Source organism: Lepisosteus platostomus, chromosome 10, assembly GCF_059453375.1.
Source record: "Lepisosteus platostomus isolate fLepPlt1 chromosome 10, fLepPlt1.hap1, whole genome shotgun sequence".
NCBI lineage: Eukaryota > Metazoa > Chordata > Actinopteri > Semionotiformes > Lepisosteidae > Lepisosteus > Lepisosteus platostomus.
The window spans coordinates 48,112,794-48,256,972 of record NC_142620.1 but is presented as its reverse complement, the minus strand read 5'-3'; the positions used below and the strand labels follow the sequence as shown (position 1 = coordinate 48,256,972).

The following is a 144,179-nucleotide window of genomic DNA, read 5'->3' as shown; positions in this document are numbered from 1 at the left end:
TTCTTTCTCCACACTTTACCCTTTCCAACACTTTTAGTGAAGGTTTATCTTGATCTTATTTGTTGGTGATTTCACTGACAGTTGATTGTTGGTGATTTCACTGACAGTTGTTTTATGGTTTTCCTTGACAGTTCTGATAATTTTTCTGTCATCAATTGCAGATGTTTTTCTTGGCCAACCCAGTCTTGTCTGATTGATAATTATACCTGTGGTTTCTTTCTTCTACAGTATATTCTAAAATGATGATTTAGGTATGCCCAGTTTCTTTGCTATGGTTCTGAATGAGTTTTTCTTCTGTTTTAGCTTCAACATTGCCTGCTTTTTTTTTTTTAAAAAAGATGATCTTTATTTTTATTTTGACTTTCAACTACAGTTTCCAAACACTGAAGTAAAAGCAATATAGATAGAAAGTTCACAAGTTTTCTAATTACATTTTATGATTATGATTATGTAATTATCCAACATCTGACCTACAAGAGACACTTGACTACCAATTGTCTCACTACTTTTGCTCCTTCTTATTGGTTTAAGAGCCTTATGAGGATAGAACTGAATTTCTTTTCATAAAAAATAAAATACACGTGATTTATTTTTATTACTCATTTATGTGAGAAATAATTATTCCAATAGTTCATAGTGAAATTCCCAGTTTAAACTTCACTGTCCCAATAATTCTGGAGGGCACTGTAGGTCACAGAGTTTGGTTCTGGCAAACGATACTGTGTGGCTGGAAAAAATAACAGTCTTTTTAATGGACATATTTAAAAGAATAATATTATGTGCGCAGCCTCAAAATTCTAAAAAAGTGCACTATTCATCTTTAGCATTTAGTTTTCCTGCTTGATTTATGCTCTATCGCTGGCTTTAAGATTTTGAAAGTACCTGATGAGACAAAGATTTACTTTGTTAGAATTATTTTAGGTTATTTTGCTCAATGTGTTTCAAAAACACAACTCCTTAAGGTAAGACTGTTACTTTCTTTGTGATATTAAAATAATGTTTTGATCCTTTAAAAGTGGTCTGCTCTTTCACTTAAAATTTTAAAGTTGAAAATCATTTTTTTTCAGTGTTAAAATAAAATGTCATAGCTTTGTACCATTTTTTTAAATTAAAGGATTAAGAGAAGCACTGATGATTTTACAGAGTAATCTCAGCCTTTTAAAAATTGTTTGCGCCAATTAATCCAATTAATGTTCTCTATGTTATGGTACACATTCTGCTGAACCATAGTATAATGTGACCAACCTTACCATTAAACAACTTGTAGTTAACTTATAAAGACATTTGAAATACATTTATATACAACACTGTAGACTATTTCATACTGTACCTTCTTTACAAGGAAGAGGATAATATGTTGGAATATTGTTCCATGATAGGATATCTTTCAAATATAATAATTAGCCTTCTTTATTAGGCATATTTTATTACCTTGTATTAGAAAGGTACTTCCCCCTGTCAAAGGACCTAGTATGTCTGAGATGGCTAGATAAGATGGATATTAAAGTGTTTGCTCAACAGCAGTGATATCCATTTAAAATATAAGACTCATTTGAGTGGAGACCAAAAGGGTGGGCTATGAATTAATCTATAAATGTCCAGATTTCTATCTGCTCATTTGACTGTATGGTATACAATACAGCAAATCACGGAAAAGAAGTATGAGATTTACTATTTTAGTAGGAAAGGAAAGAGAGAGTTACTGTATAGCCTGCAACCCATCTTTGGTATTTGATTCTTGCTTGATGAACTAAAATCTATGAGATTTTGATTACTGACTAAAATGTAGACTTAAATTTAGCTTGTAATTTTAGCTTAAATTCATGGTTGTGGAACCATTAAATTTCATTTTTTAAATCTTCGTGTTTATTTGAATGTGTTTATATTTGGAATCAAAAGTTGCCTCATTAGGTTAGTAGGAAGGCTCACTTGTGGAGGATTATTTAGTTTATGAAAACAGTCCTAGTTGCCTTTAAAAATATCCACTTCTTGATGCTTCATGGTGTTGAGTGCTAGGGATCTAAGGGAAAAGGTTGGATACACTGTATAGTGATGGAGACTGGCTCAGAATGGTAAATGTGCTTTGTGTCTTCATTACTTTCTATATTTTAATGCCACCAAATTGTTCATAGAAGAATGAAAAGGTCACATGACTAATAGAGGTGTTGTTATTTCGCAGTTTTAAATTGCTTGTACTCAAGCTTATTTCAGGATTGCTGATTTTGTAAGAACAATTAATAAATATTAAACTATTTTCTAATAACCTCTTTGTCTGTAACACCTTTTTTTTACAGTATACTGTATTTACAATTTACATTGTTAATGTAGATGCTGTTTCAAATAAAATGTAATTTTACAATAGCTTCAGGAATTAAAAGTAGAAGGGAATGACCTAACAGATAATGAGTGCCAGAAAATGTCCAACCCTAATTTGTAATTTTAGCATATAGCACCCTTTATTAATGATCAAATTTCTTAGCAGCAGTCCTCTACAGCCAATAGAAAAAGGTCTTAATGATTAGAGTTTTTTTCATTTTTAATATGTCGTCACAATTAACCAGGAGTAGAGTATGGTAATAGAACAAAATGACTTAATATAAGAATGCAGATATTACATTAGGAATAGAGAAACTGAGGTTTTGAAATCGTCTGAATAAGATGAAACTTCATTTGCCAGCAGCCATATCACCCTGCAACTCACAACTGGCAACCCACTGAAGCTAAGCAGGTGTGAGCCTGGTCAGTACCTGGATGGGAGACCTCCTGGGAAAAACTAAGGTTGCTGCTGGAAGAGGTGTTAGTGGGGCCAGCAGGGGGCGCTCACCCTGTGGTCCATGTGGGTCCTAATGCCCCAGTATAGTGATGGGGACACTATACTGTAAACAGGCGCCGTCCTTCGGATGAGACGTAAAACCGAGGTCCTGACTCTCTGTGGTCATTAAAAATCCCAGGGCGCTTCTCGAAAAGAGTAGGGGTGTAACCCCGGTGTCCTGGACAAATTTCCAATTGGCCCTTACCAATCATGGCCTCCTAATAATCCCCTTCTATGAATTGGCTACATTACTCTGCTCTCCTCCCCACTGATAGCTGATGTGTGGTGAGCGTTCTGGCGCACTATGGCTGCCGTCGCATCATCCAGGTGGATGCTGCACATTGGTGGTGGTGGAGGGGAGTCCCCATTACCTGTAAAGCGCTTTGAGGGGAGTGTCCAGAAAAGCGCTATATAAGTGTAAGCAATTATTATTATTATTATTATTATTTAGGTAGCTTTCTGTATTAATGAATTGTATAAAACACTTTAAGTTGTTCCACCATATTTTGACTAAACAAGAAACAAAAAGAATTAGCAATTTTAATGATGAAACAACATATTTCCCTTTGATTTTAAAACTGTTAGATCAAGCTCACTACAAAAGCTTTGAAATTTGCACCACATGCCTCTCATGAAAAACTGTCATTCTGAAATTTTAAAATTCAAAAAAGAGCATTTCCTATTAACACCCTTAACACCCTTGACTTACTCTTAAAACCAAAGGCTTTGGCATATAGAGTACACCGACCTTGACAGTGTGCCATTCCTTTTGGAGGCAAAAAAATACAGGCTGAAAGAATTACAGAGATCACATGCATAACAACTATAGATAATATCTGAACTAGAGCATATAGTCTGTGTAAATCTTTTTAAAACAGGAAGCTTTAGCTCATTTGAATACAGTGAAAAGGAATTAGTGTAGTTCCGCTGGCAGTTGTTTCTTCAATGAGCATTGAACCAAAAACTTACAAATATTCTTCATAAGAGACACAATTGCTGGATTCAGAATGTTCAGAGTTCCATGTCAGAGACAAAACAACAGAGTTTAATTTATAAATATTTGGTGTCTCTGGGTTAAAACAACTGTTATATAGATCTTTACTTTCTCTACAAGGGTATTTTAAATTTATTTTGACATAAACAGCCCTTGTGCCCTTTCCTGTTACTTTTGAATTTCTGAAAGATCTTCCTAATTTATTATCTTCATATCTTGACATTCTTTTAACATATAAAAGTCACATGACATCCTTTGGATTTTTTGTGGGATCTGTAGTGAGTTTCTTCTGAAACTTAAATCTCAGTGACAGAGCAATTAGATCAATGGTGCATTACTGACTCATAAGAATTGTGCTGTTGGTTATTATGTATTTAATTGTACACTACAAACTAAAGTATAATAATTGAAGTTAGCTATCCCATTTCTAAAACCTCCAGTTTCCACCTTCAGAATGAGAATACTTAAATTATATCACTGTAATAGTTTAGCTTTAGGTAAACTATTAATAGCTTGACCAGCAGACGTACAGTACGATATTCTACACTCACAAATTAAATATAAAACTTATGGACAATGATTATTTGAATTTAATACTGAACATGTCCCCTTATTTTTAAGCTTAAACACTGTTTAGCAATTGCTGATTTATTTGGTGCAAAGGGCCCTTAATTTGTAACTTCAGCTCTTTGTTCACATTCCAAGAACATCAATTTTCATGGGACAACTTTAGTGACAAAAGTGAAGCATATTGCTGTTGCTCCAGTGAGGTTCCAATTTATCTTAGCTTCCTTTTAAAACTCACTCACCATCTATTACTTGTTGCCTTTCATGTACAGAGTACTAGCAATCTTGCAATGAAAATGAGAGTGTTTGTTTACCTAGCCCTTGTAAAGAGTGTTTATCAATGGCAGAGATTAGTCACTGGCAATGTCCTTAACACTTCAAACCTATGTTGTAATGGACCATTACATTTCCTGTAACAGAAGCTACTTGTACAATAATTGCGCTTGCCATTCAAGCTTGAATTATTAAGAGATTAGCATTGTTGTTTTTATTTTGCTATTCATTTTTTTTCCTCTTGGAAGATTTATTGCAGCTTTTCTGACAAAAAAGAAAGATGTTAACCAAATCCTGGCACCTGAATTACCCAGGTTTAAGAATAAATCCCATCAGTGCCCCCAAAACAGTAAAATGAAAGTTTTAATGACACCACAGATGTATGCTGTACAATTTACCCTTTTAAAACAGACACTTAACAAAACAATAGCAATAATCTGATATGTTGACTAATTAAGAGGCTAATTTAAAGTTGAGCCATACTCTGATGAGGAAAAGCAAAATGATATACTGACAGATTTTTTCCAATCTGGAGATGGAAAGCATGTAACAGAAGACACAGACTTCAGGATGATCTGACTTTAAAAACTGAAATGTGAAATCCATCAGAAGGGGAAAAGAAGATTTGTCAAAAGCTCGCAGGGGAACAGGAAAACAGAGGTTTTAAAGCAGAAAGGACGAAAAAAGTGTGCACAGACAATTTAGTTGCAATTGTGTACTCCCTGAGTGGCCAAGTGCGTGGAACTAAAATGGCTATCCCATCTGTGGATAAGATATTTCAAAACCCTTGGTGACAAAATTCTTTCCTAGCAGCCAGCTGGGAAAAATAATACACTGTATGTACGTTGAAACTTTTTCCAAATGGAAAGGCTTGGAAGCATTTTGCTAGTGTTCCCAGCTGTGGCACTTATTCTGAGTTCACCAAGGAAGGAGGAAGGTAAAGAGGGAAAGCGAAAAAAAAGTAATAACATATAAGCAGTTTTCACATGGATCACATAAGATAACAATGGAGGAAAAGCCTGAACAGAATTGCAATTCAAAATGTGAAAGTGATGGGTATCAAATACTCCCTCTATACAACAGGCAACTGTACATGAACTCTACAAATCTCATATTTATCCAAGAAAAAAAAAACTAAAGTCTGGCTTTAATCGAAAAAGATTGGTAGATTTCACGTTTTACGATGAGGGGAGTATACAGGTTTGCTGGGGTCTGTTAAAGTATTTAACTCATTAGGTTACCCCCATCAGCCACATGAGACAGAAGATTTCTGAAGTTTAAATGCACTGTTTTCTCTAGGTGATCCAGTGATTGGTCATGTGTGGATCTTGCCTGTAAGAAGAATCAAGCATTGTTAAAGAAGTCAGCAATGGTGAAGGAGGGAAATAACTTTGCCTATTGGGGGTATGTCTCTTCTGGTAGATTGGACAGAAAAAGAGCAACTTAATGTAGCGGGAGTAAATTGAGGTCATGGTGGGTATACTCATAGTGAAGGATAGAAGATAAACTGACACTCTAGACTAGATGTCATGCTTGCCCACAGCTAAGTAACTGTTTGTGCCGTCTGCTATATTTTTCAAAATGTGTTTGTTTCTATGAAACAGAGTTATGTTCTTGGAAGACCTTTTTAATATTTGTGTTTTTTTTAAATGGATTTCCATGACAACACAGACCATAGCATGGTTTTGAAAGGCTATGTGCACAAGAATTATGCAGGTGACATAAAACCTAGTTCTATAAATACTGCTGTCCATATTTTTATGTGAATAAAGAAGATCAGTTCCAGATATACAGTAAATCGTATCGGTTTTGCTTGTCTTGTAGATTTACACTGTAGACAGATGTGTTTTATGCATGTGAAATGAGGGGTTAAAACTAATGATGCACAAACAGAACAAAAGACAAACTGGATTCTTTGAATGCAGTAAAATATTTAAAAAAACTGTTTACGATACTTCTAAAGGAATGTATAAGATGGACATAAAAGCGGTCTGTAAAATTTGATTAATGGATAGCTCCAAGAAATAGGAATGTCAATAAAATAACTATCCATGTTTCCACACTTTGCTCCCACAATACCACCAGATCCCATGAGAAACTGTATCCTGTTAATGAAAAGATAATTTTCTATTCCTTGTACATTTGAGCCTTTTCCTTCTATGTTCTTCAACCGCATGGTGAGTTTGGGACATGGGGTAATTTCCAATAGGGAATTAACTGAAAATCTTAAATTTATTTAACTTATGCCCAACTAGGTTTAAACCTCACTCTCTAGAGTTACTTGTACGTTTAAATTTTAAAAGCAGAACACTGAGTAAAACTAATATACATTGAAAGCTCCTTTCAGCAAAATGTGAGATACTGCAAAGTATACAAAAAAGTTACCCTTTTCCAAGCCTAAAGCTTTAATGTTTTCTCTTTTTATGTGGATCGGTTGCATTTGCCAAAAACAGCTATGTAGTGTTTCAAATCTATGATTTTCATTACAGGAATAAAAGGTTTAATTCCGGCAGAAGTGTAACATATTTATATGAAAATAGTAACTGCACTTAAATTTAATATAAAACGCTTCATGAAATGGAAAGATTACCTCGAAAGTCTCAAATTTTGGACATGATGGACTAGTAGATTAGTACTTTAACTTCCTGTGTTTAAATGGGTGCAGCAAAGATCTATGTAAGGATGTTGGCTTTACTGATCCTTGGCTAAATTTTCCTGTCTTGCGGCCACGACTGAACAAAAGAACATAAATACTACTGCATATTGTTAAATAGACCCAAGACTGTAATCAGTCACAAAAAACACATTCACCACCATGCTGGATGTCAAAAGCTTACTTTGGAATCAAAAGTTCCACTAAGATTCCAAAAAGAATCATCCTTGCACATGGAGAAGGAACTTTAAAATTGGATTATTCGTTATTAAATTGTATTTGGGGAACCATCCTACACCTTTTCCTAAAATGTACCAGATGTGGAAGCTTCCCTTTTTGATCGCTTTTGATCATTTGTTTAACGAAGCCACTGCTAATACTTTATTTCACTGTTAAGTCTTACCTTCATTTCAAACTTATGTCACATTTGGAAACAGGTGTGAGAACTGAAAATATGTACTTTTCAGACAATGGAATTACTTAATTTATATATATTTAATTTGTAGGGCTTTGCACTGGACTGGTCTGGAGAAGACAACGTAGTCCACTTCAATAGACGTGTATTTACTCTGGCAGTATTGATTAGACATCTGACTTTTTTGTATTGTTTTTCCAAACTTGTCTAATCAGGAGTGTCCAGTCCTGGTGCTGGAGGGCTGGTGTGTTTGAAATTTTCAAACACACCAGCCCTCCTTAAAAAGTAGTACCTGAAGAGCTGGGAGAAGATATTAATCTGGTTGTGTTCAGCCAGAAACTAGGGGTTTAACTCATTAAGAGCTGGGATGGAATGAAAACCTTCAGACACACTGGCCCACCAGCACCAAGATCCTACACCCTTGGTCTAAGTCAAGTTTCATTCTGTATGTATTTGATCAGTTTTCAAGGGGTCCCTTGAGCTCCTCATACAGGAACTCATACTGCAACAATTAGAAAATAATTTTTAACAGGCTGACTTTGTAGATATGGATAGTATTATCCATATAAAACTATACTATAATACATATTATCTTTTGACACTGAAAAACAAAACAGCTTAACTATATTTTAAGGGTAAGAATTCATTCATCAGCAGATTGGTGCTTATAAAAACAAAGTCACACTTCAAAACCAAAGGCTATCTTCTTCTAATTTATAGACAGTATCATTTTTCATTTTCTGGGCTGTAGAAGGCCATTCTCCCTCTCTGATAAGGGAGTTTCTGCAGTTATAGATGCCCAGTGTTAATCTTCTTCCAGCTTGGCAGACCTCAGTCAATTTCTACTAGATGCCATCTGTCTGTCGAGGAAGTGCCAAATTGTTCATAAGTAAAAAAATACTCTGTTCTTTGAAACTGCAAGGTAGAGGAAAGCAGTTTATAGAACACGCCTAACCAATTTCTTTCCACTGGCATCAACTGCTTGGTGGCAGACTTCCTAAACACAATTGGCTCATAAAATCCCTTTGCACGTAGATGTGTCCAATACAGCATACACAGATTATTCAACTACTTTTTTTGCTTTAGCCTCAGATAACATTTCATGTAAGATACTGAATTGTATCTTGTGTAATATGCATGCTTGCTTATGTTATGTTGTGGGAATGATAGCTTATAGCATTGGGAATGTGGGTACTTATTTTAGTCATCGGGGTTCTTTCACAGAAATATATATATATTAAAAAAGATAAGGAAGATAAAATTAAAATGATATATCACTGAAATAATGCACTGTTGCAAGTGCAGGAACATAATACATGTTAATTTGCCATTTCTACGTGAAACAAATATCTCAGCAGAGAATTAATATTGTGGAAAACAGTAAAGCTGTTCTAAAGCAGTGTTAAACAGAAGTACCTGGAGGAAGGGAATGACATTTATAAGGCAGAAAAATAATTAAAGCAATAGTAATAATAAAGGCCTGCTCACTTCAGAGATTCTTCTCATAAAACATACTAAAATGAGGACAAAAATGGGGTGCATAATTTTATAATGGCTATGACTCTCATTTCTTGACGTAGGAGAAACAAAAGAGAATAATTTTATTAGGTTCACTTGACAGTTTGCAACTGATTATGACGCATTTTAGTGGGCACAATGGTCTTTACGAGACAGAGTCAATGGTGCAGTACATAATAAAATGTGCGGGAGGAAATGTCTTTATTGACGAATTCTTCTTTAATTGGTTAGTAATGAACTACTGCAGGAAGAAGCTATAAAACTTATTTTTCATATAACTTATTTTAAGTGTTTTAGGGTTTCATGCATTTAGCTATTTTCTTTGCTTTTCGTGGAGGAGACCCACAAAACATTCACACTCCTTGTGCCATGGGTCATTTAAATTAAATTTGAATTAAATTAGATTGCTACTTAAAAATAGCACAAAATTGTTTGCTTCACAGCATTTGTATACTAAATAGATTAAAAGAAAACTCTAATCTCTACATGCTGCATAATACTGTAGTGAGCATTTGACTAACAATTTAAAATTATGAATACTCTTACTTCTGTGATGTTTATATAACTGCAATATTAAAACTGACAAAGAAATCCTGTAAAATCTCACTAATGTGAGTTCTGATTCTCTATGTGTGAAATAAAATAAGGAAATTAAAAAAAAATGTAAAAGCTGGATACATATGTTTTGGACCGGTACAAAAGTGAAAGATTTATTGCCCAACCCTGTAGGTTCGTGAAAGCATGTTTTACAATATTACAATAGCTCGGAAGAAAAGAAGCTTTTTCATTTCTCTAATTCTAGCTATATCTGGTGATGTCGTTTGCCAAATGTGATCATTTGAACTTAAAGAATTTTCATTAGAAAATCTCTTTTGCAAAGATCTTAGAAAATTGCCTTGTTAATTTTCAAAAGATTTCAAAACCTAAAAAACATTAATTAGGTTACAAACAACATAAAAGTAAACATAGATAATATGAAATTCTTTATAATAGGGATGTGATTGTCATTTCAAATAATAACTACAGTACTTTAATGCAACAATGTTTGACATTAACCCTGAGTGTGCTAATTTACCACAGCAGAACAGAATTTTTAAAATAATACCTTTGATGCCTATTTTACTGTCTTAGTGAACTAAGTCTAACACAACACCAAAAGTGCACCAGGCCAAGTTCAGCAGGTCAAGGGCAGGTTTTCAATTCTTAAATAGTGGGATATTTCCTAAAAAAAACCATTCACTAGGAATAACAACACCCACAATTAAGAGTATTTAGAGGTTTACAGAGTGTTTTAGTCACAGTAAATTTGGCTTAACCCCCGTCCGTAGCTTAAGGCCAACCTCCTGGCCATAGGACGAGGAGGCTAGGACACCCCTGCAGAATGAAGAGTGACCAAAGGGCAGCTGAAAAGATGAAGATGGGGCAGAGGAGGAATGCAAAAGACAAGGGAAAGACGGGGATTACGTCTAGTATTTCTTCTTTTATGTGAGGAAATTATGTTAGGAATGGTTACAAATTACTGACAGCTGTTTTTGACTGAATTTGTCTGTTTTTACCCCACTCAAACTCCGTTAAACTCGTGTGATTGTTCCAGTAAAGATACACTCTCAGACTACAAATTAAACCTTGCATTTCAGATGTCAGTGGTTTAAGCCTAGGATATATTGTTAAATGACTCTCCCACAACAGTCATGCATCACTGAGGCAGGGCAGGCTTGAGAGGGTCAATGGTATCTTCAGCTTTCTGTGCAACAACACCTCACCTTCATCTTCCTGGACATGGTGAACACTTGTGAACTTTCAGTGCTATCAACAAGAGACACTCTATTCACTCTACTGCAGTCTGCTCTTCTAATCTATTCTTACTCTTCTGAGAGGCACTGTGTAGTCTGTCAAAGGACAAATGGTTATCACATGTGGGCATTTTGGAGTAGAGTGCATATAAGTCATCATTATATGCAGAACTTTGATTGCAATGCTAAGCCTCGGACATTTAAAATTGGTTTCCAGGCATTTCAGTTCAATTTGAAATCAAACCATAAGTGGTTATCAGAAGGTATGAAATCCGTAAATTGTTTTAGGATAAGAAAATTGGAAACAAAAATCTGAATGAGAAAATCACTGAATAAAGCAGACAACCTTGAAACACCTGAAAACCTGAGTCATGAGGATGAGGAATGAAAAGCCCTGCTTTGCAGTAAAATAGATAGCGTGCAAGAAGGCATACCAGATTGTGATGGCTCTACCAGCTAACTCCTACACCCCACTGGAGCAGAGTGCTCAGTGTCCTCTCCCACGCACCCCCAAGCACCTATAAAGTTTGAAGGAAATCCCTCTTCTGCCAGGGGAATGTGAGGGTCATCTAATTATTTCCCACTAGATGTGACTCTCACATGTGTTCCAAATTGTTGTTCCACGCTGGAAAATCAGAGCCATGATGTCATCACACTCCCCTGAAGTTAACAATCACTGTCGCTTTCTATATGTTTTATGTCAAAGGTTTTTCTTCTCCCTCTATATTGGTTATAGCTCATCTTTTTCTTGTCAACTGATTTATAAAGCATGCTTAACTCCGATATAAAATGTGCTCTGGTTTTGCAAGCAGAATGTTTTCACCAACTATGAGATTCTAGCCCCCATTAACAGCCTACTTATGTATTTTAGTTATGTAATATTCTTATCAATTATCTTTTTCTTATTCTATTTACAGCAGTTGAATTGATAAAGATTCATTAAATTTAAATAACTAATTCAGCATTACGTGTATGCTAAACTACTCTGGAAGGATTTTATTCATCTTTGGGTCTGTGGAAATCTGAGGTGGCCCTACTGCTGTTTTGTGTTTCACTCAGGAAGTCAAAATGTCGGTTAAATTGGTTTTCCAGCTGCACAGTGCATAGGTAGTGGTCAATGAAGTGTGCACATCTCAGTTCAATAAAACATTTGATTCTTGTTTTACCACTGATCCAGAGTGGACACTAACCTTTTGATTAGAGTCATTCACATGCCACAGGTTCTAAGGATCAATGATATTCCTTTGAGTGTATCCATTCAATTGGAATACTAACATGTAGAAGGCCAAAAACACATAATGGTTTTGTACAAATGGGATCTGTAGGGGAGCAGTGCATTTACTCTTCACTAAAGCATTGACTTTACTTTGATTTACTCCTTGATTGCTGAAGGACACTGCATTACACTCAGACACAATTATTATATGAGTGAATTAGTGAAATTAAACTGAAAAGGTTAAACTATACCCATATTAGTAATATTGTGTATGTTCACAATAAATGAATATTGAAATTAAATTCAATAAACTGATAATTTTATTTGTTTACAGTTGGTCAAGCTCTACAAGAAGCTTGATAAAAAGGTTTAATATACCTATCAATTGATGTTCTATAGAATGTTGATCATTTATGAAGAAGATATTCAGTAATAATGAGGTTTGCTTAAGGCAAGGATTAATAAGAACATTATGTAATATTGGTAAATGTTTTATTAATATTCAATAGCACTTTAACTGATATTAAATTGCTTATTAATAAAATATCCTTTGCACCCTTATTATACAACATAGTATGTAGTGCTTCCTTACAAATTTATTTTGTTTAAATAGGAAAGTGTTTGAATTACTAATGAACTTTTCTAAAATGCATTCAATGAACCATTTGCAGAAAAACATACTGAAAACAGTCAATATGGTTTGGACATATATTACCTCAGCTCTGTCAGAAAAAGTTTCCTTGACATCTTGTTTTAGAAACAATCCACATTTAGAAGAAATAAAGTTGCTTAGAAATAAGGTTTTCCTTACCCATCTGCTTTCTTCAGCAATGGAAACTTTCAAACCCTGCAGCTGACAGTTGTGGAGGACATTTAAAAATAGACTGCATCTGGAGAAATCAGAAAGGTGTAATCATTACAAAGCAACCTTATATTATAGGGCTCCTGAGATGTGTGCATTCGGGTACAATGAAGATCATGCCATACAAAATGAAGCTAAGTAGACAGCTGAAATGCAATATAAATGTTTAATTACTATATTTTAGTTTAATGTTAGATTTGCAAAATTGTAAAAGCTGTTTGCTGTACTCCCTGTTTTACTCACTGAATTTAAAGCAGTTTTACCTTCATGCAGAACAAACCTTAAACAGATTGGCTTTCATAAAACTGCAAAACAAGCTAACAGCAATCAAGGCCACCCTAACAATAACCTTCCATGTCTTAATCCATTTCATTCCTGTAAATTACATATGTTGGATATTAAATATTTACAACCCAGGAAGCGGGAAATGGAGTAATAAAGCCTTGTCGATACTGAATTTGATAGGATTGATACAGGGTGACTTAATGGAGCTTCAGAAATCTGAATAACCAGTGTCCCACCATCATGCTGCAATTGATATCATAATGTAATTCTTTAACATTTCAATACTTGAAATCTAAAATAGAAGACCACATTTTTAACATCCACCAAAATACTTCATTCAGATGATCATTTTAAAATGGTACAAAGCATATTGATCTGTCTTTACAGGATATATTTACCCTTAAATTCAAAATATGCATAGATTGACAATGAAACTATTTTCAAGGCCCAAATCAATGATTGGTTTTCTCTGGTGTCCATTAAAGGATTTCTGCATTACTTGATTTGTTTTTCAGACATACAGTACTAAGACACTTGGCATTAGTTTGAGTGTGCTGCCTGTGAAACATCTCTCTGTAAAATAAAATAATGAATGAATTATTAAAAGCATAAAAGGCAAGACTGAGTAAACTGATTTAGTTAGCTTAAACTGATTTAATTAGTTGAATTTTATGTTGTTAAAAAATACAATGGCTCCTTATTAGTAATCACACAAGTTAGCAATGTTTATTATAATTCAAATGGAAATAAAGGCTAGAAACATGTTTTTACTTCAAAATCACACAAAATGTAAATGTATTGCTTGGCAAACCATGCTTTTCCAACATGTATCATAGTATTTATAACTAACGCAATGAACAAATGAAAAGGCCCTTTTTCAGAAGAATGGGACTGCCTCCATTGTTGTTCTAGGCTCTAACCTACGCCCTAGTGTGAGAACCACATTTTAACACAAACCCACTCTACAATTAAGCCAAATTGAAAAGTAATTGGGGGGGATTCAATCTTAATCTCCTGACAAAGCTATTATACTGTACAGTATGTGGATGAATTATCTCTCCACATTCAGCCACATTTCAAAAGAATAACAGTAGAATGTGTGTGAATAAAACACGACTATGTATCACATGCAACACGCTTCAGCTCTACTGTACAATGAAAGCTTTTTTGCGCCATGTTTTTCCCATAATAATATCTAAAATTTGATTTAATGTTAAGTTTGAAATGTGAGGGTGAAAAGCATAATATGGGCTACATTTAAGTGAAAAAATCCTTTTCCGCATCTATATTTTCTCTTGGCAATTTTATAACTGAACTTCGTTTTCAGTAATCAGGAGCAAATGTAATGCAGCAGCAGAAAGCTTTGACAATCAACCTGAATATATCTTTTGAATATGATAAAGTACCTCTTGTCATTTTGTAAAAAAAAACAACCGAGATATCAATCCAATGCCTTCATTAATGTAGTTGTCCTTTTCTAACGTTACATATAATTTAATGAAGTCATCTTTATTAAAGTGGATGGTTTTGTGCTATGTTGGCAGTTCATATGCAGGGTTTACATTAAGTGCATGTGCAAGTTAAAACAAGTAAAAGTGTAATTGCAAACCGAAAAAGTGATTTTCTGAAATACAGGATTAACTGAAGTAGTGGTGCTATAGCATTCATTTTGCTAGGAAAAGGGCCTTTATTATTAGACAATACAGTCCTACAACTTAAATAGAGCATTTTTTAGGTTTTAAATTTTGTTTGATTCACTACTTATGGATGATCCAAAGCAAATACTACAAGAATTGCATAGTTAAGTATATGATTTTTTAAAAAAAACTACAGATTCCCAATCAAAATAAAAAGCAGTGTCCTCAAATGATTTTCATACTATATTAAATCTGTTTCTTTTTAATTCGGACTCTTGATGTAAAATTAAAATGAAAGTCATGAAAATTTCCATACAGTCCATCCATATATTTCCTGAGTCGTTTCATCTTAACTTAATATTGTATAACTTTAATATGCGTTCACTTACCTGTCAGAAACCATGAGTTGATGGAAGTAAATTAACTCGCAACGTCCCCTCTCTGTTGCCATATCAGGATGCATAATTTCTTAATTTTAAACATTTATATCTGGAACATAGAACTGAAACAGGGATTTATTTGTCAATGAAATATTCAGCATTGGGTGCTAGAGTAAAGTGTAGGCCTAATGGTAGAAAAAAATAAAAAAGAGAAAGCATTTATTAATTTATTCATCAAAGAGGGAGTCTCAGGAAATATTTTTTTCAGTCTGTTTGCTTAAGGAAATTTCAATTTATACATGAGGCAGTGTAGAATGACAGTGTCAATATTAATATATTAGGATCTGTCCCCACATCACTTTTCACAAGTATTGCTGTCTGCACCTTCCCACCCGTCAACCAATTCTGCAACCAAAAAAATACGAATAACAGTGAAATTCATACAGGGGCCCTAAGATGTTAAATGATGTTAAATGTTAAAGACCTTCCGTCTTGAAATTCTTCAGCTCAATGCAGATACAAAATGCAAAAATACTTGAGTTAATTATCTACATTTATATAAAGAATTGCCTTTCTGAAACACTTCATTTGCTGAAGAAAAACTAAATTATAGGCCTCTTTAGGTAGTCATATGTGTTCCTATGGGCTACTTATTAAGATTTAATTTTATACACTATTCATAGCACAGTACTAAGACACAGTCATGGAAATTTGAATGATATTCTGCTTAATAATCATTGTTGTATTTTTCATAAAATATTACATCTCTCTTGGTGAAATTCATATCTAAAAAGTGAAAATACACTCTTATTCAGATTCTAAATATACTGTGAATGTCAACAGCAAATATTATTTATTTTCCTATGGTAAGCAAAACAGAAACCAAATGCATTATGAGGCTTTTTTCTACTTTTACACATCTACAGTATAGTTTTAAATAACCCAAGATACTATAAGTATTCTTTGTGATAGAAATCAGTTTTGTGAACAAGAAAATTGATACACTAAAAATAATGAAAACTCTTTTGAGAAGAGCTCTTTTAAAAGAGTAATGACTAACTTCAATTAATTCTAAAGATTTTTATTGAATCTATATATTAAACTGAATTAAAATTCTAAATTCAAGCACTTCATGACATTAGCAACAGTGTATAAAGTGTACTTAAATAAATTATATAATTATAGCATATATTATTGATTTTTTATTAATTAAACCAAGAATTTAAATATAATTTTAACTAAAATTAAAACTTTAAAACAAAAGGACAACATAAAGAGTCAAAACAGATAAGCATATTGTTGGTAAATTATATTTCAAAGAGAAACTTTCTAATGTACCTCAAAAGAAATTATTTGACTAATACATGCTGCCTTTTTGCTGTTTTTTTTAACATATAATTGTGAAATATGAATCCTAAATACAAACTGTGTGAAAAAAACTATAGGCAACTGAAGGAAATATGTAATTGTATACACTCCACATTAGAAGAATGACAAACTCATGGTTTCTACCAGCCACAGAAGACCCTAAGAATCCCCTCATCAAATACTGGTATTTAGGGTCAGAGTTAAAATACTTTGATTGTGTCCACCTCCTGTTCCCCAGCCTCGGATAGTCCCCTTCCCACCCATGAACCCATGCAATGAAGAACTCCATATGTAAAACATCAAGAAGGGAAAGGGCCCACTCACAGCAGGGAATGTGGAGACCGCCATCTCTGAACAGCCATCCTCTTAGCTGCAGGAAATACAATCGGCCAAATATGCCTCTGAGACACAGAGAAATCGAGAGATGAGTCCTCATTCTGTCCACTTTTCCTTTCTGTTAAAATAAAAATGAAAGGTAAAATGTAAAAAAAAAATGACAAACCATTACATAGTAAAATATCTACAGCAAAGGCTTTACATGGAATATTACATTAGCCTGAAAATGGAACTGCAACTGGAGCACAGCAGCAAAATACAGTTTCAAATCCAGCCGGAGGAGCTCAGCAACTATTATCCCTGAAGTTTGTGAATAAAAAAAAAATCCTTTTATTAAAAAAAATGACCTTGTCATAAAACCCATGAGGCAGGTTAAGTACTATTATAAAACGTGTCATTGTATACTAAGAAAAATGGTTAAATAAAGGTAAGTGATAAGATTTAGTGTAAGACAAGTGAGGATTTCCTTCAAATGCCAAATATGATCTAGCATCTATGGCTCACATTAAATGATTTATAATGAATGAGACATTGTGCTAAAGGGACATACAGTAAAACTGACTGTGCTTAAGAAAAAGGGTGGATTTGTTTTCAGTTTTGTATTGTACATGTTGTGAAAACACCAACATAATCCTGGGAGACAAGTATGTTTTCTTAAAATGTACCCAGGGCGTTTTTCTAAAACCTCAGGCAACAGCAGCAAAAAGATTCTGAAGCAAGAAAATTCCAACACTGTTTTTTTCACATCAGACAAAAGTTGAAGTATATCCTAAGGAAATATTGCCACATGAATATAGACATATTTTGATTTCTAAAAATTGGTAGAGTGGTGCTGACAACCCTTCGTTTCACTTAACATACTGTATATCCGGAAGAGGTTAATTTAGTCAGTGATGTGTGACATGACCAAAAATGATTCTAATTCACTATGACATAACATAGTCCAAGACCTTTTGAAAAGCAAGGCTGTTTAGGACACCACTTGATGATTTAATAGAAAATAATTACTGCATCTGGGACAGGAAAACGTCCTGCTTCTGGCTGGGATATAAAATTACAGTCCTTTTTTTCTTTAAAATAAAATCTATTACCAATCTTCAATATCAGATTTCAAAGAATCTGATGAAATGTGTGTACTGTACATTTCCAGTTTCATTTCAAAATGAAATACTGTAGTGCTTCTACCCATTATGACATTTTCCTTAACAATTTTCACCCTAAAAGAACAGGGTAAAGATACAAAATAGATCTTCCAATGTGTGATCCTGCTATTACTCAGCTTAAATCAGCTGCAGATACAGTGACTATGTGAAATGTAATACTGTCAGTAGGGATCAGGCATGCTCTCAAACATGTCATCTAAAAATATTTATGAGGACATGCTTCCACATACACAAATACACAGACAATCTCAACCCACAATCCAGCATCCCTTTCTCGGTTGCTTTACAAAGTTTCTAGAGTTTTATACAGTGTCTCCTATCTCTTTAATCATCTATACATTGGTTACGCTGTCGGAATCCATATCTTAAAACAATCCATCCATGTCCTTTACAAAACTTCAAGACAACCCCCTGCATCCAATCTCAAAATGTCTGTTTTTGATAAGTACTTTCTGCTGCACAATTGTAAGCAGCTGTTACAGTATCTCTAAGTGACGTTCTTTAGTTTTAGAAATCAAGTGATAGTTAGAATGCAAATTAGCTGCATATTGATCTTATAAATGTTTTAACTTACGCAATTGAGCAGTTACAGAAGCTTTAAGACAGATGCAAGCATTTTAGAACTGGCACTAAATTTCAAAGAACCGTGGACTGCCTGCCTTTCATATTCTGAATAACTACTCTGAAAGTAGATAAGTTTCAGATAATTTACTGGTAAGCAGCTGGTTGGCCATACTTTTCTGTTATAATTGGTTGCCACAGGCAATACAAAAATAGAGTGACCATTACATGTACAGTGGTCTGTATGAAGATTTTTCATTACGAAGCTTGAGATAAGAGAGCCAAAATGGCATGATCATAATGAAGGCTGTGTCTGCCCTTGTCTTAGGAAATTGAAGCAATTTTATGATGGTACGGCTGTCAGGATATCTTAGATTTCTTTTAAGGTTGGCCCCCTCTATAGAATGGATGAAAAGCATGATGGAATGATAGTGTGTTGAATGAGATTCCTTGGGTCTAATGAAGACCAATCTAAGCTCAATTTTGAAAACCAAGACAATATCACAAGAGCCCTGTCCATCACTACGGTTTCACATTTCTCACAAAGTGTGCCCTTGATCTAAAAAAGAAGATGACATGCAAGACAGTCTGACATTGTCAGTCACTTTTCTACATGTTGAACAACAAAATGTGAGTGCTTATTTCAAACAATTTTCCTGTAGAACTCAAACTCCAAGGAAGACGTATTAGTTTGACTGCACTGCCATACAGTAAATTGAAGCAGCGCGAGAGCAAAAAATAAGTCTATGCCTGTGTCAGTATTAAAGTATAAAACACAAATTCTATGTAAATGTATAACTGCAAGAAAAATGAATTGCATAGGAATAACTTCATATTCTGATGCAAGAAAGCATATAAAGCACAACTAAAATCTAACTTATATGGGGAGAAATTATTGTATATCAAATACAGCATTTTTAAATTTGAGATATCATTTCAGTGTGTCCTAAACGTTTTATACCACAATTACAATATATAAAAAAATCAATGTAATCCTTGGTTGTAGTAATTTGAGTCTGTTGAAATGTGTTGAAACTGGAGCAGTTTAGTATGGGTTTCAAGTAATTTTGCACAGAAAGAAAAACAATCTTTTTCATGCAATTCCATTTAAGTTACTTAATTTGACAAACTTGATAATCGGATGATCTGGATTCCACATTAATGTTTCCAAGTGCTCTGTATAAATACAAGTACATGAAATAAGATTTGCATCTATGCAATGCACTGCTGTTTGCTGTAACATTTTCCGTTATTTATGCAGCAGAAAAACATAACTCACTCCCAGGTATCAACAGGAATCAACAGTTGATAGTGCTGGAGTAATAAGATCAACAGAAGTGAACTTTAGCCCCTTGGGATTAACCTGCCCTTTGGACAGATGGCCAGGCCACCAGCTTCAGAGAAATCATTGTAGACATTAATCCTGTCTGTGCTGAGGCAAACCCAGACAGAAATACTTTTCTCTCTCATTAAACATTATTTGTAACACTTTGAAACTGGCTGCAAATCCAAATGCATGTAAATGGAATGACTAGCGTTCCTGTAGATGTACACAAGAATTCATCCTGTTATGTTTTTTAAGTTACCCTTAAATCCAGAATGATGCACATAGCCACAGTGTATAAATGATATGTCCCTAAGATGACCTCCCCCATACAGAAAATCTTAAAAATTCAACACAGTATATCCGAAAAAGTGACATGAAAGCTTTTCTCCATTGTAAATTTGAAATGTGCCTAGAAATAGAAGATATTTTAATGCATGTAAAAGAAAAATATATAGAATTACATTAGCTGCAAACAATATTAATAAATAACCAATGCTTTTTTGTATGCTTATATCAGTCTTGTTTAGATTCTGAAATAAGATGAAGCCGCCTACTGAGCGTTCTGTGTATAGTGGATGACTGCCACGGTTAACATTGAAAAATTTGTGCTCTGTGTACTTCTGGCTTGAACGTGGCCAAAAAAGCCATACTTTTGCAGGCCAAGCTGTGAAAGCAAACTTAGATTGATCACATCGCCCGATGGAGTGGGTCATCCTTTCCCAACAAAACCTCCAGTACAAACTGCCCAGAGACAGCTGGGGTCCTTAAGTCTTGTGACCACCTCGTTGTAGAGATGAGTTTCGCTCCCATGTAGAGGACATAGCGAGGTATGAAAAGAATCCAAACAGGATGTGTCCTGAAGGGAGGCATATGGGCCACACTGACAGCCTGAATAAACACATTTTACATTTTCAATAGATGGGGAGACTTTTGACAGTGTTTGGTTTCCACAATGCTAGGTTTTAATAAATGAAGAGCTGTTCAGCATGAGGATTAGCCTTAGGTCTTTATGCTGTTCCTTGTGTCTGAGAGAGATTTCAGTACTTCATGAGCAGAATCCTGATTTTAACATGTTTTATTAAAGAGATTAATGCAGGTGTCTCATAACTCTAAACTGACACACCATAGACACAGACGGAAGCCATGGGTTAAGATGTTTTTGTTTTTGCTATTAAAAAATTGTCATTTGGTGGTCACCTTAGTCATGCCACACCTAGACAAATGTCAGCACATGCATCCCTTTGCACTTATGATACAGTATGTCTACATAAACACAATTACCGGAAAACTGACATTTTTGGGGTTCTCACTCTCATATGTTTTATACTCTGAAATGAAGGTTCATGATGATGCTACTTCCATGGCCAAGCTGGCTCTTCATTAAAGACCATTTTTCCACAAACCTGCTTACACAGAAGCAGTCCTGGTGCCACATATGGTGTATAAAAATAATGATGACTGATTGATATTAATACCTGTCAAGGACTGAACACTCATAGCACATCCAAACAGATTTAGTTAAAAGACAGTTCTCGTGCCCATTTTTTGTCTGTTAAATATTTGTTGGCTGCATGACCATGTTTTCAAAACTAAATGAAATACATTTACGGTTTGAAAAAAAAAACATTGCAAATGAAAAACAATTTTGATTTGTATGGAGTTAGAGGTGTGTTCTCTTTTAAAAATATGTAATAAATAACTATGATGTAAAGCTAATGACCGAGGGAACTAAGACAGTTCCTTCACGTCATCTTTTAAAAGACTAGAATGATGCAAATTGAAATTTTGAAGGAGGAAGTTTGTGTTTCTCTTCCAGCTATTTAAAAGCTTGCTGTAATTGTTCCCTTTGGCAGAGCCATCCCTTGGGTATGGCGAACCAAGACAACTGCCCCAGGCCCAACACAATGGGAGGCCCTTCACTGCAACATCAAGATGTCAGACACAGTGACACGATGTGACTTTTCTATCAAGGCATGCAGCATATACACGTGCAAGTATGTAGATATATATCTGCAGAGGCATTAAACACACAATAAATTATGTTGCTAGTTTTCATTTTAATGCCTGTCATTACAAGATAGATATGTGTATCTTTAAAGATTTACATGTTGAGTTAAATAAACAATTATCTTGGGTGCAACACATTACATATACAGTTAAATGTTTATTTTTAAATTAGTGGGCTTATCTTAGTGAAACTGAAATTCCAGCTTTCTACATTTTTCAGAAACTCCTTGAGTACCACAATTGCAGTGTTTTACACCTAAACAGTTCAGTGACAGTGATATTTTTTCAATGTTTTTCATTTCATGCAAGTATGAAAAAATAATCCAAATTTTAATCTGCCTTAATCATAATTATAGCTTACTGAAAAAAAGCTTAACTGCATTATTAATTTATTCTTTCTTCTGTTTTATGCTTCCTCCAGCTATTTTTAACTGCAGTCTGTGATTTTGTTGTTAAATAAAATGATGGTGTGTAATGTGTGCACTATAGTTTATACAGCTAACTAAGTCCTTGATGTTTGTAGTAAATATAGTATGTCATTAACTATATTAATACTACTATTATTGTAGTCTCAGCTTGCTGGACAAAAGCAGTCTCTGGGACTTGTTAGGTAAAACTGAAAAACAAGTGTCGATTTCAGAAAAAAACTAAACAAAAAATGAAAATAGTTTAGAGAGAAAATGTATGCAAAAAGCCATCATACTCTCGATAAGGTAAACATGAAGAAATGGAAAACATATATAGGTACTGTATATGTCATAGTGGTCATATAAAAAAGCAATGCTGTTTACACTGTATTTCCTGGCTTTGCTTCTGTATTCTGAACACAAATATAACAATACTTTAGAGCTACATTTTCAATCTAGCAGGATGTGAATAGAGGCATAGACACTGAATTAATTTTTAATGGGAAGACAAAACTGGCAAAACAAAATAAAATCACAATCCTCTGCTATTTATAGCATGACCTGGGGATAGTAAAATTGTGAAATGATTATGACTTCCAGCTAAACCTTACCCATTGCCACTGCCCATACCCATTGTAACTGTTGCACAAGATTTTTCTTTTTTCCTGTGTAATATCAAGAGTTATGGCATATTACACAGATGTACAGCATTAGAGACACATATTTGACTCATCTTTTCATTGCCACTAGGTAAATCGTTTGCCTTTTCTACAGGGTGTTATTATGATACATTATTAATTAAAATGGTACAAAAATGCAGAAATAAAGGCTTGGTTTTCAAAGTAGGGCATATCATAACTAATGTATAAATATAACACTTCAACAGACTATGTTATAAATATTTTTTTATGGTTTAATGTTTAAGAGAAATAGCTTTTTAAGGAAATCTTTCCCATTAGCCAGTCCTATTACTTAGACCATAGATGTTTACTGTCACTTCAACAGACAGTGGAACAACTGTTTATTCACTAAGGTGTGTATTTCTCTGCATTTAGAAAAAGGTCAGACTGGCAGCTTATTAACATGAAGACAAACTACAGTCATGCCATCACTGTCACCCATAAATTTTGCTCTTCATACCCCTCCTTATTTACTGAAACACAACTGAACAGGAATTCCAGTAGTAGTCAGGCAGATATAAGGGGAAACCTATTGCTGAACCAATATATGCAACTATGTTAATTAGCTTGCTTTGCAGCCCTCTCAAATATTTTCTGATGTGTGTGGAAAAATGGTTCATTAAGGTACATGCTGATTTTTAATTAGAAAAAAATAATATTGAGCTACTGAGAGAACACTGGATATTAATGAAAAAATTATCAACAATCTAATAAGTGACAGTTGAAAATGACTTTGTACTATAATTGAAGAAAGAGTACAAGAATTACAAGAACAACCACTGGGTAATAATTACTTCCACACTGCTATACTACAGATGTGGTTATCAAACCTTATAGATTAAATGTACTGGTTTAAACTGGAGCATTTTACTTTGGTCTTCAGCAAAATTGAAAAGTGTAAGGCCAAAAGTTGAGAAAATAATTAACCACGCACAGGCCATCAAAACGATGGAACTGTATAATAATACTCATAGTAGCCTAACATCTGAAAACTGAAGGTCCAAACTCTATATATATATAATTATGGCAATGAATGAAGTTTTCACAATTAACCTGATTATCAGACATAAAGTTAACATTTTGTTCTTTTAAAAATCAATAGAAATATTTTACTATGCCAATACTCCAATGGGAAAATAAGTTGATGTGTTAATTCATCTTCAAGCAGAAAAAAACCCAACAAAAATAGAGTCTCTTAATATATATACTGTATATATGCTTAAACTATATCTAGGGTTTCAAGGTCTCTGCATAAACTATTGCACATTCATTAAACTCTTTCTACACCCCGTGGGAGACAATCCTCTGTAGGACATTACACATTGAACAATTTCCATGCATGCAACACATTGTTGAAGAAGGGGATTTCGGTTGTGTGCTTAAAAGGGGAACATTTTGACATGCCTAATATATAAGTTAATAAATCAAAAAGCCTAAGACACATGTCAGAGTTCGTTAGTCCAGTTGGAGAAGTGGGTGGCAGAGGGTGACAGTGGAACAGAGAAGATCTATTTCAGTAACACTGAAGTAATGAAAGTTAGGTCCAGGTGGCGGAGGTATACTGCTGGGCTGCATTCTTGGAATAAACCCCACTGTGATGAGGCTTTTCTTCTGAGCTGCAAGAGGTGACAGCAACTCAGGATCTGCAGAACTAATAGGAAAGAAAAAAAATCACAGGAAATCTGATACTAAAAAACCCCAATTCCTTTGATTCCAGTAGGAGAGTCTAAAAACATTAAGATACATGTTTATTTCAGAATACTGATTTACATTGACTTTGCACCTTAAAACATTACTACTGCAAAACAGGCACCATACACAATGGAATACTTTGCAGAAACAAGGAAAAGACAGCAAGAAAAAAATGCCATAAAATGTAAATGAAAGACATGTACATGAAGATTATACAGTAAGGAAGGCTTTGAGTACACCCTTTTAAACCAGTAAAAAGCTTCAGATATTTGTATACCACAACTAAACAAACCTAGAAATTAAGCATCTCTTTAAAGTTATGCACACTAAGCAAAGAAATGCAGAAAGGAAATGAGAGCAAACAAGTCAGCCACTAGGACAGTAGCCAATATATAATGTTGTGCAATCAAGTAAAACACAAAAGACTGTTAAAGTTATTAGAAAGCAATGCAAAGTACAGTAAATGAATGAACAATGCTTTCTTCTTCAGGGCTTTCTTTGAAAAACCTTTAGGATTAATTCATGATTGATCTCTTTTGTTTAACTCCCTCCCTGTTCAAAATCCTGGCAGGCAGTATTACCAGCAGAAGAGAGAAAACTTTGAATGGAATAGATGTTGCCAGTTGATCCACAACCGCAACCTCCTAGAGCAGGAATACCCTTAAAATAATTTTTCTCTTGCCAAGCCAACCATATTAAGCCTTTCTTTCCATGTTCACATGTTCACTTGTTTCAGGTGTGGAATTGGCCTTTGGCAAGGAGTTCGGCAACACTCAAAGAAAAAAAAGTGCATGACTAAGTTAGAAATTAAATCACATACCACACAATATTCAGTCTATTTAACACTACAATAGAAATACAATACAAATTAAAAAGGCTGGCCTGTTAGCAGCTACCGACTTTCTAAGGATATTGTTGGATATATAGGCCAATGAAAAGAGAAACTGTCCTACCAACTGCAGACCTCGACAGGAATTAGATTACACAAATGCTGTGCAGCCACTTTTCTATGACAGACTCTGAGGCATTTTTTTCCTATTGAATTTTATTTAAATGGGAGCTGTCCCCATATTTACTGTGCCTTAAAGTGAATAAGTGTACAATAAGATCCAAACAACAATGTTGTCCTTGCAAAACAGCCATTTATTGTAGGATTAGATAAAGCTATTAGATTACCATTACTTTTTTATTCCAGTATTCTTATCAGATAACAAGAGCCTATGCAAAAGAACAGAAACTGCATTTAACAATATACTTATTTATTGAAAGATATAAAGAAATATTAAAATATTGCAAAATCCAATGTTATTTAAAAACCTATTTATCATACACTATAATTAAAAAATATATATATCTTCTAACTGCATACGGGATTTCAACAAAGAAACAATGATGCCAAGGATTATAAAAGCCTTCAGGGCTCACCAGCTACAGCTACACTTCTGTAGATCATAATTACAGAAAAAGGTGCTTCAGGGAAAATGTGTGCCAAGATCCCAGCCTTGGCAGAAAGCTCTCCACTAGTTTCCATGCTTCTGTGGGTTTGGGACAGAAGAGTGAAGCTGTAGCTGACTCACCTCACTGCATCAAAGCAACATTTGTCCTCACATGTGTATTGAGAAATGAAGTGATGCTGACTTTGCAGACTCCGTTTATTGGATAAAAATGTGCATACATACATGAAAAGAACATAGCCGCAGAACATTACTTATTTCTTAGTCATATTTGGGTTATTTGGTGGTAGATCATTTTTAAATGAGATTTTTGTTTGCAAGACTGTATCTGCAGTATATCTGGGATCATTGTCCCATTGAAAAATGTATCTCCTTCCAATAAGAAGGATTCCAGATAGACCTGAGTCAGTGGTGGTTAAAATACTTGTTTGTACTTTTCCTTGATTAGTTTGCCTTACACGTTTTTCTAAATCCAAAAGGCACCTTCCAAAAAAGTTTGAGATACTGCACAGTGCCTTGTTTTACAGTTGCTTATAATCATTTTGCCTTCTAACTTCTTCAAGGTTTTGTCCAAGCACAGCTGGGTCATCCGGATTTCATGAATGTTATTTTGGATTTATGAGGCTGAAATACCAAATTCCACTTTTCCAATGTCCAGTTTTTTGCTTTCTTGTTAATGTCATTAGTTTGACCTGTTTTAAGTTCTTATTGGTTTATTAGTAGCGGTTATTCCATCAAGGCCTGTGGTACCCTCCTAATACTGTTGCAAAAAAGGACAATGATAATCTTTCTCACCAGTTGTCATCTCAGTTGTTAACCCCGTTTACTTAACTTTCATCAGGAGTGATGGCATGATGGGGGATGAGTGGAATTCTATTTTATAATGGTATCTGTAAAATGTTTTATTCATAAAAATAGAAATTTTCAAGTAGAGAAATCAGTAAAGCAACATTGAAAAGTCAGCAACCCTGGTAACCTTCTTCTCTAAGAATCCAAATGCTTAGTGTTATCCTGCAAAACTTTCTTCTGAGTGATAGAGTTCTCCAAAAGCACAACTTCAACTTCAACTTGCTTGAAGTGTTTTTTATGTGGATGGTAGCATTGATTACAAATGCTCTATGTGTAATAGAAACAATGGAGTCCTCAGAGTTTATCATGTTATTATTACCATTTTAGTTTGGTTAAATCCTAATTTATTTGAAAAGAGTTGAAAGTATTGTCAGTTTATTTGGACATGACCCACTTGGCTAAAGAACCCCTGAACCCCACCTCACTTTCATAAAGAATTAGCCATGGAGCTGCTGCAAGGGTGAAGATGAGCTGGAGTAGGAGGAGTAGTTATATTTATAAACAGGAGAGCATAAGTGAATGAAATTAGAATTTGACCTTCTCCCACGGTTCTGTTACTAAAAAAAGGAAAATGTAAGAAAATTGTAAAATACAGCATCAAAATAATCCAAACCTTTGCACAAGAGTGTATGTACAGACTTGGATTATATTCATTTTGCTTTATAGTAAACTGAGGAAATTCGTAATATTGAATCTCAATCAGTACTAAAATACTTTAAATTACACTGTTAAAGACGTGTTTTTATTCTATTTGTAACAGATGTTACTGTGGGTAACCCCTTTGTGAATGAGTTTTCACAAAACAAACAAATGCGTACCGTAAGTGGCGAACATTCAGCAAATGCAGCCTTTCCTTTTGTAGTTGTATATCTTGCCTGTTTTGTTACATACTAATACTGTCAAACTACATGAAAAACAATTGCCAACAAACAAGATAGAGGAATGAGGAATGAAGGGCCCAATAAACACAGATGTCCACATCACAGGCACCCTGATAGTTTTGTTTCCTGAAATACTATTCCAATTCCAAAGTAAATACATGAAAAAACAAAGGAAAATTCAAACCAAATCTGGATGCCTCTGACCCTTAGTTTGTATTCATACTGTTTCCTGGGAAATAAAATATACTGCATATACAGTACCTGTATATATAAAAGATAGCAGCATTTATCAATGGTGTTTTATGCTACACCGAGGTAATATTTTTCAGTGAAGATTTCCATCACCTTTCATCCTTCAAAACCTGTTCCAGCCTATGATGGAATAAGACCCCCCACCGTACCAACAGCAGATTAAAATCTAAACTCAGTATTTCTTTGTTCCATTTCTGCACTGATACCACATACCTTTGTGCAGCATGTGGCAGGCTTTTACTGTTTGTAATGAGGTTTGAATCACTTAATATGATTATATTGCAATATAAACCAATCTCTACCCATTAAGTAGTCTCAGTATGCACTATACAACAATTAATAGTATAGTATTTTATTCTACGCATTATAGGTTGAACAGTTATAAAGTAGGAGCATTCTTATTTAATATCTTTAATTGTCTTAAAAAGAGATGGCTAGTTGATGAACAACTTCCACATGCTGTATATTTACAAGCATGTACAGTATACAGTAGATGCATATATAAATATATACATAAACATATACAGAGAAAAAGAATGGTGTCACACCAGGTTTGTAAATGCTGATGTCCAAATTATTTAAATTATTAACTTCCTATTCCTGTGTAGCAAATTGTTCTGTGACTAGATTTTTTGGCTTTAAAATCCTTAAATGAAATGATGAGTCATAGTAGTCTGGGATTACTGTCGTTACAATCAAAGTGTTGACGGAGTTAAACTGTGTGGTCTCCTTTCATCCTCTGAGGACAACCAGTGAAATGGACAGTCATGCCTCTCTGGTTATTGTCCAGTTGTCAGGTTGTAAGGCTTGAGAGACAAGTACGATAGCTGTATCAGATAATTTGCAGTTCTGGTTTATTCCTAATTTCTAAAAGCATTTCGAGGAGTTGTGAGTTCAAGTCCTTGCAAAAGTGATGAATACATTTTTAAGGGCAGAAACCATGGCCTGCTTAAGATATTTATAATCTAAATTATTTTTCAGATAATCAATGTTCCTCGTTCATTTAAATAATTTTTAAAAGACCACTCAGGAAAAGCAGTTCAATGAAGGAACTGAGAAATGCCAAGACTTGCCTAGTACATGATCATTCGCAAGATCAATAGGCTGCAATTTCATTATGTTTCCTGACAAACACTGCCATTTTATGGCCCAAGCTTAACTTATCTTTGCAGTGTCGATTTGCTTTGTGGGAGAAATGGCTGAATGTATCCTCAGCCTCCAGAGGAAAAATACCTTTACAAAAGAAGTGGAGGGAGAGCAAAGAAATCCATAAAAACCTTTGTGTCTTAAGAGAGCAGTACATAGAAAGAACCTTATTGAGACTGACAAGGAGGACCTATCACTCTACACTATGAAATACAGCAATGTTTCAATACAATGTCTGAGTGAAGAATGCGTTTCACTAAAATAATAGTTGAATATGTGGCCTGAACAGCATTTCTACACACTTCATTTTTAAAATCTGATAATGCAAAACAAACTAGTCCAGAATGATCAAAGCACATTAGAATTAAAAAATAAGTTATTATTCTTAATTATTATTCTCAGTAGCTCACGTTTTCCTGAAAGTGTTACATTTGTTTTAGTTTGTAACATTCAAAATATTGACATGTCATATTTGCTAAAGTCAGTATGTGCAAATTGAAGATAAAGTTGCCTTCAAGAACTGGGACCTAGAACACAAACACTTGTTCCTTTGTAAAATATTATTCATAGTGCAGCCAAGAGACCAATTACTGTGTTAGACAACGTGAAATTATTAAGAGAAGGAAAATGCTTCTATAAACACAGGTTTTATCCTCATGTACACATGTACACTCTCTTTTAGGCTCATGAGTTGTATGAAACAAATAAGAATTAACCTATTATCTACAAGTATTCTAGGAACAAACATGTTAACCAAATGTAAAAATACATATTATTCTTTCTTCGCATACTGTATAAATGAAGACTTTGGAATACAATGAATTCCAACTTTCTGAAAAACACAATTAAAAAAAAATTATACCATAGTAGGTCCTTAAAACTTCAGCAAACATGTTTCAGAAACAGAAAATCAGTGACACGGCAGGTAAAAGTCATTACTCAGTGGACATTTTCAAATACCAGACTAAAATGTCAGGTTAGTCGTGTCTGGTACAAGAGTAAAGGCCTATCAAAAGGTCATTCCTTAATATAAATACCAGACTACATCTTCCTTTAGAAAACTATTCTGCATCTCAAAGAAAAGGTTTAAATGTCACTTTTGTATATTTGAAAAAAAAAACAATTAATATGGTTTAGATATATAGCATGTTTGAAAAGCAACAGAATTATAGATATATAAGATAAAAAAACATTTTTGTTCTTTTGATCATTCATGTTATACCATCATAGTTGATTGATGTATCTGAGGACTTCAAACCCAAAAGCACCAAAAGCAAATGGCCAAAATATAGCAAAGCATGGTGGTGTGATGGCTATCACATCTACAGGGTCCTGGGCTATCATCAGGTGCTCTGTCTTCCTCCTCCTTCCAAAGACACACAGGTTAGATTTGATTGGCTATTCTAAACTGTCTGTCTAAACCTTTTTGCTTTCTGTTTTATTTTTCAACAAATGAACCTGTTGGGCATAATGATATCATCTCATTTATGGTCTTTCTGATGCTCTCTGATACAGAGGAGTATAGAACAAATTACTTTACAATAGTCCCCAAGACTCAAATGTTATTTTTTTTTAACTACATTGATTTGGCCCAACTACATCCGGGCAGAAAGGTGGCTCTGTGGCTAAGGATCTGCGCCTGTGACTGGAAGATTGCTGGTTCAAATCCTGTGGCTGGCAGAGGAATCCTACTCCATTGGGCCCCTGAGCAAGGCCCTTAACCTCAACTGCTCCAGGTGTGCTGTACAATGGCAGACCCTGCGCTCTGACCCCAAGCTTCTCTCCCTGTCTGTGTCTCCACAGCTGGGGTATGCAAAAAGACAAATTCCTAATGCAAGAAATTGTATAAGGCTAATAAAGAAACACTATTATTATTTGATTATGTACCTACTGTACAAAAGGCTCCTTAAACATTCCCAACTTTCTCTTTAAAGCAAACTTGAAAATGTATGTCTTTTCCACTGTTTTCATTTCTTTTTTGGCCAGCTTTTACAAATCAAATAAACAGGCTTCGATCCCAGAAATTTTCTTAAATCTTGCAGGCCCCTATGGGTTAGCTGTCCTTTTCTCACTATATTAAACTAGCCCAGATGCTGATATTATGTGATTTGATTAACTTAGCTCCAGATATTTAATTCAATAAAGAATTCCAAGAGTAAAATAGGGCTACCTATATCTTCTTGTATCTTATTGTGCTCTATATACAGCATGAGGGCCCACAATTCAAAAGTCATGTTCTTGTGTCATTAAGATATAAACTGAAAATAAAACAATAGATTCTACTGCTTCCAGTATTCAGTTTTTGCTTTGTTAATATCGCAGTATATAGAGAAGGAACACCTTTGAGAGTTGTGGTTTTGGGGTTTTTTTAAGTGCAAACAGTCATTATGAATTATAGAAATGTAAATGGTAATTAACTCTGGTCAGTTCACAGTGCTAGAAAACAGAATGAGAAGCAGATTTTAATTTGGTTTATGTATTATTCAAAGTTTGATTTAGCAGACATGTCATACTGCTTTTCCCTTAGTAGGGTGATATAACTGACTTAGAGCAGTGACATATTTATAAATATTTATTTTTAAAATAATTCTCAGTCTGAATTCTAAAAAAATTAAACTCATGAGTCATGATTTCTTGTACAGCTGTAAAGCAGCTATATTTACTGTACCTTGGGGGCTTCCAAAAATGTACAGTAAGTTAAAAAAAAAGACTTTCTAACATTCCCTGGGAGACACAAAACTAAGATCTGTTGTAAAAAAATAATAGCTTTGTTAACAATGCAGCTCTCCCAGGAGAAGACAAGGCAGATTTTGTACCAATTCTCTTTTAATTTGAGGCAATCAGTGAAAAGTAAAAAGAAAATCAGATTTTCTCCAAAAAATAATAATAAATTGTTATGCGTGGAGGGGAAAGGTGCTTTGAATAATCATAGTTTTATAATTTGTATTTCATTTTCATAGTTGGAATCCCAATATGAAAAACAAGTTATCAAATTAATTATTTGAATATAAATGTTTTAGTTTAAAGATGCATCACATATTAATACAGAATGCAAGTGTCTATTTCAGAAATCTCTATTTTTTAAATATAAGTTTTATTTTCTTGGTGGCATTCTGTTCTAGCCAAAGGCATGTTGGCAGTATGTTCAATTAGGACCAACTCTATTGGAACTGTGACATCCCCATGTAACACAATGAGGCCATTTAGAATAATGACCTTTGGTTACTCTACCATGGGAATTGAGGCTCTCAAGATGTACTTTGCTGTAAAATATTTTGAAACATCGTATATCATAACACGTAGGAAACCCATGTAAACATAAAAAAATGGAAAGATACAGCACAGGGACATAAGTACGAGGCTAGAAAGGCCAAGTGTAGAAGAGGACCAGTTCTGTGGTATTTAAATACAGTCAAAACTGGTGGATTAGAATGAAATTATGTGGTCTCAAACTTCCTACATGAATAATGAAATCTGCTGCATGATTTGAACTGGTCTGGTATCTTTCAGGGCACAAAGAGCACTATTTCTGCCCATAATGTGTTTTGTGATCTACACAGATGATTCTTGCTTTCTTTTGTTGAAACTGTAAGAAAGAAAATGGAAATTAAATTAATAGTGTCACTGTGCAGGTATGTACTGTAATGTCATTAAGTATGAAGTGGTGTATCATGGTTTCATTGATGTGTGCAATTGTCCATAGGAAAACTAATGTCCGAGCATGATTTTGCACAAATGTGGTTGTTGAGTCATACATATCTTTCAGGTATGACAAGTCAGCAATCATTTGGTTCCAATATCATGGTTCTTGTGATAATAAGAATGAAAACTAGGATTTCCCAGAGATGTTTTAGCTTTTACTGTTTTAAGTAATTGCATATCAGATATATTATTAATGACTTTTCTATGCTTAAGCAGATTTCATGACAGGGTATTGGTTCACACAAGAGAACCACATAACCACTCATTAAATAATTAATTTTGCACTCAACATATTCATGAAGAATTTATTACAAAAGGAAATGCTGTTCCCAAACCTGAGTGCTGTCATTTCATTTAAAATCTTTTCATGGGGAAATTAAATTATATTTTTTTCCTTCTTCACTTTGCCATAATACATACTGTATAGTGTTTACTAGAAAGATTTATTACAACAAACCTCATTGACTTGTACGAACCAAGAGAGAAAGGACTATACCAGCTGCAATAACTTTCTGTCTGATTGTTTGAAAGGAAGATTATGAGGTGAGGCTCATGAGTGGGGGTGTTAGCATTTTAAGTGTCTTTCTTGTTAATGCAGTTTTTCTCAGCCTCAGAAATGTGAGTAAGACTGTTAAATGAGTGGTATCGCTCTGTCAATTGTGGTCCATAAATAATAATTTATCATTCTTAGATTTCATATAGATATACCCGTAAAGGTATATTGTGGTGCTTTTTTATTAAATGTACTTTTCTATCTCTTTTATCTTTTCATATTTTAAATGACAGTTCTTTTTTTCAGTGAAAGAACTAAACTGCACATATTTTATTTTTTTACACATACATAAAGAAGGAAATCTACATTTGATCAAGGTCAGCTGCTATATTATTTCATATTTTTGAGGAAATTGTTTCCCTGACCTTTCATACATATACAGCAGATACATACACCATTTTACATTAGACATAGTGTCTTGTTTATACCTGTGCTGGTGTGTGTGTGTGATGCTGTGAGTCATATAAAAAAAGAAAAAAAAAACATCCAAAATAGAAATTTGGCCTTTAGTTAATCACAGAAACCTAAGGAAAACTCCAGTAGTGTTGTAAAATTAAGAATATGGCTTATCTTTAAAAATAAATGTATTGTATTGTATTAAATGTATTGTTTAAATATTTAAAAATCAACCTCTTATATAAAACAATTAGCTAGTTTTATTTGCAGATATTGTGTACAGTTTGGTATATCATTAATATTAATTATGTTAAAATCTTACCTGTACAACTAGAAACACGAACAACGACCATTGGAAGGTCCTGGAGATGTTCCTTAATCTAACTTATAATAACAAAACACATACTACAAAACCCCACATGAACTGCAGAACAAACCATACATGTTAAGTTAACATACTGTAGCAATCAATTTTACTTTCATGACATTCATTTCCAAGCCTGGTAAAATCTACATGAACATGAACTGATCAAAATATCATTCATCTGTCTTTTAAAAGTAGTCATTGACTCTGAGAAGCAAGTTGTGTTAAAGAATGCCGCAGTTTTGTGACATATATATTATGTATTATAATACTTATAGATAAATGAACTTTTTGAATGTACATTACAGTATGGCTTGAAGTTTCTTTTGTAACCAACGGATTGTTAGATATACGACTGTGCAACAGATTTTATAATTCAATAAGTATTGGCTAGGATGTGTTATTATATACGCTAAGGTATTGACTGGGTGTCAGTAAAAATAATACTAATGTCTTTTAAAGATTATTCTGTCTTTTGCAGGTAATTTTATTTTTTTCTATCTTTGCTTCTTCGCTCTGGAAGGCCTTTGTCCTAAAATTTCCAATTTTTGATATAACGTCAAACAAATAAAAAATCTATAAGTAATAAATCTTCATTATGACTCTAGGTGGTAAATGAAAGTGTCATACATCTTTATCTGGAATGAATATTATCTGTTAGATGAAAGCACTAAGCGAGACTCTGTAAGGAAAACAGTAAGGAAATTGTTGCATTCAGATTAATTTTTGACTGTAGCCAATCTAAAGTCTTTTGACACCAAAGGCACCTTCAGTTCTGTAAAATATTTCTGAGCTGCTCCTAGGAACTAATTATTCTGTATATAAAAAATATACTTAGGCTATTATACAGTATATAACCTCTTTGGAATTTCATATAATGCAAACTACTGAATATTATAATAGGCTCGAATTATTAATATTTTTCTCACTTTTAGAAAGGGACTAAAAAATAATCTTACAATGACAGTAGAGTGAAAGTCCACTTTTCTACATCCATTTGTAAAGGTACAGTATGAAGGACTATATACCATATATATAAATACAATACTGGATAAAGGCTTTCCATTATCTGTCTATATACTGTATATACAGTATTATTTATTTGGTCTTTGGATATCTTTATTAAAATGAGTAAATCCAATAATTTTATAGGAGATTGTCTTCTTGGTCATTTTAGTCTCTTAGGATTCATGACAGTATTTTCTTAGTCCAGGTCTTTTTACTATTTGTCCAGCCCACTGCCATCTTAGTCTTTTTATATATTCAATATATGCATTATACTGATTTTATATATTCTAGTTTGTGCTCTTACTGCCTTTGTACACTTGCCTTATTAAGAGCATTAGTTTTTCGTTGTCCATGTTTTACAGTTTCATAAGTCCATATGTTTACATAGGTACTGTAGCGTACATTAATCAGAAGTCAGATGTTAAAGATAAAAAGACATTTTCCTCTTTTGGTAAATGCTATTATTTTGCCCAGATGCATATAATTGTTGACCTTTTCTAGCTTGTGAATGCTATTTATTTCAACTGCCTTTAGAAGAGCAGATTTGTTAAGCATCACAATATTTACAACTATCCATCACATTAAAACTATTTTCAACAAATGTGTATACTAGTAGTGGTAACTATTCACAAATATAAAATATGGAAAAATATGTATTTGCTAATGGATGTTCACATTCCACCCACATGCCAATATGGGCAACGCTATGAGATTTGTCCAAGGTCTATTTGATAGAATCACTTAATTGATAGCCAGAGGGCAGTATCTCTAAAGTATGTGTCTACAGTATGTATCACTTCATCTGGTTGTTATACAATGTGGAAAAGAATCATGGCAAGATACGTAGAGAGTACAAGTCTTATTCATTGTCTCAGAGGTCAATTCTGAACTTAATTTAAATGTATCCAAAGACTTTCAGCATTTAGTATTTTTTTCTATTCCACACATTTTATTCATAGCCCATTGTAAATGTTCTACAAAGAAAAGGAAAACAAGCTCTTTAATAGAATGGCCCATGCTATCTTTGCCAACTGCTCATTAACACCCATTTACTATATACAGTAAAGAACTAACATTGTCACAAGTAATTATTTTTACTTTTCTTCAGAACACTTTTACCTCAGATTCCTGAAGGACAACTTCCTGCCTACAAAATGTCTGAAAATCTAATCACTTATTTTGAGGATTGGCTTTGAAACATTGATGATTAAACCACTGGAAATGTCAAAAGTATTAAAATTTGATACCATTTTATGACTGATTTGTTGTTAGAATTGCTGAATAATAGTATAATGATACATATATAAACCTAAGAAAGTATGTTTACTAAATGTGTGCATAGTTTTATATTTTTTGGCAATTGCCAAACTGTGATCCAATAATATGTGGTATAAGTATTGTATAATATATTCTTTTGTTAAAAATGTTAATTGAATTCCATGTTATTTCTACTGGGAATTGGCTAGATCATTTACAGCATACTCCATAGAACCAAATAAAAATTCTATAGAGAATTTATTTTATGTGGAATTCCAGCAACATTTGTATATGTGTTGACAATATTTTCCATTCTGTTAGCTTGTTACTGTAAATTTCGTATACAGTATGTATTGTATATCATATATTTGATAAGTGCATATTTTTTAATAGATAAGTACAATAAAATAGTAGTACAACTAGTATAGTAGATACAATATAACTACAATGCTACAATACAATATAGACTATACAATATATTCAATATTTCAGTAAGGTTGGAAGTACTGTATATTTAAAACAATAGTCCAAACATATAACTATTTAGATTATTAAGCACATAAAATATTTTTATTTTTATAAAGTGATATAATTGAGAAAACTTTATATATTCTAAACGTATACTGAATATTGTGGTATACTGTAGTTACAGTGGAAAAACTACACATTAAAAGGCCCTGATTTGTGAAGTATTAGCCTTTTCTATTTAGTAGCCTTGAACTTAATTGAAACCAAGAAAAGTTTTGTCTTAATTATTAAAGTGAACCATTTAGAATAATTTCCTTCTACTCTCCTGAACCATGTCTGAAGCTAGTGTGTACTCAAAGTCATACATACCTTTATTTGAACAAACACCTACATATTAAGAGAGTATGTGTTCATTTTGGAAACATACAGTACATTACAAAATCCATGGTGTTGAATCTTACAGGTACATTTTGCAGACTTCTGTTTTATATATTGTGCCACACTTGCATCTATTTTTTACAGTAATTGTGGAAACACAAGACTTCTTATTCTCATGAAGCAATGCTTGATTACACCTTATGACCAGGCATCTGTTCGATCCTGGCTCAGTGGCTATGTGGCTTCAACATTTGAGGTGAAATCATTAGCTTTCATTCATTTCATCAAGTGACATTTAAAATCAACATCAGATAAGTGATCAAGACTCACCCAGCTTAAATTTCTGCTTCTTTTTTCCACAATTGAAAAATCAGGCAAAATCTCAAACCAATGTTCTCATTTCATAGACTAAACAATGACAGAAATATCTGATCAATATCAAAGGAAATCCTTTTACAGCTGTTTAAATCTGAAGCCTTACACTGACCTATTACTAATATGCTATTTTTAAAAGAATATAAAATAGCAATATACTGGACTTACTAAACTATTCAGATTTCACTTCTTTCATACAGCCCATCACGATTTTCACATCTATTACTCTTTTGTCTAGCTACAATGACAGTCCTTTATTTTCTTTTTGCATCAGCCTGTTTCATTATAAAGGGTAGACATATTGCCATTTGGACAATAACAAACACTTCAGCAGATGGCCAGGGCAGTGTAATGTGGACCATCATGTTCTTCTTGAAACTAATCACAGTACATATAATTGAAAGAACGGTCAAGTGCCATGTGATACACCTGCTGAGTTCTCACCATCCTTGCACGTGCACCTTTCATCTTTCTCGTTTTGTCTGTTTACCTATTTGTTTAAAACTAACTGGTTTACAGAACCAGCTCTGGCCTGTTTGTCCTGTGGAACTACAACACTGAATTGATCCATTGAGACTTCACTCCTAGGTACATTAGGCCCAATGAGGTAAAGAGCTGTTGTTATTTGATGCCCTAGCCTGAAAGGCGCCATGTGAACACTAGCAAAGCTCTGCTCTGTCAGCAACATCACTGGACCGTGAACACTGACAGAAAGCTATGGAATGCTGGCAGTGTCCGAATTGACTTAGCCTTGCAATGGAAACCCAATACAATGACAAAGGGAGTTTTCAGGGCATGCCTAACTGACTTATCTCCTATCCTTTCTGCTTGCTCTTTTTTTCACCCACATTCTTAGAGATATATAGACTGGGGGAAGCTTTGTCTTTGTTTAAAAAGGCACTAATGCCAAATACTATTATTCTAGTTTTCTTTTATTCTTTCTTTTTTAACACCTTTCCATGTTTACAAAACAACTGTGTTATCAGGGCTTCCCCTATCAGCAAACAGTCTGTGGTGTCTCTGTGGTAAAATAACAATAGTGGTAAAATCAGTCTGCTTATATAATTTACTAGTAGTTTAAGCAGAACAATATGCATTAGATTGCTGTATTAGACACCTTCGTTTTTTTTAGTGGCTGCTAATAAATATTGTGAATGTCCCCGAGTCTTTTGAGCATGTATTTAATTTCTGTTTTTCAAGATAAAGCACATTACAATTCTGTCCCATTTTCACTCAGATTTAATGGGTATCACAAGACTGATCTGCTATCATTAAATACATTATTTTCTTTTTTAATTTTTGGGGCAGAATGTGCATATATAGAAAATCAATAAGTTTACAGACTTGCAGAGGTTTTTGTTTTGCAATGTAGTCAAAATACTACAATGTGACCGATGATGTTCAAAAAGTAAAAATCAGAAAGTAAATTTACTGTTCAGAAAGGGAATAGTTTACCAGTAGAGAACTAAAGCCTTTTGTTTCTTCTCCTGGCTGTTTTATTTCAAGATATTTGTATTTCTGAGTACATGTATGCTAGATAACCAAAACATAAAGACAAAAATGTATTTTTGCATGAGCATTTATACAATTCAGCAAAAAGAAAAGGTTTTGGTAACAATAATTGGTTCTGAAGTCTCTTTTGCTTAAAAAATCTCATACTTAGTTTTGGGCTTAGAAACTTTTAGAAAACGTGCCAAACTAATCTAACTTCATATTCTCTCTTCTGTTTTAAAACCATTTTCATAAAAATATTTTTTAGAGGAATCTTTTATAACATTCTAAATCTCAATCATGGCTTTTATTAACATTTATTTAATAATCTGCTCCCTTAAAATATGTATAATTTGGATAAAAAATTAGATATAAATGAGAAATGTCATCCAGATGGTGAAATCACCCTTAAAAAACTTTTCACAGGATCTAAGAAGTGTTTGAAAAAAGCTCACCAGGGGTTCTATAGGGCATTGTGGGTCTATACCTTTTCAGATCCCCAGATTTTTTTTTTCTTTTAATCTATGTACCAAGGTTAAAAGCTTGTGATGCCTTTAAACTGATTTTGCATGGCTTTTCCCTGCATCTTTCAGCCATTGTCTGGCAGCCAAGAAAAAAACTAACTGCTGGGCAGCTCTGACTTGATGAAATGTCAAATGATTTACTTTAAAAAAAAAGAAATGACCTTTTGTGTTTCTTTACAAAGTCCGTAAAAGAGAAACTGAAAGATGTAACTTCAGTAAGCAATTCTAGGTGTTCCTTATATTTGTCCAGATCTGACCCCTCATTTTTTTCTCAAACTGGTTCAAACCCTACTTGATCTCCTTTTGCAAAGGGTAACATACTGTACCTTGTGAAGCAAGTCTTCTAGCTTGCAAAAAGCTCAGGTATAGTATATACTGTATAGATGGAGATTGGTGCTTAATATTATTGCCCATTAATTTTGTACTAATTAAAACTTTTAAATAGTATTTCAAATGTACTCTAGAGGATTCCATGATGCATAGAGGCCTGTTACAACTGTTCTTCAAGAATGTTGTGGTGCATCATTTTTGAGAGCTAGTTCACATTTAATCTTACCTAGCCATCAATCAATTAATACCTAATTATAGTTAATTCAGGAAATAAATTAGTCCCCTAATAACTCTGTAATTATACATTAGTTAATGCAGTTAAACTGCTTGTTATCATTAGATAAATATATTGCAGTTAAATACATTTAAATTGTTACCTTAAGGCTGTAGCATTGACATTTGAACCTGGACAGAGGTAAATATTGGAAATTTTAGGCCAGGTACAAAATTAAGTAAGACCACCCCATTTATTATTTTCAAATGACTACTGACAAACACTTACACACTTACACACTTTGTAGTCTAGAACTGAAAAAAAAAAAGATATTTCGAACAGAATTGTTAGCTCTTTATGTCTGTGTTGTGGTTGGTGACCAACATTTACTTTAATTTTGTACCTCACAGAATTTATGTTTGCTGCTGCAGAACAGGACCAGAAATAAGGACCAATATAGGTAGTAAAAGAGAAAAAAACATTTTAATTACCTTGCACTGCATGCATTCTAATGTAAGTCACATGAATTGTAGCTCTCTTTTCTGAAAAGCTCCCTTTTTATTTAGATCTGCACAGCTACTTCAGTGTAACGTTGGCAGTAGAATATCTAAATAAGGGGTTCCCATTTCCACAGGTTTTGGAATTCAGCAGGTTTTCTATGGTCTCCTGATATCATCAACATAGATCATCAAAAAGCCAGAAGTAAGAGATAAATTGTTCCAATTTTAACTTTAATTAGATCAATTTAACCCTTTTCCCAGGTGCAGAACCATTTATAGCTTAAAGAGAACCTGCTGAATTTGAGGAACAGAATCAGGTGATTTAAATAATACTATATTCACACAGTGACTTTAAAAGTTTACTTTAGAAAGTCTTTGTTGTATGATTGATTTAAAAGTAAAAGTAAGAAAATCAGTCTCGTTGAGATATTCAGAGTTGTCAAAGGTAGGAAATAGGTAGGAAAAATCTTTGATTTTGGTCCTTCCCACAGGCAATTTGTTTTTTCTAGGGCACACATCATTTTTCACCATTGAGATACTTAAAATACATTTGGTAAATATTAATTACACAATATAAAAAGATAAGAGTAGTGGTGTTCTAACACATAATCTGTTCAGTTGTGCTGCCAATATGCTATCAACAAGAATCGTAGCAACAAAGAAAAAAAGTTAAAGCAGGATCCAGGATTTGGAATAACACAAAAGGTAAAGTAAAAGCTATTGCATGGTATTGATTCAAGGCATTATGAGATTTTTTTTGTTTCAAATACTTTGGAAATGATTTAATTGTGAGGTCAGCATCAAAGTAGGTCGGGGAAATGAACTCATTGCCAATTATGGAGATACATAACAAAGTTTCTGCATCAAGGGAAACACAAGCAAATTACATAAATCTTGGAAGCTAACAATCAAACCAAATAAGACAATCTCCTGAAAAATCAGAAAAATGTAAAACAGAAAGTTCATAAGGATAAGAATGGTTTTAAAGTAGAAACTGGCTTTATACCTTAATTTAACTCTTCAACTATTGTGTTGTGTATAGTAACATACAGTATAGATATGAAGCCTGCACATTGAGTGTAACAACAAATGATAGAAGAACTACAGATAACGCAACCAATCATGGGAAGATGCTCAAGATAAAAAGAAAAAAAAACAAGAAACCAAACACTCTTCATCACATGTGCGAGTAAAGAGGATAAAATAGCCAAGGGCCACCCACAAAGCAGAAAGAACAGATCGCCATTCGATCAAGAAAACACTGGTCTAGGTCCCAACATGCCAAAAATAACCATGTGAAAGGCCTCTGAAATCACGAGATTGTTGGTAAGTTTGTGGATTTTAGCCAAGTAGAGATGTTCATGGAATAATCTTAAGGAGGCCTTAATCAAGCACTGAATAGATAAGAGCCTATTGATGATCATGATTTTTTTTGTAAATCATAACGAGCACACTGTCATCAGTGAATGTGTAAATTTGTAATATCTAATAAAATTGCTACAAAAATGAAAAACTTTTAAAATAATAATGTCAACCTTTGTGATTGAAAGCAGCATTCCAAAATAAGTACTAACCTTTAAATACTAAATTTCTTAGCAATGGACTACTGTGCAGATGTCTCAGATATCATGCATTGTTGTACTTTCTTCATTCAATTCTTTTTTTTCTTTTTTGTGCAAACAAATGACAAAACAAATTATGTTAATAACAAGGAACACCTGACAGTGAGTCAATTTGTTTTGACTGGTAAATATGATGGATTAGTTAATACTACTCTTCATACTGATTGCTCATACAGTATATAGTTTACCTTAAGTTGCTGTAATCAAGTTTTTGAATATTCTGATCAGTCCAATATAAAAGATTACCAAATGACAAGCTTGATTTCTTCCCAGTCTATCTGAACTATTTAAGTAATACTCAGTCATCATAACAGCAGGGAACATTGGTGCTGGCTTAGAGTATATTATTAATGCTCAATGTAACATTCACAAATTGTATATTCTGACCTTGTCTAAGACGTTTAAGACTTTATCACAGCAATGGGTGTTACAGTACCTTAAAAAATGTATTCTTCCAGTCACAAATGTAATAATTATCAGTACCTCATACAACTGTTCATTTCCATTTACAAACAAGTACTATGCCCATTTGTTTTCTAATGAAGCAAAAAACAAGAGACACCTCATTACCCCAGGTTCCGCTTTAAAGCCAAGGCTGAAGATGTTACAAAGATAATAAAAGTATAGAGCCATATAGTATTTAGTTTACTCAGTTTGTTTATGTGGAAAAGCTATAAATAAATTTTACACTGCTCTTGTGGTTATTGAATGATAACTATCAAAATGCAAGAACCAAAGATCGTGATCATTAGGTTGTAGGCTTACAGGGTATGTGCCTTTTTGAAAGAAAAGCTTTGAGGGAAGATAGTAGCACCACTTAATTAATACAGTTTTCATGGTGTAGATTTATTGTGCTTGATAGTACTGCATATAAGGATGGTAAGAATAGGTAGCTTAACACAGTAGATGCTGATTTCTTGGCTGTATTTGTATAATAGGTAATTGTGAAAGAAAATAAAGTTTCATGAATTATAAAATATAAAAATTGTCTTGTACTGAAACAAAGTCTTGACCATTAAAAGCTAGCCATGAAAATAAAGATGAAAAATTACAGAAATTACCATTGAACCTCAGTCTGAAGAGCAAAAACACTCTTATCACAAAATTGAAAATGAAACTAGATTATAGGCTAAGAGCATGAATAGATTATGTTGCATTAAGATGTAAGTACACTCTTCCAAGAAAGCATCTGCCATAGTACTTATACAGTATGTATTTTTATAACCAAATGGCTTGCGTTTGAAATTTTCTTGATTAATTGATAATGCTATTATCAGTAATAATAATAGAATAATGAGGTTAAGAAATCACATAGTAACATCTAGCTTACTTAAGCAATTAACAGAACCATTTTCTATATAATCTGTTGGAAAACAAACTGTTTCAGTAAGTAGAATAGCTTAGAAACAGCTATAGCATTAGGTTTTCTTCTTTTAAAAATGTATTTATTGATCCCTAGACCAGTATAAATTGCATTCAGATGTATGAAGCCCCAAAACAATATTTATAGCTTATTTAAGAAAAAAAAACATCTGTATTTTCCATTCATCTATTATTAGAATGCTGCTTATTTATGGAAAGGGTCACTAAACCCCAGAACCTCTCACAAGCGCAGGGTTCAAGGCAGGATATCACCCTGGACAGGATACCAGTCCATTGCAAGGCAAGAACACACAAGCACAAACACAGAGGCACAATAAAGAGACTCCAATTAACTTAGACAGCATGTTTTAGGAAGTAAGCAGGAAAACAGAGTACCTCACAAGAAAATGGGGAACATATGGAAACTCCACACAGAAGGTACCTCAGTCTGGAGTCAAACTCAAACTCAGAAAGAGCTGGAAGGTGGAAACGTTAACCACCATGCTGCATCATTATTTTGTTAATAAGGTCTCAAAAACTGTGTTATTGGAGATAAAAACTAAAAATAACATTGAGTTGCATTCAATATTATTTTATTAAGGAGTTCCCGCTGATTTTGTACAAATATCGACAGCTGGCTCAAAACTGTTATCTATCAATATGTTTCAGATAAGCTCTGAAGCCAGCCCAGGGTGCCTGTGCTCTAATGTTCAATGCTGTGACTAAGCCTTTCACCTGCAGTTTCTTTTGATTTCATGGAAGAGCAGACATTAAAGACTCAAGACAGCCGGCTTAGACCCCCTCAACCAGAATAAAAAGCACAGTTAGGCTGCTTAACCCTACAAACACTTTTCTAATATATACACCAGACGTGGGTGTTATCAGATTTCAAATCCCTTTATGTGACCATTTCAAACTGAGTGTTTCTCCATGCTTTTAAAAATGATGTGTGAAAAAGACTTGAAACAGGCCTTACTCAATACATCAGGATTGTGTGGGGGCCTATTGTAACATATTGCATATAAACTTTACTTCCCTTCCTTATCCCCCAAGGTGGTTCTCCTTTACAGGATATTTCCAAAACATTCAGATAAATTTAAGCAATCTGTTCCTTCAAAGACCTGCTAGGTGAATATGAAAGCTGCCTTACGAATTGATAGAAAACTCCCCTGTGTTACAACAGCACAAAGGGTATCTGGAGATGATTAATGTGATTTATTTTCTCCCCACCTGCAATGTTAAAAGAAAATAATTTGTAGGAAATGATTGCCAATGAAGGCAACAGTGTTACCATCAGGATCTGTTTCTGAAAATGACTGCTCTACATGAGTGTAATTCCAGGCAAAATATTTATTTTAACTTCAAGTTCATCTTTTTTTAGTGTGTAACAGTTAACTCATTTCTGTGTTATGAATGTAAATACTGGGGAGTCTTGGTACACGATTTAAATGAGCCTTGCATAAGACAATCATTTTGAATGGAAGAACCATCAAGAAAGGAAATTAATGGGCTGCCAGCCAAAGTCAGTCACACCCGAAGTTCTGTCATATTTTCACTCCCAGAATGTCTGCCTGTAAAAGAGATGACAGGATAATTGCTCCATGCCCTAGCTTCCACCTACCTATTGCACACATTTATGGTAAAAAAGTATTGCAAGTATTTATTGCACCATAAACATTTAGAAAAGAAAGTGGTGAGGCTGATTTGACTTCTATTCTTTAGTTGATCTCACTAACAATTAGTGATTTTATAGATATGACAATGTAACAAGAGCTCCACATGGTATTCTGACATTAATAACAAGTACCAAATTAAAAAAGACAGGTGTTAGGGTCTATTTTAAGCTGCTACTTTCTGCTGTCTTTTATAGTATGTGTAGTGATTACCATTCTAAGGACAAATCAAGTTTTCATATAAGATTATATTTTTAGCTGAACATTATATTAGACATCTGCATACTCTAATGTAGATATATTTTATATATAGCCCATTTTTCATTTATGGAATTTATGGAGACAATATGTAAAAAAATGTCGTTATATAATAATAAAAAGATAGCTTCCCTACAAAGCCTACAGACAGTTTTGGAATTAAATCTGCACTTATGCAAAACTTGCTAAAAATTGACTGCACGTTACCACAAATTTGCACCCAAAACCCACATGAATAAAATTCAAAAACTTAAATTAACTTTGGGTGTTTATCAAATGTATATACTATGAGAAACATACAGTAAATCTTTGCTAAGACATATCCAAGGTGTCTGCTTTCCAATAAAATGTGACACTCCCTCCTTCCCTCTAATCATACATTTAAAAGGCTTTTGCTGTGTGGCATGCAATCCTTCAGTGAAATTATCAAGGGAAAAAGGAAAATACCTCTAGAGTAGGTCCTTTGAGCATAAGACATTAAAATGAAGTTTCTGTCCAGTTGTTTAGAAATTAATAATTGAATGACCGTGAAAGCTTTGGTAAACATACAGTAAATGTATCATATACCAGTTTGGCTCATAGTCACACGACATGCTGAAACTAAGCTTAACTGAAGTCAGTTGTTTGCCAGCATAATGGCTATGACAAGCTAGAAACAACCAAAGGTGATTGGACACAAATAGCGTCTTACTGACACCAACCTAAAGAAACTTTCAAGAGATTGCTAATGCTGTCAGTCAGAAAGGGGATGAAGTGTAGACTTGTTCAGCTGAGATCTGGATTACTCAAACAATGAATAGCACAATTCATTGGAACAGCATTAAGCTGACAAAATGAATTATAATGATAGAGGCATTAATTCAGGCTATTGCTCTGGTGTGTTTTCCCATCAATAACCTGAAGAAGGTATACAGCTTCAAGGCAACAGTACACAGTAAGTGTAGTTTCTAAGATAATTTTACCTGTGACATAAGTACTGTATAATTCATTGTTATGATTCCTTCACTATAAAATCTCCCTATTTTATTGCTACTTATTTTCTATAATGAAGCAATTAAAAAACAATAAAAGTAAAGACTTAGTATGTTATATTGAAATGGCACAGGATTATCCCCCTCGAATGAACGTCTACAAATCATTTTTCAGATTGAAACCAAGCAGTTTCGTTTTATGAATTTCAAAATGAATTGCAAAGATGCAACTGCAAAATATTTTCAACCAAAGATTGCACGTGCTACTTATTTTGAGAACAAGGAGGTTTGCTGAGTACCATTAATTAGGCAGTTTAGCAGGTTGATGTTCTGAGCATACTTGATTTTAAAAAGACAGAACAATCTAGATTCAGGGAATTAATAGTTTTAATGATAGCAGGTCATGAAAAGTATGCTATGCTAAATGGATGTGTGTATAGAAATGTTCTGGTGATCTACAAAAGGGAATTCTACTTCATACTTTAAGCAAATGGTAGAACAAGTAAATGCATTGTGTGATGTCTTAACCAAACAGCAGAGACAGTCAGACAACAAGAAGGTACCTGTTTTATTTGAATATGGTATTTTACTTTTATTAGGGCAGCTGGAATGTTGAAAAGAATCTTTAATTATAAGCTGGGTTTATGAATATAACTGTTTCAAATTACTGTGCACAAGTACAGATCATCAAGTACGGACCACAAAAACATTTTGCAATCTGATAGTACACCTAATATCACAGGAAGGATTTGGGGAAAAGAAAGCATGTGTGTGGGGGGAAAACCTCATGAGAAGTTTTTCCAGTCTATATTGTAAATAAAGTTCATGCTGCAGGAATAAATTTTGAATTACCTGTAGTTTAAATTAGCATGGGAGAAAATGGCAATTAGTCCTTATATGTTTCAGTTCACTAATCCTATCCTTTTTTTGAGTTTACTTTACACAACTACTGGAGATCTTTTTGCTGTTCTTTTTCGTGTTGTCATTCTGAATGTTGTCCTGTGTGCTCTTTTTCTTTTAAAGATTGAGAATGCTTGATTTTCTGTGGAATATCATTCTACATATGAAGGTCATCACCAACATTATGAATTAATCAAGCAATTTTAAGTGCACAGAAGATTTAATAATGTCTCAGGCCAAAGTTGGTCAAACTCAGTAATTCTGAAGTGGTAGCAAAACTTTTGGTCTCTGTTTTAAAGCATAACCTTGTTAAGTAACCTCTGACAGCTGCACCATGAATGCTGGAACATTTTAAGTGGTTTAAAAGCTAAAAAACAGAAGTGTCTTTCTCTGTGGACCCTTCAGGTTCTTATTAAAGAGGTGTGACTGCATTTCTCATTATAACATCAGTTATGTATGACTGGCGACTGCCAAGCAATTGTATCACATTCAAGGCTTTAAGCTCTAGTAATTCTTTAGGTTATTGGATTTTTCCCCCTTCAAATTCAGTGGCACTTACACATGCTGAATCAACGTACACCTTCATGGTATAATAGGAAAATATTATTTTCTTGAGAACTCTATATATTAGCTCTTCAAGCAAGGTCATACTAAGCTTTTTTTCTTTCCACATGATATAGTTTTTCTTGCTTCAACCAAATATAGGCTTCCTCTCCTGCCCAGTAACTTTGAGGTTGTTTGCTGGTTTTCTCCTCCCATAAAATAAAGGTGATATTCCAATAACAAATGGTTTATGGAGAAGAAATACTGGGTAAAAATGTATTTTGTAATAATATTTTGTAATACACTCCTTGTTTGTTTTCAAATATGGAGAGGATTTAAAACAGTCATTTGGTTAGAGCAGATTGCTTTACATTACTTTATGGTAGCTATGAATGAAGATCTTGTGCACAAGAATTTTTGTGCATTTTTGTATGAAAAATCATACAAAATAAGCATGTATAGAACAATGGTTTTCGCATTCTGTATTTTTTGTTTGAGTTTTCTTTTAGTTTTACCAGTATATGCTTTTCCATATGTACAAGCAATCATATAGGTTCCACTCTATGAGGTACATGAGATAATTCCCATCATACAATTAATTTTACCTATATGAATATGTTTAAAAGAATCACATTTTACAGTTTTTCATTTACAATTTCAATTTCAATTTCAATTTTTCATTTACAATAGTACTGTAAAATATGATTCTTTTAAACATATTCATATAGGTAAAATTAATTGTATGATGGGAATTATCTCATGTACCTCATAGAGTGGAACCTATATGATTGCTTGTACATATGGAAAAGCATATACTGGTAAAACTAAAAGAAAACTCAAACAAAAAATACAGAATGCGAAAACCATTGTTCTATACATGCTTACTTTGTATGATTTTTGGAAATCATGCAATTTCCTTAGATATGAGACGTGGTGTTTTTTCTAGGTATAGAACACGTCCACATATCTAGGAGAGTTGGTAATAATAATATAATTTCAAAGAGGGAGGCCTTTTCCTCTGAATACTTTAACACCTCATGGATTTAACATAGAACTGGATTTTAAGCCTTTTCTATAAATAATAAAAAATATGTTTTAATTTTGCATTTTAAAAGATCTGTTTATTTCTAATGTCAATGTAAACTTTTCTATAAATATATTTTAGAACAATGTGAATAAATTAGGCTCATTGGTTTGTTCAGTAAAGACGTGCATTTACTTGTAATTTTTCATACACAGGTTCTAATGGGGTAATTGAAACATATTTATGGCCAGATGGATTAATTTATTTCTTGATTGCTTGTTTAAAAAAAAAAAGGCTTCCTCTCACATGGAATGCTTGCAATTAAAGAATGTTTGTTTATAGAAGATCTTTGTCTAGCCAAATGTGTATGTCCTGATAAAGACTTGTGCATGCTGAAACACTGACAAGTTCTAATAAATACATTTTTCAATAAGACAGTGTGCTTCCAGCTGATCTTATTGGTTTTAAAATTATAATACCATAATAGAGAGTATATATATATAAAATAAATTTGTTTCCAATACAGATCTGCTTCAAAGGAATGTTTGGAAGTATTTGGGCTATAAACAATAAAATAAGGAAGCTAAATTAAGATCTAGTAAAGATCCAGTTCTATTAATAAAACTGTATCAAAGGAAAAATGGTCATATTGACATATCTGCAAAGGAGACAGCATTGAATTTTTTTTTGTGCACAGTGCTGATAACTTATGGCCAAAAATGTGGTAAGTCCTAATATGGAAGAAAGCTCACCACAGGCCCTGCAGTGCCCAAAATAATAAATGCCATGTAGTCATTCCAAGCATTTAGCTTTGCAAGTACATTATTTATCTAGAGAATGGCAAATTTAGCTTTTGCTTTTTTGTCTTTAACTGTCCTTAATTACCAATGTAACTGTCTTTGGAAGCAGCGATAACGTACAATTGAGATATAGAAAGATAATAAAAGTAGATACACTAACATCTGTACAGCATATACTATGTCTTTTCAGATACATATGATTTTAAACAGTGACTATTTTATACAGCTGTATGTCTATATGACTGGAGATCTTTCAAAATAATTAAGACTGTATCGCAGTTGTCCATCATATTCTGTTATTTTGCTTCAGACATCAACATATCAAAACAAAAAATGTAACATTTCAAACTCATGGGATATGTTTCCATTACCTGATTGCAAATGATGTTTCCTTTGAGGCTTGCTGTGTGTAACCAGACATGCAGAGAAAAAAGTCAAGCAAATGTAATTACAAAACTATTTCAGTTGGCAGTAAGTAGCAAAGCAAAAACAGTACACCCTTTTGTTCTCTGCATTTGAAGAGTTAACTATTGGAACAAGATGCTGCATGAAGTGATAATATCCAACATGCTGCCAAAACCCCATAGATATTGGAGCTTCTGGGAAGAAAGCCATTGCTAAACAAATTAATGCCTGGTAAGTTTTTTTGGGTAATTTTCTACAACTCCCCACCCACCACCGCATATATCCAGAGTAAGGCACTTTGAAACTAAATAGAAATCTGACTAGATCAAAAGGAACAAGTACCTGAAGCACTTTGTGTGAACACTCTCATGCTTCAGACTACATGTAACTCAATGACTAGTCATAACGTGTTTTCAGAAAACTAAGCACAAAAATGCAAAAAGACTATTGTGAAACAAAAGCAAGAAAGTATGGAGAGATTGTTTTGTAGACCCCACTAAGAAGTATGCATAGTTTTATCAATTATATTGATCTATATACAGATAGACCATTGTGAAATAAATGTTAAGAGAGATATATTTAGATACAGTTATAGATTTTTGGTTCGAAAAGTTGAAAGCACTAAATGCTGCTGGCAACTGGAGTAACAATGGCATTGATAATTTCTGATCTATTGTGATCCTTGGATTGCTCATATAATTTTATTGGATACAGATATCCATCTCATCTCTAAAAGTACTCTTAAGATAAGTCATTTATAGGAGTGATGGCAGCCAAATAAGTCTAGGAATGTTGGGCTACCACTGATTATCAGAGGTACAGTATTTCACAAAGATTGAGATTGAGGTGTCCAGTACAGAAACCTAATACACTAAATCTGTACACATGTCTCTAAATAAGCAGGACATCCACAACTTGCTGACTATACTGTAACTCAACATGTAAAGAAAACAAATTTGAATGAATGACTTAAGATACGGTAGTTTACATTTTACAAATGTCATCTCAGCATGAAAGTACAGTACTTCCTCCCCCTTATCAAACTTCACTGTCTTGGGTGTGCTAAGTTTCTTTTGTCTTCTTTCACATGCTTGTTTTTTTAACTATTGTAGAAGTTCCAAAAACATTTTTCTTTTATATGAGATCAAAGCTCTTATTCACTCCTCATTAGACTAATAAAAACAATTACAGTACATTAACTAAATAGACTAAATTTTCAAGGAAACACATTGATAACTTATAATAACCCACCTGTTTACCAGTTTAAATAGATTTCATATGTAAAATATACCTGCTTTACATAGTGCCTTTAAAAGTTGCATCTCAAAGCGCTTTGCGGTAGGTGTAAACACAATTCTAACAATAGCGAATTACAGAATAGGCACAAAAGAAACACTGGCAGTTAGAGGTGCAGCACAATGTGCTTGTACATGGTTATTATAAAGAGGAGCAGACATTGTCACTAATTGAAAAAAACTTTTCTGAAAAGGAAGTTATTGAGTCTACATGTAAACACACTCAGGGAAGCTGACTCTCTGATATCCTTGTCGATAGAATTCCAAAGCTTTGGGGCATAGCAAAAGAAGACCCTGTCACCCATAAAATGTAAACAAACTTTGATGACATATAGAAGACCAAAAGCAGATGAACAAAGGCTGTGAGATGGGGAGTAGAGAGATAATAAGTCAGATAGGTACAGAGAAGCCATGTACAGTATATCCTTATAGGTTAGTATGAGGATTTTGAAGCTGGCTCAAAACATGACAGGAACCACTGTAAGGACTCCAAGATAGGAGTAATGTGATCACTTGCAACCTGCTCTGGAAACTCCAGTCTCAAGATGTGAAAGTAAAGGTTCATGATTAACAGTGTCAAAAACAGTGTTGGTCTGGAAGAATAAGGATAAATAGAGAACCAGAATCAGGTGCCACAACAAGATTGTTAGTAATAAAGCAATAAACATATGGATTTGAGTTTGTTTGTGCATTCACTTGGCTTTCAACAATGATTTTGTAGAGAGCTCTGGACATCATCAATAATATTGTCATATTGTCGGAATTATATAGATGATTCATCTAAAGTAACTGTGTGTTTGTTACTTAAAGAAATCTGTAATAGTTGTGCTGGATTAAACCTTATGCTTAGTATTAAAAGGTGATAACTTCTGATGCATTTACAGTGGGAATACCTCCTTCTCTGGGTACTTTACAGCCAAAAGCATAAAAATACAATTAATCAATAATAAAAAAAATATGATTTTGTTTCTTGAAATTTCCGATTTATCTTCAGTGAAGTGCTAACAATAGATTATTATAAAAATTTAACATTGACTAACTTCAATGCATATATTTTATTCAAACCACCAAGTTCATGCTTTGAGGTTGTGTGTTAAAAGTTAGTGCCATTAACTACTGAAATGTAAAGCATCTACACAACTGTAGTTTAAAATGTGCATGTGATTCTTTTATGTAGGAAAGGAACAAATGTCCAGAAAAATTCTGAAGTATTCTGTTCTTTCGGTCTCATTTCCATGATTCATCCATGTTTTTTCAGTCAAGGCTATTCATTATGGTCAAATATTCATCTGGGGGTATTGGGTGTTTTAGTATAATCAAGTGGCTGTGAATCTTTATAAAATAAGACTCCCTGCTGACATCTGTGTCCTTTTCCTCTACTCGTGTTGCCTATTGTCCTTGGCAGGATATGTCGAAAACCTACCTGCTATTGAAACAGAGACTAACTACAGAGGCAATGCACTGCTAAATATTTACACAACAGCTCATGTCATCAGTTTCAGAACAATGATGTTTATTTTTTTTAATCCAGCTTCCTTAAGCTTACTTAGGTATAACCTAAATATTAGTAATCCACCATTTTTATTCTTTAATGATATTCAAGAGAATATTCTGAAGTATAAATTAAAACTCCAGTATGGCCGCAGTGTGTTAATACAGTTGATCATCTGGGGTTTGTGAATGTAAGAGCTTTAATCTGTAAGTTCCATATACTGTAACATGTCAGACTTCCCTTTGAACCTGTGAAGACTCTAAAGTACTGATAATGGAGTAAAAGTTCAATGTAAAATTTTGTGCTAATAGAAAACATATATACAGTCCTTTCAAAAGGATCAACTGATGCTGGTCAGACCTGATCTCAAGCCAAAACTATTGTTTACACAGATTGGGTAAATTGTATTGTGTGACACACAACACATTCTTATTGTCAAGATGAAAGCGAAGTTCGTGTCTGTTCTCCACCATACATTATATCTACCCATGCATCTGGTTGTAGTTATGTTTAATTTAAGGTAAATTAGTTTTGCAAGTCTTGTTAAATAAACACTGTGTCATTGTGAGTGTTATAACCTAGGCTTTCATTACTACTAGTGAATGACTATAGGGCAAAATCTGAAAGCAATTTGAGGGCGCACCTAATTTCACTGTTTGTGTTCCTCAAACTAATTAGCGAACTTGTCAAGAAGATTGAATATTACACATACGGTGGGCTAGGGCATGAAGAGATGTCAATGCAATGACCATTTGCTGCCATTATATTCTGGTCACACAGGTCGAACACGTATAGGCCAAGATACAATAGTGAATTGAAAAAAAAAAAGACCAATAGGGCGATACAGACTTCCAAATGAGATTCAATGATCAAAGTGCAAATTGAATATCTGATATTTTGGTACTATATACAGTACATACTCATTTGTCTGATAGTTAGAAAGATTTAGCAAAGCAATGCTGTAAAGGTATGTCATTTGCGGTTGTGTGGAATAAATGTTAATGTAAATTGAAAATCATTATTCTGTACTCAGAATAATGTTGAGTTTACAGCAAGGTTGAGGTTACAGCAATGATTGTAACCTAAAACCTAGTGTAAATCAAAATCTCGACTACTAAAACTCTGAAAACACAAAACCGCCCTGTGTAAGCGATATTTATAATGAATGGGGCTATAGGGGAGCATTTGGGAGACAATAAAAATTTAACATTACTTGAATTTACAGTATTTCACTTTATAAACCAAAGTCACACACAATGAATAAAGGTAATGTTTAATTAAAGTAAATCTGAAGTAAGAGTTCTTACAAGAACCTAAGTTATCACATTTCTAGTAATTTATTGTGCTTATATATAAATTATGGGAATTAATATTAGATCTCACCATTACACACCATGTTGAGAGGGGTGAAGCAGGTGAAGTTCAGGAGACACAGATTGCTGTTTCACCATTATCTGTGCTCATCAATCTGACATAGCTGAATTCAACCAGTGAAAAAGAAATATTATGTATCTTGAACAATCTTAAAATAAAACCATTGGAGACTTAATAGCATCTTTTTAAGAGAATGTAGACATGTGCCAGCAGCCATATCACACTGCAACTCACAACTGGCAACCCACTGAAGCTAAGCAGGTGTGAGCCTGGTCAGTACCTGGATGGAGACCTCCTGGGAAAAACTAATGCTGCTGCTGGAAGAGGTGTTAGTGGGGCCATCAGAGGGCGCTCACCCTGCGGTCCATGTGGGTCCTCATGCCCCAGTGTAGTGACGGGGACACTATACTGTAAACAGGTGCCGTCCTTCGGATGAGACGTAAAACCGAGGTCCTGACTCTCTGTGGTCATTAAAAAAATCCCAGGGCGTTTCTCGAAAAGAGTAGGGGTGTAACCCCGGCGTCCTGGCCAAATTTCCCATGGGCCCTTACCAATCATGGCTTCCTAATAATCCCCCTCTATGAATTGGCTTAATTACTCGTCTCTCCTCCCCACTGATAGCTGATGTGTGGTAAGCGTTCTGGCGCACTATGGCTGCCGTCGCATCATCCAGGTGGATGCTGCACATTGGTGGTGGTGGAGGGGAGTCCCCATTACCTGTAAAGCGCTTTGAGTGGAGTGTTCAGAAAAGTGCTATATAAGTGTAAGCAATTATTATTATTACATGTTACTTTAAGAGCAATTATATGCATATGTAATTGCCTAAACTGTGATTAACAATATAAATAGGTTCATATCGGTTGGATTATATTATTACTGTTAAATGACTTTAATTTTAAAACTCATTAAAGTCTTAAAAGAAGATTCTACACCGTAAAGTAATGTTCTATACTGATGTGCTAAATGAGCCGAGCTTTGTCTAGAGTAGAGAAGATTAACAGAGGACCTGATTCAAGTATACAAAATCCTCAAAAATATTGACAAAATCAACCAAGTGAACTTCAGTAAAATGTGAACCACAGGTGACATGTTATGCCTAAGTGAAGGTGTATTTAAAATAGAGATGTTGCTGTATGCAAAGGCTTATGGGAGTATCCAACATATTACCCAGCACTGTTGAATCCAAAACCCTGTTTTTTCTTTCAAGAAATGGCTGGATGCAATCTTCAGATCAAGTAACTACTAAGTACCAAACAGATGAGGTAGGCCAGTTGCTCAATATTACGACAATTCTGTCAGTTTTAACCTTTTTTGTGTAAATATGACATGTTTTATGTTTTAAGTTTTAGGACTTGACACTGGATCTTCATTGCACAGTTCTCAGTTTGATCCCTTCAAGTGCTATAGTATGAATGCAAAACATTTTGGCTAAAAAACAAACACAGATATGTATCTTTAAAAGGGAAAACTCAAAAGATCCAGAAAAAACTAAACACATGGTATCCTAAATATCTTCTTAAATGGAGAAGACAATGGTCTTATTTTGGCAATTCTCAGTAATTTCTACTGGGATAAGACTGTCATTTGGGCAGAACAGAATGTATTAGTATTTAAGGTTGTAGGGCTTGATTCTTGCAGTGCATGCAATGGTTAATAAAATCCCTTCTAAATTCAACCAAAATCCTTTCCCCAGGTCAGTGTTAGCATTTGTCTGCCTATCCATATCCCAAATTCAATACTGTGTGAAAAATAACACTTTGAATCAACAGTCTGTTCACAAATGCATGTGCATACATAACAAGTAATATCTAGCAACATGTTTCACATTATCTTCTACTTATTATGTGCATTTAGTTTATAGGTTTACATTAATAAAGAAGGCCATGGAAACAAAACTCATTTATCAACAACAAGATTAGACAAGTTGAATTAATTTTTGAGTAAATCAGTGGAAGGCATCTGGTATTACAGTTTAATTAATTAACATGCTCAGTAACAAGAAAGAATCTATATGTTGCATATTTGTGCTCTGTAGCATTTGTAAAAAAGATCATCTATCCAGTAAAAGACATAAAGCAGTAAAAGAATAAACTATGTTTTTGACTGCATTTTAAACTGCAAGAATTAAAGCTTTTCTTTCAGCACATTTCTACATACAATTAGAAGATTTTGCAAACACCACATAATTGGGATTATCTGGAATCCTACTATAGAGGATCACTTTTTTTGTAATTTGAAGCAGTTATAGTATATTCATTGCATTTTGCACGTCATTTCTATCCATCATAAAACCTTCTGAAACCAAAAGAAAATTTCTGATAGTTACAGGCAAGCCTGGCACCAGACACTTTGCTAACTAGACAAAAAGCATATAACTTAGCTAAATGCAGCTTTTTGAGAATATAACCCATAATTTCAGTCTGTAATCAATCACATGAAATATGTTATTCTCATTAGATATTGAACTATATTTTACCCTTAAAGTAAAAATTAGTGCAAAGATTGGGCTGTGATAAATACCTAGTGAAGTAAGCATAATGTAATATTACTGACTTCCTCATGTCAGTCATACTTCATTATATACAACTAGAACGATGTATTCTTGCAGTGGCAATTAAAATCTACAGGGGATAATGAATTCCCTCCAGATTTGGCTGGTGGGTTTGCTGCTTCCAAAATAACTGCAGAAACTAAAGCTGAAAACTCTTGCAGATTTAAAAAACACAGGCCTGACTTTTCTGTTCTTTAAAAGTAAGCTTGGCAATGCCCTGCCAAATCCCAAAGAAAAAATCCCTGCAAGTTAATTATGTTGGGTGTTCAGCTAAAACTGTTTCTTCACCGGCATTAAAATTCATGTGCTGCCCGTCTTTCAGATGGTCTGGAAAAACCATGAAAGAGGGACTGCCAAAGCTCAAGACATATCCAATGATAAGCATGCAATTGGGTGTAACAGGTATGCTACAGTATAAATGCTGTCCACTTTGTAAACCTATATTTTATGCACAGAGTATTTAGAGTTAATTGTATTCTGCTTTGCACCATAAAAATATTTTTTAAAGATCCTAAAACCTACAAATTTGATGAATTATGCCATAACGCTCAAATGCCATGTAAGTAAACACCTAACCATAAAGGCAGTGTCTTTATATAAATTAAAAAATGTTATATTTTCCTAGGCATTTTAAGACCTAATGACAGTGGTTCATAGACCCAGTGCATTTAATGTCTTTTTCATTGGTGAGATGGAAGTCTTGTCATTAACTATCTGATTAATCCATGGAAAAAAGTCTACGTAAATGTCTTCAATTTCTAATTTTCTTCCTACAATAAGAAATAGCATGCATGTCTTAGCATGCTTTAAGCCCTGAAACATTCATGAGGCCAGAAAAAAATATCCTTTACCGTCTGCAGAGCTTACAAATAAAATGCAGCCAATGATGCACTAGTTGGCTATAACACAGATCTTAGAGTTGTGATTGCAATGCATGACTTTGCAATCTTTATAAACATACTGTATTAGTACTAATACAGTACCAGAAGACCTGACACGTATCTGCAATAAACACTAATTTATAAAACTCATAATCAGAAAGACTGTCAACAGCACCACATGAAAAAAGGACTGATTTTGTTTTGTTCCCATATAGCCTGCTAGCATGATGGATTATTTTCTGCTTCAATAGTTTCCAATTGTCCCCACTTAAACATCAAGCACAGATTTTACATTAGTTTAGTGGCTTCTGTAAAATTACAGCACAAAGTAAGTCAATAAGACAAATGACTATGGCTTTAACAATGAAATTGGTGCGCTTTACATATTTTCTTTCTCAGGATGAATGGATGAGGGGTATTCCAAATTTGCACTGTAAACAATGGAGAAGTGTCATTTTCCTTTTATTGATGCTTTTGACTTGAAAGAAAATGAAAGGAAAAAAATATATATATTGAATTTTTGAGAATCAAATTTGGAAAAGTGTTGAGAATTAAATGATTCATCTTGGCTATTGTAGAAGGCTGTGCACAGAGATACTTATCTCCATCCATTACATTTAGTTTCTAGCATGTACCTGCATTACAATAATTTAATGTCTGATATGTATTAACTTTATTAGCCTATTTTTGAGGATTTATTGTAGTTTTATCCAGCTAGTTTAGAATTGCTAATTGTTTCTTTATGTCTCAGTTCACAGCAACTACTCCTGCACTGCATGCAAAGAATGTGAAAAAGAATATCAACTCCTCCAATCAGCCCACTCAACAGAGACATTCATATTCTGACATACTTCAAGTTCCATAATGTCTGATAGGTGAGTCAGTTGAGCTACATGTGTCTTACAGGAGCTACTGTACATGTGTCTTACAGATATCACTAACAGTCCACAAGTGTCCTGAGGAAGTTGTTTCAGGCAAAGACAACTTTTCCGGTTCCTGGTGACACTTTACCAGTTGTACACAGCCACCATTGCAATCCATGTCACAGTTTGACAATGGCAGAATCACACCTACTGTACATAACTCTACCTTTACAATGAGCAAGCAATCTTACTGACTGAAAAATATCAGAGCCCTGCAGGACCTATGATTCTTAGGAACATACTGTAGTGATACTACAAAACAAGAATGCATTAAACTACATGCAAAAGATGATCAGTAGATTGGATAATGGCTAGATCATTAAAATGATTAAAGCAGTTTAACCAATAAGTTTACCTTTTTTATTAAAGCATCTCAGCAAAGGCATACTATGCTAGTAACCTTTATTAAGTCATATACCTCGACAAATAAAATATCTCTAGTAAAACAATATTCAGGAATTACATAGTTCTACATCTGAGTTCAGAATTGGCAGAACATTCATCTTTTATTTGTTGACTTTGGTTCTTCTATATTTTTTTTACTTAATGAACAGAGTGTGTGCCAGCCTGCCCGGTTTTAATCATCCTAGTTTACCATATGAAGTACACATGACTGAAATATATGAAATAATCCTCTTTTAAACAGGAAATTTCAACAACCAAGAAAGAGGACAGAAACCTCCTATTTGTTTAAATAAATGTTTAAAAACAATATTGATTTATGAGTAATAACATTTAAAAGGAATCTGAATATTAACTTACAGACTGGCCTCTATGCAGAAAATTGTGTCCAATAATGGATCATATGATTGATGAATGCAAAAACACTGCAATCAACACTACACTAAAAACCTGTTACTAAATAGAGCCTTACCTATTTACACAGTCCTACTCTGCTTATTTTTGTAAGAGATATTTCACTAATCAAGCTTCCAGACCTCACCTATTAATATTGCAGAATGATAAAGGGAATTGATTACAGCTGGTGTAAAGTACAAGTTCTACAATAAAAGTATACATTTTCCGCAACCATGTTCGACTAAAATAAACGGTTAGGTCTTAAAATTTCCACTGTTGCATGGCTCTGTTCCAGTCTTACTGTAACTATTCTGCTGATTACAACAGGCACATCAGCACAGCTCTATTCAGAAAGGGCTGGAAGGTTCAGGTTCTATTTCTGGTTATTGATAGGTTCACTGCCAGCTTAATTAAGATGGATGTCCATATGTGCATTTCCCATGCAATTTCTCATTTTCTACAATGACAATGGAGTAGGTTTACTCATTCAGAAATCAATCCAATGTAGCACTCTGTTTTGGATGTTAGACATGAAAAGAGGAGGAGATAAAATAGGATACGTAAATGACGAAGAGCAGTTTTCCCTCTGTTTTATCATCTTACTTTCTGATAAAAATAGATTTAAAGTGCACAAATGTTGTATAAAAACTTCCTCACTTTGTAATATTTTTAAAAATTATGTCCAAAACAATCCACTGATGCCTATTTTTAAGCTTTCATGATTTAGAAATAAAATCCTCCAGGCTTTTTAGTCTGCATATTGCATATACTTTGTTACAATAACGTTGATGCTCTCTATAGCAGCCAACTTTTGCCTTAGAATCATGGGACTGTCACAGCCATCAACGATTGTTATCTGAAAAGAAGGTCCTTGTAACATGCATTAATTTAAGCTTCCTAGAATACATTTGTATGTACTGGCTTTTTTAAAAATAAAAGTAACTCATTTGGTATAAAACTCAGCAACACAGTATAGTGAAACACAACAAAGGAAAAATAATCAGACTCCATGAGATACCAAGGCAATCCAGACTGGACTTCTTCAGAACCAAGTGTAACAAACTATGGAAACTGTGGTGAAGTGGATTTTTAAATGAGACCAAGAGGCCCATTTTTATACAAATCATATGTGGACTTCTTTTTAAAATCAGCTAGATGGGTCCAAGGTCCTCATCTTGTTTGTAACGTTTTTCTGAAAGTTCGTATGAAAAATGTTTATAATTTTGACAAGAACAAAACAAAATTATTTTAATGGTATTAAAACTAAATAAATGAATTTGCCCTAAAGTTATGACAATTTATCACAGTGATCTTATCAAATTATTTTCACACTTTTAACATCATTTCATCTTGTAATCAGTGTCAATGATTTATTCATACTTTCATTAGTCAACAATGGTGCATTACATTACAAATTGCTTAGAAATATTTATTATGGCAGGACATGGTATTCCAATGATCCGGTAAAAGAAAACACATTATTTGTATATACTGTAAGAGCAGCAGGAAATGCTAAAAGTATAAATAACAAAAGCAAAAGTAATGTAAACTATTGAAAAAAGGAATCCCACTAAACCTCATTATAAAGAAATTGAACCATGGCGAACCTTGGATTCAAAGAGGATAAATATCACTGAGTGCTGTCCTGAAGACACGACTATCCATTTACTTTTGCATAACATAAACATAGCTGAAATTAATGGATGATACATTTATGGCGGTTCACTTTGTTATTGTGATACCACAGGACAGAGATCCAAGTTTACTGTATTTCAAAACTGCTTATACAGATAATTTAGTCTATTAACCAGAACAAGAGAAAACATACTTGGTTCCAAAAAATGCATCCAAAGCTGAATAAGCACATTTGTATTATAAACTAAAACATCACTTGAAAATTGAACATGAGAGTTTTCGTATTCAAATTGTTTTGAAACTGTTTATAGAAATCAGATGGACAGGAGAATAATGTATTGGCTATACACACTCTATTAAATATATTTACAGACAACTTAAAAGCGAATGGATATATTAAAATCTGTCCATGAATGTTGTATGCAGCAGTGACATCAGTTCTAGTTTTAGTATATACTACAGGATTCTCTCCATCACTCAAAATGTGGCATTGAGGACAGGGGCAGTGTGACATCACAGAGATGTTTTCGATCAAGTACTGATTATACAATGGCCTAAAATATTTTGAACAGCAGTTTTGTATAGTTTATGTGAGATTTCCTCCCCACTGATAGCTGATGTGTGGTGAGCGTTCTGGCGCACTATGGCTGCCGTCGCATCATCCAGGTGGATGCTGCACATTGGTGGTGGTGGAGGGGAGTCCCCATTACCTGTAAAGCGCTTTGAGTGGAGTGTCCAGAAAAGTGCTATATAAGTGTAAGCAATTATTATTATTATTATTTTTTTTGTTGTTGTTTTGTTTTGCACCACATTTCCCTTTTAAGTGGACTATAGGCAGAATATAGCCATTTCCTTTTTCCCTTTAATATTATTGTAACTGAATTTCTATAGATACCATACTTTCTGTCCAGGCAATATGTAAGGAAACCTAATAAATTGCATTTTCTGTCTAAAGTTAATAAAAGTTAATGAACTATAAGAAGACTGTAAAAGTAAAAGACAGGGGTTAAGTAATCTAATCTGGAAAGAGCATTTTGATGTTCTGGTACCAGATATTTGGTCTTACAATTGTTTTCTTTCTACTTAGTCAAAGTTAACACATTTTTAGACAATTTCTACAGGATTTTATGATGTTGCATATCACAAACCTCAAAAACTACTTCTTTGTAGCAGTGATCCAAAGCTCTGCACAGCCAGGAATAAACAAGCCCCAATCTAAAAACTTCTAAAAATGCTTATACTGTATGATACAGTACATCACTAGTAAAATATGATTTACTATTTTTGCAGTGTAAAATATATACAGAAATATACATTTGTATTACCTAGGAGACTTTACCTGGCTCGGTTTTGGGTAAAACAGAACTTTCACTTTTCGTGATCCTCCAATAAACATTTTCAAGCCATTTTATTCACTAGGTCTGAGAATAGAAAAACATTGAAAAGAAGAATGCAGACTTGTTCTGAGATTCTGTCAAGTTTATGTATCGACTAACTGGAACAATGGAGCCTTTTTGGGCCAAATGCCATCCTTCACAGCACACCTGGCCTGTGAAGTTGCCAGATTGAATTTGCACATATTTTGTGTTCCTGACATAAATACTGGTTCTGCACACATCTTTTAAAGTAGAAAAAGGAAAGTCAAAGCATGCCTTACAAAGACAAAGGAAACATACAGTATATTAATCAAAGCAAAAACGGTTTTAGGCTGCCTATTAATTTTTGGCCTGAACAAATTGCAAGATTGCTCCTACAACTGGGTTCTGAACCTTAGAAGACCATGCTGTCTATTTTGTTGCTCCAAGGCTCCAGACCAAGTTAGATCTTGCACATCGATCGGGGGCTTTTAATCCTGTCTTAACATTTTTCGACACTATATTTTATCTATCCATCCAAACATCCACTTAGATGCTTGATCGAATTTGAGCCAATGAGTTTAAGAAGGATACTTCCTGGACAAACACCAGTCCATCACAGAACATGCATTATTATTATTATTATTATTATTATTATTATTATTATTATTGAAGAAGAAGAATTTCATCATACTTGTTAACATCAGAAATAAATTAAGATTACATGCTTAAGCTAATACCCTAATACTCATGTACAGGTGAAAAAAAATCTGGATCTTTCCAGATCTTTTCCCTGTAGAAGTTAAGCAGTATCCAATTATTCTCAGTTACTCTTTTAACTGCTGTTACTGTTTTTTACTCTTTAAAGCTAAACGCATTGTTAAACAGCCCTGTAGCAAAATCTATTGTAATGATAAATGAACCATTTCAGAATGAAATTTTGATATCACAAGCCATTTCCCCCAGCTGTTGTATAATTTAACTGAATTTTCTCTAGGATATATTGTTTAATATGTAAACCATTGTTTAAATAAACATTACATGTTGAACAGCTAGTCCCTTCAGCTTTTGTAGCCCCTTGTATTGTAAAATAGCTTAGAGAACACTTTTGTGGAAATTAAGGCATACTTTGAAACAATACCAATTTAAAATGTAATACATGTTTTGTACCATTAAAAGGAATGGTTTCTCTTGAAGGTACAGGACACAAAAGCAATTTCCTCAAACTGTAGTGCAATTTGTGCAAAAGGAGGAACTATAAAAGTATTATTTCAGTATTATCCAAAGCAATGTAATTCCCTTTTTTATATGAATGAATAACAAAGCCTAAACATCTATTATTGTAAACAAGGTTCTCCTAGTTCCTACTAGGAACACTTATCCGGTTTCTGTAAGTTTAATTGCAAAAAAAAGTTTTTGAACACAGTTAATTTCATTTAGTTTAATTTATTTAAAATCAATCAACAAAATATAACAATAAAAATACATGCACACACACTAAGAATGTGAGATCACACAAGCTAAAAAATAGGAAAGGGGGCTTGTTTAAACAAGTTTAAGATAAGATAAGGCCCTTACCAATCATGGCCTTCTAATAATCCCCATCTATGAACTGGCTTCATTACTCTGCCCTCCTCCCCACTGATAGCTGATGTGTGGTGAGAGTTCTGGCGCACTATGGCTGCTGTCACATCATCCAGGTGGATGCTGCACATTGGTGGTGGTGGAGGGGAGTCCCCATTACCTGTAAAGCGCTTTGAGTGGAGTGTCCAGAAAAGCGCTATATAAGTGTAAGCAATTATTATTATTAATTACAAAAAAATCTGACCCGTGCTCACCTAGTTTTTACACTAGCACAATGTAACCTATAAGCCAAGTGCAATCAAAGGACATCTTAGACTGACTAAGAGTTGTCAATTACAAGAGGCATTCAGCGATTCAGTGATACAGTCACATCTGAGACATGTACACACATTTCCAGCGGTGTTCTTTTACTGGACATGCCCCAAAAATGTGTTACCTTAAGTACTGATGTGACAGAGAAAGTCCAGAGCAGTCTTCTTCTGAAACAAGGTATCATATTGTATATATATACTAGATCCAAAAAGTGTAGCTGATGTACTAGTTTTTTGGCAGCAGAGAAAGTAATACCACATTCTGCCGCCCAATAAGGACCACCATCCACTGTGCCAAATAGAGATGATTGGAAGGGAACTGAAAGATGAGAGAAGGAAATACTTTTGAGAATGTATTACATGAAAAGGCCTTTTAAAAAAATGCCCCTGCATTAGTTACTGATATATATGTCATGATCAAAAAACCTGAATTCCATTTATACTGGTCTGTCTTACAAAGACAATGGTCATTCATTCTCTTCAAATGTTTTCTGTTTTGCTCAAATATGATAGACACATGATAGATCAAAAGTGTGGAAGATATTGCTTGTTCTTTCTCTCTCAGGTTAATGCATTTTTGACCATATGATGAAATGGCACATTCAGCTAAACAGTCAAAAGTCTGTTTCAAAGTCTCAGCTAGTGCACCAGATGGAGAAATACTTTATATAAACAGGATATTGTGACACTGCAGTAATTCTTTTAGATATAAATTTATAAACACTTTTCAAACTTGCTTATTTATAAGAACTAAAAAAGGTGTTATGCATACTACTGAGATATTTTTCTTAACATCTTTTTAAAAATACTAATGAAACTAAATGATAAAGATTTGATTGTGACAAACAAGCAAATTATATTTAAGATTAGAAAAAAAAGACGTTCCGGTGACTTTGATGCCATAGGTTGTTCACAGTGATTTTTTTTAATACAAAATAATCAACCTCAGTGTTATAACTCAAACTTTTTCCATCTGCTCTACATTACTACAATAATCTTCTTTATTATTTGAATTAATCTGGAAATTAAATTGTAAGAGGGGTTATGTGTTTTTTTTTGTTTGTTTTTTTAAAAGAGAGGTTTAATTTGAGGAGCCCACTGAGACATGTCAAATATTTTGTGACCACAGTGGAAGCCTTTTTTAACATGCAACATCTTGCTTAAGAAGATGTGTTGCACCGCAGCAACAGCTTGCTGATTTTCGCTGTGGGATCATAAACTACACTTCAGAGATCATATCAAAATCAGAGTGACCCTTTTGGGTTCTACACTTACGTCCCCTGAGATCACTAATAACACAGAAAGCTCTGCTCAACAGAAATCCAGCTGTATAATTGAGGATCAGGACTAATCGCCTGCATGATGCATCAACCTTCTTACAGTTACAAAAGCCAGAGGATGTTATCCCCCAGAGTGATACTTTAAAGGAAGTGTACTGTATAATCAGCATCTTCAAAGATGAGACCTAACCTGCTCTTGGCACTGCCAAGGCCTCAAACCCATGATAAATCACTTCAGTGTACCCTCCTTAAACTCTCTTACAATCCACTTACAAAGTACTTTTAATTCCACAACAGAAAAGAAAGCATGGGTTATGTACAGACATTCCAGGAGAGGAAACAAAGTGTTTCTGCATATGATTACAAACCAAAGTGCTGCAGGAGACCTACTACAACAATTTTAATTAATCCCAAAAGAGACTGTTATAATTTCAGGCTGCTTTTACATGCAATCGATCTTTTTCAATATTGATTTATGAGTATCCCCCCCATTAATAATCATTGAAACTCTTCTATATGTACACAACAGCCGAAATGAAATCTGCAGAATTAACGCAGGTTTTAATTGTCTCTCACTGAAAAAAACTGAATAAAAACTACAGGCTTGTGGTTGTAGCCACCTCTTTCTCTGGCAGTCTATCCAACAGGAGTGAATATTTTATGTCTAGAAAAAAAAGGTTTGGTGACCAGCCAATGGGTAGTAAACTAATATTTCCTTTTTAAACCACTACAGAGCACAGGGTTACAAACTGTCTCTACTGACCAACTGTAGATTTAATTGTGGTTTAAATGATTAGAAAAACTTGATGCAAAACTGAATATACTGCGCCATGTTTAAACAGGTCTTGAAATTTGATGCTAATGTTCAATATGTGCAATATGTATTGGTGCAAAGCTCTGTTATTCCAATTAGAAAAAAAACTTTTCTTTTTTCTTGATGAAACATATATCTTTTGGTTGGTACTGTATACTGGAGTACTCCTCAACTGCTGTCCAGGGTCACAGTCTATCAACATTACCTTTTTTAGAGAAGGGAAAAGGATGAATTAATTTACTGATTATTATTATTTACTAAGAAATTAGGTGAAATAAAAACCAAATGACCCCACAACCAACCCTTGAGGACCAGTGAAAAACACTGGTATACAGTTTTCACCTCTCTTCCACTGTGAAACTTTTTGGGTTATTCAAATAAAAAATAATTTATTTAAAACATTGATCCTCATGCCTCTTCCTGTAGGCCAACAGTTCTGTGCCTCTTACAGGGAACTCAAAATCCTCAATAAGTTAAATTTTGGAACTAATCAGAATAAATGCTAAGTCAAGTGCTTAGGCAGAAAAATAGATGTCCATGTGCCTCTTCAGGACCAGGTAAAAGAATCACTGGTTTAAAGTAAAGGTTTTAACAGGCTTGTTCCATATTTCTATTCTGTTCTGTTTTCTCTGTTTCATGCGAATACATCAAACAGAATGTATATGTTAACCAATTCATAAACACCTCTACAACAGTAGTCTTATATAGATTGAAACTGGCAATAGGTTTTACTACTTATAAAATATTTCTTTTAAATTTATATTGACTAACTTTTAAGTTAATTCCAAATCAAAATGACCTTTATAATTGTGATGTGTAAGTCTGTGAAATATTGATTTTTACACTCACCATAGCATTAATTGACCAACACAAATTCATTTATGAAGTGTACGTGCTTAAATTCTAAAATGGTAGATTATAACCCAGTGTTAAAAAAAAACATAACCCCACATATGCATGCAACCAATACTGAATTATTGTAATTGTTATTGGGCATAGAGATAACATTCAAGCTTTGGTTTTCTATTAATCCTTAGCGTTAGCCTTAAATATTAAGATACTTTATTGCACTGAAAAATTAAATTAAGACCTTCAGTTAACTTGTGTAAAGTTATGCTTCATTCATTTTAGGACACATTTGATCTTGTTTGGTCCATTTGTTTGGGTTGTGTTTTTTAAGGAAAAAGCATTTCATCAGCCTTTTTCTTTTCTTCCAAAATTAGCTTCAATAAACGAGCAGCATTCCGTGTCTTATTGGCTGTAGCGAAGCACATTGTCCCTCCCATGAGGTGGTCGGTACGTCGGGTAGCTGCAATGTCAACTTGCTCCACTTTCCAAACAGAACATCTGTGTGGGAAGTCCGCACCTGCTTTCATTTGCATATTTCCAATTAAATTTCCCAGTAGCCGGGCAAGAACGGAAAACACAATTTGACAGCAACAGCTTCTGTCACCTGGGCTTGTAATGAAGTGAAATGTTTTGTACTGCTGGCAGGGAGGAGGAGGGGGGTGGGGTGGTAGTGGGTTGAAATGGGTAGTCCAAATATACTGAACAATTTGTGTTCAATTACAGGAATTTGCAAAGGCTAATGTAGGTATAAATCACAGATTCACAATTCATTTAATTTAAAACTATCTCTTTGCTGCTTTAACACAAAAATTGTGTGCACACAGTAGGAGTTTAAAACCTGTTGCCCCATAGTCATTTGATATGTCTTTCCTTCACTGATTATACCTCTTAGAGCTTCCTTGTAGTGGAGCTTTTAGCAGGCAGTAAAGAGTAACTTAAACCATTATAGAGTGCAAGTTTTTGATTAAGACTTGATACAGATATGTTTTTAATCCTTCCGATACTGGTGTACAGGAAATATTCATTTACATTTTTCTTCTAAATTTTATTTTTCTTTTGCCCTATGGCTTTTCTGAAAGTGCTTTTGATGGGAGGTGTGGGATTGAATATTGTTTTTCAAATGTCCATTTGCAGAACTTTTGAGAATATTGACAAAACACAATATTAAAACTATTTCACCTCAAAAACAAACTACTGTGTGTTCTAAATGTCCCGAAAACAGCACAACCTATCATTTTATAATTTTCATCAATTTAGTTTATTTGTTTATAATACTATTTCAATTTACATAATATTTAACAAATAAAAACAATCATACCTTCCATTAATTTAACTACATATTTCAACCGAGGAACATCTAAACACTTTTTGCTGATGATCTTGAGTGTGAACACATCAGCAATCAACACATTTCTGTTTTTTTCACTGGAAGACTAATCACAAACATGATTTATGCATTGTCCTAGACTCTTAAGTCATTGTGTTTGATACATGCTTTGAATTATCCTATAGTAACATTGGTGTATTTAAACAAAAAATCCAGAAAGACTCTCTTTAGAAGAATATTGTCAACATCACTACCTCTCCTGGAGATGTGTACTTTGTATCTAAGGTGATTTGCTTCAGTAAAATGAGCTGCTATAGGACATGTCAAATCTACTAGAGCTTCAGTGTTCAGAAATTCTTTGTTTAAGCTGTCTTTTAGTTTTACATGCTTTACCACATGGAGAAGTGACCATAGAGATGAAATCCTGTGTAGTACATGAGAGTACATTTATATATCTTCCTACCTACTGAAAAAGTTAAGTCTGTAACATAGCTTACATGATTTTAGTTAACTACTGTACATTAACACCATATGGACTGAACACAAAATTAGATTTTTAAGCCTTTGTTGTAAATGAGACCTGATTGATAATGAAAGCATAGGAAATTATATATAATCTATTTTTAAATTAACACTATTTATAATGTTTTTATTTTATCTTGATTGCAATTTATTTAACCACGTTTCTAATTATTCAGTTATGGTTCTTCCAATTTAAAACAAGCGTATTTTCCTCTCACGTGAAATGCTGTTGGTTGGAGGATTTCTATATAAAGTGGGTTTATAGTGAACCAAGTATGTTTGACCTGACAAAGCCTTCGTGCTGAAATGTTAACAGTTTATAAAATAACACATATGTTTTGGAGTATAAAGCGTGCTCCCAGTTGATCCTGTTCTAGTTATCCTCTCAAACGTTCTTGGTTTTAAATACACGTCAACATAGTTTCCTTTTCTGTTCTCTGGTTCATGTTTCTCTGACTGGAAAATGTGCTGTGTTGACTTTATCAATGCTTTAATTTTGTAGTATTGGATATTATTGTAAAATTGTATACAATTATAGCATTGTATAGTGATATGTATATCATTATACCCTCTCTGAATATTGCAAATGTCCTAATGCTAATCAAAAAAACTTGATGGAGATCTGCATTTTGAGTTACAACTCATCTTGGAATATGAATACATTTTGTGGCTGCTGTATATGAGTATGTATATCTAGTCACTATGTTTTTATATCATATGAATGTTAAAATCTAAACCTCACATCCTAAAGGGAGATATTTTGCAGTTCCCTTATAATTTCTTTGTTACTCCACCAACTCCCATTTATGAGATTCAATACACCATCACATTAAATACTTTTTATATATAAATGTGTAACTAGAGAGACTGCAGGTAGTACTTCAATTCAATGTCAGTAGCGCAGATGAAAATAAATATCACAAATTAGGCACAGGCATTACTGTACATTAAAGAAGTTCAGGTGGGTAGCTATGTCAGCATGCGTAGGCTGCAAAGGAAAGAGTAATAGGTTTATTCCATGCTGAAAAGAGAAGAAAGAAAACACAACGTTTCAGCTGTGGAACCTCCTTCAAGGCTCCACAGCCAAAATGTTTTGTTTTCTTTCTTCTCTTTTCAGCATGGAATAAACCTATTACTTGTTCCTTAACTGTACATTAGACGTTTTACCCCAAAAGAGCTTCATTCCTTTGAAGACAAATTAGAAATTAGAAATCTGAAACTTCTCAAAGAGTGGACTATTTCTTACTTTATGATTTTTTCCTTGTTTGTCTTCAGAATTTTTGAACTATTTCAAAAGCAATTTTAACACACTGTACTGCAAATTCTGTTCTGCCCCTTTGTTACAAGTTTTTAATGTACTTTTTAGGAAGATAAACTATGCTCGAGGGAGCAATGCTCAAGTGGACCAGATTTCTTTGAAATCCATAAATACATTAGAAGATAAAACACAGTAAAATGCTGTAGTCCATTTTCATACATTATACTTCACTGAAACACTCCTCTGTGTAATGAAAATAAGAAAACCAACCATGAAAGAATCTTCATAGGATTTTAAAGATGAAAAGCTTCAAAATGTACCATTTTAAATATTTGCTTGCAACATTTTAATTCTATCCTACAGTATGTATACAAATTGAATAAAGTACTTTTCTGTTCATTTGAATTCAGATATAAAATCCAAATTGAAATTGAACTTATCATTCTTCGTTTACTTGATGCACTATTAAACTTTGAAGCTTATTAAAACACTAAATAACACTAAAGCTTTCCAAGAGTATGAATGCAGAGCTTTCAGTTACAATTCTTTTTTCCCAGCATATTTAAAAAAGGCTTGAGAATGTTAGATACTGTTTAATTTTTCTTGGTAATTTTATTGCACTGCCATTAAAGGAAGGTGTATTCTTACTTAACTGTGAGAAGGATAAATGGCTTAACCTTCTAACAGACAAACAAAGGTGTTCAGTATTTGAATGGCAACATATGTATACCACTTGCATGTTAAAAAATAACTTATGTTATTCTGAGTTTCCTTTTAGAAAGTGGTGTACATTTTTAGTGAAGTGTCCAAATAAAGGCAGTGGTACCTGAGGGATTTAACTTTACATCTTGTTGTAATCTCAGGCAATTAGTTTGCCTCATCCAGATCAAGAATAAAGATTTAGCTAAAATGTTCTAATCATCAACAGGTGTTTGAATTTACCATGTGGCTCCTTCCTTCCAAAAAATAAAGCCCTTCAGGTTTGAAATCTACTCATATGTTGCATTTGGGATGTGTTTTGGTCGGTTTATGAAGTCTTACCTTACAAAATTAATTTTAAAATATCCCTGGCACTAGTTTAGGCAGTCTCCAAAAAGTCTCCAAAAATCAGACCATATGCATCTAGTTTAATACAAAGAGATATGGGCATACATTTTCCAACACACTTTAATAATATTCTAGCAGCATATGTTTTTACATTTGGCACAATATTGATTTCCCAGCAATAGCTTAGCCCATTTCATATTTAAAAATATAAAGACACTGGTAAGGTCATAATGTGATATTCGATTTTTGAACTGCGTAATAGTCACATTTCAATTATACTGTATGGTTTACTTAAAGTTTCACTGTTTATATGTATGTTTGGGGAAAAGTGACTGGAGCAATATAGCAGATCAGTAGCTACCTGCAAACTGACATGGCTCCAAGGTTTTTTCTTGATGAAATTACATTCTCTAATTTTTATATTTTCAAAAAAATATACATAAATGTCTGATATCAAAGCAAATGTCTATAAGATAAATGAGAAACATTCTGTGTTTAAAAGCAAAAAAGTATAATGCAGAGCAAATCTGAGGTAATTCCCCCCAACAGTGAAATTTACCACATACTACGGGGACAGAAATCTCTTCCAGCATTCTATATCCTTAGTAATGACCTCTGTTTTCATTTTAGGAAGCAATGACCTAGTTTTTCAGTGAAGCTTTCAAAGGGAGCAAGAGAGAGAGAGACAGAGAGAGAGAGAAAAAAACGGGTCATATGGAAGCAACACAAATCAGATCACTTTGCATTTTCCCAACAGACTCTGCTTCATTAAAAGATCAGCACAAAGAGATTTTGAAAGCATTTTTCCATGTTTTTTTTTGTCTTTCCCAACAACTGTGTCCCGGTCCTTGCTCTAGACAAACATACTTTTCTGTTGTGCCAACACTTGATTTGTGGATCCTGTGCAACCACATACATTTCAGTTTTTAATGCTCCCTGTGGGTATGCAGTCTGGCATAGAGGCCTCCCTGCCAGCCTGGTATGTGCAGTCCACTGCCCTCGCAAGTGGCTCCATTCGAGCTGCAAGTTGATCTGATGGAAGGAAATTAAATTGTCATTGCGGCGGGTTTTATCTGGGCATTAGCCTTTGCCTGACGGCCGATTATAGCTCGCTTGTCTGATTACAGACACAACTGGAGGTTGAAGGTCGATTTCTGTTCTTTTTTGCCTCCTTTATTTCATTGGAAAGTATGCTATTCTGGTATGGAAAGCCTTAGCAACATGTGAACATGTGCAAGCCACATATTAATGAAAAAAAGGCCAGGATTCCCTCTTCCCCTTTGCCTGATGGCTTGCCATTGTATTCAAGGCAGCAGTCCCCAGCTAGACATGTATGCATGCATATATTTGCTTTTCTTTAACGACTCATAACCATTTAGACTGAATATTTTTTTTTATTTTTTCAAAAAAATATGTCAACTGTTATGAGTGACTCATTTCTAACTCTTACAAGTGATTCTCTAACAATTGTGATTCTCACTCCAACAAAATAATAAATAAAACACCTCTTTTGTTCTTTAAAAATGAAGCTTTTTGAAAATAAACAATATGAAAGCACTTTAAAACAGCAAAGAGCTAATGTTAGAAAGATTGATGAAATGTTCCTAGCATACCATACATTTTGTCAGAAAAGTAGAAGTCTACTACTACATAATGAGAGAGACCATACTCCTAGATAAAAACATTGTCTTATCATTACCAGATTAAAGAAAACACCATATCATTCTTCAACACAGAGCTAAACTATGGGAACTACCTTCAAAGGGGTAAATCAGTAAAGCTCTAAATGTTTTCCCTGACCCCATACTGTATGATATTAAAATAAACTGATTAAAATGTAATGAATACAACATGACACCATCAGATACTCTTCATCTCCTTGCATTTTAATTTAACTAAATAGATATGTTAAGGACTTCATGAACTGATGTTTCTTCTTAGGGGCATTATGAAGTACTGCTGCTACGATGATTAATGGTTTTAAAACATACTGTAATCTGGAATTATAAGCTTTTCTTAATGCCAGACAGAGTCACTAAACAAAAATGTACTTGATTTAAAGTTTTTTCCAGAGGTTCTTAAAATTTACTGTATGATTTTTGTGTCCTTTTCTATTTACTATTTCTAAAATCATATTAAATTGCATTCAACACTTTAAAGGGAACCAATACCTTTTGTTTGATATTTTTTTACCTGCAAATAAATATCTTTAGTTTATTTAATTCATTTTATAAGCCTTAATGATATTATATCTAATATTAAATATTCTTAGTAGCAGAAGTAGTTGTTCGTCTCATAGTCATCATACAGTATATGGCTGAGAAAAATCGTGCAACCAAAAAATAAAAAGTGTTATATAAAGGACATTTGGAATCATAAGTCATGTAATATTTAAATTAATTTTCAAAAGCCATTAACTTGGTTACATTAATTTTTAATGGAATTACTTTCTATGTGATGGCTTTTACTGCTACAGCTAATAATAATTGCATTTATATAATGCTTTTCATTCCAAAGGATCCGTAAGAGCTTTACATATATAGGAGGGGACCTGCTATGCCCACCACTGAAGTGCAGCACCCACTTGAGTGACATGCTACACACCCATTATGCACCAGTCGCTTCGTACAATTTCAGGGATATAAGTGGAAAAACTGCTTCACCAATTGAATTAAGGGGGAGTTAAGGGGGGACATTATGTAGGTCAGACCATTTATGAGTGAAATTTAACCAGGACACTGGAGTTAAATTCCACTCACTTTCAGTGTCATAGAACCTTTAATGACAGTCAGGATTTCGGTTTAATGACTCATCCAAAAGATGGGACCTATAACACAGTGTCCCTAGTATCCATACTAGGATATTTGAAATACTAGGTGTGGAAACGTTGGCTTAGAAGTTAGTGTAGCACCTAGCGGTCCACAGATTTTTTAATTAACAAGCACTCATCGTAGGGTAACATTTCATCCAAAGGATAGCACCTCTTAAAGTACAGTGTCTTTTTTCACCAAACTGGGGCAATGGTTTGAAAACGCTGAGCCAAAAGGAAAAGACACCTAGTTGTTCACCAAAACTATAGCCTTTTTTTCACAACTGATATTGAATAGTCCCTACTTTTCTTAGATTCTAAGCTCTGATGAGATCAGGCTTCAGGATGGTAAAGCTACCCTTAAACATTTCCTATCTGAATGTAATCTTTGAAAAATCATGCAAAATGCTACACTTCCAAAAAGTAATCTACCATTGGCCAACTGGCAAAGAATTAACTTACGGCTTTATCATTGTGGTATATAAATTCAATGTATTATTATTATTGATTATTGATATATATTATCAATAATAATAATAATAATAATAATAATAATAATAATAATAATAATAATAATAATAATAAATACATATTGATTATTATTGATAATAATAATAATATATGGCAAAAATACACTTTATTTTATATAACTCCTTTAAAGGTGGCTTCTCAAAGCACTTTACAGAATGTCAACAGCAACAACAATTAAAAATGAACAATAAAAAATACACAATAAACAACAAAAAATACACAAGATAAACAAGATGAGAATACATAGAGGAGGCAGTAGATAATGATACTAAATATAATAGGAGCAGGAGGGTAAAGAATGGAACCAGGTAAGTGAAGGCTGTTCTAAAGAAGAAAGTTTTGAGTCTGAATTTGAAGGAGTTTAGAGAAGGGGAGTCTCTGATATCCTTGGGGAGAGTTCCAGAGCTTAGGGGCATAATAGGAGAAGGCCCTGTCACCCATAGAGTGTAGATGGGCTTGGGGGATAGATAGGAGACCAGAATTAGAGGAGCGAAGTTTGCAAGATGGGTAGTTGTGCGATAATAGATCAGAAAGGTACTGAGATGCCAAGCCATGCAGAGCCTTATACAGTAGGTGAGCATGAGGATTTTGAACTCAACACGAAACGTGACAGGAAGACAGTGCAAGGACTCCAGGATAGGAGTAATGTGATCACTTGTACTAGACTTGGTCAGGATTCTGGCTGCTGAATTTTGGACATACTGCAGTTTATTCAATGTGGATTTAGATACCCCAGTGAGTAGAGCATTACAGTAGTCAATTCGGGAGAAGACAAATGTGTTGATCAGCTTTTCAGCCACGGTTAGTGATAACACAGGGCGTAATCTAACGATGTTTCTGTGAAAGAAAGATGTTTTGACAATATGCTGCACATGTGGGTCAACGTTAAGCCTGGTTAAAATATCACCCCAAGGTTTTTCAATCTAGACTGAAGCTCAAGTACAGCACCATCCACAGACAGGGTTACAGGATTGGCTTTACAAAGTTGATGGGGGTGCCAATAAGCATGACTTGTCACAGTTAAAATGAAGGAAATTTTAAGTCATCCAAGTTTTATATGTAAGATATGCAATTAGATAGAATAGAGACAGCTGCATCAGTGTCAGACTTGGTATGGATGTATATTTGAGTATCATCAGCATAGAAATGATAGTTGAGGCCATGTAAACTTAAAAGCTGACCAAGTGGAAACATGTAAATGCTGAAAAGTAGGGGACCCAGTATCGAACCCTGTGGAACACCAGACTTAACGAGACCAATTTGAGACCTAAATCCGCCAACAGAGACAAAGTGACAATGATCAGTGAGGTAAGACTTGAACCATTTGAGAGCAGTGTCAGAAACTCCAAACACAGTCTCAAAACAAGAAAGTAAGATGTCATGGTTAACAGCGTCAAAGGCAGCATTGAGATCAAGAAGAAACAAGATAGAGAGAGAACAAGAATCAGAAGCTATTAAAAGATCATTAGTAACTTTAACCAGGACAGTTTCTGTGCTGTGAAGTTGACGAAAGCCAGATTGGAGAGGTTCGAAAAGGTTATTTACAAAGAGTTGGTTATGTAAATTAAATGTGACAGCATGTTCTAGAATTTTTGCAAGAAACGGTAAGTTGGAGATGGGGTGAAAATTGTCTAGATTGTCCAGAGCCATGTTAGGCTTTTTTGGCATGGGGGTAATGGCACCAGTTTTGAGGACCATTGGTACAACACCAGTGCTCAATTTATTTATTATATTGAGGACAATGGGGCAGAGAGAAGTGAAACAGGACTGAAAAAAGTGGGGGGAATGGGATCTAATATAGAGGTGGTGGATTTAATTTGAGAAACTAGTTTACTGAGGGATGCAGAGCCAAGAAGAGAAAAGTTGGAGAGAAGGGAATCAGAAAAGTACAACAAGCAGGGAAGAGGTGTGGGAATTATATGAGTTGTGGAGAGAATGTAATGCCGGATGTTGTCGATCTTGAAGCTAAAGAAATCTAAAAATGTGTTGGAAAGTTGCAATGAGGGAAGTAATGACTTGGGGCAGTTAGGCTTTAGCAATCTGTTGATGGTGGAGAAAAGATGCCACGGGTTGTAATGGTTATTTTCAATGACGTGAGAGAAGTTGATGGATCTAGCAGACTATATCATATCCTTATATTCAGACAAGTAATTATTTTAAGCCTGATAATGTACGTTTAAGCCAGAAAGACACCACCTACGCTCAAGTTTCTGGGAGACTGCCTTCGTGGATCGCAGATGGTCAGTGTACCAGGGGGCTGAGCGAGAAAAAGAGATGGTGAGTGTTTTTAGAGGAGCAGAGATGTCAAGGATAGATAAAAGAGCACTATTAAGCAGTAACGGGACTTAAATTTAAAAGAAGATTGTAAATAACAATGGTGCCCCCACCTCTGCCTGAGAGAGGTGGGAGGTCAAACAACCCATACTCAGGAGGGACTAGTTGGTTAAACAGGAGACCATAATTTTGTCTGTGCCAGGTTTCAGTTAAGCACAGAAAGCCCAGTTTTTTATCTGTAATAAAGTCACATATAAGAAAAGCCGGAGTGGGTGTTTAGTAAAGCTGATTTGGCTAGTCTTCAGGATGCAAGGGGAAGCAGAGTGTGTTCCAAGAGCAGTAGTGAGAGTAGATTTTTGAGGTCCGTGCCGGTGCAGGATGGACTTGCAGTCTTGCAAAGACTCTACATATCATATGTATTTATAAAGCTATAAACTCCAGCAGATTTCTGGACAAATGAGTATTTATTGAGAATTTAGCAAGATTTCAATACAGTAGATGACAATCCAACAATTGAAAGGAAATCTACTACACAGATTCTCAACCACACAACAATAAACATTTGTACTTATAAATAAAAGTAAAACCTGTCATAAAATATTCAAGTTAGCTCTTATAATGAGTTTCCTAGAATGTCTTCTTGAAACTGCATATCAATATAAAAATATGAATTCATACACAAGTTTTTCAAGTGCAAAGATCTAGAAAGAACCATTTTTATTCATGCTGTTTATGGCTGTTTTCGTAAAACTGAGTTGTTAAAAGAATTACGGGAGGAGGTCAAATTGTAATCTAGTGCTCTCTCTTTCTAAAATCATAAAAATACTTGCCTGCTATGCACACCCTTGCACACATTGTTTCAAGCCCCCTCTATTCATCCCAACTTCACTATGGCAGCAGCCTCCCCAGTTCATTTCTTATAAGTAAGGTGTCATTTCCTGAGCCAAGTGAATTAACACCAAATGCTAAAATATTAAGTACACTATCCCTTTATAGTCTCCTTGTAACTAAAATTTGACCAAACTAATGAATAAGACCTTGTTGTGCACAAGACAAATTTATTGCAAATATCTTAGTTCAAAGGTTCCAGACTTACTAATTAGCATGACACAATGATATACCTGGCCAGTTTGAGTATGAAATTTTTGATGTGAGCAAAAATATGCACTACTTGTGTGTCTAAATTGTCCAGTGGAAAATGTCAGCACAACATGGATTAAGATACTGTCACAATGGAAAAACAAAACATGATTAAAATAACCTGCATCGGTAAGGTATTCTGTAACTAACATTGGCCATTTAGCTTCTTAAGAATTTGAAATATATCCGTGCTAAGTGCTGCTGAACAGAATGTCAGATCAGAATAAGTTGTTCCTTGTACAGAGATCCTAAAATTAAAAATCATTACGTTCATCCATGTATACTGTACATGTATACAGGAGTTGATCGTGGACTATAAGGAGTTGATCAGGGACTACAGGAAGCATCGAGGAACAGATCACGCACCCATTCACATCAGCGGGTCCACACTGGAGAGAGTCAACAGTTTCAAATTCCTAGGTGTCAACATCACAGACGATCTAACCTTGAGCCACCACACCAACCTTGTAGCCAAGACAGCACAAGGCGCCTATTCTTTCTCCGCAGACTAAAGAAGTGCAGCGTGCCGTCACACATCCTTTCCAACTTCCACAGGTTCACCACTGAAAGCATCCTAACCAGCTGCATCACTGTCTGGTATGCTAACTGCTCCACCTGCGAGTGCAAGGTACTCCAGAGGGTGGTGAAACAGGCTCAAAACACTACTGGCTACATGCTACCAAACATCGAGGATATCTACTCCGCTAGATGCCTCAAGAAGGACAAGTCTATCTTTAGGGACCCAGTCACCCTAACCACAACTTGTTCTCTCTACTACCATCCAAAAAAAGATACCGAAGTGTACAGACCAAGACCAACAGGTTTTGTAACAGCTTCTTCCCCCAGGCAGTAAGACTGCTAAACAGCCAACCACAGCAGACACATGCAATTACCCAAACAGCCTCTGGCAAATAGGCAACCTCCTTGAACTGATAGGGTGCACCGGCACCCTTCTGTCACTTTGCACTCTCAGGACACATACTTTATGAACAGCACTAATTACCTCCTATCCTTTTGTTACTTTCAAACAATCTGTAATTGTATTGTGAAAAGCAATTGTATAATTTATTGTATCTTAATCTTAACCTAATCCCTATAAACTTCTGTCCTTCTACTCTTCTATCCCTCTTAACCAGCTTGCGGATAAAGCACTTCATTGCCGACAACGCCGCTGTATGCTGTTGTGTTCATGCATTAATAAATAGATAAGTGGTGGCTCTGTGGCTAAGGATCTGCACCTGTGGCTGGAAGGTTGCTGGTTTGAATCCTGTGGCTAGCAGAGGAATCCTATTCCATTGGGCCACTGAGCAAGGGCGCTGTATACATGGCTGACCCTGCGCTCTGACCTCAAGCTTCTCTCCCTGTCTGTCTTATTTGTTTTTATTGAGTACTAGAATAGAAACAATCAAGAAAAATAATGTTAATGTAAATGTTTTGTGTGTTCTGTTTTTCCCTCCTTTTCCCATTTGTAACAATTTCTCCTTTTATTAAATATTGTTTCCTCTCTTTCCATATCACTATATGTATATTAATACACATCAATTTAGAATTAATGCATATCACCATTATCTATCATAACAGCATCTCAGATGTGTCCATTTTTAACATTTGTTTCTGAAATATTATTAGGACCTGAAATCTGCAACATATGCTTTCTAACACTCAACAAATCCTTGGGCTGCTGAATATTCAGGCTGACGTCTCTTTTTAATGTTTTATGACAGTTATCTAGACACAATTGAGCAAAACGTTTACGTTTTGAGAGTGTTTTCCAAAGAACACATCCCCTTTTAAATTATGAATACACGATCCATATATTCCAACTTGTGGCTAGCATAAGTTGCTTTCTAAAATATTCCTAGTATACACTCTTTTTTCTACCTTTTTTTCTACCACCAGTTGCTTGTAGGGCCATTTAGCTGATTTGATCCAGGGTTTGGGTTTTTTCGTGTCATATTTTGGGTCCTGAAATCTAATAATAATAGAGTAGGGAGTAACTGAGGTAAACTACTAGTGAAATATATCCCCTGTTGCATATTTTAAATGGATGATACGTTTTTGCAATGGGTTCCACAAGACTTTCATTTCCTAGGAGGATTTCAGTAAGATTTACTAGTGTATAGCAGCCCAAGACATATTTCTGAAAAAGCTTCAGCAGCTTATAAAATTAAATGTTTTCTAAAATAAACAGCTAAGCCCTGGAATCAACGAAAAGTTTGAAAAAACTGAAAACTGCCTAAATCTCCTCAAAATGTAGGTCAAAACAACTGCATTTTACTCAAATAAGCTGTGGTACCGCAAGCTTCTGTTGAGTTCAACAAAACCAATCAAGTGGGAAAAAATATTTTTCTTAGAAATTATTTATCAACAGAGAAATTAAATTCCTCATGCTTCAAAAACAGCTTTTGATAATGTCAAAGTAAAACCTTTGGCAGGCTAAGTAACACTTTTGGGAATTTAATGCTTAACTGCACATACATTTTGTGGTTTACCCATCCTACCATTTCTTAATGTTTTTAGGGTATAAATAGGTCCCCTTGTAAAACACAGAGCTGAAAACTGACAGTATTACCCGTGAAAAAGGATAAAGAAAAAGAAAACATGCACAGTTAGGAAATATCTAAGCATTCATCATTTTGTCATTAGTTTTAAGACCATATTAAGAATATTTACAGGAGATGGTTTTTGCATGGACTTTTTTAAAGAAATGCATTGTTAACATTATTATAAATTGTGGTTGTGGAAATGTTTTTATGGAAACACCATTAAAACAGGTAAGATCTGTTTTTTTTGCTATACTGTACAATGCATTTGATAGATAGCTGACAGTTCAAATTATATATTAAGGGCAGCACTGGCCTTGATTTTGTGACCCTTTTAAAAAAAGTAATTACATACTGTCCAGAAATTTAGATTGGTTCATTCAAAAAATGATGATGGTCATTTATATAAAAAATAGAAAATAAATATAATCATTTTGTATTTCCACAAAATGTTAATGTTGCAGTCCTTGCTCTCCAATGATATTCATTACAATATTTCTACTGTCATGAAAATATGTGTCAAAAGAACATTTATAATAACAACTTGTTGTGGTCTGGACAAAATAAGCAACGACTCCAGATCTGTACATAAAAGTTCTTCTTCTTTTTCACAGCCTTAGTCCCAGACTGTCCTGGGGTCAGCTGGTATACATAAAAGTTAAGCACTATAAAATAATTCTATCAAATGCAAAACAATGTTCTCTTGGAGCTAATCAATTTAATGTTTTTCTTACAAATAACATTTGCCCCAGAACATAAAGTAGGTATTTTTGGATACTAAAACCAACAAAACTTTAATCAGTTATCTTGTTAATGTTCACCTTAGCGAAACATTATTTTGTTTTAAACTACAAAATTAAGCTTGTAGAACAACAAAATGCCAGTGTTGAGTCATTGATTTTATTGTAAAATTGAAATACAAATCTACACAGACTACTAGTACCACTACAATAATGTTTTAAGAAATCTAGTTAATTCTGCTTATTTGTGAACCAGTTTTTCATTTTCTTTTTTTGTGTGCAGGTGTGCAGAAATCTTAACTTCATCATCACAGTGAAGTAAATGAATAAAAGTTTACATAAAGAGGTACTGTAAAAATAAAACTACAACTGTTTTCCATTAACTTCCAAAAGCTTGAAATAAAAATGTTTCAAAGTACCATCAGAGGTTTCTACATGCCTCATTTGTGTCATTTTTTCATTTTGAAAATGAAAATGTTTAAATTTAAATTATATGTTTCCTCCTATGAAAAAGTTTTAAAAATGACATATTTCATTAAAATAAATCAAATAACATATAATAGAGAAAATGCCAAATTACTGACAGATTCATGATATTGTCAAGACTATCATTTGTTTAACCTTACTGAAACATTTAGAACAATGTGACTCTAATTATAGAGTTGTAAACTCTTGGAAGGGTCACCTACTTAAATTATCTTAACTTCTCCCTGTTAAATACACTGTCACATAGAATATTTCTGAGGGGGTTAATAACCCTTTTAATCAGAGGAGTCTGACATGATGATAGTTTCAAATCACTACCAAAACAACAATTACAGAACTATTATCATTAAGGTATGTTTTCACACTAATTTCTTGATGAGTGTCATTTGGACATAAGAAACAAATTTTCAGGCAATCATAAACAAATAAGAAACACAACAGCGCAATTATTGTAAATGATAGATTTCAATGGAACCTCATGGTTAACATAAGGAAATACGGGTTGCTACATGGACAAATGAAATTCTAATTCAATTCAAATTTCTCTTAAATAGGAAAAATTCAGTCTCTTACATTTTTTATGCTTTCCTTCTTACAACCATAATAAGGGCAATCTAGAAGAGGTGCAATAATGAATCATAAAAAAGTATGAATTATACACTCTGTGTTTGTGATTGAATATAAGAGTAGAGTTTGAAAAATGAATTTAAAAAAGAACAACAGAAACACAAACCATTATATGTAAGAAGCTCATATACAGACACATGTTAAAGAAAAAAAAACATTGTGTTGCTGTCTCGCAGTGCTGGGGCCCTGTGTCCAATTCTAGACCTAGGGTGCTACCTGCATTTTGTTATGATGTTAGCCCTGTGTTCATATGGCTTTTCACCAATTGCTCCGGTTTCCGCCCACAGTCCAAAGACATACTGATAGATTAATTGGCTTCTAGGAAAATTGGTCCTAGTGTGAGTGTGTTTGTATCTATGTGTGCCCTGCGATAGACTGGTGTCCCATCCTGTTTGACGGGATAGGCAACAACTCTCCTTTGATCCTGAATTGGATGAAGCAGTTAGAGAACAGATGGAGGGCTATAAATGTTGTTATCTGATAACTCTAACAGGTGCTTGGCCAGAAAAACAAGATCTCATGATTCTAATGTATGTGAACCAATGTCTTTTAATCTGGCAGTTGATTGCTCAAGGTTATCTATGTCCTTCAATATTAGTCAAAACATAATGTGGCCATAATGTGTACACTCCAGAAATTCGGGATATTTTTCTTGTGGACGTTAAACCCATCAATAACACATTTCATTAAAACTGGTCAGTGAGTCACTTTGATTCCTACTCAGCGATTAAGGAAAAATTTAGAGTGATCAGGACTCAGCGCACACTCTAATAAAACAGTATAGAACTTCTCAATCATAGGAAAATCTCTGATTCCCCAGTTCTCAATCCTAGACACCTAAAGAGTTTTTATTTTTGTGGAAGACGGTTGTGAAGTTTAGATAAACTCAAATAAGTTTAGATAAACTCAGATCAAAATGTATTAACTAACCTATGTGCAACCTGAGTCTGTAACAAGCACTATCACATTCCTCACCATTAATGAGCATTAATGTAGAAACCTTCTAAGCCTAATCTCAGACTGAATTTTAGTTGCATAAGCCTTTTTCTAACATCTAAAATATCAATCATTCCACTAAAAACATGTTGGGGAAACTAAGCTTAAGTATAGACTAAAATTTCTTGAAGTGCAGCATACCGTGTGTATAAGATGTCATATTTGAGCTGAATCTGGGTCCAACTAAAAAGGTTTCACCCAAAGCTGAAGACTTGCAGCCTCAGTCTGCACTGGCTTTACTATATTTTTCTCTCCCTAGGCCAGATGTTGTAACCCCTTGGAAATCTGTGAAACTAAGCAGAAGACATAATTTGATTTTCTATCGATTTGATATTTGTTACACACAGAACCACCAGCTCCAAAAATTCAAGACTCACCACCAGCTAATTCTCCTTTCGTTCTTCTCCTAGGAAGTGAGGCATGTCATATTATCATCAATAAGATCAGTAATTATAGCTTATAACCATGGATAAGTTTGTGTTCAAATGTTAAATTGTTCATTTTATCTGCTCATTACTAAATTAGTAGTATTAAAAGGGACATGTGTTCAAAATCTCCATCGTGTAAGTTTTAATCATATTGCCTTTTATATAGTATGACCCAATTTGGGGCTGGGATTGTCAAGAGACATTTTAGAGATCATGGTTGCCACAAAGAGTGAGGTTTAAACATTATTTGTGAAAAGAACAGTATAAATTCCTTTTCAGAGTGTTTTATTCTGTCTGCATGAACATTTGAAATAATTTTTTACCCTTACTGTTGTCCACATAAATAGTTTTGGAGATCTTTTTATTAGGGTTGTGATGAAGAACATTGTTTCAAGATTTAACTAATCTAACTAAGGCTCCACGGCCGAAACGTTGTGTTTTCTTTCTTCTTTTAATCAGCATGGAATAAACCTATTACTTGTTCCTTTGTGTCTATACACTATATGAATGGTCTATACACTATAGGAATTCCTTAAGGTCTTTAATGATCTCAGAGAATCATGTCAGGGCTATCATGTCTATTTGAAAAAAAATCTGTATTTTCTTCAACTCAAATAACAGTTTTTGTAAATGAATGAATCATTTACTGTATTTTCAGAATTAGTTGGGATGAGAAAGAGGTGCAGTTAGCTCTTAAGCAGCATTTAGTAACTTCCCATAATGTTTCAGGATTTTTTTCGGCAGAATCCAAGTTAAATTGAATACGTTTAACCACTTTTTCTTTATATATCGTTCAAAACATTGTATTTTGAAGCAATGAGATATTAAATTTCCATCTATCGGCAGGCGACAATTTATGATTAGAATTGAATAAATACAAATCAGAAAGAGTGATTGGAAAAATGCCCAAAAGATTCTTCAATTGTTCAATTTTGCATCTATAGAAATAAACTTATTAGGAACACAAGATTAAGCAGCAATTATAAACCAAACATTTTCAAAATGATAAATATCAGCAGATCTGATATTTTTTTCTTCAAAGATTACCTTTTTTATGATTGATAGGTGAATTCAGGCCATATACATTTCATTACATTACGTTGAGTGCAGTTATTCTGACAATAAAAGCACATTTACAAGTGACCTTGATTTGCAGTATAAAAGGCAAAATGCAATAAAGAAGTTTGTTCTGAATAAATCAAAGCATCTAATTTGCATATCAAAATTGGTAGGAGCAAAATTGGAACCACAAAAACCATGAACAAAGAACAGGAACTGCAGGAGATATAACATTGTACAGGCTCACCTGGTTCTCAAAATACTGTATCAAAACAGTTTTGGGATCATTGAGCCAAGGCTCCTATATATACCTGTAGTATGGTATGTCCACGGGGGGATTTACTGTATAAACATTAAACATTAACATAAACATTTGACCCACTAATCTCAATAACAATATCAGTTATTATAATCAGATAAAAAACATGTTAAAATTAAATATATATATATAACTAAAACTAAAACATAGCTGTAAAGCCATAGCATAGTCCAGGGTGAGCAGAGTTCACAAAGTCAGTCAATGTGATTGCAAACGACAGAAAGAAAGCAACAAAAAAATTAGCTGTAAGTGTCAGAGTATTCACAGTAGTACAGTCCAAGACTACAAACTAAATTCTAGATTTACAGGCCATAGCCCTAGAACTTGTTCAGTCTGTGGATGATACTCGTGGTTTTTATTCAAAAAACCTTTAAAACCATCCACATTTATGCATATGAATGGCACCTTTTGGGTACCAAATTCCATTCTCAATTATATTGCTCATTGTGCCTAACCTTTACAGCTGCTAACATAAATATTTAAGATCCTTGCAGAGGCTTTAAGGTAATTTGTATATTTGTCTAAAATATTCTCAATGATTTATTAGTGCCTCTTTTTTTGCACTCCTCCCCCAATTCAACTCAAGTCAACCCCAAGTCAATTCGAGTCAACATGATATTTCATCTCTAAAAGTCATGTCTGACAGCTACGAGTTTCCCTTTCAGAAGAGAAAAACAGAGGCATCTTCTCTAAATTGCCCTGTCTGCATTTGATTGCTGAGTTTATAGTCACACCCTTGACAGGGGTAGGGATCCTCCTGAGGCATTGCTCACTTAGGGTCAGCAAATACTGTAACATTGGCATATACACTTGCATGAGGAACCAACCACCCGATTGGGTGGTGGAAAGGATCTCTTCTGACTGAACTAGTTCTGACCGAATTGTTTACATGCAGACATATACCCACAGTTTTTGTGCAAATGATATGTCTTCATCCTTTGGAGAGGAGTAATGTAATGTACAGTATCACTCCCTTGCCTAGCAATTGCCAGGCTTACTCTCAAAGATTGCTTAGGGGCATGGACACTTTAAAGAATGGGGCCAAAATCTTGCAATTGCATAATATGCACACATATACATTGTAGTTCTCATCAATGTCAGAATATTTCCTATAAATAAGTCAGACTGATTAAATAAAAATCATGAACCTCTAGAAAATCTGATGGATACCACTATGCATTTGATTAGCACAGGATAAACATCCACAAATTACTACTGCTGTGGAAAATCCATTTCTATATTTGATATCACCCAGAAAGACTCGGGCAATGTTGTTTAAAAAGCAAGATTAATTAAAGAAAGTTTTGATACAATCCAGCATTGATGAACCTGCTTATGGGCAATTGGGTGCAACTTTTAGAACTCCCAGTTCTATTAATTTAGGTGAAATAATTCACATTATTTAGTATTTAGTATTTTCTTATTTATTCATATTTTGAGTGGGGTTATTCACACATATGCACAAATTAATCTTTCAATATAAACATCCCACTATGAAAAGCTATTCTTTCTCTAGTAAATTAAGTTAGCCATTAGTAGAAAAACTATCCTTTGGATGCTGATACTATGAAATTAATTGTTTCCATAACAGGATACTTGACCAACCAACCTTAAATCTAGCATGTAAATGAAGATTTACATAATTAATATGCTATCCCTTTCTCATGCATACTTATAATTGTATTTCACTAGTGCATTCAAAGTCAAATATCAGTTTGTAATCATGGTAAAGTATTCCAATATTGCATAGTGAAGTTGTTTGAAGGATTTATGCCTACAGTATTTTGTTTTCTATATATGTGAAACTTTACTTTGTATCTGTGGAGCTGGCATAGTTTAATGAGGTGATAGGGACCCTGCTCTTTGAAAATATCTCTGAAGAACATCTGTGTACATATCAAGAAATAATCTTTTTAAATGTGATGCTGCTTCTAAAGACTTAAATTAAAACTTAATTTGTTGATATGTGATGTGTGGACCATACAGTATATATTCAGAATAGTTCAATCAACCAGTTCTATAAAAATGTGCATTTTGGATTGTATCTTATTGTAAATTCTATTTTCTATAGCTTTCTGCCCTTTTAATTTAAAAACTCAAAATTCTTCCAAAACGTTAATTAGTTAATAGTGTAAAATAAAAGAACAACAACAATAAGTAGTTTTATAATAAATGTTTTTATCTAAAGTGATTTTAATCCATACTACAGTGCTACAGTACTTAGAATGAGAGCTTTACATCTCATCTGAAGGACTGTACATAAAAAAATGCTTAACTTGCACAGTTTAACAAAATAAGTACGATTGCAATGCTGAAACACAGCAGAAAGTTTTGATGCTTCTGTTAATATATCAATATTACTAGTTCTTCTACTGATTATGTTAATAATATTACCCTTAATCATAATCATTTTTGTAAGACCACCATGGATAACTATTACAAACAATTACTGCAACACACAACATTCAGCACAATATCTAAAATAATGTGACTTTTCCTTTTTAGTGAGATCTGCACAAGAAACATTCTACTTATATTCTGAGAAGGGTAATGTATAATAAACAGCTTTTTCAATCCTGTCCCCCTGGAATATGTCTACAGCATATCCATTATTCACGGTCTGAAACTTTCATGCACATGTTTATGTGGGGTTTGTGCAAATAAAAACAATAACAGTAGTCTTTCATTTCAGCTGCATATTTGATTCATATTTGCCTTTCTGTATCACACTTCAAAGCACACTCGTTGGCCTAAAACTGGAAATATCAGGCCAAATTAATTTTTGATGGAATTTGTTTGGAAATGCAATATTTTATGCCCTTTGTTAGCGTGGGTGTTTGTTTTAATAGAATAAAGCTTCCATCTGATTAAAAGTTTTACCATAATATCTTTACACCTTGAAAGAAAACTTAAAACATTATAAATTAATTATCCGCTACCAAAGGATCTAGTTTTCTAGCTCAGATATTTTGGCACTGTTTGCATTAATTAAACATTATAAGCCCCTCGACTTTATATAAACAAACATATAAAAAGTATTTTTTTCTAGCAAGCCCTCAAAATATTCTAGGTATCTGAAATCTTTCAAGTAGTTTATGACAGAGAAACATAATGTAATCCAGAAAACTTTTCTAATTTCTTTTCAGAAAGTGTCTATATTTTGTATAATATAACAGGCACTTAAAATAAAGTACATATTTAAAAATGGAACTCCATTATGAAACTGTTTCAACACATTAAGTGACACAAAAAGTGCCACACCACTGTTTTAAATGGAATATTTCATGGTACATTTTTTATGGAAGTTGAAGTTCAGAAAACATACCTTTAGCATGACTAGGGCTTGGTTTCCTTTCTTTGTTTCTATTGGTGCCAACCCTAGAAAAACAAAAACAGTCACACATCAATGGAATCCAAGTTGCTGTTAGAGAAATAGTATTGGGTCGTGTGAAGTCTCAAATTAAGTAATGACAGATTCAGTCTGGTAAGACTAAACACAAAGTAGATGGGGACATTACGAGATTAGAATAGAAGTCGAAGTGAAGACGTCATATTTGTTTAATTGAAAGATTATACATCTCTTGCCCCTTACCTTAACTATTGTCACTTTGGTTCTTTAGTCAAACTACCAGACATCTTAAGCAAATGTTCTAAATGTTTTATTTGCTTGTTTTTGTACTATGTTTTTTATCCGGTCCCTTTGGTATTATTTACATGGCTAATTATCTAAACTACCCAGAAGCGTCTGAGAATATTTCTAGGTGTTTATAGTTAAGCAGATGTGCCCTTTCCAATAGCAAACCAAAATGAAACACTGTGAGATTTCTCAAATCATATTCAATTATTTAGCCTGAAGAAGCCCTTATTCATGCTGAAAGAACTACTTAGAATTGCAGATGACAGTCCAAGCAAAAATAGCAAGAGACAAACAAGCACAGAGCATATGTAAAACAAAACACAATAATATGCAACAAATACAGAAAGGAATAGCAGAAAAATGAAGATGAAATCTGCTCCCTTATAGGGAGTAAGCAAGGGTATGGAGTATGGCTATGTTTGGAAAATACAGTATGTGTTATCAAAAGTGGTATTCTTACTATTTCTGTAAAAGTAAAAAAAAAAAAATTAATATGACTGAATATGTAAATAGGCAGAATAGCAGGAAACGTGTAAAGTAAGGCCTATGATATTGTGTTTGAATCCTCAGAAGGTGTCATCATGAGGGATGACTTGAAAAAGGATGAGAAATGTGTTTTTGAGTGGTCAGTTTCAGACACATAAGTTATGGTGTCTGTCTGCCCTTTTGTCCCAATTTTGATTTTATATTTTCAACCTTTCACATATAAAAAAGTCAGGACTGTGGTTTAGTTTTCAAAGGCAGGAACATCTGTTATGTGTGGTTTTCTTTATACAGTGATAACTTTTTGTGTCTAGACGTAGCCTTTCATGGTTTAGTTCCCTGTCTGCTTTATTCCTTGTTACCAGTGCCCTCTTAGTATTGTAACAAACCTTTAAATATTATCTTTTAATATTTAGGCTTTTCGTATCTTAATTAAATAAATATGGCTGCATGCACATGACCCAATAGTTCAAATTTGTATGTTTTTCTCTTACTAAGAATCTTTTAGTTTACATTCCCCAGCATGGAACAACATATACACAAGTAAGAATTAAATATATATTATTGTGTGAAAATACTCTTGATTAAATTTTGGGAAATTATTTTGCATCTAGATATACATATCTGTCTGTATCACCAAAAGTGTATCTCTTGTGTACTGATCCAGTAAACCTGATCTTCTATCAGGTATCAGCACAGCTATTTCTCAGATTCCTAATTTAACACAACACATTTTAAGCTTTATTTTGTCAATTGGAAAGCTTGTCATAGATCTCAATTATTTAAAATTGTTTTGGGGATAAGGGAAGTAAAAGAGGAAATACAACATGCATTATTAAAATGCGGTACTGCTGTGAAATATTTTTCCAGGTGGTCTGGGGTAGTTAGCAAAATAAAGTGAGATACACAAATCGAAAAGGGACTTGGGAAGAGTATCCCAAGTCAACATTACCATCGTGGATTGTGCTGAGCTGCCAGAATATATTCACTGAAGTTTGAGGCCCCTTTATTTTTATTGCCTCTTGCTGCATGGTAGGTCATCAGTTACACAACACTTGGCAGAGATTCAGTAATTATAAACTCATCAATGCTTTCTGTATGATCTTAGCACAGTTATTCAAAACTGCCCATTACTGTTTGCACTTGGTATAAATATAATGCAAACATCAATCATCAGCCCCCAGCAGCACAACAGAAGGCCGTCCCGGAACACTCCAGTGTGTCTAACGCACTGTGAATAATATCATTTATCATTCCTTCTGCAGATACAACTCTGAAAGCTCTGAAAGCATCGGCTCCTGCACTGAAAACAGCTTCATCTACCCAGCTGTGTACAAAGCATCCACCCAGGGGACACACTAATCCTGGTCACATTAGTGCTATTTAAGAAAAATTAGACAATACAGTGCTGAATATCTTATGTGCTAGGGGATATAGGAAATGCCCCCAAGAAAAATGTTCAGCTGTATGTTATCTGCCTACTTGTTATGACCGTAATTCCTGAAATCTGTTTTTATTCTTAATTTTTCACAGCTGGTTGGATGCTACACAGTAACCCATAAGGGCCGTTCGGTGCTCCAGGTCTTTCCAATGGTTGAACTGAGAACTGGCAGGGCTGATACGCCTGGGTTTTGAGTGTTTCATCAACGGATATCAACTGGCTGTATGGAGTGATATCCCTCTGAGTGCAAAGGGAAAGTGGGTTATTATCACATTTGTGGCAAGGTTAATTAGGAATCAGCACTAGAGGGTAAGGTCAAACAGGAAGTCACTGGGCATGTGCTGTCTTGCCTTGTACGTTTTTAAGGCTGTATGTCAAGATGAAACTGATGCTCTGTATATTTTTAGCTATGGTAAAAAGCACACCACAGCAATTACAGTAAGTAAATGTGAAATCTTCTTAATTAAACCCTAATTTATTACTTATTTTTTATACGCAACAATCCAGAAGGTAAGATAAGTTAATATATTTCGCAGATGTTCTTTCATTCCTCTGTGGGTTGTCCTTTTCCTATATTTTCCTCCTCCACCTTTCAAATCCCTAAACAACTCACAAATATTCTTGGCATTTATGGGTTTAGTTTCCCTACAGTAATAAGCTCAACTGCCATCTCATGTTAAAGAGACACATAAATGGTGGTAAGATCATTACAGTTCCTAGATCTTTGGCCTGAAAGTTGATATCCTGACTAGACATGTGTTTCCTGGGTGGTAAGAAAAAAGGTCCAGGTATTATTTATTCTTCAAACAGCAAGCCGTGATCAAATGCAAAAAAGAAAGTGATCTCTAAGAGTATACAAGATGGGATTTCCTATTGTAATCCTGCCACTATTAAATGAAAAGGGAATTGAGGTATCTCAGTTAAATACCAAAAACAATTACCTGCAAATGGAAATGGGAACTAAGTGCCTCATGCAAATAGGCAGTGTGGGTTTATGGAACAAGGTACTGATCTTTATATTATTTAAGTTGCCTTTCTGGGAATGTCTAAGAAATAGCTGCATGAGATTCTTGGATACATAAACAGCCAAACAAGTTGGACTTGTTAGCCTCCCATTTGTGACCATTCTTATATAGTTAACCCAGCTTTTTAAATACATCTGATGGTGTTGAGACAAAAGTTGTATTAAAATCTAACAGTAAATTTCAATACATAGTAGTCGATAATGGCTAAGACATATAAAACACCTCTTTTAAAATTAATGAAAATTATTACAGTGTTAAACTGTTCAAGAGCAGAGAGGAAAATAGGATACATACGACACTAGGCATTCAATTAAACTGTTAGCGGGGATTTGTTAATAATACGTTTCAGTTATTCTACTCTTTCTTTCAGCTACTATTGCAGTGGTACCTACTCACATGACTTTGCATCTATAGAAGCAAGAACAATATGTTTTCATTAGACACTTGACTCTATGTTAAATTGTTCATACATGCATTCAGACAAATGAATATTTGTAACTGAGTTTCAAATAAATACTGTAAAGGAAATACTTGAGATATACTGAAGGTGTCAATCAAAAGACATAAAAATGAAATTTTGTAATGGTTCAGGCTAGCTAATTTTTTCTGCAGTCTTTCTTTTTAATTTTGTAAATGTTTTTCATTTTCAACTAAGTAATACAAATCAAGTTAAACACATCTCTAACAATCATCTATATACAATGTTTTAATCAGATTAATCAGCATTGAGTTGTTTTTACCCTATTTATATAAATATATAAATATTTATGTAAATATATAGTAGATAATTTAAATGATAGTGTAATCAGAGTGTCTTTCCATTTGTGTAAAAATATTCTCTTCTTATTTATTGTTTTGATTTATGAATTTCACCACTTTATGCCTTTTTCAGGTGTGGCAATTTGAATACAATCTAACTCAAATTACAATATTTATAATTGACAGTAGTTGTTCTCATTCATGTAGCAGTGCAGCACTAAGGAAGGGGGGCTGAGCAGGTCTGAGTGGAGGCTTTTTGTTGTCTTAGAGTCTCAGGGACCACAATATATTATTTTTACTGTATACTCTCCTCTTCTCTGTTATGAACTGGGTCAATAGCGTTTAGAGAGGGGTCTAACATAACAGGGCCAGATGGGGTTAGGAGAAGACTGATGTCTAGATGTACTGTATGCAGATGGCAGAGAGGTGAGTGATGTAGATGGAGGAGACTCAAAAAAAGCAGAGATGAAAGAACGCTGACAGCCGTAGAAGAGGGAGAGTTGACTGATGTAGGTAGAAGAATAACGGGTGCTGTGCACTGTGTAGAGAGATGGACATTATGTCTGCTAAACTCAGAGGGACACTGGGTAAAGGGTGATTTCTAGGATGATAGAGTTGTTATAGATAATAATAGAAAACTGACAGACAAATGACTTTTAGCATTTCAAAACCAAGATTCAGGGTCTTGTATATCCTGTTCACGGGGAGAGAATTCTTTTTAAAGTAGCTATAATTTGGTCTTTGTCCCCTATCATTATTTTTTAAGCACAGAGGTTATAAATAAGAATGATTTTTTAAACACTTCTATGCTTCCAGACTCTTTAACCCTATGCTTCAGTTTCTCTACGTCTACAGTATATCAATTATATTAAATATCTTGACACATTAGTTTGTTTTAAAAAAATAGAAACTTAAAAGTAGTTGTTTTACCCCTGAGTCTTTGGCTCTATGTTACTCTGGGATTTTGCCATTACTACAGATTAGCTAAAGGCGTCAATTACCTAGAGGCAGTTTAAAGTTAATTTGACATTTTTAACAATGTAAATAAACAAATCTATTGGAAAAAAATATCTGCATTATTATAAGGACCTAAACATCTAGAGCTGAATTTATTTGTCAGAACTATTTATTTAGTTTTTGGAATGAGAAAATGCTAAATGTTTATCCCTTGCTGAAATTATTATTGTCTAATTTTGTAATACACATTACTCACGGTTTTCATCATAATGCAGGTGAGTAAAACCTCAGTCTATTAACTTAAGGGAACTGGTTAAGATGAAAAGTGTTTGGCCATTCTGTTCTTTTCCCACTCAAAATAATTTTTGCTACAGGGAAGTTGTTGATTTACTTGTGACCACAGACGTGGCTTACTTTTAGCTTAGCCAGTTCTTTCCAATCTGTCTAGAACACCGGGGCCTCACTATTTCAAGCGTTTGAGATGGCATTTGAGAAATGGGAAGTCCTATATTTTAATGCAAGGTCCCACAGGAAGGAAAAGAAACAGGATCAAGTAACCTGTAAACCCCCAAAAGTTCTCAACTCATTCCTTTGCAATCCAAGCCAAACATGTGACAAGTCAAGCAACCACAGAATGTTGCCCTATCTGTATTTAGATTTTCTTTTCTAGATTTGCTATAATTTACTGCCGGTCAGTAGAAGGATTACCTTACTAATAAAATTATCTGTTTAATTAACTCTTGTCCATTTAATTAATTAACTGTCCATCAATGTTAAAACTAAGACTCGGAATACCGTATTATTCATTTTAGAAACAATAATTTTTCATCTTTGCATATTCAGATTACTTTCAGATACCTTTAGAGCCATTTCTGGGTCTAATCAACCTTACATTATAGTGGTTAACAAAGAATATAGTTTAGTAATGCTGATTTGTTGACTATTACATGCATTTTTCTGTGATGCATATGAAAAAAGACAGGACAATAACTGGTATTTTGAAGGCAAATCAAATATTCAATTGGATAATTATTTAATGGCCAGTGATCAATCCTATTTTTATCATTTTAATTTGCATAATTTTCGAGATATGCTTCCCAGTTTCATAGATATATAATTGCTCTTTTAATATGCTATGCACTTTTTTCTTGACACAGTTTCACAGTAAACAGATTTTGCATTCTAGTGCAAAGAGATAAAATGTCAAGTATGGAGTTCAAATACAATAATGGGGAACAGTAATTCTAGAATGTTATTAACTAACAAAAGCGCAAAAATATTAATGATATGATAAATTGAACAGACTGTTCTTTTGCATTGTAGCCAGAACACCAGACCACTGTAACTGTCTACAAAAGCCATGTCTCCTTTTGCCCTGTGAAAGTTTCCAGAGGCCCTCAGGCTAGATGTATCTCAAGAGGCCAGAAATTCTCTTTCCCTTTTTAGCTCACATAATGAATGATTTAAGGATATTAACCCTCTTCATGACCAAATTTGTAAATTGGTGTTAATATTTTCAGTATGTGTCAATAACATTCTTGAGAGTGAGGAAAAAAATCCCTCTTCCATTAACACCTAATGCAGAATGAAACTACAAAACAGTTATACGTTTCTAAGATTGTTTCCTTTTAGTTAAAATTGGCTTAAATAAAGTAATCTTATACAGTGTAATACAATAATTTCTCTTGTCTTTTATTTTAAAGATCAAGACTTCCCTAAACCACAGACTACTGTGGTGTAATGGGTCCTGAAGGAAAAAAATATAGTTAAGTACAAATTAAGCTGGGATTGTTGAGCAGTGTGCAATTACTCATCATAAAGTTGCTGAATATAAGCCTGCAATAATCATCTAGAAGCATTATTATGTCACATTTCTTATGAAAGAGAGGAAGTGGTTTGTTTACTCAAACATGCGGTTCAAAAGTAAGGACATCTGATTAACATCTTGGTATTGTTATTCTTGAAAATCTCCTAAGATCTTAAGACACAGGTAGGCATGATAAATATTAAAAGTATGCACCATTGTATTTTAGTGTTTGATTTTAATTTGTCATGTTCTAAACCAGACGACAGACCCATTGGCATAATACTTATGTGATAGAGTGAGACCTGTGGAATCAATTCATTAGCAGTAGGGTGCATGTGCACTGTAACTGTCTAGTGATTTATTTATTTGGCATGCTTCATTACCCAGTCACAAACATTAATATGTGCACCTAATGATGCTATTGTAAAAAGCCATATTGTTCCCCCATAAAAATAATTTTCCTTTGTACAAGAATGTTTTAAAGCTAGACTCAGCTGTATATATAAAAATGTTTTTATTTACTATGCTTGTTAGCCCTTTCAAAACATTACCCAAGGCTACTATTATTAAAGTTCACTTTACATACACACATTTTTATGTACAGAACAGTCTTTCCTTTTTAATTAATACTTCAGGCGTCACAGTGGACTGCTTTGTCAAATATTAGATTAATTGTATATAGTTAAGAGGTCAAAAGTTTATGTTTAACCTATTATGCCCCAGGTAAATTTATGGGTAAGAAAATAGTTCTACTTTCACTGCAATCAAGCATTTAGGAAGTTTAAAGGGTTTCTAAGCATGTCTTTTAAAAATAAATCCAAGGTCATTTGAAGGAAATTTAACCCAGTGGCACAAAAAAAAACACCTACAAAGAGCTGATTAGTAGAACCTTATACAGTAAGGTGGATGCAATGACTTCAAGGCACAGTTTTTGTAAAATTGGTTACGTTTTTGATTAGAACTTGAAAGCCTCAGGAGGCTGATGATTACATGTATCTGTTACATCTGGAAACTGTGAAATATCCAGACAACAAAGTTAATCTGTATGTGAACTGTTTTGGCAAATTTGATCAAAGGTACAGCAGTCTTGTATTCATTATGTTGCTTGTTTGAACAAATGCTCCTTGCAACTATATATGTATGCATATGGTTTCCAAATCATGCAGGCTTTAATATGTGCTCACAGATATTATTATTATTATTATTATTATTATTATTATTATTATTATTATTATTATTAACAACAACAATAATAATACATGCTTGTTATGAAGTCATGATTCAAAGAGACCACTGTGCTCTCTTTTCACAGTGTGGTGGTCAGCAGAATTTTTGTCATGGGTGTCAAGAAAGAGCACCAGGAAGCAAAAAGATAAATATCTACTCCATCATCCTTATCATTTTAACATGCCATCATTTTCATTATATGTGAGGTCTAATTTGTAATGTTTCCTTGTACATGGATCATGCACTCATACTTATAAAACGTATAAAAACTCTACTAAAAAAATGATCATTTCTGGATTGCAAGACAATCACTAATAGTGTTTCATCTCTGGACAGTGAAAGTTTATATGCATTACTAATGCAGATCTAAACAATGACTTCAATAAAATAAAAATATTTGAGAAAGCAATCCCAACTAATGCTCTGTTTAGCCTGCAAATCAATGTTCAGTATTTTCAATATGAAATGGAAATTGAACCAATGCCAACCAAATAAATGAAAGTAAAACAATACCAAAAAATACAGTATCTGTTGTACATGACCTCAGTCTTGAGTTGAGGATCCATCAATTTGTTGATACTAGTGAATCTTGACACTCTGCTATCAGAGCACTAGTCAGCATAATCTCATTAGAAACTGTTTTTCTAAGCTTGTATAAGGTTGAAAGGTTATCAGTAGAAAACATGTAACTTTCAAATTTCCCAGACAAAAACACATTAGAAGTAATTTCTATGGCTAAGGATCTGCGCCTGTGGCTGGAAGGTTGCTGGTTAGTATCCCGCGGCCGGCAGAGGAATCCTACTCCACTGGGCCCCTAAGCAAGACCCTTAAACCCAACTGCTCCAGGGGCGCTGTATAAACGGCTGACCCTGCGCTCTAAGCCCAAGCTTCTCTCCCTGTCTGTGTGTCTGTTTGTCTCATGGAGAGCAAGTTGGGGTATGCGAAAAAAGACAAGTTCCTAATACAAGAAATTGTATATGGCCAATAAAGAGATCTTATCTGGTGACTGTGGAGCCCATGGCATTGCCAACAACAATGGCATGATCAGATGTCCATGAGAGAATGTACAGGACTACTGTCATGAAAATACACCATGGCAAGAGACCAGAGGGTGTTGCTCACCAGAAATTAAAAAAGATTCTTAGGAGGAATGTCTGAAAAATCCATCAAACACTGCACAATAACGTTTTCTGCAGTTGTCACAAAACTCTATGATCTGACAAACGTTTTGCATACAATATGTTCTGTAGCAGTACTGAGGTATCTGCCAGCTTGTTCATTTCAGTGTTTCAGCGAATCATGTCTGGCATGCTGTACTTTTTACAGATAAATATGGAGCTAAATTTAAGAGGAAAAAAGGTCTTTCATGTTCAAGATTAACATCACAGGCTCACAACTGGTTATAACATAATAATGCTTCTGACTGTGAGGGATGGCAAATGTGATTGTACCTTCTTATTCAATTAGTGTTGATCTTGCAAATGTACTTCTCTTGTGTCACAGTGTTTGTTAGCAAAGGAGTGGATGCAGCAGCATGATCACATCCTTTTTTGCCACAGACTGTAATCAGCTCAGTGAACTTTCTTAGATGTTCTATGTACTCTGAAGGGTAGACAATTCCCAGTAAACAATGCAAGAGGCACATCATGTGTTTTTCACTGATCAACTTCTATATTGCCAAAAGCTAAAATTAGCTAAGATTAATTTATTCATCCTTTTGCATTTTGGTAAGAGGAAGCTTTGTGTGGAATCTGAATTATTTGCTACAGTTTTCTAAAAACAATGTCCTGGGCATTCTTTTCTTGTGAAAATGTTAAAAAGGTTGGACAAGATGGGAACCAGGCACTGTCCACTGATTTAAAACCTCAAAAACTGCCGAAGCAAGGAAAACCTAAAAGAGGTAGAAATTGTTTTTAATGGGTCATATAGCTAAAAGCATCTTTAATGATATAAATACCACCACATTGAAGCTGTGAAAAACATTGTCTGATTGAGTCACCTGATAAGGAGATGATTGCTCTAATTGTACATTGTCTTTAGTCAGGAATGAATAGCAGTGACATGCCTGGACGCTTCACCTCAGGTGATTAATTATCCCACATGTGCTGTAATTTTCCTACCTTAGGCAATTATTCACTTTATTTTAGATTCTTTATCTAAGATTTACTTTGTCCTTTATGTTGTGTGTCCCATTCTTAAAGGTCTATTTAGCAATTACTGTCAAACGAGTTAGTAGTAGAAATTCCATGAGGGAAAAGGCTTTTAACAACTTTATTTTTGGCATACTGATAGCTTTATTTTTTTTAAACAGACTTTCAGCAATATAATGTATGTCAATTTACAGTGTTATTCCCTCAGCTATAAACCCAGTTTTTTTTCTTTCAACTTTAAACAATCGTTAATAACAGCTTAAAATAGCAGACAATGCAGAAAACTATGAAAGGAATTCTAATTATTTTTAATGAACTATTTTACTGGTACTGACAATCATATACATGCAAATCATACATTTCATGCCAATTTATTATCAGGAATGAAATTCTAACCATATTACTGTAATCCCAAAGACTAATAATCTGTGAGAATGTTAATAAGGCCGCAAAAATGTTTTTTTTTAATCCTAGAAACAACAAGTTTTCCAGGCACTCTCTCCAAAAGACAGTATAAATATTCAGCCACAATCATTTAATGATGTTCTGTTTTGTTCTACCTCTTTTAATTACCACTACCTGACTCTGGTTAATGTAATAATGCTTTGTATGAAACGGAAAAAATACACCCATATTTCCTTAAGTAAAATTAATTGTACTGCCCACCAAGTGAACCTGACACCTTAGTCTGCCAAGAAGGTTTCACTACTTCTTTTAACAAACATGTGCTTAATGCTTAGACTTTGTTACAGGCCAAGAAGGACTTGTAGCCATTGGTCATGGCATGTCAGGTCTGCTTATCTCTCATGATTAATTATCCTACATGTGCTGCAAGTTACTTCTTTGGCAAAACCTCAAGCCATTTTTCTTTTTTTTTTGTTAATGTGCATTCTTCTGCTTCTTTGATTTCTCCGTATACTACCACAAGTAGTAATATTGAAATGTTGAAACGTTGACCTTTGTAACAGAAATTGTTGTTATACAGTATATGATGTCAAATGAATAACCTGAAATGTAACTGTCTTGCGAAAAATGTCTTGCGAATAATCTTTTTAACCCCCCCATTTCATACCTTTTTACTTTAAATATTGTTTCTGCGTTCACTGATGATGGAAACCATAAATATGTAACATATACATTCACAGCCTCATTGATTCTGGATCTTCTTTGCACTATTAATAATATCTTAGGGTTCGTCTATTATTACTGTTGTTACCAACATGGTCGATTCATGACATTCAGAAAAATTATCATTGTTATGATCTATCACATCATCCAAAATAGTTTCCAAATAGTTTTTCACAACCAAATTGCAGATGGAGAGTGTCTGTATGTTAGTTCCAGGTAGTTGCCATATAAACTATCAGTGTTGGGAAGATGATAAATCCTCAGGCAAAGTAGTTTTCATAGGTTACTGTATATCACAGCAATATGTCATTTGGTTTAAAATAATTAATCAATAACAAAAAACAATAAACTGGTATATAAAAGATGTTAAAGATAATACTTGATTTGGCATTCATGAAATGTACCATGTAGCAGTCCATTGTAGTTACCACAATGTGAAAAAGCTCATTAACATGCCAGACATGGAATGAGCTGTCTGAACTGCCCAGTTACTTGATGCTACTAAACCAACCAGAGGTGTTATTTTTCAAACCACGTTATATCTATATTGTTGGTGATTTTCCAAAGTTTTTTACAAAGGATTCTCAAAAATTAGACTTACAAAGTTCAGAATTACACTGAAAGCATACTGAACACATCCATTGAGATTGTATTTAGTTCAACATGACTATAATAATTAATTACATAGGTACACATTTTCCACCTTCTGAACATGTTTCATATATTCAGTTAAGTTCCTACAGCCTCCTTGTACATGCAATTATCTTGCAATTATCTTGTGCCAGCACCACCACTCAAAAACTAACTGCTTTTTATTATTGCCATTTGTAAAAAAATAATCTATAAGCTAATTCAAATGAAAAAGGGTTAAGTATTGCTTGATAAGATAATGCTAAAACAAATATGAACATTATAGCACTTTGTAGCACCTTGTTTGAAACTGTTTTAAGTAAACTACACCTGGGAGCTTCATGTTGTTGATATAATATTCTCATTTTTGCCGTTACGGTTCTGCGCTAACAGACAGGCAGTAATGACCAAGGAAAAGGTTAAGATGACTGTTGCACCACACTCTGGAACAATATTTCAACACATATGTGTGTGTTTTCTTCTGAGTGAGGGGATTACAAGCAGGCATAAATAGTTTGTATCTGTGCAGATTTGTACACTGTCCAAACAAATTTACTCACCTAACACCACAGTCTCTTTGCCTGCACCACACTGAACTTATTCAAGCTTTCACTTGCCTTTTGATTGTGCTCTAATACTTAGCCTATTACTCACTGCTCCAAGGCTTTTGTTTCATGTCTGTTCCATTTAGGGTTAACATGGAAAGTGTGAAATCATGGGCAAATAGCTTTGTTTGCAAACTGTCTTGAACACAATCCTTACCTACTTGTCCTTTTCTTGAACAGAACAAAAACCATTTGCATTACTTTCTCCGCCCCTATGTAAAAGAAGTTGTAATATAGCTCTACAATTTATCTTGTTCACCATAAGAAGATCAATAGTAGCACCAGACATCCTTTGCTGTATATTTTTTTCCATCTGTGAGGTTTCAGTAGGATTCTATATTATACCCAGTCTAATTAAAATGGCATGTAACAGCATTACGGTCATGTTCTCACACACAGGGGAAACAAAGAAAACAGGATACATTTTATTGATAATACAAAATAGATATGAAGCTAAAAAAAGACAAAAGTGTCTGGAGACAAGTGAAGCAGAGACATAAAATTACAAAATGCAAATAAAGGAATTGAAAACATTATATATGCTGTTGGTTACCATAGACATTTTCTCTGCATTAAATGTCTTTCAGCCTAGGAAATTAAGAAAAATGAAAGTGGGGAAGCCCTTAAAAATTAAGAACACATCAGACACATATATATATATATATTATACATACTGTATAAAAAACTGCTTATTTGTCATTATTCTTTTTTCTTCTGATTTAGTTTATTTATTTTGGCTATTAAGAAAGGCTTAAATATGAAAATATGGGATATTTCTGACGATTCAAAAGCTAAAAGAAAAACATGTGGACAATGTTTTAAGCTTTCTTTTTAAAATGAAGTGAAACAAAAGCGTGTACTGCCCTCTCTTACCTCTCAGAACAGATCACACATACACATAGAGGCATAAAATAAAATGTGCTATTGATATGAGATAGGACTGAAAGCACTTTAGCCTGCTCAGCTCTAGATTTGCTTTTGTGTTACAACTCTTCTCTCCAATGCGCCTGCATTTTTGATCCAAACAACATATTTTATTTTGAGTGCTTTCAGTGGTTCCTGTCTCAGAAAGGCTAGCAGTTTCATCAAAAGATTCTGCAATAAAAGCTTTGGACTTCGCTTGGTAATAATACATGATTACAAGCATTTCAGCCGGCGATGTAAGCTTCACACATGTAAGCTTCAAGTCATCTTTCTGCTGACCGAATGGTAGGACACTGAAAAAGGTTAAGCCAAATTGCTCTCAGTGCAGTAATTATACTAATTTGAGACACTTAAAATTATCTGTCAGAATGTTCAAGATTACTGAAAATTGAAATAATGATAATTAAAGCCATTCTTACAAAGTGAAGCCATTTCTTTTTCTCTTACATTTAGACCTTCTGCTGATTAGTTATTGTATCTGAAGCCACAAACTTTATAGATCTAAAACTATTGATTTTTGTCTCCAATTCAGACATTAACAAAATATTCTACTGATTTTCCCACAGTAGTGTATGTCTCAGTACATTGTCCCACCAATGAGTTCTCTGCTTGGGGTTATAGTTTAAAGAAATGAATGGCAAATAATCCAGACTTGCCACAGCCCGTCAAAACAGCCCACCTTAAATGATTAATTATTGCAGTTGCTCTTACCTGAGGCAATTACTCAAATTCTTCATGTCTCAACTTCTCTCTAATAAGCCTGCATTAATATGCAGATTAAAACAAGAGTCTCGTTTTCCCTGGCAAACACCAAGGTGTTGCATGGAACTGTCATATCTCTCATTTACATAACATAACTTTCAAACTCTTCCGTATTTATTGTACGTTTGAATTAACCCTCTCATCCCTAATCTCTTTTTTTTGTCTCTGTCCTCTTGTTAATGTGATTACTGGGCTGCAGGATGAAAATGTGAAATCTTTTAGAATCTCAAAACACACACATAAAAAATGTCTGCTGTAGTGGATATGCTGATTACCAGAACATTGCCATGACTACCATAATTTGGAATTCAATTCCAGTTATGCTGCTGCAACCCTGTAAAAATGTCGAGATTTTAGAATAACTGAAAATTTCATCCTGTTGGCATTCTTTGTATAACAATACCACATTAACATCTCTGATAACCCCAGTGATGGACAGCAAAAATTGTAGAGGCTTATAATTAGAGTAATAAGCAATAAAACCAACATTTCAAATCAAGAAAAATATGAAAAACAGGAGAGTAGAATTCCCCCTTCCTTTATTTTTTCTCTTTTTGACTTTCATGACACTGAAGAGATGAGGTTCAGCATGCTATTCAAGCATAACAAAAGATGTAATTAAAATCTTTGCAGGCTGGATACATACTTTTTGCATCATGAAGAAAATACTGGTGATGATGCAGAAACATAGTGTAAAGAGCACTTGATGTTCAGACAAAATACTTTATTTCTACCATACAAAATAATTACTTACAGTACATTTAATTTTAAACCTAACTATAAGCATAGAAGTATACTAGATAATTCCACCCACCTGCTGCACCCTGAAAAAGAAACACGAACTAGAAATTCTGTGCATTCTTTTCAATACTTTATGTATTTCTTTGCTGACAAAATTCCTGTTTTTGCTGTGTAAGGTATTTCTATCATAAACATACTTACACTATGTACTGACACATTGGCATAAAACTAAAAATATATGGGGTGTTTCATACTTTATGGACATATATAAACCTAGTTTATTTTACAGCATTAGAGAGAAAGGAATTACCTTTAAAATGGCCAGTATTGCCTCTGGCCTGTGAGGTTTACATCCCCTGTCTCCTCTGATCTCTCTCGCATCTTTTGCACGAAAAATAGAATGGTGGCATTCTACATTATTGTGCTGTCTTCCTAATGCCTTGACAGAGACAAAGGTTTTGTAAACCATATGGTTCTCATTGCAAAGTTGGAAAGCAGTAGTTTGATGATCACTATGTTAACAACTACTTCAGCAAAATAATTATCTCACCACTTTAGAAAAAGGCTTACCAGATGATATTTAATGAAAAACTGCTTTGTAACAACAACAAAAGAAAATGGTGTGCATGTTTTGCTTCTTATTCATTCATGTACAGCATATAGAAAAATGTACACTATAGATATAATTATTTGACTCTTTCTAAGGAACTCTGCCATGTTAGTGGGCATATGGGCATTAAGTATCTGCCCAGATTATGAATATCTCTATAGTGGTTTATGCCTATGAAGTACTAATGATATTTCAACTCACTGTGGCATTTTGAATATAACAATGCCTAAGATGACTATGCCTCTTAAGATGAAAAACGCTTATCTTCTATCCTCAAGCTGCCACGGTAAAGAAACTATAAAAAATGTCCACAATTATCTATGAAACAGCAGCAGAGTCACTTGTAGTGGGTGACAAGGTTGCATTCCTTCTTCTTGTACTCAATAAATTAACATTTCATTGGTAAATTCAGAAAATGTGATTATACTTTCACAACATTCCAGGATTCCAAATAGAATACACAACAACCTGATCAGACAGCAGGAGATTGGTAAAACATACTGAAGCAATTGTGAAATTAAACAATCATTACTAGAAAAACATGATTTCAGTTTGTCTGATAATAGTCTGAAACATTGTTTCAGATTATTTCAGTCTCTCGCAACATATTCAAATAACCCGGTTATTTGAATCAGCAATTAAATAAAAATACCAATAAAAAAGTACCTATACTTCAAAGATGTCATTAGCTGTTCTAATAGACTATCATGTTAACATTTTCCTCAACATTTTTTAAATGCCTTATTTGCACCTGCCCCAGGAAAAGCTTGGAAGTTAATTCAAATTGCTCCCTTTTATTTTCGTAGAGCTAGCTTAGGGCGATGCTAACATTCTTTGAAATTAGATAATGACAGACTATGAGAGATGGCTGAAGTCCAGTTGCACTTAAAGACATATCTCATACAGTATATACAGAGTAGTTGTTACTTTAGCACTGACTATTATTACTCATGTATACATTTCAGCAAAACAATAAGCAAGTGTATAGTAATAAAAGTAATATAGCGGGGAAATTCATTTTTAGTACTCATTTTCATAATTCATAGTAACTGCTTACTCTTAAAATGCACCTGAACCCTGAAATGTGTTTGTATAAAACACATATATACACCCATTTCACTGGCTGAAGTTAATCACGCCTCACTAATGAGCTACAATAAGGTCAAAATAGCTGTCTTTGGATGATAACTTTGATTTTATGTATGCAAACAGGAAGTAGATGGTTAGATGTTTCTGCTTTGTTTTTGCATTGTTAGATGGTAAGAGGTGGCTAATATTAATTAGTATTATTTATAGAAATTTAAAAAATACCATAAAGCTGGTGTTCTTTTTAAGACACATTTAATGTATATAAGATACATAATATATATATAACAAATAACATTTAGAAAAGTATATTTTGTATATACAGTAGTGTTCATTTACCATTCAGACACATTATATATATATTTCATACAATGCGATATGTTAGAAAACAGCTTAGATTTAAGTGGTTCTAATTTATTTTGAAATCCCAGGAAGATATTTCAAAAGCTTAAAAAAGAAAGATATTATTCTGCTGCTTTTTTAAAGTGCTTATTAAAATCTTATGATCCTAACAATTCAGGAAATAATTGTTTGAGATGCCTTTCGTAAATTTACAATGTTTTCTCTACTGTGTAAAAGCATGAAATCTATCTTCTGGCAATAGGGTAGGATTAGTGTATGGGCCAAGCACACTAATTACAAGATAAAGTCATTCAAGTTCACAGTCTGCCTTGAACTCCCATACATCTCTGCCTGATATTAAGGTAAGATATAGAAAAATCAACCTTGGACTTAGTCCTTACCACCAGGCATTTAAGATCGTTCCGATTACTGTTGGTCTCACATGTTTTAAACAAGAGACTATAAGTCACAAATGCTATGGAAATCCTTTACAATTTGACAGCCCTGTAATCCTTCAGAAATGGTTTTATATATCCTAATACATTCTTTCTTAAAGGATTAAGGACAGAATATTAGATTTTTGACAGCATAGAAATTCTAGATTTTTTCATCTTAAATCCCATATTTGATATTAGTGGACTGTCATGTAATCAGAATTGTATGTGTTGCTTACTCCTAAAAATATTTAATAATCAAGTACATTGTAAACAAAATGCTAAAATATGGTAATTTGCAATTGCTTGTTAACCACTCAGAAATTATAGTTTTTGCAGTCTGAAGTCATACAGTAAATTCAATGAAAATAATAGAAATACGTTTTATTAATTATAAATAGTGGTTGATTTCATGCTGAAAATAAAAAGAAAGAAAGAAAACATTAAATAAAGAACATCTCACACCCAAAGGAGTCTCAACAGTTACAACATGTTTTTTCCTTCTTTCTACTTGTTCCTTTGCAGCCTGCAGGTCAACTCCACATGAACCTCATTATTATTAATCTAAATGACTACTAACTAACACTACTTGCTCTACGATGCATATCATATATCAATATACTGGTGTTGCTGCCTCTCACATGGATGTGTCATGCCATTCCCAGGACATTCTCCTGTTCCCCATGCCCAAGGTGGCACCAGGAAGATGGCAGGGACCACAATCTCACTTAAAAATCTGCTGTGTGCTTGCTTGCTTGGAGCTAGTCAATTGGCCTACTGGAAAACAAAATAAAGTTTTTTTTCTGCATTAAATAGACTGGTCACTAAACCCTGATTAGCTGTAATATGACAAATTTAATATTTTCTAAACGTAGACCACCATGCATAAAATATTTCTCAAATTAAGGCTAACATACTGTATACTGTACAAATGGCAATGCAACACTAAAGTTAAAGAGCCAATTATCATATACTGTAGTACAGTATACTATACATTCTGCTGTAAAGATAATAATAATAATAATAATAATAATAATAATAATAATAATAATAATAATAATTGCTTACACTTATATAGTGCTTTTCTGGACACTCCACTCAAAGTGCTTTACAGGTAATGGGGACTCCCCTCCACCACCACCAATGTGCAGCATCCACCTGGATGATGCGACGGCAGCCATAGTGCACCAGAACGCTCCCCACACATCAGCTATCACTGGGGAGGAGAGCAGAGTAATGTAGCCAATTCATAAAGATGCAAGTATCTTTCTTTAAAAATGTACAGTTTGGTTTTAATTGTTAATCTGTAGGTATAACTCTCATGACCTTATAAGCAAGAAACATTTTTCAATTGACAGAAAAAAACAGCCTCTCACTATATATATATACACACACTGTAAATACAAATACATTTTCACTTCTAAAACCACTGTTAGATTATTTGTTTTACCAAATTTATGCATTTGAGGTCAACTGCACATGTTTGTGTTGCCTAAGGAACAAAATGATACTAAATGAGATTTAAAGTAGAATTTTCCTTTTACTCTCAGCTTGATTTTAAAAAATCTCCACTAATCACAGGATAAAGGTAAGATTTCTAATTAAAAAATCAGTAATTTAATCATCTATTTACACATCCTAAAAATGAAGTATTCTCTCAAAGCAAGCATACCACAATTTTGGGATGTAACAAGCCTCAATGTGGGTTATTTACATTTTGAACAATACATTTAAATGATTTATATTACTGAGCAGAAAATTAAATCATCACAGCTTTTGATTTTATTATTCAGACATTTTCATGAGCTTGCTATATGCCTCTAATCATGTTAGGAAAGGTTCTTTATTTTCAGTGTTTGGTAGACTGTGGCACAGAATCTTAAGACGTGAAAGCTGGTTGAAAGTTATTTCGTAACATGCTGTAGTTTATTTGAAACCAAGCTACATACATACAGATGTACCCCAGATTTTCATGCCTATGGACTCCCATCTCTCAATATCCATTTGCACACTTTTCTTTTTTCTCCTTATTTACCTCATGTTCTTGTTCCTCCCTCATCCCCCCACTAAATGGTGTTTTTTAAAACAGAAGTTCAGGAAGAGGTCAGTTTCCTATTCTTGCCACTTCCGCTCTGATATGCATAAATAGCTCGACTGCTAAGCATCCCCTTTGCTTTTTTTTCTGCACTTTCTCTCACTTCACTCTTGCTCTCCCCAGACTCTGACAAGTCTCGACCTACATTTTTTTTTGTCAGAGACAGCCGTGTCGTCTAATTCTCCATCATTCCTTTGCATCCCCCACATTCATTGCTCTGCCCTCACCCCATTTTCTCTTCACGGTGTCTGGATATCAGCATGTCAAAAATCGGTGGTCCGATCACTCTCCTCCTCCAAGCAGGGTGTTGCTTATTTCACTCCTCCTTGACCTCCACTTTTCTGCACCCTTCATAAAAACAGCTGACTTCCTGCTTCCTTTATGATATCTCTTCTTATCTCCTGGCTCTTTTTGATGTCATTACCCCACTCTGGAGCTCTGACATGACCATGGCCACTTCCTCTCTCCCCCTTTAAATCCTTCTTCTTCTCTCCACCTTTCCATGGGGTGTTCAACCCACTCGTACTTCTCTGATGTTTTGTCTCTTTCTTTTCCCCTGTCCTTCTTTTCTCCACTGCCTGTAGGAACCCCCCAGGCACTGGTGCTTACTCCACCCAGTGGGTGCAAGCGCACAGCATCAGTGACTCTCATCGTTCACTGTCCTCGCCTTCTCTGATGCCTGTACTCCGCTCCTTCAATATATTGTAGCGCCCACATGGGGCGCTGTAGCCATGCGCACACAAGGCAGGCTGGGAACGGCGGCTGAGGGGTGGGACTACTCGCCCATATATAGTGGGACGAGAGCTGGAGACACTTTCTTCCCTCTTGTGTCTGTGCGGGTGTGTTGCAGTGCTGTGTTTTCCTTGTCCTTATGTGTGTAACCCCCCTCAGCATCTTTAATAAATGTCCTGCCAACCTGTGCCAGAGCCTCAGGCCTGTTTCTTTCAGTCAGCGAACCCCGGGAGCGTTACAGTATTTTCCTACGATGCATCTCAGTGTGGATTTTTTATTGTTTTTCCCTTTTAGAAGATTTGGAAAACTTGATGAATAATAACTATTTAAATGCTTTTTGTGTAGACACTCAGGGATGGAATGCATACAATTGCTATTTTCTTTCATTTACTATAATATATACCATATTTTTCTAATAATAACTCAATCTCTGATTATACAGTACTGTAATTCTTCTCTTATAATGTCTCATGTTAGAGCAAGGGTTGAAAAACCCATGCCCTAGAGATATTATTAGAGGAAGAGGTGTGTTTGCAGGCATGTTAATTATCAACAAAATCTGAGAAAATATCCCTAAGAAGATAATTACTCTTGACAGAACATTTAAGGATGGAAAAATTAAATAGAATCTTTCTTTAAATCTACCTTTACGCTTTGTGGAGATTTAGGAAAGAAAAATAGATGAGAGCCAATGGCATGTCTCCACAAAGAGCAAACAAATGTTTGATAAACACAGTTTTTAACATTTCACACTACACTGGTGTTATAATTTGAAAACAGACTGGTGAATATAATTTGAAAATCAGAGCGAATGCGGAATCAGCAAAAAAAAGCCATGCACTGTATGTTTGGCACCACAGCAAAAAGTTTTGTTAAGTTGTCCTGTGACAGCTAATAGGGGAAATTTTACTCAATGATAGTAGTCAGATGTAAACTCATAAGGACAAGTACCATTTTCCAAGGCATGTGTTTATGTTACACAGTAAGACAACTTTCCAAATTGATGGGTGGTCTCTTAATTATAGGGATTCGTAAGTATCGGGGGCATTTTTACTTGTAAATGAATAGGAAGCAGCTGCAGCCATAGAAATGTAATAATTATAGTATTGTGAATTGTTATCTGCAGGTGTAGACTAAAAACCTTTTCCAGCACTCATTCGAAAATAGATTTGATAGAGAATCTAAGAAAATTAATTGATAAGCATGTCAGTGCATTGATAATGTATGACTTTAACTTGGTTCAATTTAACAATTACAGTACTCAACTGACAACTGTTTTTATAAGTACATCTGATGTCTTGATCGTGACCGTGATGTCTTGGCTATTAGAAATCGATTTCAACTGTGTACAGAGTTAGAACATTGTTATTCCTACTTGTATTATAACTTTGATGTAGTCACTGCCATGCTCCTAATGTGTTTATTAAAATGTACTCTAATCTTGACATCTTATTAAATGACTAAAGGAAATAAGATTATTTGGTTTTTACTAATGTGCCACAGTGAGGTGTGTTACAGAAATTAGAACTCTAAAAATGAGGTATAGGATAATGTAATACAGCATTATAAGAAAAAGCTAAACTAAACCTTACCGTATCAGTATGAGTGTAAATCTTTATTGTGCTTTTATCTGCTGCTGCTCCAATTTATGAGAAAAATGTATTTGATTCAGTGCAATTTTGCTGTTCATTGTTCACATCTATTTAGCTAATGAGCTGTACATAATCTAAATCTCTTTCAACTTGTTCAGAACTCATTACGCTATAGGAAATGGCAAAGATGTTCAATTTTGAAACTTCTTTCATGTTCCTCAGAATCTTCATGAATTCAACACCTGTCTAAATTTGGAATTTTCTTCAAATGTCTGCAGCCATGGGCTTATGTACTGTGGGTGGGTATGGCTCATATACAAGGTGCAACTTTGGTGATATGCTCGTGTATTTTATTTATAGTTGATGGACCAAAACTGAAACAAAAATATTTTGTGCAAAATATTTTTAAAATATGTATATATATATATTGATGAAAATATACAGTACATGTGCAAAATATGTTTAATATGTAATTTGCTATTTCTGTCAATGTCTAGATAGGTTTTGTAAAGTTCATGCCTTTATAAAATACATTTTGTAGCTTTTTCACCAAGGTTTAAGGTTTATGGAATGCATCAGTTCCCATAGGTTAACCTATGACATCCTCCAAAAAATGGTTTTGGCTATTCTGTTCCCTTTTATAACATGAGACCTGTCATTTACTATTTTTTTCAACTGAGCTTGTACACTGCATGCTGAATTTTTAATTTCCTGTAATCATAAAATATACTTCTGGTGTAGGATAGACCTGTATCTTTGTGTTTGATATTTAAGAACTATTGAAAACAGAATAAATGACATTTCAATTATGACATTATTTAGTGCTTTCTCATATTTTCTAGATGTCAAGTTAAAGGGAAAAAGCAAGTATACAGTATGCTAATTCAATAGCAGCTTGCGGGGTGCTGCTAGTTCCTAGTTTTGCCTGCTGTGGTGGTGGACTGACTCCTTAAATTACAAATTGCCCCCAGCCTCTATAAATTGCATTTTCCTGTGTTAATTATCTGGCAGGTCTGTATTCAGACATCTTTATAGAATAATTACACTTTCCTCACCCCTCCTGCCACCATGTTGTGTTAATGAGTTGCAAAGGGTGACCTGAGACCTATCACATTCCCCAGGATCAAATTCACATTATCAAACTGAAAAATTTTCAATGCAAAACTCTGGGTACTATTTGCATCCCATAAAAAATTCATGAGCACTTTTTGAAGTGATAATTATGTCTTTCGCGCTTCTATCAATTAATTTTGATTACAATATCTGGGGAGCCAGACTGAGGTCCACCACAGCTGGGAATGGAGGCAGTAAAGGTTAAAAGGAAGTGGTTTCAGAAAAGAAGGATTGTCATCATTTTTTCTTTTTCTTTCTAACAATTAACTGGGATCAAGACGGAAGTTGTTTGCCCTTTTAATATTTTAAGAATATTTCTCCCAATCTCAACTATTTATCCCCCAGGGCAGAGTCTTCGAATTTTTGCTTTTTAATTATTTTTAATATCAGAAACAATTAGAAAACTGCCAGTCAAGTAAATTCCTATCAGGTGACTTCTGTGGCATCATTCCAGAATACCTTGAAGTAGAAGAGAGGCCAAATTGCACACTGCGATTTAGGGTGACTGAAAATACCTATTGATGGAGAAATATAAGTGCCAGAGATACCGTAATAAAACTTTAACTTTGTCAGCTACTGCTTCACTCAATGTAGTGTGTAGTTTGAATCACCATGAGCCCACAAAAGTACAATGATATTCTTTTTCTGCTATCTAGGATTTTTCATCAAATAATGACAAGCTACAGAATAATTTGTTGTAACGCTGCTCAATGATTCTTATTATATCATTCATTATTTCTGTATAATATAAATTGCTTTTTAAGTTTTGTTTCTTTTGTATTTTATTTCTCTAACTCAAATTAATTTAGACAGCAGAATGACTGGATAAAGTTCAATGCTATAATCTCCATGTACATGGTAAATTACACATTATAATTTGAAAACTTAATCTTTTTGGAATAACCTATTTTATCTGTAGCCATGCATGTTACTCCTTGGACTACATATTTCTTTTCATTTTTAGATGTTGTCCATAACATCTCACCGTATTTAAATCAACATGTTTCTCATGTCTATGAGACTGAGAGTCAAGGTGAAACGTTTCTACTTCTACTTACCATTTTGAAGCATTGAAATGCTTTTTATAATTGCTATAATCAGCTGCAGTGCATTTGATGATATCACACAAAAACCAGATGGTCCCAACATAAACATTTTAGAGTTATATGATTTTAATCCTGCTTAACCATTGTTTGCCCAACATATCTAGCAATGTTACATGAGTGTTTCCAGGTTAAAGGGTCAATGACAAGAAAGAAATACAACACTCAGTGTATTGTGTGATACTCTGGTTGGAAATCTAGGAACATACATTTTTCAAAAGCAACTACATGTCCACAAATCTGTACTCCCAAAACATCCAACATCAAAACACAGTCCTCAGGTACTAACAGAGCTTGTATCACTCTATAATCCTTCTTTGATACCTGCTCCCCTATCCCTGGAGCAGCTGTGTTCAGTGCTGAAGAGAATGGAAGTCTGAGATAGCCTTGATCATTTCCAAAAGGGTCCCATATGGGGATTCTTCCACAGGTTCAAGATTTTTGCCCCCAAGTAATTACTCAAGTGGTGTAATGACTCGATTTGCTGGGGTTTTTTTTGTGCTTGGTTGATCATTACTACCACATGTTGACTCTAGCTGACTTACTACCCAAAAACTTAGTTATAGGTCCAGGTCAAGTTAAGTTTTCAGTCTGGATGCCTTGATATTGCTGCTAGCAAATTTTCAAGCAAAAGAATAAAAAGGGACAAAAAACCACTAAAAGTTTATGTTAAATCAGTATAGTCAAGGGTTTTCTATCTATGACTGCCACATGAAAGTGAGGCATGTGACAAACAATTGTCATTGCTTTGACAATATTCTCTGTGTGTACTACTTTTAACTTACATATTGTTCACTTTGGACTATAATACTTTGGTGAAATGGGTACTGAAGAAAATCGTCTTCTGAAAAGCTTCAAATTTATAGAAAAACATCCTAAATCCATCCATAAAATAGATATTCTAGATTGTATAATATGTACAAGCATCAGGATAAATTTAATACAAGATTTACAGGCATCAGTCTAAGTAACTTTGACTTTTAAACATTAAACCCACAGTTGAACATAATATTTATTGCACTGTGTACAGCAAATCTAATAAGAACACAAAGAATTGAGAACAACAGCAGCAGCTGTAGCTGTATGGCCGGAGGTATTTTCATTCTTTGGTATAAATACATCAGTTACATACTATATATGGTAATATTTTAACTCACCACACGCCTCTAGTATAAGACATTTTAAAAACATACTGTATGAAGAATACTTTACATGAATGAACAAGGAGCACAAATCTTAAAATTATTGTAAATTATTGCAAATTATTGTAAATAATAACCATACCATCAATCCTCAAAATACATACCCAGTTTTTGTCCAAAGGTAACACAAAAAAGAATAGAAAATGTGCAGGTTCAGGGGGATAGGGGGCTTATTGTATTCATATTGCTTAATATTCCTAGTGCCTCGGTGTGCTGAGATTTGAAATAACTGCGCTCTCAGCATATACAGACAATCTGGGCCAATGGGAGACAAAAGCCATTGACAGCTGTGGGATAGGTTCAGTGCCTTGCTTGTGTTTTCTGAGCTATAATATTAATACTACTAAACATCTATGTTTTAAGAACATATTGTGTCAGCAAAATTAAGGATTGTTTTTTGTTGTTGTTTTTTACACCTGACTGTTCATTCTATGGTTTAACAGAAAGAGGACATCCAGATGGAGAGGAACTCTGTTATAAAATCCATGTGATCAGCTTTTTTGCACCTCTTAGTTGATGTTGCTGCCAATCTACTAGTCTTAGAAGAAAGGGGATATTGTAGCTGTTTACATCGCTTTAGCCTAGAAAACCACAGAGAAGGTGCAATGTTAAAGCTGACGTGCCTCGAAATTGAGCTTACCTTTACACTGAAATGTGATTTTTTGGTACATTTACATTATTACATACTATACTATTCTTTTCCTGTTAAAAAAAGTCCCGTTAAAAAAGCTCCTTCTTCTCTTTGTCAAGCACTTTCATAATCTGTATCCACTTGGGAAGAAAAAGCCTGTTTAAATAATAAGAAATGGTAGCAACTCATTATCTAGGGAAATAGTTACAATTGACTATTATATATATTATATATAGCTCTTATAATCAGAGTCTTTCTAAGAATTATGATTATTCTTTCTACCCTGTTAAACTGCACGACAATCTCATGTTTACCAATAACATGATGTTACTGTCACATTCACTCTGGTCAAACTAATGTTTAGGCTTTGCTTTATTCTCCTATCACATAAAATATAGCTATCCATTGTTGCCTTATTCATCCATAGCAAGTGTGTTCCCAGTGGACTTTTGATGCTCTTCGGTCATTACTGTGGTCATACCTTGTAAATCTGGGCTGCCTTTATTACTAGATTGTGACAGATTGAGACCTTATGAAGCTTATATCCATAGACAAACACTCATATATTCATGTGTCAGGGGGATTCACCAATGTTCTCGCAATAAAGAAATAATATAGTGTTGTCTGTCAGAGGCAGAGGCCAGGAGCCATCCGTGCAGAGACGAAACAGCATCATTCGCTTTCCAGAGAGCTGATCACTGATCAGTAAGCTGTGAAAATCAAAAGAAAGACTGGTGTAATGTGCAAATCCAAACTAATGATTCAATTCTGTGCCTTACAGGATGTGCCTAATAGTCTATCATACCCTGACTTGAAGACAGCAATTCTGTGCAACAGAACCAGAGAGCATGTAATTATCAGATCTCCTGGAGGAGGGCAAAAGATTTTAACTGCTTATCTGATATCTTAGATGTTTTATTGTTATTATAGGCATGAGAATTTATCAGTTTCTAAATGTGTGCAAGGCATCCAATTTTGAAGAGAGTCTGTCTAGAACCCATGGATGTGCTAACGTTTGAACATCAGGAGCTGATACAGTAAATTTATGCAGTGCCGCACTACACTTCCAATACACGTCTCAAGCTGCAAATGACTTGCTCTCAAGTTTAAAATTATCATGACATTTCAAACCTGCAGTTGGATACCAACGGGAAAGAACAATCCATTGTGGGGATTGCAAGATAAAACTGTTAATGGGAGATAAAGGCAAGATATAATCAGTTGCTGTTTCACAAAGAAAAAGTGACAGCCACTGTACATCTATCAATGGAGCAACTCAGAAAAGTGTTGATGTGATAACATCAGCTCCTGTGAAAGACAAGTGCAGGACAAAGTAGGTATTGGTTACCTCATTTGAAATTATGAAGCCCTTTTCTTTCTTTTTTTTTAAAAATGTAATCACTCTAAGCTATTCCAGGCAGGATACATATCCTATAACTGCTTTGACATGATTATGAAAGAAGATGAGCTGTTCAAAATTAAAATTGTCATTCGTTTGAACACACTGTCATTGCTTGGATCTACCCAAGGATTACTGGAAATTGCCTGCCATCTATTTTTAAATGTATAAAAGTGAATGCACTGACGATGTGGAAATTATATTATAGTGATGATTGGGTGGAATTGGGCTTGAAAATGAAACAAACCTCAAGTGGCTTGGGAGAGATGACTTTCTCCTTGGCAGGTGGTACGCCTTATGGAATGCCCCGAGGTAACAATTCTGACAGCACCACAAAACAACCAGGTCTGCTAGCCAAATGATGGCATTAACAATAATTGGACAATTTAGCAGCATATTTGTTATCTTGTCTGGATTTTCATTCCACAGACTAACTGTGTACAGGACAGTTTCCACTTGGTAAATCATGCAAGCAAAAACTCTTTATGCACTTTGTATCACTCTGTGACAGTCTTAGAAACAAAGAATGAGTTGCAGACACAAGATTCATAAATGACGCTATTTTGAAATGTGAAACAAGGCTGAAGCAACGTTCGATTTAATCATAAAAAATAACATCAAACAATCTCTCATCATCAATCATATTGTGGCACTATTGTTTTTTCAGTATTAGTGCTGAAAACGTACATTCACAAAAAAGTAAAATACAATTGTGGTTTTAAGTACAGTATAATTATTCTCTTAAAACAATAGGGAACTTTTTGTATGTTTACTTTTTAAATGTTGTATTTTACCATTGGTATTGTTAATTGTAAATCTCAACATAATAAATATTTTAAAAGTACTATAAAATTCTCAGTATGTTTCATTGCCCATTTTCAAAACCCATGGATGTATTACAAGGAAGACAGTCTTTGATATCATTATGCATGAATTCATAGAGCATTGTGTTGTCAGATTATTTTGTGTCTTACAATTCAATTCAGCTTGATCTACTTTTAACTGTCAACAACTGTCATTTCACTACTATTTTTTTTTGTTTCAACAGCAAAGTCGTAACCTTCAGTAACAGTTCTATATCTGTTTGTAAGCACTTGAACAAATCTGAGCATAACCCAAGAGGTATGTTTCCCCAGCATATTGTTACCCCAACCCCCACACAAATTTCTCAGGTTAACAAACGTTTTGAAAAAAAAGGTATGTGTGCGCGTCATTGTTCAAATGCAACGACATGTAAGGTAAACAGGATTTCACTCAACTGCTGGCAGTATGGTTTTGAAAACATTCATGAGAAAAGTTAGCTACTTCATGGAAGTGAAAATGAAATAGGAAAGAAAGTATTATACAATATGGAACCACTTAATGCTGATACATTTTTTGGTTTCATCTAAAAGTCCTAATGTGCAGTATGCTGCACTGGCATGCAATATACAGTAGAATCATAAATTGGCTCACTATTCTCATTTTTGTATCTCTATTCTTTATAATATGTGGTTGTGGCACTGATGACCTGTGTTGAAGAATTAAAGCAGCTTTTTTTGGAAAACTTGGTGCTCAAAATGTCAAGGTTATTATACTGAATAACTGGATAATATAGAAACTGGATTCTGTCCATGCTCTGCAGTGGGTTGATTTTGTTTAAAAGGACCCTTATAATGAAGAAGTATCACTGAGCTACCACCTCACTCCATTACAATGAGGTCCCACTGGTTTTTGTTGGAAGCTCATAAGCAGAGCGTGATTATTTCAGAGGCTGTCTTTCAGTCTCTGGGGATAACCAGCACACCATTTCAATATATAATGTAGTCAAAAACAGCTAGACAGCATTCACTTGCTAGAGCTAAGAGAGTGAGAGATGGAGAAAAAAGAACAAAAGCTGTACCACATAGGGAAAAAAGGATAAGTAGATTTTATAGTTACACATAGACGAATGTATATTGAAGCAAAAATAAATACAAGGTGACTGATATGCTAGGAAATCAGCTGGAATCCTTAATTTTCTATTTCTATTGTGCATTATCATTACTGCCTCTCATAATTTCCATTTCAAATCAACAACTGAATTGTATTTTGCCCAGAAAACTGATCAGTGTCAGTGCATTCCATTGCATTAAGGAGAACAAAAGACAAAAAATAGAAATAATATAGTGTACTGAGAATGCTTAACATGCCGGGGGATCATCAAATTCTCAGTATGTGGGAAAAGATGACGACACAGATCTAATTTTCAGAAAGAAAGACACATGACTATGAAATGTATCGACTTAACAAAGGAGGGTATCAGGAGACAACAGACAAAGGGGGCTTCTATGTCCTATCCATGCAGGCTTGAAAATAGAATTTCTCTTTATCGAAACCACTTAACATATTGTGCTCTCCAAATTTTGTTCATACCCCTGATGAAATAGGAGCAATATATATCAAATAATAATAAGTAACAGACTGGATAATGTTTCGGAATTAAAATGTTATACAGCTATCTTAATAGTATTGCATAGTGAAAAGTCATATCTGATATAAATACGGTAATTAAATCCAGAAAACATAAGAGCTAAATTTATTCACACCCCTGAATAGAATTTACAAAATTGTAATCATTTTGTAAATCCTTTTCAGGAAGATATTACAGTAATTAGACATCTGCTCTAGTGTGCTGTGTAAGATCCTGGCACTTAAGAACCTTTTTCAAGAACCTTGGAATTCAGGGAATTAATGAACATTCCTCCTTGTAGAATGCCTCTACATCCTTCAGATCCTTTGGTTTCCATTAGGGAACTGTCATCTGGTTATCAGATAGTTTGAATCACATCTTTTTCATGGTTTGCGTCTTTCTTACAGCCCAGCTATGAATTCATCATTCATACAGAAGTCTTTGAATGGCTGTTTTCAACGCTTTGTATCCTGAAGATGTCATTGTGTATTGGAGATCTCTGCATATTTTCTGTGGATTTAAGGTTGTGTCCCAAACCACCTGTTTCAATGTGGTGGCAAAATATTCTTGTGTCCTCTTCCTGGCAGGGTGGTTATACCAGTAGCCTAAGATGTTTTAATGATGGATACTGCCATGCAAAGTGGGTGATACAGCTATTTGTGGATTGTCTTATAGCAATCCCCAGCATGCAGAGGTTAACACCCATTTGCCTGCAGTCTTCACAGAGCTCTTTGACTTCATTCATTTATATCACAGGGAAATGGGACACCTTCTGCATTCCAGAGTCTTCAATTGAATGCCCGAAGAGCAAAGTTAATGTAAATTTGTTTTGCTATTTTATATTTAAAAGAATACTTAGAGGTTTGAATAAATGTGATCCTCTCTGGAATCCAGTTCAATTATGAAAAATACTATATGTTGTGTACAATGCTATTAAGTTCACAATATAACATTATATTTTTAAGTAAGACATGATCCAATCAGTAATTCATTCTGCTGATGATAGTTTTGTTTCTATTTCATAGGAAGGTTTAAATATATACAGAATATGGAGTTCCTAAGAACAGAGCACAAATCAATATCAGCAGTTTCCTAAACCACCAGAACCAAATGGATAACTTTCAATTATTCAGGTAAGACTAATTTGTGTATGGGTCCATGACTTCAAAGAAAATGTATAAAATGTATGATAACAAACAAATTACATAAAACCAGTTTATCGGTTTACTTTTACTTCATTTATGACTACAGTACAATATTTACATTATTCCTTTCCTTGCAATACTAGATAATTATTTGCTTGAATTTCTGTCAGTTGTTCTGCATTATCTGACACTTTATTTTGCAGTATCACTATTGTGCATGTACTGTACTGTATGTGATGTTATATTCTGAAAACTTAGGAGTCATTTTTTATATATTTAAAATATATATTTAACTTTACTCAGATAAGATGCCTCAGCTGACAGCAAAGGAATAAAAATGTACTTTACGTCTCTTGTTTTCAAGGGCAAATATCCAGCAGATTTTATAGGCCTATGAAATACTTAACAACTTTATATCACAGGACAAGGGTAAAACAGTTTCAGCTATGTAAATAATAAGATCCATTAACTTAAAAAGAGCAGAAGTGGGGGGCAAATGAGAACACCCACTGGTCTTACAACAAAGTAATTGAAGAACAGTTGAATGTGGCAGTCTTTTAATAATAATTAATAATTTCTAGCATTTACTTAGCACTTTTCAGTACAAAGAAAGACAACCCTTACTGTACACATTAGGAGGGGACCCGCATAAGCTACTACTGAAGGTGACCCATCTGGTGATGCTGCATTATGCAGAAGTAACCCCCTAAACAGGAGATCAAGTAGAGCAAGGAGAAATTACTTCTCCAGTTGTAAGAGGAATGATTAGGAAGACCAGGCTGTGCAAATCCAGAGTGAAATGTAGCCAAGACACATGGGGTTAACACCATATTCTACTGAAAATTGCCATGGAATTTTTCCAGACCAAACAGTCAGGACCTTAGTGTCTCCTCTGAAGGATAGCACTTCCTACAACATGGTGTCCCATGTCCCCATACTAGGACACAGGTTAAATGCTAGTATAAATGCTAGTCTACAGGGGAGAAAGACAGCCAACTGGTCCACATGTAGCAGCAACTTGGCTTTCCTTGAAGGTTTTCCATCAGTACTATCCAGGTCCAGCCAAGCTTTGCATCTGAGATCTGACAAGATCAGTGGAATCAGTATTTAGAAAAAACAAGTATTGTTTTGCCCAACGTAAATAGCTGGGCATTTCCTGCAAGAGATACAGTAAATGAGGTTGCTGGAGGTACAAGAGGTCACCTGAGTGATCTGGAATTGTCCTGAATTTCACTGTCCAGTTTCAGGGTCCAGAATGCTACATTTTTACAATGGATATCACATCTCTCTACACTGTCATTCCCCACAATGACGGTCTTACAGCCCTCAAGTACACGCTGGACAAACATACAGTGCTTAATCCACCCACCCACACCTTTGTACTGTACGTCTTGCAGAATTTGTACTCACACTCAATCCCTTCTCATTCAATAACCTATTTTACCAGCAGGTTAGTGGAGTTGCCATGGGCACCAGAATGGGACCCATATGTGCTAATATTATCCCTAGCTATCTACGTTGGGGAAACCTGAAGGAGACTAGGAGACCACTTCAGAGAACATGTTAGGGCTGTGAAGATTAAAGATTTCTCTAAGCCCTTAGTTTCTCATTTCACCTCAGATGGCCATGATCACACTGATCTCTCCGTCTGCGTTCTCAAAGAAGGGTTTCTTAGCAAAAAGACATCAGAAACAAAAATTATCCTGAAACTTGGTTCACACCTTCCTCTTTCTCTCAATGACAGACTTGATTTCATGTAATCTTCTCCATTCACATGCGTTTTTCGACTTCACACCTCTCTTCACCTCTCCACTTTGAACCACCTGAGTGGACTCTCTGTCTCTCCCCTGCTCCCACATCCTCAAATTCTACCATTTTTGTTCTCCTATGGTATTAAGTCTTTGCTGTCTGCCCTGTCTTTCTCACACCCAAAGAAGGCTTCACAGCCGAAACATTGTGTTTACTTTCTTCTCTTTTCAGCATGGAATAAACCTACAGTATTACTTCTTCAACAGTAAATGGTGATCTAATGTCCAGAGACATTGTTTGATTTATTTGTAAGCAAAAGAAACATCCAATTTACATAAGGTTGTGTGAACAAGGTGGGCAACAACACATTGTGAGATACTGGGTAAAACATACTACTGTTTTGTGGATTATTTTGCAACACTACATGGCCTGAGAAGGTCAGTGTGCACAAAGACACATGCTAATTGCAGAAAAGAGAACAATAATGAAGTCCAATAAAAAGAGTGAAGCAATATTTCACTTAATTATGTTAACCAATACCTTGTTAAATACATATTTGAAGCACTCAAACATTTAATAGCCATTTTATGTACTTTGACCTCGGGCACATTCGCTGTATTCCCAACGAAGGTTTGATGAAATAACTGTCAGCAGTTGCCGGCTCTGGTCACATTATGATTGCTAATGATGTGATAATGGCTTTGACAGTCTTATCTCTGTTAATACTGTTAAACCTTACAAGCACAATTTGGAGTTTAACCCTCTTTACACTTTTAATCAATGTAAAAGAAATACTACAATTTGATTTTGGGGTAACTAGCAATTACAATGCAATACCTTTAAACATTTGTATCAATGTGTCTGTTATACTGAGCATCATGCTGTCAACAAAATCTACTCCTCAGCAGCATTTAAAACCTTAAGGCAGGATACTTTTACTAAAAGTGACACATGGTAAAAAATAAGCACAAGCAGTAAAAAGAAGCTATGCTTCATTTCTGGGAAACATTTCCACAAGACTGTACCATAAGTGAGATCTGCATCTCTGATGATGAGGAAATATGTCCCTGAGGCTGCAACCTGTTTTTCTGCCTGTTGGTTTCAGTTGAAACATGAATACAATGAAGTATCATGTACCCAGGAATTAAAGTTGATTTTTCAATCCTTTAACTCAGAGTACAAGATGCTGTATGAGTACCCATAGGTTGAATAACTGAACAAAATACCCATTAACTTAGCTTCAATTAACTGTTAACTATTTTCATAAAATTACTATATTTCATATGTTCTCTGCCATACTTATTTAAAAGTGAGACATATCAAATAAAGCAAGTCAAATTTCTGAAATGTTTTGTTAAAGTGGTGGAGTTTTATTTGATGTGATCTTAATAATAATTATAATAATAATAATAGCTTACACTTATATAGCACTATTCTGGACACTCCACTCCTTTACAGGTGATGGGGACCTCCACCACCACCAATGTGCAGCATCCACCTGGATGATGCGACGGCAGCCATAACGCTCACCACAGTGGGAAGGAGAGCAGAGTAATGTAGCCAATTCATAGAGGGGGATTATTAGGAGGCCATGATTGGTAAGGGACAATGGGAAATTTGGCCAGGATGCCAGGGTTACACCCCTACTCTTTTTGAAAAGCGCCCTGGGAGTTTTAATGACCACAGAGAGTCAGGACCTCGGTTTTACATCTCATCCGAAGGACAGTGCCTGTTTACAGTATAGTGTCCCCGTCACTATACTGGGGCATTAGGACCCACATGGCCCCACTAACACCTCTTCCAGCAGCAACCTTAGTTTTTCCCAGGAGGTCTCCCATCCAGGTACTGACCAGGCACACACTTACTTAGCTTCAGTGGGTTGCCAGTTGTGAGTTGCAGGGTGATATGGCTGCTGGCTTAGAAAAACAACGTAAAATGTTCACAAAAATAAAACATCACCCCACTTCCTGACCATGACTTCTTTGTGAAGCATAAAAATCATTTAACTTTCTGCATGATGACAGCTGTTATATAATTTACTCACTATTACTTCACAATTTCATAATTCAAATTTAGCTAGTAAAAGATTTGTCATTTTCAGGTGTCTGTGTTTTCAACTCCATTTAGAAAAAAAGTCAGCAGGATTACCTGAAAGCTTTTTCTATCAATTTAGAAAATAAACTATTTAATAGCAGTAAAGTTATAAAAATGGAAAACAAGTTAATGAGCCAACAAAATACAAATAATCAGGAAACTATGATAATTAACAAAAACATCCCATATCTTAAATAGTAATTGGCCTGGAAGCAGCCAACTGCATTAACTCTTCATGGATTCATCATATGTGCTCGAAAGATCTGTGTTGATGGACTATAATCTTGATATAAAGCATTATGAGGGAATATACCCTATCTGCCTGCCTGCACACAAAAAATGTAAAGAAATCTCTAATTTCAACACACACAAAATCTTATTCCCACTACAACGAAGTGAGAAGCTCACCCTCTGGATGTTACTCCATCTTTTACAGGGCAGCTGCACCTGTACACATAAACAATTAAGAGGTACCAGCTAACCTACTGTAGCTACAGTAGCATGTCTTTGGAAAGTGAGAGGTACCTGGTGAAAGACCATGCAAACACAGCAAGATAATACAAACTGTAACATGGAAGACATCCGAGTCTGAAACTCAAACCAGGATAATCACACATTGCTGCAGCTAGAATGTGAAAAGATATCATAAAAGAAATAAAAAAGGCAAAATCCTATGTTACAATAAAGCTGATCAAAACATAGGCAGCACTAAACAACTGACTGCATTCTTCAACAATGTTGTTGTACCATTTAGCAGTTGACATGTTAATTTCCCCACTTATACACGTAAGTAAAATACAGTATACAGTATAAACATATGTAAAATACAGCTTGCAGTATATTATTCTAAACATTTACAGTAACATATACTGTAAGGTTCTGACATCTGAATTTAACATTCGCAAATTCAGTTTGGGTCTTGGATGGAAGAAGAGTAGAGCAGGATGAAATTGAAGCAAAGTTTGTTTAGTGCAACTTTCACAATAACAGCCCAACAGACTAGGATGTTGAGACCAATCTAGCTAGTGAGTCAGCCTTTCTTTACCCCCTGCTAAGTTCCCACTACCCAGCATCCACGGCTCAACATGGTCTTGTTTTTATATTGTATCAAACGGTCACGGTTCTGTGTCAATGGTGTGGGTAACGACAGCCGGAAGACGAATTTACAGGCTCCCTGACGGTTTTATTACCCTTTTCATTACAGTGCTAATCATGGAGGCAGAGAGAGAAGATAGACATCCACTGAATGCAGAGGAGGAAACAATGTTATTTTAGCTGATTACTATAAGTTTGTGATGAGTGTTTTTTTTAAGTTGATCAATGTTATTTGTTAATGTTAATGCATTAATACTTTAATTATCATATAAGGAAGGGTACTGTACTGTAGTACATTATGCAACAGTACAGGGGGTGGACTTGGTTATATGTGAATACGTCCATTCACGAGTCGTCTGAGCAAAACCCTCGTGAATATTGAGACGTCACTGTATAGTGGTGTATGTAGGGAAAAGTGTTTCTGTTTATCATTTAGAAAGATATTATCATTTGTACCTAGTTCTATGCAATAACACTATTCTTTTTATGGTATTGGTATGTTCTGGTGAATTATTTATGTTAGTTGACATAGATCTTTCTAAAAACCACTTAATATTCATTATATAAGTCTCATGGACTTAAATAGCAAAAAGGCCAGAACTCAATTGTTTAAGGCATGTGGACAAAACAAAAATGAAGAGAGATTTCAGTTTCTACTGGAAGCTGGCTCAAGCTTCTCAAGAACACAAAAATAGTCCATTAGGTGTCCATTGCTCCAGGTCATCCATCATTAGCGGAACAAGCTTGGTAGAAGCCAAGGCCAGACTCCAGTGCCCTCTGAAGGCAAAGAGACAAATAACATGCTGATCAATGTTCAATGCTGATCAATCCTAAAGACACTATCCATTATTATTTGGCCAGCTAGTTTTATTTTGTTTTTTCATAACATAAATATATTTTTAATTTACTTAATGTTCCTTACTCACTCATGAATTATTGATTGTTGAGTGATTCACAATTGAAATGAAGTGACTTGAACTACCAACAACACACAAAAATCCCAGAAGACAGTGTTTTTAAAATTGATCTAAATGATGTTCTTGTCAGTAGAACAGTTTCCTGTTATAGAAAAGGTTTAGATATTACCACCAAAATTTTAAAAAAATGACAAAGTTTGGATTTTACTATGCTTTGTTTTTACTTTGTTTTAGTCTAAGGTTGGGGCAGAATAATTAGCTGAAAATATTAGATCATCAATAATAATAATTGCTTACACTTATATAGCGCTTTTCTGGACACTCCACTCAAAGCACTTTACAGGTAATGGGGTCTCCCCTCCACCACCACCAATGTGCAGCATCCACCTGGATGATGCGACGGCAGCCATAGTGCGCCAGAACGCTCACCACACATCAGCTACTAGTGAGGAGGAGAGCAGAGAGTAATGAAGCTCAATTCATAGAGGGGGATTATTAGGAGGCCATGATTGGTAAGGGCCACTGGGAAATTTGGCCAGGACACCAGGGTTACACCCCTACTCTTTTCGAGAAACACCCTGGGATTTTTAATGACCACAGGGAGTCAAGACTTCGGTTTTACGTCTCATCCGAAGGACGGCACCTGTTTACAGTATAGTGTCCCTATCACTATACTGGGGCATTAGGACCCACCTGGACCACAGGGTGAGCGCCCCCTGCTGGCCCCACTAACACCTCTTCCAGCAGCAACCTTAGTTTTTCCCAGGAGGTCTCCCATCCGGGTACGGACCAGGCTCACACCTGCTTAGCTTCAGTGGGTTGCCAGTTGTGAGTTGCAGGGTGATATGGCTGCTGGCTTGTGGCTTGTGACAAACACAATGCAGTTACTTGTCTTTCTCATGAATAATGTATAGAGTTTCTCTAGTTGCACCTGTAAATAGAATGTTCATATTCTGGGTTTCCCAGCAGATGCAGTCTTATTGCTTTTAACACAGCAGAGTTACTTTAGATTTAATAAAAAGAGGATATGCAACTGACATAACATTAAAAGAACTGATTAAAAAAGTAGACAATGAATGATCCCTGAAATCTAGGTATGAATCCATATTTAATACAAAATTTGATGCTAACTATATAAAACATACTTTTTTATACTGTATAAAAAGTGAAATTGAAAGACTTGCACAGTAGTAAAAAGTACTGTAAATTTTGAAGTTCTACGTGTAAATCAAGAAAAAGACAAACATATGCAGTATTTTCTCATTTTAAATCACCATTATATCCAATGATTGTACACAGTTTTAACTTTTTCTTTAAAAGATAATAATAAAGAATCTAATGGACTGCCACTGTTCACCATTCATAAATTGAATCTATAAAATAATAAGTTGGCAGAATGTTTCTATCAAGTTTATAGATTTTGACCAAAAATCAGTTCTGGCAATTACTCTAGCAGTGTCCTCCCAGTTACCTTACCATCTTCACTGCCATGTGACCAGTGATTTTCACAGGAGACTGACAGAAACCATGGCAATGAGTAGAGAATGGAAAACTAAAGCTGCCTGACGGATATATGCGCTTCGGTGGATCTGGAACATTATTAGATCAGCTGTTTGACTCAATGGGAATGCATTGGGATGCATTTAAATTGAAGACAGCACAGATATCACTCCTAGCATCTAACATCGTGAGTCACAGAAGAAAAATTCTTTGAAATGTGTATGATTTGGAGGGATTTAATGAAAATGCAGGATACATATTTCCTTAACACTTAAGCGGACTTTTGAGCATTTTTAATTTTTAAAACCACTAACTCAACCTGGGTCCATAGAGAGTAATATTCAGAGGAGTGGAAACACCTGCCATAATATTGTCAATAGAGTGGAAGGCCACTAGGGGCTACCAGGAAGGAACGGATTTGACTTGACTGACATGCAGTCTCCTTGCAGGGGTACAGAATAATAGCAACAACTAGAAAAGCTTCCTTTTTTGTTTTGTATATAACTTTTAAATTCTCCAAAAACAACTGGAGATGAAAACAGGGAGGATGATCTTAACAGTGAAACGATCTGGAGAGGGATGCAGTCGCTCTTTCAAAGATTACTTTGGGTTTGTCCTGAAGCAGTTCTTGGATATCTGTCTTGATATCTATCTTGGCTAATACAGGATATCTCCCACAGGATTGAACATTTTCTCATGTATTTTTTTTTGCTTTACCCAGGCATTTTTTTCTCTGGAGATGCTACATCATTAAACTAAAGTGACTGGGAAATCCTTCTACTCAATACCCACAGAGGACCTACTACCAGTAGCTGTACATTACTGTTAATCTAGTATTTGTTACCATATTTCCAATCTCAATACAGCTGAGTGAATCTCAGGGGATCCCAGATAAAACAAAGAATCACAGGTGCATTGCAGTTAACTCATCTGATTTTGTAAATCTTCTCATTTCACACTACATGTCAGATTTGAAACAGTGCTATTCTTGCTGGGTGAGCAATTTTTGAGGCTGTGGTAGTTTACAAATATTCCCTAATGTGCCATGTGGAAATAAAACACATTGCATTTACTTTATTATACTGTACATCTTTGCTAGGTGAGTCTACATCAGCAGTTGACGTTTTTCATTTTTTAATAAATTTATTCCTCACTCACTGGTGACTAAGAAAATCCAGGAACACCAGAGTCTTGTCTTACAGTTCTTTGTCTAAATATGGCTTTGTTGTATATTTTCCATTCCCAAGACTCCTGTGTCCCAAATGCTGTTCAATCCCACAGACTGAGATGTCTTGTACTCAAAGTTGAAGCACATTCCTGACTTCAATAAAGGAAAGCCGACTACCACAGTAGTGGGGCTAAATTTTAATCTCATTCATTTTTGCCAATTGCTACAGCGGTAATTTTTTCAGAAGAAGTGGCTGATCTTTTTATTATGATGTACTGTGTACTATACTTAACTAAAACAAAAACACCAACAGACATAACATTCAAAAATATAATAATGAGTTTTCAAACCTAACTATGAATAGATGTTTTTCTCTTAATTTACCTGTAAATTCTTCAGGTTGGACAATGTGAGGTATAATCTGGCATCTAGTTTGCTATTAAAGAATTGTTAGGATATATGCCATTACCTGCTTAAGTAGGAATATATTGAAAATTAATGTCTTCCTGAAGCTGTTAACAGTGTCATAATTGACAGCAGGGTATGAACAGAAACCTTTGGTGTTACAAGCAAGAGGGTATGCATAAAAACAAACTATAGCTGCTTGACATCTTGTTATTTCTATACTGTGACAGATTCTCAGAAGACAGCACTAGAAAACACTACTCAGGTCTAAAGTCTTGTGTAGAAGAGTGAATGAGATACTTTCCTGCAGTTTAGGATTTATAACCTGATGAAATGACGTGCAAACTTAGCAATATAGCCCAAGTATCTCAGAGAAACTGAACATTCTCAGTTTCATTAAATATTGCTCAAAAGGAAGCTAAAATGATTAATGGAGGTTGTACACAGCACATTTAGCTATTTGACTTAAATCCAGGCTCTAGTTCATCAACAATGTTGACACATATTTCAGATATTACATTTAAAACCTGCCAAGTCTAGTGGCAGTATCCTACCTAATTAGTCATTTCAAACAGATTTATTTTCATTATTGTATTTTCATAAAAAATATCATTTTAGAAAGGCTTGAGTAGTATGACTCGTAAATATGTATCAGTATCTAAATATGAACTGGTCCTGCTATATTTAACTTATACTTAAACGCTCTGGTGTTTTTTTTAATAACTCATACCTTTCCCCAAAGTACATTACAAAGTCATATTTGTTCTCTTGTACCTTACAGCAGCTTTGCACAAAAATATGTAAAATAATGAGATTCTGAGATCTAGAAAGTGGATAGGAGACCTAGAGGGAACATCCGATTTTCTTTGTATGTATGTATCCAATTCATCACTTTGCTGACGGCTCTCTAATAAGGGAACTCTATGACAATATATAAAAAACAGTTAAGAAGTAGAGTAATTAAATACAGATTTTTGGTTCTAAATTATAAACATGACTGGATTAAGTCACTTTGGGATTGATCTGCTCTTTTATGTCTAAATTGGTGGCTCTATATGAGGAAAAATGTACTGTATCTAAAATACAGGGGAAGCAGGTACTTACTCTTATGATCATCTCTGTGGACTAACATACACATTATATTTCCCAAGGGAGAAGGAAGATGTATTATACTTACTGTATATAACACTTTTAGCTAATGGGTTTTACTTGTGTTATGAGATACAATTATTTTATGTATAATTATACTGCTGAAAGGGATTTGTATTATATATGTTTAAGTCTATTATTTAAAATTATTGGAAAATAATCTTAAATATTGTATTTTTTACTAATGCATTATTCTGCTTCCTTTACTCAGCCAATCTTAACTAAATGGCCAAGTCAGAGTGACAGTGAATACAATAAAGCACTGTTATAATGAGAGTGTGCTCGGCTCTGTGATTGTCCTACGAGACTGGTTAGATCTCTATTCTTTCTCATTTTATTTTTAGAACTTGCACTCAGCACCTGAGATTCACAATGTTGTACGTAACAATCCCAAAGGAGCTACAATATTCCTGTGATTGCTTTTGCTGCTAGAAGTATGGTTAAATTTAATTGACAGTTTCTCGGTGTATACCGTGTTTTTGTCTTTTCTTTTTTTTTTTAAACAAAACATTATCATTTTTCTTTCCTTCAAACTGTACCTTGTGGAAAAAAAGACTTTCACATGCCCACTCATTGTAACAGAGGTACTTAGGTGGAACAAGAAACGACCTCTTACTTCTCAAGCTTGCCATCTGAGAAGGTGAAGGTACTGTAGATGTGAAGAAAAAAAACAGATGAAGGAAGCCACTGGAAGAATAACTCCGGGAGAAGGGGGTGTGGGAAGAAAATAAACAGTCCTTGAAATGAGGCACAGGACAGTGATGCCCTCCTTTGTGCTGATTAACAAAATGGGTTAAAACAATACAGTTAGGGGATGTGGAAAGGAAGCACCTACTGTAAATCTGCATCAGATTTAACTTACTGTACATTTCAAGTATGGTAATTTTCACATGGAAACTGATATATTCCTCTAGTAAGAGTTGTGTTTAGACAAACGGATAACAAGGTTCTTTCTCATCCTAATCTAGTACCTGAAGCCATATTAATAACAATTTGACTTTTAAAATAGAACAAGTAAAGGTTTATTCCATGCTGGAAAGAGAATAAAAGAAACATGTTTGAGCTGTGGAGCCTTCTTGAGGCGTCAACACCCAAAGAAGGCTGCATAGCCGAAACATTGCTTTTTCCTTTCTTCTCTTTTTTAGCATGGAATAAACCTTTACTTTTTCCATTGCAGCCTACAATGCTGACACAGCATTCTACTTGAACTACCCTTTAAAATATACTGCCTTCGTTTATATTTACTAAGTAAATTAATTTATATTACTTCACTAAGTTAAAACTATTAAAAAGAAAAGGCCACTCTACTTTTTTAAAGGCTACAATTTCACAGTGCCCTGTGCTAAGAGTTATATGCTTATTTTGTCTATATTAAAACCTTCTTTGAATCCTCCCTGTAAGTTCCTCTTCACTGGTTAATTTAAATGCAGTCTGGGAAACAGTGATTAAGTGTTGTGAACCAAAATAAGGTAGGTTAACTATTAACATTTACCAGGGTTCAATGGATATTATGCTGTTGTGTGGAATAATTTAATGATTTACTTGCTGTTCTTAGATGTAAAAATTCAAAACAACCTGTAGTTAAATTAAGATGCATTGTATCTGTAAAAGGCTCGTGGTTATTCAATTAAACCTGTTGAAACAAGGTGCTAATAATATGATATGGGGGTTATCAAAGACCTCCTACTAAAGATAAAAGGTCGGCACTGTGGAAAGGAATCAACAGAGATAGTTCTCGCCCTTTTTTAGTCCTGAGATTAACAAAGGATGAAAGGCAATGTGACAGCCTCTTCACCCCCATCCACTGTAAGTGTTGATAGTTGCCCATGAAAACAGAATACATCTGTGTTATCCCAGGATGGCAAGTGAACCCTCGGCATTTGACCTCCTGGTCAAAAATACATTCTGATGTACACCGTGCCTTCAACACCAGTACAAACACAGGTGTCTCTTAATTTAGAGACACATCAACACTTACACAGCATACACTGGATGGAAGCATGCCCTCTTTCTTTACTTACAGACATCTTGTCTATCTCTGGAATTTCTTTTCTTACTCTAACGTACTGTACTGAAATACCTGCAAATATTTCTAGAACATTTAATTTAAAATGAAGTAATAACAAAAGCAAAATATGTTTAAAATGTTAAGAGCAAAATGATAACGGCATACCCTTTGGAAGCAATAAAGAGGTTTATGGACAGCATAAGGAAATGTGCAGAAAAGCAAATGTGTTTCTGCCATTCTGGAATCATAGTAGCCACAGTTTATTTCTAGTTTTTTTTTTACAGTACATATCGATACAATACCAGAGACTTTAAAATTCCTCTAAAATTGTGATTGGATGAAGAGAAAGTTACACCAATAATTTTCGAGAACTTACACATGAGAATAATATATTCATAACTCACATATATATATACTGTAAGTACACACAGACACATACCCATGAGGTAGTATGGATTTTTGCAATGCACCGAGCATATATCTATTTTATATCACAGACAAAAGATTTGGTACTTAAAGATGAGAAGTCATTAGGAATTTCATTGTCAGCACTACTCGTAAATGATTACTACATAGAAGTCAATCAGCTGAAGAATGTAAAAGTACAGGTCATAAAAACAACATTGCTGCTGCTGCTCTTTTTTATTTCCGCGTATGCTGTGATTTACAAAACTGCAGAGATTATAAACTGTTTGCCTCCCCTGCCCACAAAACACAAAGAGCAATTTTAAAAGTTATTAGATTTTTTCCCTTTCCGCTTCCTTCTGTTTGTATAATTTGTGTAAAGACAGACGCACAAACAATTATCTTAAGCCTATGTTATAGTACCTTTTGAAAAAAAATATTTGTCAGTTTTGCTTTCCAGGATCTACAATATTTCTTGAATAACAGGCACAGACTTGTTTAAAATTTTCTTATTCTTACAAGGTTCAGTACCAGGAAAAAAAAAACAGAGAAAACAATGTGAATCTGAAATTAGCTGAAGGAAACAGATGATGAAGTTTAACATAGATGTTTCTGGTTTAAAAATACTATCTCCTAATGCCTATGTATTGCAAGAGACTAATATGCTACAGTGATAGTTTCATGTATATAGTACGTTAACCTTGAAACTAAATTGAAGTATTATTACTCATGTAATGTAGGGTCATGCAAAAAGAATAGCAAAGAAAAGAAAAGCAAGTTGTCAAATTTAAAATAAATTATGTTCAATGTTAGATTCCAACTTAGTATTGGTATGGATTTTATCCAGATGCTATGTTTTTTTTTTCCTATATTTAAAAGTTATGCACTCTTGGTCAATTGGTGTTTTAAAATTGTCTGACTTGACTTGTCCAAAAGTGTGTGTGTGTGGTTTATGATGGGCCCAATGTCCTGCCTCATTCTTACTGTCTTCCAAACTGCGCTCTGGCTGACTGTATCCCTGCATTTGACTAAGTACTTCCTGAAAACAGACTGATACATTTTCAAAACCATTTAAATGTTCCATATCTACAAAAATTTCATTTTCTTGAAATGAAAACATGCAAGCAAGAAACTAATGGAAGAGAGGATGACCTTTATCTATATAGATCATAAGAGGACAGCAACAAATACCCAGTTGGCTTCCGTATAATTAAGCTGGCAAATGAAGGCACTTTATTACGATGAAAATATGCTTAAACAATTCTTTTATCCTTAGAAAAAAGTACAGGGCAGTAAAACATATACTGTATAGTGGCATTTGAGCACTTGGCATCAGAGTAGTTTTGTTTTAATGAACATATTGAAAAGAAATCACATAAGATATCTTAACACTTAGACATAATTCTGATATTCGCAAGCTTACAATATAGCAAAGCATATATTAACATATTACAGTGTTAAAAACGTTAATTGGAATAGCCCATATAAAAACCTGTTCTTTCTTTCATCATACTTGCTGCTATGGACAATCCTTAGACTAAAAAAAATGTTGCCATTAATCCTATAACCACAATGGATTACTCATGCAGTGCTTTGTTGATTTCGGCCTAAACCCTTTCCTGAGTGTCTGTGGTTAGAATGAAATTAGTATCAGCAGCATAACTACCCTGAATTTGAGAGTATTAACACAGTTAAATAAAAACTATTAAATTATATGACCTATTGAAGTGGAATTAGCGAGTTAACTGCACTGTGATACACTACGTATAAATCTTGTTTTTATTGCATTACTGTGTGTTGATGGAAATTGATATAATAATACCTGTACATCAGCTTTTTTCAGTACACTCACTGGATATTTCCAGTAAATGCAAAACGAATGTGAACTTCTGAAGGATTTTTCCAGTTTAAAAGGCTTGCTCTATGCTTATTCTAGTGTGCACTGAGAACTCTTTGAAGTCATGAAATGGTGCATTGGTTGGCTGCTTTTGATTTAATTAGACCACTTGTCTTGTAGACCATCAGACGTATTTCCACTATAGCCTTGAAAGGAAATTTAAAACAACTTTTGTAAGCTGGAATTGCCATTTAATTCTACTTGATAATTTCAGTCTTTTTTCCATTAGCAAAAACAAATTAATGTGCATTCATTTATTTACAATTTATCACCCATAATTATGTTACTTTTTGCTTAATTTACTTCATAGAATGAGCAGATATGTTCTGGAAAAAGCCAAGTAATGCATCTCCTCATTTAGTCTTAGACGTCAAGGACAAAAAGACAAGTTCTGGCTTAGCAAGAATGGTAACGGTGCCAGTTTTGAATCGAATGGACAACTCAGCATGTACTCTGCTTCCCTGTGTAATGTTTATTACAGCATGTGAGGAGCAGAATCCTGTGGACGGTTTACTTGCATTAGGTTTCTAAATCTTCTTATCCTGTTACAAACAGGGTCCCAGTGTTGTCTGATAAGACATCGTCACAAAGGCTCACATTCACAGCAGTCTGACTGAATTTGACAGACAAGGCTTCCATTGAAAGCTGTTCAGAGAAATAAGATTAGTTTGACTTGTTTGGCGTTGGATGGATGTGGAGAGGATGCAGAATAGACAGCAATAATATCAGCAAGACTCAGTTCCTCATATTTATACACAATTCCTAAAAGTTTAAAATTAAACTTGATATGGATTTCTGTACTTATTAAAAACATTGGTGTATAGTGCACAGTCAAAACAGTATATTTTAAGTTAAGGACCATATGGGAAGTAGAAGTATTTTCTGTTGTTTTATTTACATACAGTATTTCTTATATAAAATGGATTGAGAATGGTTTTAAACACAACTCTAAAACAAACCTTGTAATATTGCATTGCCCAGGAAACGTCAGTTACAGTTAAATAGAGTGAGCAGTGAATTTAGAATGTACTGTATAATCAAAGGCATATTTAATGACAAACAAGCTAGGTGTTAATTTGAACAAGGTACGGTTATCTTTTCATAAGAAACTAATCAATGCAACTTCAATTGGACTGAATCATGCTTCCATGAAAAGCATATACAGTATGAAGCACTTTTATTTGCAAAGTTGTTCCTCTGAGCAGATACTGTACATGGCCTTCAAGGATTTTTTTATGTTGCAAATAACTGAATGAAGCCAGATAGGGATTATAAGGTAAAGGCCAGGGGGAAATATGGCCATGACACTGACATTAAATCCCCTACTCTTTTGAGAAACACCCTGGGTTTTTAATGACTTCAGAGAGTCAGGACCTTAGTTTTATATCTCACCTGAAAGATGGCACCTTTTCACAGTATAGTATTCCCATCACTATACTGGTGCATTAGGACCTAAACAGACCACAGGGTGACCGTCCCCTACTGGTCCCACTAACACCTCTTCCAGCAACAACCTTAGCTTTCCCAGGTGGTCTCCAATTCTGGTACTGGCCAGGATCATGCTGAGCTTCAGTGGGTTACCAGTTGTGAGTTGCATGGTGATGTAGCTGCTGGCAACTATATACTGTAGCTACAAGACTATGAGTCTATTTTCTAATTTCAGACATTACCAATATGTGCTCTATCCACTTTAATTACTTCAGACATTCTTGTTTTGGAGCTCTGCTTTGTCGCAACCAGCAATTCATCTGTAAAATTATTTTATTATTTTTCTCATCTTTAGATGTCAGTGGTCAGTACGTGCTGTATAAACATTGTCATTAAGGTACCCCCACAAGACAGAGATCAGGGATTTAGATTAGGGGAATATGGCTGCAAAGAACAACCATTACCAAAGCATCCTATATAATGATTCAAAAGCAATTGGTCCAAAACAGATTTTGAATGTCATGTTGACTTGAGTGATATAAAACTAATTCTAACCTCTTTAGCTTCTAAACAAATATTTTACTCTTTCAGTTAGAATAGAATGGAACACAAAAAACGTGATCAGACTTTTCTTAAAGACCCTGTACATATACAATTAGCTTTTTCATAAATATTCAAGTCATAGATTAGAATAACAGTAAGCTCTCCATTTCTGCTAATAATTGCCCTTCTAATTTGGCATCACATGTTGTTTCATTTTTTTGTGCAGAGTATAGGCACAAACTAAAACATCAATAATTAAAAGAGATTAAATTTGTCTATTATGTGGATAACACTCTAGAGCCCTCACAAAACGAAACAGAAACAACACTGACATGCTGCTGCTCTTTGTTCCATTGGAATCAAAGTCAAATGATAGATTGAAGGTAAGGAGCATAATGTACTGTTTAATATTTAAATTATTAATGTATGCTAGTCTATAGTATTAACTTAATAGCCAAATATTGTGGGTGAAAAATTGAGAAACACTATACTAGGTAAATCAATATTAAACAAGTGTAGCAGGTTTAAGTTTATGTCTCTCAGACAAAATGCAAAATTAGACAACAGGACTGCAGCAATTTTGTCTATTGATCCTGTATTCTATATCTAATAATGCATGTTATAATGCTTCACCTTTACAATGCTTTTAAAGTGTTAGTTTAAATTTTAAAATATGCTGGTCACAGTATCATCTTTATGTACTTGTCTGACCGCTTTATAGACAAACTCACTAAGTGTTACTGAAATCCTATTGATTTAGAATGTTTTTATAGGGTTTTGTCTGCATCCCTAATTCGCACTTTAAAAAAATCTATTTGATTTTGTAATATTTGATATGAGTTGTAGTAGCAACAATGGCAGTGTTCATATCATGTATCCCTTGTTTTCTTGAGACCACAATTATTTGCAAATTTGTAGAGTAATTGACCACATAAAGGGGTAGCACAAGGCAATAAATCATTCTGTCACATTCACATCAACCTAGTGTAACATTGGCAGACATGGTGCCTGCGGGACTTTCACTGTCAACAAAAGCTCAGTGTACATTTCCATGTGAAGTTCTTCAAAATTAAAAAGCCCAGGTCCACCAACTCCTTGCTTTAAGGCAAATAAATTGCTTTACATGTATTTGGGCTATTTTCAGACATTTTACATTGAAGATAAAATTAGGGAAAAGTTCATAAGCAACTACTTGAACTTTCATATGTGGTAATGCCTTTGTCCTTAGCTGTAAAGCTTTAGCATGTCAATATGATTCTTGTCCTCCCACTTAAATCACTGCTCTCTGCACCACCCCTGAGCAGGTTGACAGTTTAACGGTAATGAATTTCCTTTGGCAGTAATTAGGTTCAGAGCAGTCCAGGTAATATCTTGCTCTGTCCCTTGCTCTGACACATCAATATGGTTAAGGGTGAGTGCACCAAGCCACAAATGAAATAACCATGTTTGATTTTGTAATTGTTTCTTGGTTCAGTGGTATTGATGCTTGTACAAACAAGAAGGCCGTGATTACATTTGTAGAAAAGCTGCTCTAGGGATTTTTATGAGTTAGTTCAAGCACAGTTTTGAACCACCTAAGTTTGTGACCCATGTAGTTGTGGCAAGGTACATTTAATTTAAAAAAAATATTTACTTGGCACAAATATCACTTTTCCTGTCAAACAGTTGTTTTCTTAATGATACATTGTTAGTGATAATTAACTTTGATTTGGAAAAGTCCACTTTTTCTTTATCTGCTGTAAACTTCAAAGATTTTATAAGAATCTGTACAGTCCTTTCAATGAGCATTTGCACTTTTACTTTTTAGCTCTTCAGTAAGATACAGAAATGTCAGATTTCACTGAACCTGGAAGATGTATAGGGTAGTGCAATATAACTTTCCTATAAAACATACTGTACTATAATATAAATACACACATACAGTACACCTTTGGAGAAACATGGTATTTCTGTCTATAAGTACTGTATGTAATGTATACGTAATCATACAACCCAGAAGGGAAGAGAAGATGTTTCAGGTTTTATAATATTAAAACATTTTTACTGCTGTAGATTTAATTTAATTGATTAAGTGTGGTAATGGTAATTATGATACATACTGTACTGTAAATATGCAGACTCATCACTTTTATTAAATACATAAATCTGGTCTTTCTTTCAAAAAGCAATGATGCTCTGTCTCTTGATATATGAAATTTGCAAGGCAATTAGAATAATCTATACAGTACATAATAATTTATTTTATACTGTAGAGTGCTGCTGTATTCTAGCACTGGTTAAATGTAGTAGCAAAATATACATTATTTATTACATAATATACTGTTATCAGTACAAAACAATTTGAGGTTTAGGTAAGAAGAAAAAAAATCCTATTACTAAGTGTGAATATTTACCACTCTTAGGGTAATAATACAGGTAGTATATACAGTATTATTGTTGAAATTGACTTTTGCTTTCAATCACTTGTAGTGCATTTAATTTGCATTTTATAAACTTTGCACACATAGTATTGTATTCACTGTAAAATTAAGTAGAAGTATGCCAGTTTCCTTTGCTGTTGAATATGATTTGTCACTGTGCTACAATGGCCTCTGTTAAACATCTTGGGAGTGTTTGTACAAATAACCAGGAGGAATCCTTTAGAGTTCTTCGGGGTTCAATAGTTTTGAAATGTTCAATGGTTTTTGTTAATTGTGTGAAAAGAGTCAGTCTCAGTCTTCCTCACTGACCGTGTCAGCTGGGGTTAAAGTCGTTTGAACATTCTAAATGAAAGTGAAAAAAATAGTAGAAAGGGTATGAGATTACCCCATCTTCAGGTATGTATGAAATAACAGGATGATGCTGAACATTTGAAAGACTTTCCATACAAGAGATAGGAGAAAATGAGACATTTGTAGAAAATCTGAATATTGTTGGGCAGGCATACAAAACAATCACTAACAAAAATGCTTTTTTAATCAAGAGGTTTGCTGTATCCTACACTCATGTGTTACATCTGAATTTTTCAGATTCCAACACATTGTTTTTGCTGTACATAACTTTTTTTTTTCATAGTGCAGAAGAAAACAAGGTTCCTACAACCACAGGTTTAATTGGTGTCCTATGGTTCAGTTTTCACAGTTCTGAAATCAATTAGGTTGACATTACAAGAGCCTTTGAAGATTTTAAGTAGTTGAAACAGATCCTCCGTGTAGTCTTCACTGTTCAAGACTAAAAAGATCCAGTTCTTTTTGACCCTGTCAGAAATGGACATTACTTTAAGGCTGGGAATGTATCTGGTCGCTCATTCCTGGACTGATTCCAGAGCACCATTATCTACTCTATAATGTGGTGACTACTTAAGCATTACAAAATGTGTGCTATGTAGTATCAACATTGCTAGTACAGTACTGTGACATTGTTAGTGCAGTATAAGAAAACAGTTGTGCAATGCATACCGTAATAGTGCTCTATTGCAAAGGATTTAAGGCTACATGAAGAAGTACATGTTCAACATAATACTGTGTCGAAATGTGTCTGTGTTCGACATAATACTGTGTCTGACTTTTGAACAAATACTTTGAAGATCACTTTGCTTTTTTCTTAATTATTTAAACTGGGTGTTGGGAGATACCTAGCAACAGAAACACAGGCTATACTTTGTACATTATGTATGCGTATGTTCATTTGAATCAATATAATTCCTGTTTTTACTTCACTTGCTTTTCTCTACATTACTGTACATTTACATTTGAGCCTAAATTCCACTCAGTAGTATTTATACTTGTGTTTACTATAATTGTTACAAACATATAAATACATTCTGGGAATTTACAACACATTGGCAACTAAAATGTCTTCTAATGGAAAATTGGACATTTGTGATAATCTAGGGCTTCGTAATCATTTTGAATTTTGTTTTACTATTACATTTAGAAACCTAACCACAACCTATTTTTAAATCTGATATAATCCATGCATTTTTAACTGTGAACTTTGACTTGCATTGTGTGACTTTATATACTGTACAAGTAAAATAATCACTGAAAAACATTACAATTATTTTTTCAAACCAATACTTGTAGAATTCTGTTCTGCTCTAGAACCATCATGACTGAAGTAGCAAAATTGTTTTTTTAGACAAGGTGCCAGAAACATACCACATTTCTTTTCTTTCTTTTGTGCCCCCTTTCAAAGCAAACATATTAATCTGTGTAATGCCATCAAGAAAAATGATAAAAATATCCAGAAAATCAAGCAGATAAGGCCTGATAAAATTCAACCATAAGCCAGACATTCTTTTCTGAAATCGTTTTTGAGTGGTTTTCATTTCCAGAGTGAATAATTTCCTGTTCAGAATACCTCTAAACCAGATCATTTCTGGCATGGATTTCTAAAGAACCCCAGTGGGAAGGAGGGAGGTCACCTTACATACCAGAACCGCTTAGCTTTCATTTCAACACTACTGCACTGGTTACGTTTTTTTTTTGCCAGATTCTGCAATAGTTTATAAAATTGTTTTTATACATGGCTTGAAAGTAAGGAAGACATCACAGCTGATTGATTAGGACAAAACACAAAAGCAATTATAACATCGGCAAAGACAACAATGAAGCTCAACCTAAACAGAAAAGATGTTCTTTGAACAACAAGTCTTGGAAAGGAATGGACTTCTGCTACTCCAGCATGCTGTATGTGGGTCGGTTAAAAAAAGCTCTTAGAATTAGGCTGGTTAATAATTAGACAGTTTCTCTGCAGGCTTGCTTCATCAGCATTTTTTATATAAAGGTCTCTATTGGAATTCAGTGTACAATAAATGTGAATAGATTTTTTCCCTGTTTCTCTACAGTTCTGACACTGGAGATTCATCAGGGCTACAGTTACAACATATCTGGGAAATAATATTAAGACATGGCCTTTATTTTTTACACATGGTGTCTTCATTCCAAAATGTTGAGGGACACTGTGATCTAGAAATTGGAAAATCCTTATATCAAAGGGCTTTGTCAGTACTATTTTCCATATTTTTTGTTTGAAGGACTGAAAGCCTAAGGTTAGAAAAGTAGAACTTTAAAATGTAGGTGTTGATTGTCCCATCACCCAGAAAAAACACCCACAGAACCACAAATGTCTCATTGTATTTTATCTAATTCAATCTTGTTATTTGGAACTGTCATTAAACACAGGAATGATGTGGTCTACAAAGTGCCTTTAAAAAATAAAGGGAAAGATGAGCAAGTTTTTAAAGCCTAATATTTTTAATATTTAATATTGGCATCCTTGAAGAAGGATCCATAGCATTTTTGTGCTTCATAGCAAACATATTCTTTTAGTCATGCATCTGACACAGCTTCCCACTTCAACGTTTTAAATTTTCAAGCCAATTCTTCAGTCCTGCTACTAATATTCACTCTTGTCTTTTGTCTTATTACATACGTTACATGCTCTACGTCCTTGTTTCAATGTCATAAAGATATTAGTTCCCTGTGGTGACTAAATACTTGGCTCAGCTTGGTGAGTGCATTCTGGCAAGTACACAAATGAAAGTTAGTAGAGTATTTTAATTAGGTTAGCATAATTTATGTTTCTGTCTGAGGTCAAAAAAACATAGTTGTTTTGGGATTTATGCACTAAGGTAGACAAATCTTCTCTATAATTTTTAATCCTGAAGTTACTTTCTTTGTGTGAGAACTGCTTTTCCAAAAAACCAAAGAGCCTGAAGCTATTTTTGTCACTGGATCTGAGATGAATGCCACAGAAGACAGCCTACAGTGATGCATTCCATCAGAAAAAAATATGCATGTGATTGCTGTGAACTTATTTAATACAAGACAGAATTGAATAATAACTTTGTTTCCATATTTTAAACAACTCCTTAATTTATTTAACCTATTTAAACAAATAACACAATTACAAAAACAAATGCAGTGGTTTATAAAATCAACCAACCAGTAAGAAAAACTGAATAATCTAGATTTCACACTACAAAATTTTGAAAGTCATTACAAGATTGGGTGTGGGATTTATAAATAAACAATGATGATGTGCTACAAATCTGGATTGCAAGATTATACTCTATGGCATAAACATTTGCAACTTCAAATTTTAAGCCTGGAACTCCCTCTCTCTGTCTCTGACATTACCCTTAATAGTTGGTAGTGTTGCATATTTCCATAAAGAATTGAACCAAACTCTGACTAAATACAGTATAGTATGTGGTAATTATATAGTGATGTTCCTGGACTTTCTCTTCTTTCCTTCTGTCTGATCTCTTTTTCCCAGTTTCCTACTTCTATTCCAGCCTTGTGTTAACCAATCCAACACTTCCAGCAGAATACACTTAAAACACAACTTGATTAACTGAATGGTTAGTATTTGCATTGATGTAAGAGGAGCAAAAACATTTCTAATGAGTTCAAATGATGCTGAATAATCAAACTATACATTTGCATGAGGGAGACCAAAATCCCTAGCTGGCCTGGTTTCATGCAAATTAAAAAATGCTCACTCTTAGGAGGTCTGTGATTATATATTTCCCTTGAGTAGTTCTTATACATCAAATATGGGAACAGTGTGGGATTCTCCTGTATGATTAGTCACATAAAAACGAGACATAATGCTCCACCAAATCTGGCAACGTTAAAGAACTCCCAGGAGGATAGTGTTTAAGAAACAATATCATGTTTTTAAATATTGGGTCGTGATCAGTTAACCATTAATGCTTTCCAGATTTATAGTTGTGGATAGCACATTTTTGGATTTAACAATGCATTCCAGGGGCTTCCAGGAAAAGGATTGTCCTTGTGACTGCTGTGTTTGTTTGTTTGCTTCATTCTATAAAGATCATCTTTTCTGTAGACCATTATCCATGTCGAAAGACACTGGAAAAATAAAGGCAAATGTCAGGAACAAACCACAAGAAGCAAACTTGCTAACCATGACCCGCTAAGTTTGGGTAACAATGTTTGCATGTCTAGATCTGTGGCCATCATTGCTATTCATTTCAAGGTTGACTTGTTCTTTAAACTCGGCTTTTGTGGAAATGAGACTCTGTTGTCAAATGTCCAGGCCTAGGATATAGGCTTCCACTGTGATCAATGAGAGCCGGTCTTCATACCGGGAAGTATTTTACTGCCAATCTTTGGAAGGTCACCACAGATCACAAATTTAGATTTAAAGTAAATGACTGTGGAAAAATGACTTTTTGACTGGTAATAAAGGTGTATGGATTTTTTTTGTTGAGGGCGTTAAATGTATCAGTGTTATAAATCTGTATTAAAAACAGAATTAATATTGTGGCAGGAATAGCAAACAAGTTAAATTGTTCTGGTGTGTTACGGATAGAGAAAAATATAGATGAAAGGTGTTGCATTTGGTATATTGTGTTGTTTTTTTTCTCTTCCTGGGTTGATGTTTGGACCAAAAAATTGAGTTCCTCCTTTATGCTGTTCTGGGTTGTTTCATAATGTCTAGTGTCACTCATTTTTTGAAAAGCATGACTATATTTGGCTTGGTGAAGCAGTCTTTCCACAAGATATGGACAAGACGTCTGGCAAAATGTCTTTGCTTTTTAGATAATTACTATGCTCTTTTTGCAAAGCAGATGGGGAATTGGTAATCTGTCCTTTTTAAAAGCGACATTAAATGCCAGCTAGAACAATTCTGTTTTTAATCTACTGCACAAGAATGGCATGTAATTCAATGACATTCACAATAAACATTTGTTTACAGACATGAATGGTTGTACTTGTGTGGTT

At 34.4% G+C, this 144,179-nt stretch overlaps 2 long non-coding RNA genes across 5 annotated transcripts; one reads left to right on the top strand and one right to left on the bottom strand.

Moving 5' to 3' along the window:
• The first annotated feature begins 46,756 nt into the window (after nucleotides 1-46,756).
• Nucleotides 46,757-125,469, top strand: LOC148653836 (uncharacterized). 3 transcript variants are annotated; one of them, XR_015924853.1, is made up of 5 exons: nucleotides 46,757-46,937; nucleotides 57,681-57,760; nucleotides 58,991-59,114; nucleotides 119,966-120,073; nucleotides 125,133-125,469. It is a non-coding gene; the product is annotated as an uncharacterized LOC148653836 (long non-coding RNA). The 3 variants fall into 3 exon arrangements; XR_015924855.1 differs by lacking the exons at nucleotides 119,966-120,073; nucleotides 125,133-125,469 and adding an exon at nucleotides 91,280-94,933; XR_015924854.1 differs by lacking the exons at nucleotides 119,966-120,073; nucleotides 125,133-125,469 and adding an exon at nucleotides 82,263-82,397.
• On the bottom strand, nucleotides 72,045-103,559 carry LOC148653837 (uncharacterized). Of its 2 annotated transcripts, XR_015924851.1 has the most exons (4): nucleotides 103,379-103,559; nucleotides 89,220-89,272; nucleotides 77,483-77,539; nucleotides 72,045-72,974 (listed from the first exon to the last, which is right to left on the bottom strand). It is a non-coding gene; the product is annotated as an uncharacterized LOC148653837 (long non-coding RNA). The 2 variants fall into 2 exon arrangements; XR_015924852.1 differs by lacking the exon at nucleotides 77,483-77,539 and having other exon boundaries at nucleotides 103,379-103,543.
• Nucleotides 125,470-144,179: the final 18,710 nt, after the last annotated feature.